Source organism: Xiphophorus hellerii, chromosome 23 (genome assembly GCF_003331165.1).
Source record: "Xiphophorus hellerii strain 12219 chromosome 23, Xiphophorus_hellerii-4.1, whole genome shotgun sequence".
Classification (NCBI taxonomy): domain Eukaryota; kingdom Metazoa; phylum Chordata; class Actinopteri; order Cyprinodontiformes; family Poeciliidae; genus Xiphophorus; species Xiphophorus hellerii.
The window spans coordinates 5,132,176-5,276,354 of NC_045694.1; the positions used below are offsets into that span (position 1 = coordinate 5,132,176).

The window sequence follows — 144,179 nt, forward strand, 5'->3', positions numbered from 1 at the left end:
CCAACTAAAATATAAAAATCTGAAACACATGGACAGTATAATGGGAGATTCTCTAATGGAAATTCATTGTTCAAGAAAATCTCTGGTGTTGGAGCTAAAAGGTTTGACATGGTTCTTAGTCACTTTTTAAACTCAAGACAAAAACTCTGTGACAAATGAACGAGAGAAACATTTCTCCAAATTCCAGGATTTAAATGTGCAACCTGGAAAAAGACTGGACGGACGGACTGACAGACGGACGGATGGATGGTTAATAAATCTAGAATATTTTAAAATCCCTGCAGCTCACCAATTCTGGTTTATGTATAATCTGGGCGTATTCACACCTGCCATGTTTAATTCACTTTAGTTGAACTGTAGTTCATTTGTCTATAAAGTTCGCTTGGGGAGGTGTGAATGTGCAATCAAACTCTGATAGGGACCAAAGAAGTGAAATCTGGTCCGCCTACAGACCTCGGTCTCTTGGTGCTGTTCAGACGTGAACGCCAATCAGACTGGAGACCGCTCCAAAAGCAGCAAGCGGACAACAGCGCAGGGCATTCTGGGTAAATGTAACCAATACAAATGCACAATTCTAGCACTAAAGGGAGAAATGGCTCATGGTCTTTTACCAGAGACAAAAAAGAGAAATCCTACAACCAATAAAATCTGATGCCGCTCCATTTTTGTTTATATTTTGTGAAGAAGGAAGTTGAACTCATGTCATCTTCGCAAGTGTTCATGTTGTTTCCTTCTTGACTTTCTTGGTGCAGCCAAGGTGAGGTGAGGAGGTGAACCAATTTTCCATTAGTTTGGCTTGTTTCACACAGTCCAGTATAAAAGTGAACTGCATTAGCTGAAAATGTAACAAATGTTGCAATTTTGGTTCTCAATTGACCCAAATCTACCAGGCTACCAGGTGTGAAAACTCCCTAGCACTCCAACAGGAATATGAATAAAGACAAGAAGCCTCAGTATGTTTTTGTTTGGTTCTTTCTGAAACTCATGCAAGTCTCTTTTGAGGGGTTTCTTAAGACGGTTAGGAAGGGGAAACCACAGCTTGTCCACAGGAAACTGAGTCAGTCTGGAGGTCCAACCAACCCAGAGGCTCCAGAAATCTTGCAGGAACTGTATGCCAGGTTCTCTTATGCAACGCTGTGGTTCTGCATGTTTAACTTCAAACACTGGGGCCCCTCACAAGGTAACTACTGTTGGGAAGCAGTAAAACGCCACCAATGCTGCAGGCCAAGTACAACAAACAAAAGATTTTTACTAAACAGCTTATCTGAAGGCTGATAGATGAAAAGACTCCAATCCAGTTTTCTGAACTCTGACCTGAAAAAGCAGAATGAAAATTCAATTCGTTGATACCAAAAAGCTTTACAGTGATGAAGTTTTATCCATTTGATTTCTTGTAACATTTCACAACTTTTAGATTACTCTGCACCATGATCAGCTATATATAGAGTACATTGGAAGACTGAGAAATGTTTTTAACAATAATAATGTCTCCCTTACACAAAATTATAAGCCGGAGTAACTTGTTACATTTACTCAGTTATATCTATTTGAGTAACTTATTTGAGTAACCAAAAACAAGCTTGGGGTTTCTTTTTAATAAAACAAAACAAACAAAAAAAAAACATCAAAGAAACTACATTAAAGGAATATAACAATGAAAGTGCCACAATCCAGTAAAAAGATCATTTATTGCATTACTTATGCAAAACGTTACTCCGAAATATCTAAATATATACAATAATACATTTATTTTTTAATAAATGAAAAAAAATTATAATAATTGTATTATTTACATTTTTAGTAGAAAAAATTTGTATATTAAATAATTTCATTTAGTGTAGAAAGTTACATATTTTTATGAGTTTTCATTTGATGGTTCTTGTTTTTCACCAAACTCTCATTTTGAATGAATAAATAAACCTGCATCTGATTGGTTGATCTGACAGGACGTTAACTGCAGACCAATCATCTGGACGTTAGCAGAGTTAGCCCCGCCCACCAACTTTAAAGCGCAAGACTGACAGATATGAAGAACACCATAAAATGATCAATTTGTGAAATAATTAAATGTAATTTTTGTAAATATGAATTGCAGCTAATGTAATTGTTGTATAGACAATAAATTATGGATGTTGTTTTTATTTCAATTTTGATAAATGGCACATTTAAGTACTCATAAACTGAGCCACTTTTGACCCTCCCTGTTATAAAACACAGCAGATGACGTTGAAGGAAACATTTTTAGTATTTACATCCTTTCTGCAGCAATGTGAGCATTTCTCCATGAAATAAATTGGCCGAGGCTCTGGGACGATGTGATCTTGGCTTGACTAAAAAGCAGCTTCTATGTTCGTCCAGTAAGCAAACAATGAGGTATTGTTGTACCGGATATACCTCAGATACTTGAGGCCAGAAGTCAAAATAGGGAGAAAAGTTCTTTTTGTAGTTGGGGAGGGAAACTATTTGAGTCTGTGGACAGATAAGAACCTCATGTGCCTTGTTTTTAACCCTGCACTGTTCCTACTGAGCACCAAGACTTACTGATGAGGGTCTGTGTTTTGTCTTTATTCTGAAGATTCAATTAGCAGAGTACATTTTTCGCGGCTGAACCACAAAGTTTGACATTTCCGTTAGTGCAGACAAAAGCCTGGCTTCCTGACACCTGTCTGCGAAAGCATAATGAATGTCCCCAGCTGTCAGCGTCTCTCTTTGTGACGAACAAACAGTCTCGTTTGTTCAGCTTTCCAGAGAAACACGGCGGCCTCCTCCGACCGTCAGGCTTTTCAACTTTCAGGAAAAAAGGAGTCCAGCTGAGTTTATTTTGAGAAAAATTCCTCAGCTGAAGGATCTTCAACTTGACCCGTGTGAAAAACAACTTCAGAGACTGAATTTAGTCCTTCAGTTGCTTTGATTTCCTCTTTAACTGTTTATAGTCTTAATTTTAACATAGCTATACATAAAAAAAGTAAAATAAAAAGTAAAAAATGATCTCCTCACACTCCCAAAGAGTCAAGACAGGCAAGAATGTCCTGTGCAGGATGGAAACTGTTTTGTCCACCTTTGAATTGTTGAAATGTTCATATTTTGGACCTTATATCGAGTTTATTTTTACAGCGCCAAATCAGAACTGCAATAGGAGCCTGTCATCTTCTTAAACCTTTATACAATCAAACCACATAGTATTTAAATTTCACTAGGGTCAGATTTGTGCTGTGTGTGTTTAAAAAATGAGGAAGTGGGAGACCAAAAGAAGAAGAATGGGGGCTAAAAAGTTATCTGCAGCAGATGACAAGTACATGGGAGGTATATTTTTTAAGAAACATGCCTTGGGAATCCAATCCTGTTGATGAAATATTAATGATGTCTCAGTTTCCCAGTAGGAAATCCGACTTCGGAGTACATTCCAGTTGATTTTCCACTTTATGTTACATGAAGACCTTTTCTACCAATCTTGGTTAGAATAGCTGAGTGTTGCGTTTACAAAGTTGTTTTTTGTGCTTTTTGACTTGAAACTCTTTTATATGTTTTTTTTAAATGTATTTAGTGTTCTTATTGTTTTTTTAGATAGATATTTCTTTGTTTTCCACATTAAAAATCCCCAAAACAATGGCTCCTTTTGTTGCTTGCTTGTTATACAACAAATCTCTCCTGGCCAAATATAAAGACTAGACTGAGAATAAAAAACATCAAAGGTCCAAAGAGAACATTTGAAAAGGCCTTAAGAAACCCTAAATAGTTTGTATAAAACATATACAGACAAACAATTGATTTTTTACCATTTATCCGTGGCTGAACTGCAGTTAGGAAAGTGTTTTTGCATCAAAAAATGGCACAAAGGTCCTCAAATATGATAACTTTTCTTAATACAATCATCTAAGATCAGGATTTTGGTGCTATATTTCTGTTTTATTTTAAAACAATGAGTCTCATGGCTAAACTTCAGTAAAATGAGGCAAGTTATAAAAATAAATGTGTGTTTCAATGGTAAATAAGCACATTGAAGGTAGAACTGAATGAAATGCATCCTGTTTATGTTTGTTTTTGCAGTGACTGAATGTACAGCTGTGACTTCCCAGATCAGATTAGAGGAAGGATCATTTGGGGTGAAGGGTGTGTTTACGGCTGGACCAGTAAAAACCAGTTTAAATTTAGCTGCAAGAACAGTTCTCAATTATTTGCTGTTTAAAATGAGGTTCAAACCAAGTTGTTGATGCATTTAACTCTGAGTTTGGCTTCTGGAATGTCACAACAAACATCTGGAAGAAAGTAAATTATGAGCCGACACAACTGGATCTGATCTGATTTTCCCCTTCAACATGTTTACCCATACGTTCATCTGAACTTCATTTCATAAAACACGAACACACACCCACACACAGGATTTTCTAGGCTGCTGGAAACAATCATAATCATGCCAAATGTCATATTTTTTAATAAAAAAGTAAGAAATCCAGTCAAAACATGAGAGAAGGATAAATTTCTGTTGCTACCTGATTGTTTTTGCAGAAGCCCTGTGTGAGAACCAACTCTTGTTTCTGTAACTGAGTGTGTTTGCTTCAGAAGGAGCTGCTAAGCCCTGTAAATATAAAAGTCTGCAGTAAACACACAAACAGATCTGGCTCCCATATGGTCTGTCTGCTGCTGTTCGCATGGAAAACTGCTGCCTGGGAATCTCAAATATTTCCTCCAGTCACGCTCTCGGTGCCAGCCCCTGCAGAAGTGGCAGAAGTAGACATTTTGTGAGTGTGTGTATTTTAAAAGGATTTCAGCATTTAAGCAAAAAGGTGACATCCTAAAACTCTTCATATTGTATTTGCATTTCATGCTCCGCTTCCTTCCAGAAGCAAAGGATGTCGATATAAGAGCAACATCTGAGGCACTGCGGTCCTCAAACATGAATGTTTGGAATTCATTAAACTCCTGAGTCCCGAGAGATGTTAAGGGTTTCCAACTGTTTCATATTAAACCACAAGATGGAAAATTATGAAAACGGAAGAAGAGCAACGGAAGCCCTTCCACCAGGAAGAGTTTAACCTGCTGCTGCTGGATCGTAAAATTGCTTTATTGCTACCTGGAAGCACCTTGTCATAGTTAGTTAAAAACACTTTCCTGTCGGGGCATCACTAAAACCTCAAAGAGTAAAAATAATACAACTTAAATCTGGGGAGTTCAGATGCTCCTGCAAATTAAGAAAAGTCTTAAATTTCTTTTTAAAGGAGACATGTTATGAAAAGTTCACTTTTTTGGGGGGGGAAAATTAGCCGTTTCAAAATCCAACAGGAGCTACACCGTTACCTAGCAACTACAGACGATACCTAGCAACCGAAGCGAAGCTCCGGCAGGTTTGGGCAGCTAATTTTGCCTCTGTGTGATGAGAGGTAGGCAGAGTACCCAAAACTTTGACTCAAGTAAGAGTAGCACTACTTCAACATATTGTTACTCGAGTAAAAGTAAAAAGTAGCTGTCCAAGAAATTAAGAGGAAGAAAGTATTTGGTAAAACGTCTGCTCAATTACTGAGTAACTGATCAAATTATCAATCATTTAACATTTAAAAATTTCATCATCGGACAGATCAAAATATAAAGTTAAGTGAACATTTTCGGTATTTTAAGGACAAAAATGTCAACAATTCATATAAGCAACAAAATTAACAAAATCAAGCAAAAGAACATTTAGTTCCAAATCAAATCAAATTTCTTTCAATATTTTTTTTTATAAACATATGAAACCTTAACAAAAACTGCAGGTGTGTTTCTGTGTCTGGGGAATTTTTGGTTGAAATTTGTTTGTTCTTTATTCAGTGGGTAGAGAACCCAGAAATTTTGCACAAGAGTAGCAATACTTCATAATAATATTATTCAAGTAAAATTAAAAAGTATAGCATAGTAAAAATACTCCTAAAAGTGACTCAAGTAAATGTAATTGAGTAAATGCAACTTGTTACTAACTCTATGCATGCCTGCACAATGGCTGCTGGATGAGAAATGCTTCCCATTCAGAAACCATAGTCAGCAGCAGCTTATTATTAGAGACTAAAAGTTGGAATTGTCTTTAAGCAAATTAAACTTTACTGCAACAAAGTTGATCTACAAAGCTAAATTAGAACAGAACAAATTGGCTCTAGGATGAAATATTTTGGTTTTACAGATTTTGTAAAGCAATTTTTGACTCAAAATACAAACATTGCTTAAAAATGTAGAGCTGGTTGTACACAAAAGATTAACAATATGCAAGGTGTAGCTATTAGATGCAATATTCAATGTCACAATTAACCGCTATACTTATTTAATTTCTGAACTGAATTAAGTTAAGCTAATTTCAAAAATTAGAAAAATGAGAAAAAGTAATTAAAGATCAGAAAGACTGATAAATTTAAGGAAACTCATGAGATGAGAAAGAAGAGAATGAAAAACTGTTTTCTTTAGTCTGGGATCAACTTAAGTAATTAAACCTAAATAAGTAATTTTAAAAACTACACATTAAGTCAACGTCTTTTTTTCTTTTTATTTAATAAGCTGGTTCATAAATTATCACACATAAAAGATTCTTTTCAGTAGTTACAAAGTGGATATCGATCTTAGCGCTTTCAAAAATAAAATCAATGAGAAGGAAATTGCAGACGGCTGGAAGATTATGGTGTTTGATGTATCCGACGTCCTCTCAGCGGACCAGGCAGACCAAAAGTTTAAGGAAAACTAAACATCCAACCCAGTCATGTTCCCAAGATGGCCGTCGCTTAGCAGCAGACAAAACCAAGACATGCTGTTTGCATTTCTAAGCACATGCCAGATTCTTGTTCTATGTTCTCCAGTGTGTCCAAAACAGGGGAAAGGTAGAACACAGAGGGCGAGTTTCAGGATACATTTCAACCAAAGAAAAAAACAAAAATGAAAAAATAGCACGGGCTACATGTGAGGCTCACAAAAACAAACTGAACTAAGGAAGTGGCATCTTCATGGCTCGACTTTGATTCCTCTTCTCTGGATTGAACCGGCTCAATCTTCACCCGGTTGCTCAATCAAATCCATATAACATCTTAAATCTTCTCTTTCTGACAAAACTTTTGATTCATAAACTTCCATGATGGATTTATTCACCGAGTCCGTCTGAAGAATGGAGAGGAAACTCATCTGGCTAAAACTGGCCTAGCACTAGTTCACACTCAAAGAGGCCGGAGACTCCTTTCCCATCGGCTTGCGGAACGTCTCAACGTCTTTCTGGGCAATACGGGAGCCTACTTGGACATTTGTTGCTGAATGTGCTGCAGAAACTCGTGGTAGGATGACGCCGACTCAGACCGGTCCTCCACCAGGTGCTGGAACAAGGTGGCCTTCGCTGACCCGTCGTCTCTGCGAGAAAAAAAAATTAAAGATTGATTCACGCATATTCATACATAAATACCAGAATTATTGGCATGCGTTGTTGCAATATTGTACAAAAAGGCTGAGATGAAAAATTTGCTAAATGTGGCAGTTTATCTGATTAATCATCAGAATAATTGCTAGATTATATTGATGATTAAGAATAATTATTAAATTTATTGATCATGAAAGTAATTGTTGGTTGCAGCACTACATTTTGTACAAAAAACACCCAACAAAGTAACATATACCAGAATTATTGGCATTCTGAATATTTACAATAAAATATTAATGAATGATTTATCAATTCGCCCTTTAAAGCATTGGTCAGGGTGCTTTGAAACCTTTAATAGGTAATCATGACTTCCTACTTTGCTCTAGAATAGGTATGACATGAAACAGAGGCCCAATACCCAAATAATGATACAAAACATTTAACCAAATCCACAGAGAAATGATTCCCCAGACAGAAAACCAACGTTCATCCATGTGTGTTGAAGCTAAATCCTACAGAAAACCTCAGGTTAAAACACATAGATCTATTTTGTTGTATAGTTCAACCTTTTCAAGTGTTATATGAGAGTGCAAATATTTCTGATGCACATGATTTCATGTAAATAATCCATATAATGGGACATTTTTTCTGTCTGTATGGACTGGGAAATATTTCCCCCCTAAATTTATGCTGCAGCAATAAAAATCCTTCCTGATTTGATCACACAGTTCGTTATTCTTCTCTACTTTATTTGCTGGTATCTAAAGTAAAACATACTTTTGTTTCAAAAGAAGATCTGAGGTGCTTTGAGGTGGGTTTTAATGGGCCTCCATCTGTTTTTGACATTAATTTTAGGGAAATGAATGTCAGCTCTGCTGTCATTTCACATTACCACACAAGCAGCCATTGAAATACCACTCAGCCCATTCGTCCCGACATCAGTGGCGTAAACATGTGGTTGAGTAACAATGCTGCACCACAAGCAGCTTAGGAAATTGAAACAATGCGTTCCCAGTAGATGCCATTACCACGACTCCCAACCAGTGACCTCACTGTGTTTTTACTCTGGAAATAGTCTCCAGTTGACCTCAGACCCGTCTCTTCTACAAGAAACCGTCTCCACCCGGTTTCTGTTTGTCATTCTGTTGCTTCATCATAACAATAAAATGAGGCTGAACATTTCTAATCGAATCCAATTACAACAACTTTTACAACAAAGCTTCATTATCTGTAGTTTTGGTTCATTTATTGCTCTGAATATGTTTTTTCATCAAATGACTTATGTTTTTGAGTCTGCATAGATTGATCAACCACCATATTAGTTGACGATTATTTCAATAATCGATTAATTATGATTAATCGTTTCAGTCCTACAATGGAAGGTGGTTCTATACAGTGTGGGGGTCACACTTTTTATAAACAAGATCTTTTCCTTCTATTTTCCAAACATGCATTAATTTTTGTGCATAATGGGATGAAGCTTGTGACTGTAACAAAAACTTTAAGACATTTGAGAGGTATGAATACTTTTGCACTTTGGTCAAGAGGTGATACAAAATACAGTTTGAAATAACAATTAAAAATACAGCCAAATAAAAACACATTTAATGGAAAAAAAGTTTTTAATAAACACCCTCATTTATGTGGGGCGGACTGTTCAGAAAGTAGCATCAGGTAGAGAGTGGGATGTGAGTCCGGTTCTGCTTACTTGACGATGTGGATCGGAGAGCTGAACGCTCTGTTGTCCTGCAGCCAGTCGAGAAACGCTCGGACTCTTTCCGACTGAGGAGTCTGCAGCTCTGGAATGTGACTCTGAGCGTGACAGGGACAGAAAGAGGACAACCAAAACATCAGCCAACACTGTTCTTACTATGTTTCAGACAATGTGGATTCCCTCTGTCATCCAAGTTACACAATGGAGTCAACAGACACATTCCTGTGGATGGAAGTGCGGGTGTGTAGGTAGCGCTGGGAGTAATCGCTCCATTGTTACAGAAATAAAAAACGCAGCGCAAACAAGAGACTGACATTTGTTGTTTATTCTGGGTGTTTCCATCACACCCACCATGCAGTGATGGTTGAACTTTCTAGGTAGTTTAAAACAAAATCTGAAAAGCTTCACCAGCTAATCTGTTTTGCTGTATGAGTTGTTTTATTTTACAAGGCAAACAGAAAAAAAGCAAATCAATCATTTTAGAGAAATGATGAATTGCACCAGTGAGCTGCAGAAAGAGTTCATGCGATGCTGATATTCTGCAGTTTTTGTGTGTATTTTGCTTGTCCAGCTCATACTGACCATGTTGGGGGGAATTGAAGCGTAGCTGGAGCAGCCCAGAACATCACAGATAAACGTTTCGTTGCAGCATTTGCTGATCCACAGATAAAACACCTGGAGAGACAGGAGGTCAACGACAAAAATCAGATCTAATCATAACTAATGTGGAGCTGCAATTAACAGTTATTTAAGTTATTGATTAATCGGTTACTCTGATGATTAATCTGATTAAAAAAAAAACGGCACATTCTGCAGGCTTTATAAAATATGTGCAAGCAAGAAATGAGAAAATAAGAAAAACTAGAAAAGAAAAGACAAAACTAGAGAACCTAACTAAATGTGAGGTGGTTGAAGATACAACTCAGAAGATGGATTCCCATTTGCTGTACAGAGAAACAACCTTTACTTACGTTGCCACAGTCCATGAGGAACGCTCCATCTCTGCTGAGCCTCTCAGCAGAAAGATGCAGCAGGTGAGGCTGAGGAACTACAGTATCATTCAGATGGAGCGCCCCCTGCAGGACACACAAAAAGGTTTCACTTAATGTAACAGAATACAGAGGCTACAAGTCTACAATCATAATGACAAATGTATAAGATAAAGACTGACTTCTCTGAGTGAAAACATGTATTTAACAGTTTGTCAACTTTCCACTTCTTGTGTAGCAAACAACCTGAATCACGGGAATACAAATTTTCAAACATGGCGATATGTGAATATGTTTTAGTTAGTTAAACATCCCACCTGGTCAGACATGTTGTCCACCCGGTACAGGTCAGGATGAAGCATCCGCATCAGCTGTGGCAGCGGCTGCGTCTTGAACTCACACATGGCGAAGATGCGCTCATCGAGCCGCGTGCTCGTTCCTGTCCGCAGCGCTTTCTGGAACAAACCCGAAAATATCTTCAGCAATTAATGTCTCTGATGTTGGTAATGTTTAGGATTGATGGAAGGATGATTGGAGAGAAGAGTGGAAAGTCGTCTGGATGGATGAACAGATGTGTGCATTTAACAAATGGATGGATGGAAGCACTGACTGAATGATAGACAGCTGGATCAATGGATGTATTGAAGGATATCGGATTGATAGAGGGGCGTATTGAAAGATGGAGATATTCAATGGATAAATTGAAAAATTTGATAGATTCATCAAGGACTGGACTGACTGATGAAGGGGTTTGTCTGGTTTAAATGGTGGATCCACAGATTACACATCTGTCATGATGGGTAAATTGATAGATTGATTGACAAAGGAGAAATAAAGACGTTTAATCAGCATCTTGTTGAACATTTTCATTTTACAAACATAATGTGCTACCCATAGCAAAGGGAACAGACTTTTTGATATTTTTTATGACAATGCCGTATGTTTCCAGGCTTGTGTAGGAACCAAATCTATTATTTGCAAAATTCCCCTTTTTCTGTTTTTGTTTTTCTGAATTTCACTTTTTCTATTTTAACCATATTTATTAAAGCAAAAAGCATGTAATTATCGTGTGAATCAGGAGCCAAAAAAATCCAGATTTACTGTTTAGGTTCTACAGATATAGCAGAGCTGAATGATTTTACAAAAAGTGTTTAAAAGCATTTCCCCATAATTGTTTTAAAGAACTCAAAAATTATCTGCAAAACAAGCTTTTCACGTTTTATAAAAGGAAATCTATCTTTAAATAATGCTCCAGAGTTCAACTTCTTTTAATAATCGATTAATCTATCAATTATTTTTGATGATTAATCGAATAAACATAATGGGACATTTTGCAGATTTGTCATTTAACCATTTAAATCAGTTATTTAATTTTTAAAGGTTTTGTTGGCTCTAGTGGCCTTTATTTGAAAGTAGTTTGACAGGAAACAGGGTAATCAGAGAGGGGGAAGACATGCGGCAAATATCGCCAGGCTGAGAATCGAACCTGCGACCACCGCCACGAGGACTAAGGCCGCGATACGTGGATCGTGCTTTGCCCCTGCGCCACCACAGCACCCCTAAATCAGTTTTTATAAAATATTAGAAATACATTAAAAGATGCAAATAAATAATTCAATTCATTTCTAAATAAAAACATTTTCCTTTAGTCAATTTGAACCAGTGGAAGCTAAAACTGGGCCACTTTAGGAGTTCTGGTGAAAACATATTTACAAAGGTGTTTTTCTTCAATGCAAAATGTATATATTTTTGATTAATTACTGCTCCAGTTATGTTTTTTTCAGCAAATTGCCTTTTCTGAGTCTGTATTTTCCAGTTAATAATTAATTGATTAGTAAATTTGGTGACGGTTACTTCAGTAATCGATTAATCGTATTAATCGTTTCTGCTCTAACTCCCACCTGTTTGAGAAGAGCCAGGATGTAGAGGGGGAAAAGTCGCATGGCTGCAGGGACGACGACCCCAGACTGCTGCAGGTTCGACACGCTGCTTTTGTAGGCGCTCACAAAGTCCACAACGGCGTTCACCAGAGCATCACGAGCATCTGACAGGCTGGAAGATATCGATCGATCGATGGCTGGAACACACAGCAAAGATCAATTATAAAACTGGAGGGGAACTAACACCTGCAATAATGACTGATAACAGAGTTCGTAGAAAATTGCCACTGCAAAATTCGAGCAATTTCAAGTTTTCACACTATGGAGACAAAACATGCAATACAGATCATATAATTTATTACTGTTATTAATAATGTCTTGTGATAGAATTCGAAATTCTACGAATTCGAAATTCGAAATTCTTTTTGGAAATGAGAACATTTCCAAAAAGACAATGTGAACTAAAATATAGCAAATTTTTGTGTTTCTAACAAATTTAACAAAAAATATTCCACAATTTCAATGACTTTGTTTAACTTCTAAAAAAAATAAGGCAATCTTTACTTCAGTTACACAAATGAAAAAGACACTGAGCCATTAGAAATAATAAATATTCAAAAATAAAGTCAAAAATGTTCCTGCTAAGTTTTCTGGCATTTAACAATTAGAAATAATTTTAGTAATTCTAACTGACCCAAAGCAAGAGAAGTTTAGTCTGATTTCACTTCAGGTAGTGAGAAAAAAAATTCAAGGTGTCTTTTTGTTAAGTGTATAAAATTACCTGGTTTTAACTGTAAATAACACTTTCCAAATTTAGGTTTTAATCAAGTATTAGACTGCACCTTATTATGTAAGTTTATGTAAGTTAAAGTGGTAAAAGTTGTGAACTCACCCATGTTGGCTAGCAGACATGTGATAGCCTGAACATCAGCTCCAGCGTAAACATCACTCAGCTGACTGACCACTGGCAGACACAGAGTGTGGACTCTGATCCGCCTTTTCCCTACACACCGACAAATTAGAAACATTACTTTTATTTCTATTATTTATTGTATAAGAGAATAATCAGTTTTTTTAGGTGCTGAATTTGGGTTTACCTTTACTGGATGTGTAGAGCAGAGCAGCCTGAAAACAGGCCAGAGACGAATCAGCAAGAGAGTCTTCGATGGACATCTGGACAGCGAAGGCAGAGTCTGGGTTCACATTAGCCAGGGACAGGAGGTCGGTGGAGCGCACAAAGAAGTTACCGTGGAACGTGTGGATGGATAAACCTGAAACCACATTATCCAGGTTTAAGAATGGCTTCAGATCTGTATCTGAAAATACAAAACGAGTGTCACATTTTGTTGAGGATACCTTTAGTGCATCGTATTCTCATGACGGCCTCGAAGCCGACCTTCCTGGTGAGGTAGCGATCGAGGTCCCTTTGAAACTTCTCCAGCTGCGCCGGGTTGTGGATGCAATGAAAGGAGGGGTAGTAAAAGACGCTGCCTGCCGAGTACTTGGAGACACATGCTGAAAAAAATTATATATTTTTAGGCTTCGAATGTAAAAAGGATTGATTTAAAAAAATAATAAAACTCAAAACATTGTTATAATAAGGGGACTTATTATGCAAAATTCACATTTTCTACTTTCATTTGAGTTTCCACGTCTGTAAATAAAATAAAAGAAAACACCCAGCTGCTTATTTGGCAATAAGTTAATGTTTTTTGGTGTCTGGAAGATGAGTCATTTCAAAAACCTCAGGAATGTAATGTCGCATACCAGCAGGCACAGCCTGTTACCTAGCAACCCCAACAGAACTCCACCCAAGTGGAGCTTGAGCATGTTTGGTCAGCTGTGTGCCCTGTACAAAGGCTTTGGGATCAATAAAGTATTCCTGAATTTGAATTGAGTTTGAATTTTTGAAAAAATGATCAAGAATAAAAATAAATTGGTTGCTCAGGTTGAACAGATCTGGAGGAACATTTGAATTTCTTTATAATTGGAAATCCAAAAGCTTTTATCCTATAGAAGAATGAGAACCCAGAAGTTTCAAGCCGGTTCTTACCCAGTGATGAAAGGTCGGCATACTGTGAGCTGAGCAGGAACAGATCCACTCCAATCTGCTGCCCTGAGCAGTCCAGCGCAAGCTTCTTATAGAAATCTGTGGCAGGACCCAGGTGCTGTGCTCCCTGAAGAGTTATCAGTCAAATGTAAAACAAAAGAGAGAACAATTTGAGAACATTTCCAAAAAGTAGATTATTAATAATTAATTTAGTTTTTCCATTTGAGATTTTTAGAAACCCAAATTCAGAACCTAAGACAGCAACGTGATGTCAAACGTAACTGAAAATATAAATATTACCCATACTGATAATATTATGCTACTTCGTACAATTCTGCAGGTTTCAGCAACTTAAATTTAAAATCTATATCACAACAGAAATGTACAAAATAAAATTTACCATTTTATATATCATTAGCGCCACGTTTCTTTTGCCGCAAATATTCAACTGATGATGAATTTACAGTTTCCCATGATAGACCCAAAAAAGCTAATTAGCCAGCAAGGGTATGTTAGCAGCAAGTTGGTGGTAGCCTCAACTGGCTCAAGTTACAGAACTCAACGAAGACATCTGCACGCAACTCAAATATTTGATAGAAAGTCCCACGATGAAAAATAAACAAATGAGACTAAAAAGTCCTGTCATGAGAAAATTTAAGACATACAGTGAACTTATTTTAGGCCAACTAACATTGTTTTTAATGAATTTTAAATACAGGAAATTCCTTTTAGATACAGGAATTTAAGACTGTATGTAGTTAAGGCTAGGCTAAATTAATCACAATAAATAAAAATTAGAAATAACATTTCTAATTTTGCTTAACAGAAACACGCCAATTTTGGAAAAAAAATAAGTTTTTTGATCAAAAGTTTGTCGCTAGGATGAGGTTTCACATTTTTTGCATCACAAACCGGATGTTGCCACAGCGCAAACCACAAAGAAGACAACGACAGGAAGCAGCTGTTGTATCGTGACGCATGATACAACAGCTTTTTTAGTGATTTATTCACATGCTTTTAATTGCGACTCTTATTTAATGGAAACTGCCAAATTGTTGTTTTTACATTAGCGGAATACTGACGTAGTTTTGCACACATTTGTAATGGAAGGACAAAGCCATTTTTGGACATGAAAAATGTTTTCAGCCAAAACTGACAGGATCCAAACTCTATGGTGAAGTCTCCAGCCACACTTGAAGTGCTAACTAATAAACAGCTTCATAAGTAGATTAACGCAGCCTTCATTAAGGTCATTCAGCTGTTTCTTAGCACTTCAAATCTTGTCAGTCTCTACGGCATCAGATCCTTTGGTTCCAGAAACGTTTCCAAACTCTCTCATAATCAAAATCTATGAACCTTGGTGCTGGAACGCTGGTTCGGATCCTCTCTTGACTGCAGCTTCCCTGCTCCCAGAGTCGGAAGCTGAGTCTGGAACAGCGTGACGCGACCGCCGGTGGGCGACATGAGCTTGAAGGCGGCCTGTAAGGCGGGACCGAGAGCGCTGTGTGTCTCTCTGCTCTCTCTGAACATGGCCGGCAGCGACGTCAACAGCTCCTTCACAAGCTGAGGAAGGAAAATCAATTTTAAAATCCTCACACATGGCGTGAACATTAGTCAAAATGTTCATATGTTTTATGCCACTGCTAGAAGGAAAAACGAAGACAAGTACCTCTTTACTCTCCTTTAGGTTCACCATCAGACTGTCATGTGACGGTATAAAAACATCTGCAAAAACAGTTGTAGTGACATTAAAAGCAAAGAGTTTTACTATTATTTCTCACAAAATAGCATCTGGAAATGTTAAAACTTCTCCTTAAATCAAATCTTGGATCTCACATTCCTCTTTCCAGGAGAAGTTGGCTGGTAGTAATTTAGCTTTTACCTCAAAGTGCATGATAGAATTTAAATTCCAGAAAAGGGGTTATTTTTCTTTCTGTCCGTAAAAAATGTCCAGATATCTAAAATAAATTTAAATACTTTAAACAGATGGAATGACAGAAAAACATTAAAGATTAATCATAAAAATGGATGTAAAATGGGTGAAAATGGCTTCAAAACAATAAACAAGTCAGAAAAATGCAGACCAATCACCTTGTTAGAAGCCATTAGCCCTGCCCAGGTAATTTTATAAAAGATCAAAAAAAATAATTTCTGATCTGCTGCAACATAGGATTTAAATATTCTTACATTAAAATATTTTTTAAAAATCCTGAATTATTTTTTAAAAATCTGATTATTTTAACATGTGATGAATACACTTTGATCCAATTATTTAATTCTGAATTTTATAAAAGTATTGAAAAATGTATACATTTATTTATAACATAAACTTATATATAATTAAGTAAATTATCTTAATATACATCTAAAATATTTAATCTATGTATTTACAATTTTAATTAAATTGCTACATACATAAATAAGCATATAATAACTTATTTAAGTATTAAAGTATGGAACATTTGGTCTTTATTAACTTAATTCACTAAATTCAACACACATTTTTCTCATCAAGTCAAATAAAAACATTACCAATCTTTTAGAAATAAACTATTATTTGCAGTAATTACACACAAAAAAAACACCGGTTAAAACAGAGTTTCTCCACGTTTTTTTTTTCTAATGGGAGTGAAGAGGCATACCGTCGATGTCTGACACCACCAGCATCTGTGGCTGAGACAGTCCCTCCTGGAGGTTGTAAAAATGGACAGTGTTGTCAAAGGTGAGGAAACCCACCTTGGTGCGTGCGTCTCCGGGCAACCTGAAACGCAAAACAGCATCTGTCAGTGATCGTTTAGGCGGGAAAACGTCAACAAAACAAATGTTCAGAAAAAAACCTCCAATATGAGCTTTCTATGGTAAGGGAGCATTCACACCAGCCATGTTTAATCCGCTTTAGTTGAACTCTGGTTTGTTTGGGGAGGAGTAAATACATAATTAAACTCTGATGTGGGACAAAAAATAAACTTTAGTTTGGTCTCGGTTCAGTTGAAGTGAACTTGAATGCATATGTGAACGCCTAGCAGAATGGAAACCGCTTCAAAAGCAGAAAGTAGACTAAAGGGAATTCTGGGTAAATAAAACCAAAATAAAAGTGCTAGATAGAGCTAGCTAGCTGGAGAAATGACTCGTTATCTTCAACTAAAGACAAAAGAGTACACTTTTGTGTACAAAAACATTTCTGTTTATGTTTTGTGAAAAAGGAAGTTGTCTTCTTCAGAGGTTTTTGTGTCGTTTCCTTCAGTGATTCTTGGTGCAGCGCCACCACTGGCGAGGAAGGGAACAAGTTTTGGTTCATTTGACTCAGTGCAGTGTAAAAGCAAACTGCACCAGCTGAAAATGTAACTAATGTTGCTATTTTTATCTCCAATTGAACAAGAATGTACCAGACTATGAAGTGGGAAAACACCCCAATGTAATGTTTTTTAAAAGACCACAAAAATAACCTGAGTCAAAGGAAAATGCAGTTTTCAAACTATGATTTCATTTAGTTGCCCAAACTCACTTGTCCAGGTTCTCCAGAAGTGATTCACAGAAGTACTTCAGGTATCCTGCCTCCAAGGCATTGTGAGACACGTCGAGCACAAACAGGTAGACTGCCGGCTGTGGGGGTCGCAGCTGACACCAGAGACAAAGACAGAAAGTAAGGTGTCATGTCAAATGCTTAGATCCGTCTGTGTTTTCAAAGTTATTTAAAGAAAAATACAACACCTCCCTCTAGTGGACAAGCAACCACATTGCAACAACATTAAGTTGTGGAGAATTTTACCATATAGTCTGAGGAAGCGATGAACTCCACCGTTGAGTTTTGGACCTCTGGTCTCTTGTGAGGCTCTCCATATGACCTCGTTACCGGGTTGTACATAAACTCATCTGGAACTAAACAAAACATTTAAAAAAGTCTTAGATTTTAATCAAATTATATAAAAGGATGAAGAAATCAGTACTTAAAAGTTTCCTACCATCGTTGACTCGATAACAGAGGTTACACTTCCACCTGCGCTGGTCCAGGAAGGTGACAAACGGGTTGATGTACGTCCGACACGAGCGACACCGCACTATCGTGTTGGATGTGATCACTGGTAGCTGCTGCAGAGAGGAGCAGAGAAAGAGTTAAACTCAAGTTCTGGCCTCTCAACTTGTTTTCTCCATTTTGAATCTTTTAGAAAAACAGTCCTTGATTTCTGCATGAGCAGGCGACCAAAACAGGCTTTTATTTCCACGTCCAATGGAACGTGGATGAATGCATACGGTTCTTTGACCCATTTATTTGTTTCAGGCAAAAGAAAAAATTTTCCAAATCAGTTTTTTTCACTATAAAACTTTAACAAAAACTGCAGGTGTGTGTCTGTGTCTGGTGATTTTTTGATTAAAATGTGTTTGTTTTTCATTCAGTGTGTAGAAAATCCAGTAAGAGTTGCAATACTTCATAATAAAATAAAAAGTAAAAAGTTCATTTTCTCAAAAAAATTACTCTAGTAAATGTAACTGAGTAAATGTAACTAATTACTTCCCAGCTCAGAGTAAGAGCGGCTACCTGTAAATCTCTGAAGGGGTGAAGGAGGAGGCCCAGAGGGAGGCGGGCCTTGTTGAGTAGCGCCTGGGTTTGAGGGATGCTCGTCAAGGTGCACCTGAATGTTCTGGAGAGCAGAGGACAGAAAATCAGGATCATAGGAAGAAAAAGTGTTGCACGACGAAGGCGTGTGACCAACTTACTGTGGGCTGCAGTTGACCTTCTTCAGATCGGGGCTGAGGTTCGGCTCAGGAGCCTCCAAGGGCCTGGAAGGGAGCAGGTTCCTCTCCTGCAGCAGGTTGACCGGCCTCAGGGCCTCCATCTCCAGCTCTGGGACGCCGCTCAACCCACCCAGAGCTGCAGAGAGCTGGGACAGGTTGGGGAAAGGCTGCAGAAGAAGAAATGGTTAGAAAAAAAAAAGTTTCTTTCTGCACAGCAGTTCTGTTCTGTTACCTGGGAGTACTGCTGGTAACCCGGCTGACTGTACACGCTGTGGGACGGGGAAGCATCAGGGCGGGAAGCCGGTCCGTGCTGATAGGCCGTCTGCATGCCATGGTAACCAAAGCTACCAAAGGGCGGAGCCTGATTGGTCATGTTGTTGGAGGGCGGCATGGAATCTGTGCAAAAGACATTTCAGCATCGATATCATCATTAAAACAGGAACGTTTCAGTGTTTTGGGATTTTACTTTAACTATGCCACTTTAGGAAGCTGGGATGTTTAATTTAATTTAAAAAGTGTACGGTGTAAATCATTCAATCTGCTCCTTCACAACTACTTAACATTAGGGCTGCTGTAAACAATTCTTTTATTAATCAAGTAATCTGTCAATTATTCGATAAAGTAATCGAATAAAATAAAATATTGATGACCACTGTCATAACAGCAGTATTAATTCAAGTCAAGTTCATTTTTAAAGTGTATTTCAGCAAAAAGGAAATTCAAAGTGCATCATAAAACTACACAAAGCCATCAATTATGAAACAAGCAGTAAACATTACATTTTGTCAAATGTTAAACATATTGATCAATGTTTAACTTACTATTAATCAAAGGCAGCTCTAAACAGGTGAGGAACTCAGAGTTTCAGCTGTTTTGTAGTTTTCTGTAAGTTTATTCCAATATCAGTTTGTTTAATATCATTAATAAATATTGGCCTAAATGTTCATATCTGTGCATTCCTAATAAGCTTAGAAAGTTAACCTGTAGTCAACATGGACAAAAATTATACAAAAATCTGAAATTCTATTTAATAATCATAATAAATTGTGTATTCTCCAATTTTCAGTTTACGTATTCATCTCATTCATATTTCGCTAATGTTGGGGAAAAAAACATGATCTCTTATTTGCGATGTTTCCATTAAACAAGAAATTATCTTTGTTCACAAAGTAAATCATTAAAAAACACGTTGCACCATCATTATCCTACAACTTCCTGTCATCTTCTTGCTGGTTGTTGATCCTGTGACTCGTTTGATGCAAAAAAATGTTTCCATTCCAGTTTTGTGAAATAATAAAATAATTTTAATGCAGCTGAAAAACCACTTCACTCTAGAACAAAAACATGTTTTGTTCTACATTGGTGTGTTTTGATTGAGCAAACTTATTTTCACAATTCCAAGTTGTGTAATTTTAAAGTCAACGGGAACGCAGTTTGTGGTGATGAGGTACCTGGATAGCTGCCGCCTTCGAGGGAATCATAGTTGTTGGGAACTGGAGAGGCGCTGCCGGTACTGGAGGAGGAAGTGTCGCCGCCTGTGAGAGACAAAAAAAACAGGCAGGAAGGATTTAAACATTTACATAAATATTACCCAGGAGGGACCAAGAATACTGGGGTAAAAGAGAACAAAGAAACAACAAACACGGTTAAAACAAGACATTAAATCCATGTTGAGAGAACATTAAAGAAGAGCTTCAAGTGTCAGTAGTAGGTAGAGGCATATAAAAATCAGTCAATGGGAAGCAAAAGTACAAAATCAAAGAAATCAAAGTGTGAATTTTTGTTTGGTGAATGCAATACTTTAACTCCCTCGGGCCTCTGAGAAACAGAATGAGAAGAGCCAGAGGAGCAGCTTGAAGCAAACATGAAAGCCTGTCTTTAAGTCCTGAAGGACTCGTTGTGCTGATGTTGTTTTGTGGGAAGCAGAGGCTTCAGAGGATTGGAAAAATGTAAAGCAGAGAGAGACAGAAACAGAGGTTTTTACCAGCACCAGAACCTTCTGAGCCGAACTGTACCACACTCAGAAACCCAAGTGAATCCCTTTAAGGTGCTAAAAAAGGCTAATAAATACAGAACTGAAAAACAACCTATACAACATTCAGGGTTAAACCACTTTTGATGGTTTAATCTTCTTAAAAAACAGAAAAATAATAATCCGCAGCAAGTTTGACTCATCATAGACAAACTCTGCCTAGTGAACGCAGACGAGAGTTTCTGATTGGCTTATATAAAAATCACAATTAATAGCCGATTTTTGACAGAAGAATGAAAATCAAACTCGATTTGCGTTATTTTACACAAATCGATCTTTACACAAAAATGATCTTTACACTGATCATTTAAATGTATTTAGAATAAGTGGTGTCATTTAATTTTTTCATAGTGTTATTTTTTGTGTGTTTCTGGGAAGACTTGGGAACTTTTCTGAATCCTGTTATTTGTTTCTGGATGTGAACTGAACTTGTTTCTGTGTTGTAGAATGTCTTTGGATTATGTTTTTGTGAGCTGGTACTAAATTAATTTAACTGAATTAAAGTAATTAGATGAAACATAGAAGTGGATTAGACATCCACTCCAGACATCCAGGGCTTTTTATGCAGTTTGTAGTGATGATGAAGTCATTTTTCTGGTTGAACAAACAGAAAAGTAAGACATGGACAATAAAGTTCTTAATCTGATGAAATTTTAGTTATGAGCCTTATTCTAATCTTTAATCAAGTTAATTGAAGGGTTCGTAAATAATTATTTGCATTTTAATTGAAAAGCCTAAAGTAAACATTTTTAATTAAACATTTTTGTTGAACAAAATTATTGAACAAATAAGACATATGAGCTCAACAACAAATATGTTTATTGTTTTTAATCTGTTATTCAGGCTATTCAGCCATTAGATTGGTGCAAAGTGCTGCTATGTCCATTCGGCTGTTTGCGAATGTCGCTTGTGCATCAGTCCTCTGGCTACAAATACGCAAGCTTCACATTAGGGCAAAGTGTGAAACTTTGTCTCTAAAAATAGTATGTTGCTTCAGATAAACAAAAACACAGTTTTACAGTGTGCAAAATATATTATTAAATTACAAATCTGCTCCTGATGGCACTGTTCAAACACTTATAGTAAAATGTTCATGATTTAAAGAATTCGTGATGTAGAGAAAGCAAGTGTATATGTTTTTTCATAATTTAATATTGTTCAGCATGCTAAATATGAAATATTTGAATATTTTGCCAAAAGTAAAACAAATTGAGCCTACCTTGTTTACCAGGAATTATAACTGTAAATTTCCTTTCTTTTTGTCCTCCACTTTAATATTTATAGAGGACAAACTGCTCAAATATAATTTTATTGAGTGCAAACAGAGTACACACGTTTCCCCAACGCATGTCCAACTCTGGGCAGGATTTCCATAAGGATTAGGTGGACAGAATATTTGAATGAAGCCATTAATCCATGTGGGTCAAAGGGAGAGATCAGCAGCAAACCAACACACAGCAGGCCTGATGCTGGGAGCTCATTGGACAGAACCGGATCCAATTATCTAGCAGTAAATCTGAGCAGCAGACGCCGGGATTATGAGCTCTGAGAGAGGCGGACAGCTAAGTATTCTCAGAGACACTTGTTACACTTTTTCCTACAACGCTCAGCTCAGTGGCAAATCTCTTCTCATGTAGCAAGACTTTACATCAATCTGGTTCCATCACAGATTATTCATGATAAAAACACTTTTCAAAGTGTTTGATGTGCTTCTAAAAGTCACACTAATATTATCTACAGTCAGTGCTGAGAAGAAAAGGAAGTTTCACAGAATCTGAAATGCAGGAAGCAACATGTGCTAAAGCAACAGACTAATAAAAGAAAAATGATATATATTTTTCAAAGTATACAGATTTTGCAAAGAAAGAAACACTGGATTTGGTTTTTAACATGCAAGTATGGAAAAAATTTGAAGTTAAATCAAGGAAATCCACATTAGTTTCTTTACATTGTAAACTCAATCTACAATGTATTTTGGTAGGATTTTATGATCAACAGGAAATAATGCAATATTATAAAGAGGGAGGTTAGTAATAGAGATTTTTTTCTGAAAAGTATTGTGCACATCTGGATCCAGTCCCCTGACTGACAAGTTAAGGTGTTTTAGGATGTTTCAGCAGCTTTACAAAAAAAAGCTGTTGTAGAAAAAAAATTTACTTGCGTCATTATTTTAGGAAGGCAATTATTATTATTTTTTACCTTGGCCTCTAAGAGTCAATGTTTGAACAACTTTAGAGAAGTTAATTTTCGTAGAAACATTTATGAATGGATTTTATTTTATTTTACAAACTCTAAAACTATTTTAGCAAGCAAAACAAAAAGAATATAAGATTATTTTTATATATTTCGTACCAACTTTGTACAAAACAAGTTGTCTAAACTCCCTCAAAATAAAGACAAATTATTTTCTCTATAATTTAGCACAAAACAACAATTTCAATGTTTTCTGCTGAGAGCTGTTTTAAAATAAAAAAAATATTATAATTGTGTAAACTACAGATTTATATGGCAGAATATTTTCCAATCTGTCTAGCTTAATTTAGAGAAATAAACTGATGTTTTGCACAAAGACACAAAGCGTGTTGCACCGAGAGGATCTGAGGAAATCATACGGGACAAACAGTAAGCTAAAACAAGCCAAGCTTTTTATTAAGGGACATGCTAATGCCTGCTACCCAGACTCTCCAGTGAGGAACAAGACAGTCAGTAAACAAGCTGAGAGAGAGGCTATATTTAAACACATGCTAACCTCTGGCTGATAAAGCTACAGAGGAGTTGCTACAGACAGAACACCAGGAAGACTGACTAACGGCACCATTTACATGCCTAACATGCACAAATTTGGGAATACAACATTATTTCTTAAATGTAATAGGTTGGTACTGATTTTAGGTTTTGCAATCTAGCGGATTTCAGATTAAATATTATATAAACAGGAAAATATATATATAAAAGTAAGAGATTCCCAAATCAAATATTGAGAAAATCATTAATAATCTAGATCAACTCAAGCACAAGAATAAAAATGTGACACTTTCTTATTCCTTTTAATGCAAATACAAGACATTATGGAAATTACAGAAAAACTATCGACTTACTTCTAGCATAAGTTAATTGTTCGCATTTCAAATCCAAATACATAAATGACATTTGAGCATAAATGGAAAACATTAAAATGAAGGATTGCTGTAGCACCAGCGGCATTTAAACCGCGTTTCCAGTGAACCATGAATGATGCAAAACACTGTTAGTTCAGAGGTCAACTGTTGCCTATAAGCTGTAAACATTCTGCATACATAATGCAAAATGATGAGGCTCATGCCTAAAGCTCACTGAAAACACTAATGGACTAAATAATTCGTTTTCCAGTGCGTCTTAGGGACTATCACTTCAGAAGATCTGGGCTAAACATATTTACAGAATTCTTTTCTATATCTTAAATGCAAAATGTAGATTTTTTTGTACAATTTTGGCTTAATTCCTGTTCTGAGTGTGTTGTTCTTTCAGCAAAAAACCTTTTTAAAGTCTGTACTCCACTTAATCGATTACTAAATTAGTTGACAATTATTACAATAAATGATTCATTATGATTAATTGTTTTACCCAACCTAAATCTTTACATCCCAACAGCATCAAAATGACAGATTTTAATTTTTTTGTGATCTTTCTAAAAGGAAAAACAAGACAAACAACAGAAAGGTTATATTTCAAATAATAAATCTGCGTAAAGTATGAGAACTGTTGATTTAGACGAAGAAGGAGGGATCTGATTAGGCAGTAAATTGATTAAAGAGGATTTGCTTGAATAAGATAATTTACTCAACAGGAACAGAACCGCGTACAGGACAGGACATTTCAGGGAATGGTGATGCTTAAAGGAGCTGATGGGGATGAAAAAAGCAGAAACAGGCGGGAGAGGGGTGAAGTTTGGAGGTAAAAGCTAAAGCAGACCTGCTTCCTCATCCTCATCCTCCTCCTCATCATCATCATCAGTGCTGGATGACGAGGGGGCTGCAGCTGCGCCTGAGGTGGTGGCAGAGGCTGAGCTAGCTCCACTATTAGCAACATATCCGTACCGCAGGCCTGTTGGAAGGGGGATTGGGAGAGGATCACAGAAAACTATCAGGACTGAGCGACTAACAGCACAGTGGCTCGGAGTGTGTGTGTGTGTGTGTGTAATGTTTATGAAAACAATCTGCATTTCCCCTCAGTCTGTTTTCCTTCAGTATGGAACAAAACTGCTTTTACCTTTAGAAGAACATTCATTGTTGTTTTTTTCCTAAATAATATTATCTAAGAACTTTTAAAACAAACTGTAGTCGACCTTATTTGCTTATATATCTAGGGCTGGACAATACGGCTGAAAATCTTAACAGAGTAAAAGCGTTTCACATCAGTCGATATTCATAATTATTAGTTTATTTGTTTTAAATATCTGAAATAATTTGAAACTTGTGGTGTGGGATTTTCTGCTTTATCCACAGTTTTCACTCCATAGCGTTGCTTTTTTTTTTAAAGCAGTAATAAGGGACAGTGAAACATTCAACTGCTGCTGCAGCAGTTAATCTACAGGTTGTTGCTAGGTAACCAGAGCGTGAGTTGCTAGGTAACCAAAGAATGAGCAAGTCTGTTGATTCCACATTTTTTTTTGCCCCACATCCCCCAGAATGCTGTGCTGTTAAGGATCGGAGTTCGGTGAATAGTCTATATATTGAATATTCTATCTGATATATTATCTATTGATAATGATCACATGTCTATTGGAATATACATTGCTATTGATTTATTGTCCAGCCCAACAAAACCAGAGTTAACAGAACGGCAAAATGACAATTAAAAGAATGAGGTCCTCCCCAATTATGAGGCAAAATGCAATTCAAATATCACAGATGATAAACATTTATTAATTTTCTTTATATATCACAAGCAAGAGGAAAACGTCATGAGCTCCCATGTATTCCTTATCCTTTTATCCAATTTTCTTTTCTAAGGTTGACAGTTTGAATCAGAAGAAAACAATTATCTAAAACAGACAAATACTGTGGAACCAAGCTAACATTAAGCATAAAGAACGGCCCAGACATCAGTGTTGGGGGGTGGGGGGGGGAAACCTGCCAAATTAAATGAAGAGTGGTCAAATATGCAGTCAAAAGTATATCAAATATTAAAAACCAGAACTCAATTTGATATCCAAGTACCTGATTGTACACACATTGTATTACTGAAACAAACTTAAATGTTTGTGCCAATAAACAGCCCTCTTTCTAAAGTCTGAGGCTGTGCAGGTGGGGTTTCAGAAACTAAAAAAGAAAATACAAGTGCAACTGGTGCAGGTTTTCTGCTATATTACTGATAGTATCAGCAGAGAAAATTATGGATCAGACATAAATAAACTAGCAGCACATTTCTGACCCTAAAGATTTGCATCGAGGCTCAGACACCTGCACATCTGAAAGCGTTTGGTGTGCACAGCAGATTACATGTGTGCTGAACTAAAAGTGCAGCTGTGATCATCTAAACCAGCGGTGTCAAACTCTTTTTCGTTTTGGGCCAAATCAAGATCACGAGTACTCTTAAAGAGCCGGCTGTGCCAGAATCTATTGATAAAACCTGTTCACAAACTGTTAAAATATCAATGAATTCTTAAGATTAAATAATATTATTGAACATCTTTTCAGTCCCTCCAGGATTTCGCAATATTTGTTTTTGCAATTTTTGCAATACAAAGTGTTTGTGGTACTAATTTGGAAATATTTGCACTTGTTTATGATGGTAAATTTGACTTTTTATTACTCGCTGTATAGATCATGGACTATAATCTGACATCAATTAGGGTTGAGGCAGCTGTTTAGTACAAGTACAACGTTTTTAACAATTTTTTAGAAAAATCTGCAATAAACTTCCAATAATTAGCTAAGAAAAGTGCTGGGATTTGTTGATTTTGCGTGAATTTCCACAATAATTCTCAAGAAACTGGAGGGATGATTGATATAATTTGGCAGAAAACAGATAAAAACTGCATTAATTTGGTTGATAACATAATATTTAAGCACACTTAGTGTGTAGTCTAGAATCTAGAGGGCCACACAAAAAACCTACAGCGGGCTGGATTTGGCCCACGGGCCTTGAGTTTGACACGTGATAAACCTTTCACAACCCTTCCACGTTGGCTTAACGCAGGTTTCACTGTCAGAGCTAAGCTAAAAGAAACAAAACAAAAACGCTAGTCTCTGTGACTTTAAAATAAAGTCTCAGATTTTTTTTATACCAGATCAGAAAATCTTGATTTTTAACAAATTAAATCTTCAAAACACCAAAAACCTGATTAATCGATTTATTGCTCAGGTCTGAAAGAAAATAAAGAAATGACACGATGCGTAATCCTGTCTGTGAGCAAAAGATCTTCAAACACAAACATGCATCTTGTTTGTGAAGCTCCATTTTTGCACTTTTGTAAATAAACAGGCAGACGTCTACCCTTTTTCTATATAAAACAGAAAAAGAAGCATTTATTTACCTTGGTGGCGGCTTGGGGAGGAATGGACTGAAGTGGAGGGGGTTCCTGAGGGCGGGCGGTCTCCATCCGCACCTCCGCTGCTTTGTGTCACCCCACTGTAGGAGTTGTAGTTGTGAGGGGCCTGATTGCTTTGGTCATAGTGTTGGTGGATGTTGTTTTGGACTGCAGCTTATCAAAGAAAAACAAAGAATCTGGTTATAGGATGACTAATCTAAGACAGAAGCATTAAAGTTTGGAAACTAGAATTAGATAGGAGTCAGAAATTGGCAAGACACCATCTGTCAGTTAATTGAGTGGGTTTGGCAACAACTGACCAATCAGCGGTCACAATTTGATCCAAAGTGAAACGCCCTTAACCTGGAGGAACTGAACCCGCTTTACCTGCAACAAATTTGTTGCGGTCAAATAGATTTGGTGAAAAAAATTAAATAAATCTGAAAAATCGTAAATGTTCACATGCAATTACAGATCATAAGGAAAACCAAAAGCTTTAGCATTGTGCCATGCTATTTAATAAACAAAAAATAAATATTAAAGCTCAGTATGTAACCTTTATAAAAAATTAGTTTTTTCCACATTGCCATGGCGTCATGTCAATTGGCAAAGAAAAACAACAACAACCCACATGATGAAACTTTCTCCCTACCTGTGCTTCCTTTGCCATTCACTGTCGCTGCCGTTTGATGCCCCGTGCCGTACCCCGGCTGCACAGCCGTCGAGGCTGGAGGCAGGGCGCTGAACTGATGCAAGGGCGCGCCCATCTGGGTGGACATGACTCCAGGTGTGGAGGTGTTGGAGGAAGTGTGGGGGACATAGTGGCTGCTCGCTGGGCCAGATGGGTATGAAACATTTGGGTAGACAGGAATGCCAGCTGGCGATGAAACCAAACTAGGATGATGCTGCTGCTGCTGATGGTGATGATGATGATGGCGGGGCTGTGCTGGAGACGCTCTGTATGATTGTTGACCATAGTAGGGCCCTGAAGTGGTGTAGAGTGCTTGCTGCTGCTGGAAAGCCTGTTGGTTGAACTGGGCATTTGAAGGTGGAGGTGCTAAAGATGGGAGGGTAGCGTATGGCTGAGAGGGAGGCGGAGCAGAGTATGGAGACAGTGCTACTTGATGCTGAGGGAGTTGTGTTTGCTGCTGCTGCTGCTGTTGGTGGTTGTTTTGGTAGTAGTTCTGACTGTGGGCACTGCTTGTGATTGATGCTTTGCTGGGAGCGGAAGTGGCATGGCTGGGGATGGAGAGGTAGCTCTGCTGTGGAGGCGGGACGCCATAGTAACCTGCAGGAGGGTACATGGATGGGTGGGTTGGTAGTGGACCTGTAGAGAAAAAGAACAGATGTCAAAACAAGGCTGTCTACCTTTCAGGCCTGAAATCTGAATGAGCCTTCAGAGTCACATAAAGACAGTTACAAAGTCAGCCTTTTATCGCCTGAAGAACATTTCAAGGATTAAATGACTAATGACTCATTAAAACCGGGAGGATATATCAGTTCTAAAGTCCTTACACTGGCTCCTTGTAACTCAAAGAACAGACTTTAAAATACTGTACTTAGTTTATAAATCACTCAACGGTTTAGCACCATAGTACATAAAAAACTATTGTATCAACCTTTCAGACCACTGAGGTCTACTTTGCATCCCCAGAACCAGAACTAAACAAGAAAAAGCAGCATTCAGCTTCCATGCACTTCTCAACTTCCATAAAACTGCAAAACTGCTGAAACACTGAGTGTCTTTAAATAAATATTAAAAATCCACTTGTTTGGAGTCACTTTTAATTTATAGTACATTTATACTACATATACTACATTTAGTAGCATATTTTATGTGTATTTTGATTATGGCGTTTGGCAAAATGTAATGTTTAGTGCTTGTTTTATAATTGATGACTGTATGATGTCTTTATGATGTAAAGCAGTGGTCCCCAACCACCGGGCCGCGGACCGGTACCGGGCCGCGCAAGAAATAATGAACTACTTCCGTCTTGCGCGTCAAAATTGAGCCAACTTGCAGCAGAATGAGTAACAAAACAACATCGGAGTACTCTCCCCCCCGGTCCGCAGCAAAATAGCGAAGGGCTGACCGGTCCGCGCGACTAAAAAGGTTGGGGACCGCTGATGTAAAGCACCTTGTTACTGAAATGTGCTATACAACTAACTTCAGATGTCGTTGTGTATATAAACAGATTAAAAACTCCCATAATTACATAGAATACGCTTCAAGTAAACATTTAAATTGTCAATGGAATTGAGGTTTCAAGTGCAGCACTAGCCATGTTCAGCTTCTTCCTGTTGCCATAAGTTTCCAAATTTTATTTCATTTTCATATTATTTTTTAATATTGTCCTAATGAGAACATACTGTATTGGAGCATATATTATAAGTTTATTCTTTCTGTTCCTTTTCATTCATGATTTATTTAGTTGTTACATGAACTTTTCATATTTATTATTGAATGAATGGAATACAAAAATAAAATGAAGACAAATGAGAAAATCTGTGTTTTTATTTTATCATTTTTAGGGGTTTTAATATTTTAAAGCATTGAGCATCAAGCCACTTTTAATCATGTTATGTTTATGTTTTTGTGTTATGGCAAGTTTTGAGTTTGGCAGGAAAACTGATTCATCTCACTGTAACTAAGCTACCTAATGGCATCAATAAATTTGATTGATTAATTTGAAACAACGCTATTTAAAAATCAACTTCTGCGATAAGACCTACTTTTATAAAACTACACTATTTTTAGTCTCTAAACAGGAATAATGTGTTTTCACAACTGTTACAGCAGAATAAAGACTGGACAGATTATACAGCATCAGGTTACCAGCAGTGCAACTACCACAGAGAGGAAGAAAGCTCAAATTGATGATTTATTTCTGAATAACCCTGAGGAAAGCCCCGAATCCCACAAGAGATGTTGGTAGCCTTTCGCAGGTTCTCGAGTGAGAGTACGCTCACATCCCTCTGCGTCTAATCATCATGGTACCTCAGCTAGACTACAGCAGACATATTTTTGAACAGTATCGCTGTTTCTCTTGCACAGATCTTTCACCATCTGTCACGGTTTTATCTTACATAAGGCCCTCTAAGATTTAATACTTTACCTATTTTTTGGTCCTTAATACTTTATCTTTGTTATTTGTAGAACTTCAAACCTAATGACACTGTATAGTCTTGTGGGTAGCAGAGTTTATTCTTTTATCAGAAAAAGGAATACAAAAATCAATTGGACTCAAAAGTATCAAACTTTCTTTATCTTTCATATTTGCAATAAAAGATGAAACCATAAAGTTAAAGTACATACAATCCTAGGGATTAGGTAGGAAAACTTTAAATGACAATAATCTGTAAACACTGAACAGCAACTGATCTGCAAAATTAGTTAAAGTTTTACCTCATTTTCTTATATCTGCTAAACATTTATACATATTCAACACTCAGGGCTTGTCGCATTTTAAATAGGCGCTCATCAGACAACATAAAAATACATGTAAAAGCTAGTCGTACCTGCAATTTGATATTAATAGTTGTTTTCGGGACTTTTGCTATTAAGAGTGAAATGATTGCGCACAATCTGTCTCACTTGCTAACACTTGGCTAACTTCAACCCCGTTATCTCCATTGGACTGCATTAGCTTCGAGTTAGCAGGTCTTAGCATTTAGCTTTACCGCGAGATTGAATCATCACTTCTCACAAATAAAAAAAAGGGCTTCCTCTTTTAAATCAAATTAAATCCCTTCAAAGTAACAGTGGCGAAATAAAAGGCATAACGAATAAACAGAAGGCAGAGTACAAACAACAAGCCTCCACGGCGTTAACATGCTAACACCAGCAGGCTGGCTAATCGCATCCTCCCGGCCTGTTACCGTTCTGACAGGGGGGCGCAGCTCCACCGTTCGGCGTTGGGTTCTGGTTGAATCCCGCAGAACTGTCGAGGTTTGTGAACCCCGACGCAGACATCGCGCGGTCCTCCCGTTCTCACGTCCGGAAACACAAGAGTGAGTAAACACACATGAGCGTCTGTGTCCCGAAGCCTGGGTACCCCCCACCCGCGACAGAAGCGGCAGCCGCTGATGGTCGATGAAGACCCGGGCAGCAAAGCCAGGGAGGTACGCTCAACTAGTGAGGATGCTTAGGGGCTTAGATGACACCTGCTAGCGTTCATGTCACTCCCTCTGCTGGATTTTCTATGCAAGTGTTTATTTTTTCACATAACAGGTTGGGGATTCATTCACTGATCATGTTTAATAAAATATTTAAACATAATAGCGTTAAAATATCCACGAAATTAGACCATGTTAGCAACTTTTTTTCATGTACACTGTCCCATGAATTTTTAATTTCCATTTGCTTAACAAATACTTTCATAAGTCTTGATATGCAAATGAATTTCCAGGAAAAAAGGAGTTTCAAATAACCAGCTGGTGCGCCTCTCAACATAAGAGGTGCACCAGCTGGTGCCCAGCAGTCCAGATTTTTTTTTTGTCTAAATCTGGACCAAAAAAAGGAAGCACATGTCGGATGTCACTGAAATGCTTTTGAATTATTTTGGGGGTTTTGCATTATTACTGGGCCACAGTTCTTCTGCGTTATTATAATTTTTGGTAAACAGTTGCAACATTTAAAAATATTAAACAAAATACATTTTCATCTCAAAGGTTGTAGATTTAATGGATGTAATTCTTGTGGCTGCTGAAGCTGTTCTGATAGTTACAGAAATTGTAAGTCTGAGAACATAATTAAAATGAAAGGTTTAAAACAAATCTGTTTTGTAAATAATGGACCTTTCCTCTGATTTTGAGTTCTCGTTAAATACTGAAACAGAAATATTTGTAGCTTTTGCATTTTATATGAATAAAGTCATAACTTTCCTTTCATTCACTTTTTCTATTTCAACAATGTCTCTTTTCTCCTAAAAGAAAAATATAAACAGTAACCAACTGTTATTGTTTTGCATTTTAAAAAGTTCAACCACCTTTAGTTTATTCAAATCAACACAAGTCAGTTTATTTTAGCACTAGTTGCTCAGAAAGGTCATCTCATTCCTCCACATTAAGTTGACAATACACAATATGCAAAATTAAGTTCAACACTTCGATAAAAATGTTGTCCCTTACTTGATTTGGCTTTTTAAAAAGTGCATTTCCAAGCTGTATGTCACAATCATGCATTACTGGTTGTGGTTTGTTTATGAAACACCTGCAGCTTTCCTAACTGACACAATAAGCGACTGCAAGGCTTGCATTGCACACAGTGCATGTGAAATATTCTGCATATTTTTTTGTTAAAGAGCCTTATCAATTACTGGTTTGTACTTAAATATTGTTAATCCAGAGTTTGGAGCTGCAATATGAAAACAAAATGGGGAAAACAAAACATATCTGAAAATTTTTAATTACTGACTGTACATTCTGAATATTTACATCATAAAATAAGGATACAATTCATAGATCTAGGAGAGACTTTTATGATTTCCCATTAGATTTTGATTAAAAGGTATCAAGAAAGGTATCAGTAATTGATATATTTAGTTGTTTCTTATTTAATTTTCAACATTCTTATAACTTTTTGTATAAGTTTGCTCAGAATTTTCCATAGTTTTCATTCCATTAATTAATTAAGACACTTTAAATCCAGATCTTATGTTGTTAAACATCCTGAGGGATTCTGGCCCGTGTGTCGGTGCACTCGCACTCTTCTTTGGGGTGCTGAACATCAGAGGCCTCCTTGTCTTGAGTCTCTCCTTTCCTTTGGCAGGATGGGCAGCAGGCGGTGCATCCTTTCTTTCTGCAGCTGGGACAGGACAACACCAACTGGCAGCAGAACTGGGTGCTGCAAAGCTCATACTGGTCCCATGGAAGGAAGCAATACCTGCAATCTAATCACAGACACCAAGGCTTAAAAAACTCCAATGGAAAATTACTAACTTCCTGACAGTACAAGCTTTTCTTTAAGTTTGCGCTTAAGGTACAGGTAATGTAGTTTAATTAACACTGCAACCTGCGATGACATCATTGTTGGAGGAGATGGTGTAGCGTTCATCGAACACGAAAAGTTTCCCTCGATAGAAACCTTCAGGGAAACGCTCCAAGTACTTATGGATTCCCCCTTTCAGCTGGTAAACCTCTTTACACACATCCTGCAACACGGTAGATTTACAGGTTAGATAAGAACAAAAATGTATTATAAAACACAGAAAATGTTTAAAACATGAATTTCTACTAAACAGATTATGACTAAACACCTTCTGTAAAGGAGAATAATGAGCTTCATGGGAGTATTATTATCCACCAAGTCTGCATGATAACATATTGCTGGACAATAAATTGTCCCAGTAATTATTGCAATAAATGATAATATTATTTTGAGATTATTTTAAAGTAATACATTGATAATTGCATACTAATGAAAGTTAATCCTCTCAAACAAATGCTTAACACTGGGAGACATATCCAATATCCAAAATTAAACACAACAACCAAAAGCAATAAATAAAACTCCTAAGGGAAACTTTAAATAAAACTAAGATTTTGCTTACTTTAGAGCAAAGGTAGGCAGATCCACGTTCACAACGGATCCCTCCTGTGCAGTACATCAGAACCTTTTTGTTCCGGAACAGCTCCAGGTTCTGGTCTATGTAGTCTGGGAAATAACTGAACTTACGGATGTTTGGGGCCAGACACCGAGTGAACTGGCCCTGAGGGAAATAAAAATTCAAATCATTCGCTAGACTTACTTCTACATCTTGCAGATTTAACAACCAGAACAACCGCACATACTTTATTGTTTTCAACTAATTTTCTGCTCAGTATGCCTGGCAATTATAACTATCAATACTTACAATTTTGCTCTCGTAAAAGTTGCGGCAGTCGAGGAGGATGGTGTCGTCGCTAGAATCTCCGTTAGCCAAAAGAGCTTCCACTTCCTTATGAAACTCTTCAGGGTCCAGATGAGTTCCTGGGAGGCCAAACAGACATTTAGCAGTTTTCACTCATCTTCCATCCAGTAACCAACTATTTTCAGAATTTGTTTTGTTTGATATTGCAATTAACCTTCAAGTTCGAATTATTCGGGCATAAAAATAGACATAAATTCCAGGGATGAACCAGTGTTCTTTCCACACTAAAGAGAAAACGTAGCAAAGAACCAATTATTATGTTCCAACTGATATGGATGCATATAACTAAAACTGGCAAAGAAAAGACAATTAAAGAACATTATGTTGATGAGAATTTAAAAGAATTTTACATGCTTGAATAACAAAGCAGGTCGGTTCTGTTTTTACTCTTTTTCATCCTCTCTTTCCTACAATAAAGGTTTTTTCCAACTGAAAAAAAATGTAAAGATTCGTCAGCCTTTCAAAATTTTTTATGACCCTGAGGTTGTAACTCACTCACTCACTGCAAAGTGTTACCATATTTGTCAGCATTTGAGCTTACTTGCCATTCTCTTTGTTGGCATGAAAAACACAATTTAATGCCCTGCCGCTGTGTTATTGCACTGGTAAAGAGTTTTATGATGCAATATAAACAGGTATTTGCAAGATTGTTATGATCAGAAATAAATGGTTAGACCCTCGAGTTCGTCACTTTTTCAGATTTGAATAATTTATAATTTAATAACATTTATAGAAAACTTGTCAGAAAACAATTATGTCACCATCATCAGCTTTATTAAAGACATCAATAGGTCCACATGAGAAAAAAAGAAAATAATAATAATAACTAAAAAATAATAATACACTTTTTGAATCTATAAATTATTAAAAAACAAGCAAACAAAACATGCACCTAATGTCCAAAGATAAACTTTGGACATATTCAGAAACCTGGGAGAAATATTGATTAAATCACATAAATGATTAAAAAAAGTCTGGCTACTTTCGTTAAGAAATAATGCATGTGTTATTTATCATACCAGCTCTATTTATAAAGTATTTGAAAGTAATTACTGGAAATAATTGCATAATAAAAATGTGTATCAACAGTAAAACTAACTATTGGTAATGGTTTAAAGATGAGTTGTAAAAGCTGACAATGAAAAAGCCTCTCTAATGAACAGTAGAGTTTCCTATGATAATTATAGTTTCTATATAGCAGCAGCAGAATTCTAGAAGTAAAATTAGTAGAACGTATCAGTACCTGCCAGCTTATAGGATACAGCATCAGGATCCATTCCCATTGGGACAATCTCCTTAAAGACTCCAACCTTCAAGTCTGTAAAACACTCAGCACCTCCATCGCTGGTCTAGACAAACGCCAAGGAGAGAAATATTACAAATATTTCTACTAATCTGCAAGGCTAGAGGTTTAATTAGTAAAACAAAGTCCTAAAATACAACTGTTTTTCCATCTGCTTCTGACCTTAAAATCTTCTTTTTCCATCTTGAAGACAGGATGTGAGAGCATTGCACTGATATAAATATCAGTGGCCACATTGGTACCTCCAACTGTCCCATTGATGCCTTCTGCTGCCACCCTAATCTGAAGAAAATGACCAATACATTTGAAAAAAAGTTTAATTTCATTAAGTATTTATCTTTTTTCAGTATTTTAACATTCAGCAGTACAGTGATATTGTTCATTCACCTTGCCTGTTAAGTGAAGCTTTTCACATAAAGCTTTCTGCCAAGCATAGATAACATGGGGATCATCCAGTTGACAGTAATGATAATAAAGGAGAACTTTTCCAGGGCCGCTATATGTAAACAAGAGATAAACATGGATATAATCTAAAATGACAGATAGCATAAAAACTGCAGCAAACAGGAGAATATCTAATATCTGTTTACTTTCTCAGGTTCTCCTCAGAGACTTGGCTGATATCTGGTATCCATACAGAAATGTCTGCTACTTCAGCTTTGCATTCCTTTGGTGGCTCAGCCTCTTGCTCCAGCTGTTTTAGTAGATGCTCATACGCAGCCTCAGTGAGCTGCTGTACTTCAGAATTATGACTTTTAGCCACGTGTTTGTGGATGGCAGAGTGTTCGCTGAAGGTCTGGCCACAGCAGCACCAGGACACTCTTCCTTTAACTTGACAACCATTCTGCACAGATGCTACAAAGGCGGCAAATGACTGCGAAGAAGAGAAAAATGTGACATGGGAAATGTTTTTAAAAATGTAAACCTTGAAGATCAGTGTGGTTAAGCAGCTGGTAAATGGATCTAGACTCAGGGGTAAAAGTTTTATAGTGATCCAAATGTGTTTTTTGCCTTTTTCTTTAAAAAGTTAATCATAATAATAACAAACAAAACCATTTTATACATTTTAAAAGATCTGAATAAGTACATCAATTAAATGCATGAGGATAAGCCTTCATAATGTCGATAATTTTCCAACATTTGGAACAAATGTTGAAAGACTGTATAAGATATATTAAGATCCATACATATTTCAGATTATTAACGTTATTGACTTTAACATTTTTTATTTGATACAATTCATACATGACTTCCAATACAATTTTCTGTCTATAATTTTAGATAATTATACATTTAATTCCTCAATACAATACAATCCATTTCTGTTCCCAAAGGGTAAAACGTATTTTTTCAATAGCAAATTATTTTTAGTATTAGTATTACTAAAAAGTATTTAGTATAATATTTACATTTATATACTAGAGAATCCACTAATTTACTTGACAAAATTTGGGATAAATGCGTCTAAAATTGGGTACACAATGATGTATTGTGTATAAGGTTATTTGTAGATTTAGCACAACTTTGCGAGATCTTTCAACGTAAACGCTGTATTTTTTTACAGCTATATTTTAATGTCCGCCCGCTAATATGTAGATACAACATTCTAGTATTTGTCACTGTTTTATGTCTAAAACTCATCGAGATCTGATGCGGAATTTCAAAATTAAAGCTCCTCAAAATCAAACATTTTAATGTGTTGACAAATTTCACTTCAGATCTTAAAGAAATTTGCCAAGTGTTAGAGGTATTCCTTTATCATTCTTAAATGGGAGGAATAACTAGAAACAGAGTTTTGTAGCAATAAGCACAACAAATAACACCAAGAAGCCGCAGACAGTATATTCTCACCTTCCTCCTACAGAAGCTGTAGCATCTTCTTTGCGAGGCAGACAGCTGTTTCTCTTGTTTTAATTCGTTACAAACTGAACTTTCAACCTCCCAGTTCAGGAACTCCGAGCAAGATGTTTCCACTGCCGCCGCCATTGTTGTTTCTTGGCCCTTAAAAACAGCTTCGAGACAAGACTATATAGCATCTAGCGTCTTCTTAATTCAGCATTTTTAAATCATCGTGGTTTAAATATGTTGTATTATTATTATGGCATCAAAAAAGATGACAGAGGACACATTTATTACAAACGTGCCGCTTTGTAGGTCGGACGAGAAAAGACGGTGGACGTTCCGTTTGAACCCAGAAAATCCCGGATGTGCTTCACTCGAATCAGACTGCTATTTCCCTGCTGCGTTAGCATCGGTGCTCAGAGCTGAACGAACAGAAAAGCAGCTTGTTTAATCGACTTTTTGCTTGTTTATCATCGCCGTTTTCCGTCGAGTATTTTTGCCTTTATAATAGGTATTACAAATAATGTCCAGGAGGCGACATAGCGATGAGAACGACGGTAAGTCTGGACGTTCAATGCAGCCGTTAGGCTAATAACGACAGCGCGTTTTCGCTTCATTCACGCATGCTGGAGGGTTACATGTTATGTGATTCTATCTGTGGGTTTTCATTGATATGTCGAGCGATTAAAACGCATTTAAACAAATATCAGTTTGTCTACTCAGTGGTATTGAATTATGAGTTGCTAGCTCATACTAAGAGCCGCGGCGGTATTAACTGGTTTTCTGACCGTTAGCTAGCTAACTGCTGAAATAGCTGTATTTAATATGGGGGCGGTAACTCTAATCAGTTTTATAGTAATCTGTGTTTTTGTGTGATTTAATGTGTAGTCACAAATTCAAATGGTTCAAAAACAAAAGATTTCTCAGTACAAAATTATAAACATTAATGTTAGCTAAATTGTTAATATGAAATGAAATACTTGTTTGTGTTAAATGTATCCTTTCCTCGTAGTTTTAGTGAATGAAACAATATTCGGAAGCTGCTCAAATAACTTATTGTCTCCTGTTCTGACACATAACAATATAAATACATAAAAATACTCCGTTAAAACCCTAGGCATCGTTTGTGAAGTTATTCGCAAAAGTTGTAAATTATTTTTAGAAATTGCGTTTAAATTGTATTTATTTACGTACATCTCCACAAATTTGATTTAGGTTCAAGACTTAAATAAATCAGTAAGTTTTTAACCGCTTACATGCACAAGTTGAACACAAAGTGTTTTAAATAAGATAAAATCTAGAAAACAAATAGGCAAAGCATTGAAACATAGACACTATTAAGAGTCTCAACTAAAATACTATTTCTAACATTTATTATTAAAACAATCATTACAGCAAAATAAGATAGTTTACAAATTAATTTTTTTTTTATCTCTATCTAATAGGTAAAAATCTGAATTTTTTTGAAATATCTAATGTTTTTTTACATTGATTTATATTTAGATGTGTGGCAGTGCAGAGTCATTGACAGTCTGCTACACTATTCCAGGAATTTAAGACTCAAGAGTTTTCCAGAGATATTATTAGTTTGTAAGATTCTTCAGGAATGCTTAAGGTTATGCCCTGAATCAGCCAATGTAGCCACATGGCAGTAAAGGAAATAGGCGCAGTATAATCATACAAAGACCCAGAAAATATTTAAATTTACATATGAACAATACAGTATATGTTCCCCACATAAAGATGTGGGGTTTGAATATAGTAATAATTCAATTAGTGATGTTTATCCAGTTTAACTAAACATGATCTTTTTGATTATTATTTGATTTGTGAAGAAAATTGAGAGATGTGAACACATCTCTCCTGCTTGTCAAATTAGTGAATAATAGTTTTTCCTTTGTGTTCCTTTGACTTACCAGGAGGTCAAGCTCATAAGAGGAGAAGAACATCTGAGCCCATTGAAATTGAAGATCGCCTGGAGTCTTTGATATGTCGCGTAGGAGAAAAAGTAAGAGGGCTGCTCAAAGTATTTTTAACCTTTATCACATGAACATATAAAAATATGATTCAGAGTTCTGTGTCATTGTTCTGCTATGTTATTAAATATGAAAACATTTAGTTTTTTTATATTTTTAGAGCACTTCTTCCCTCGAGAGCAACCTTGAGGGCCTCGCAGGCGTCCTGGAGGCTGACCTTCCCAACTACAAAAACAAAATCCTGCGTATTTTATGTGCTGTGTAAGTTTGTGAGCGTTATTTGTCTTTGTTGAATATAGTTAGTTTTAGACGGTTGTTTCACTGATGTGCCATTTGTCAACAGCGCTCGCCTGCTGCCAGAGAAGCTCACTGTCTACACGACTTTAGTCGGTCTCCTCAATGCCAGAAACTACAACTTTGGTGGCGAGTTTGTGGAGGCGATGATCAGGCAGCTGAAGGAGACTTTAAAAAACAACCTGTATAATGAAGCAGTTTACCTGGTACTGTGACTTTTATCATTAAAATGAAAATCGAAAAACACATCAGTGTTTTTTAAGATAATTTATTTACTTCCCTTTTTCAGGTACGCTTTCTGTCAGATTTGGTTAACTGCCATGTCATCGCCGCTCCATCTATGGTGGTAATGTTTGAAAATTTTGTCAGTGTTACTCAAGAGGAAGATGTGCCACAGGTAAAGTGTAAATATGTGGATAACTTTGCATTTCATATTAATGCATTTTAAAAATTTGTCATGGAAAATGATACATTTTCATGACAAATGTGAATAAATTTTATTTTGTTTTTGTTTAATAAACAAATATAAAAGTGTTCAAATAAGATTTTTGTATAAATGTTTTGAGGTTCTGATTGTGGAACAGTTGCTGCTGCTGTGTTGTGCTCCTTTTTCCTTCCCAGGATTTGTAAACTGGTCTCATTTCCTTCCACAGGTTCGATCGGACTGGTTTGTGTATGTCGTTCTGTCCTGTCTTCCCTGGGTTGGGAAGGAACTTTATGAGAAGAAGGATGTTGAAATGGACCGACTCCTCAGTCAGATTGAAGGCTACCTCAAGTGTGTTTTCCATCTTTAGATTTTTTTCATGCTGTTCCTGATGTGGTTTTCTAGTTTTTTTGTAGTCTGAAGCTGCTTCACACTGTGCCCTCCATATCTTTAGGAGGAGAGTGAAGACTCATGTTCCCATGCTGCAGGTGTGGACAGCAGAGAAACCCCATCCACAAGAAGAGGTGAGAGTCCTGCAATCCGGAGTGATGGGCGCTCGTGTCTGATCAGCTGTGATGGCAAACATGCTAGAGATTAAACAGTCTCCATTTATAATGATTACTGATTAAAATTTTGAACAACACAAAAGAACAACTTTAAAACTATTTGCTTCAACATCCTGCAAACCTTCACAATAAGAGCCTGAAGCATACGAGGCACATATAATATCATATTTTGCATATATTGTCCTCCTGACTAAGACAGTCTGAATGCTGTATTCCCTCAATGAATACATTGAGGGAATGTATTCATTCCCTCAGCCAGACTGTAGGACAAGTAAAGTCCTACAGTCTGGCAGATGTCAGGTTAGTTTTTTTTAATGATTGCTTGTAAAATCTCTTAATGCTGAGTACAGCAAGTGATGATCTGGAGAGAGAAATTGAAATCTACCACTGGAAAAAAAAATCTGAAAATGAAACTAAATGGAACTTTATGTAAATCGATTAATTTCATACAGAGATACTCTAAAGAATTTATTTTTGTTTACGTTTGTGACAACTAATGAGAATCCAACATTCAGTTACTCAGAAAATTCAGTATTATGTATTTAAACATACATGAGAATCTGATGGCTACATTGTGGGCTACATGATAATGTGGAAAACTGCTGACTTGACCATTTTTTGTATTGATTCTGTTAGAATAATTATGTTTTGTTATCATTCTTACATAAGTAGTTACCAGTTTGTTTTTCATTTAAAGGTTTAGTATTCACACCCCAGAGAGGAGGAATTTGTTAAACCGTGTGAAAGACAAAACTTTGCTTTTTCCCTAAACCTTGAAGCTGCAGCTTCTTCTTATCTTGGGATACTCCTTAAACTGCTTGTGTGTAGAATGCAGTTCTTCCTTGTTTCAGAATAGCCACCCCTTTATTTATAACTCTCCCACATTCCAATCTGACTCCCTTTCTTTCTCCTGCTTAATAAAAAGACAGGCTCTGCTACAGGAAATCAGAACGCATGGTAAACACCTTGGAGAAGTGGTTTGCTATGCTTTCTCCTTCTGCAGAAGTTGAAAACTCATAAACGTTGTCTGCGGTTCCTTCTTGATATTTAGGTAAACAAAATACCTATCAGATTCCATATTAATGTTTAAAGATATTACCTTACAGTGAATGTTGTTAAATAGTAATTAGGCTGTTTCTCGTCCCCGTTCCTGTTCTCTGGAGCCTTGCATGCTGTTAGAATAACCTCTCCTCCTGTTCTTGTCAGTATCTGGACTGTCTGTGGGCCCAGATCCAGAAGCTGAAGAAAGACCGCTGGCAGGAGCGCCACATCCTTCGTCCATACATCGCTTTCGACAGCGTTCTCTGTGAGGCGCTGCAGCACAACCTGCCCCCGTTCACCCCACCGGGACACATGCCTGATGCCCTGTACCCCATCCCCCGGGTCATTTTCCGCGTTTTCGACTACACCGACGCCCCAGAGGTTCGTCCATCTCTTCTGAAGGACGGATAAGTTTAGCTTCAGAGGCTTTAATTAAATTTTTTCTCTTTAGGGTCCCGTTATGCCGGGCAGCCATTCTGTGGAGCGGTTTGTGATTGAAGAAAACCTGCACTATATCATCAAAACCCACTGGAAAGAGAGGAAAACATGGTGGGTGGAGTGCATGAGGAAATAGTTACATAGCAGCCATCCTGTCACAATAAGTAATAAATTAACCCCATGATAAATTAAAATGAGCGCGATAATTTCCATTTGAACAACAATCATCAAAAGAGATTCTCCCCTTTAATATCGTTGAAAAGCTGCAAATATTTGAACCCTGTAGAAAGTAGTCAGTCTGCACTACCTGCCCCTTTTGCCTGTTTTCCCAGTCAAAGCTGAGTGACTATTATTTTGTGGAAAAAAATTTGGATACGGAGACTTCATAAGCCGTTTTAATTATGGTTTGATTTGTTTTTTATTTAAAATGTTTTCCAGTGTTAAATACTCTTTAGAAATATATTTTTTTTTATCTTTGAGTGGTTGTTCACACGTTATTGTGCCATTATTATTATATTAGTTGAAAACTGTCTGAAAATGACAATATTAGTGTTTGTTGCAAAATTTCTGGGACAATTTATCGTCTAGCAAAATTTATTGTGACCTGCCTACATAGCATCGCTCTGAACATCACTAAAGTTGTGCTGCTGTTTTCTCCTTCCAGTGCTGCCCAGTTGCTCAGTTACCCTGGAAAAAACAAGATCCCACTGAACTACCACATCGTGGAGGTATTTCTCTCTTTCAGGGTTCTTCCACACAAACTGGTACAATCAAATCCTTGTGATTTACCAGTTGAGTTTTCTTTGTTTCAGGTGATCTTTGGAGAACTTTTCCAGCTGCCGTTACCGCCCCACATCGACGTCATGTACACTACGCTCCTCATCGAGCTCTGCAAGCTGCAGCCAGGGTCACTCCCTCAAGTTGTATCCTTTACTGTTTCCATGGCAAGAAAAAATGGAGAGACATTAACAATAATTGAGAATCATGGTCATCCAGCATGAGTCTCAAGTCTAACAGCACAGTTGTTTTTTTTTCTCCTTTTTTAGAGGAATAATTAATGGTTTGATTGGCATTCTGAGTTCATTCTGTTGCATTTAGTGGATAGAAACTTGTAGAATTAGTCATTTTGTTTCAGGAGTTGCATAATGAGAACTTTTTTTAAGAGAATTTTTTGTACATTCATTGAGTAACCAGGCTGCTGCTGTTGAGTTGTTTACCTTAATATCTGCCTGACAGCTGGCCCAGGCCACAGAGATGCTTTACATGAGGCTGGACACAATGAACACCACCTGCATAGACAGGTAATAATACTTCATGCTAGTGGTGGTACTTGATTAAACATTTTAATTGAGTTAATTATGGGGTCTGTAATTTAATTAATTGCAGTTAATCAAACTATGGGAGCCGAAAAAGCAACATTTTCATTTCAAAACCCATTTTTGCTGTTAAATTATTGAATAAATAGATGTGAGCTCAACAACAAAGATATTTATTGTTTTTAATCTGTTCTTTAGGTTATTCAGCCATCAGATCAGTGCAAAATGTTATTAAACCCCGTTAACTTTTAAATGTTTCAGGAACCCCTGATCATTCATGGAATGTCTTTGGACCACTAGAGCTGTAAATGTCTGTGCTGCTGTTTAGCATAGGGATGCTATTTAGGCTTCTGTGATTGGCCAACTCCTCTGGTAGTCCCATCAGATCATTGTAAAGCAAATATGATCCTCCTAAGATCTCATTTATAAAAGAGATCTGTTTTGATAAATCAAACAAACTAACAAAATAACCTAATTTCTCAATTTCCTCTTGTAGATTCATCAACTGGTTTTCCCATCATTTGAGCAACTTCCAGTTTCGATGGAGTTGGGATGACTGGTGAGCAATATGTGGTAGAGTCATGTAATCTTTTTTTAAAAACAAAGTAACTCAGAGTTTAGTTTACTCTTGTCCATATTTCATCTGTAAAGGGCGGACTGTTTGACAATGGATTTAGAGAAACCAAAGCCCAAGTTTGTCAAAGAGGTTCTGGAGAAATCGATGAGGTATAAAACATTTCCACATATCAGTTAGAGATAATTAATATGAATTAACACAAAACTAAAGGAAAACATTAATTCTAATGTACAACTTGTTGTGTAAATCTGTTGTTTGCAGTGTAATATCCAGTTTTTGCTGCTTTAATTACAGACTTTCATACCATCAGAGGATTGTGGACATCGTCCCTCCAACTTTCTCCGCCCTCATCCCTGCTGAGCCCATCTTTTCTTTCAAATACGGAGACGAGAGTGGCAGTAAGACTCCCCTCCACTGTTTTTTTGTCCTTACCTGCATCAGAATAATACAAACTGCACTGAAAGAGCAAAATATAATATTTACTTCTCTGTTCTCTCACAGCCTCGTTGCCAGGTTACCCAGTTTCCATTACAGTTTCCAACGCCATAAAGAACCGAGCGTCCAACGAGGAAATCCTCGCCATCCTGAAAGAAGTCCCCAACCCAAACCAGGAGGATGATGATGGTTTGTTTGAGGTTTTATTCGTCGTTTGAGACCAGATTTTTTTTTCTGTAACAGTTTGGTAGTAAAGCTTTTCTCTTCTCTGTTACTAACTCCCAGAGGTGGGGACTCGAGTCACATGACTTGGACTCGAGTCGGACTTGAGTCGTTAAAATCACGACTTGAGACTTGACTTGAAAAAATGCTCAAAGACTCGGACTTGACTTTGACTTTCATGCCATTGACTTGGGACTTGACTCGACTTGAAGCTGTTTACTTGAAAAGACTTGATATTTTTTACTCAAAGTCTTAAAATTTAAAACACATTATTTATAAAGTGGCGTCATTAATTAATTTCACTCACTCCGTATCAATATGCGCAGACCGTCACTATGTTTTTCCTCTCTCCTTATGTATGTATGTGTACGTAGCTGCAGCACAACCAATCAAATTAACAGGATTTGGACGTTTAAAAAAACGCGGCAAAGCTACAGAGCTCAGGGAACGAAATACGAAATAACCGCTCGAATATGCTTCCGCCAGTAATTTCTTTTGGCTACGTAGGTTATGAACTTTCGACTAAAAAACGAACTGCAACTTGTAAAACATGCAAGAAGAGAATATCGGATGGAGATGCCACGACGTCCAACTTTGTCCGGCATTTGAAGCTTCACAGAGATCGGTAGGTGGCACTTTTCTTTTGCTGTAAGATAGTTGACTTTAGCTAACTTCGTGTTAGCATGTGCACTCCGGGTTAAATTGGTGATGATTTACCATAAATCTGGTCCTTCAAATGCCTCCACAAATAATGTGCACCGTGTTAGCTCAGGAAGCCGGTGGATAGTGAGCGGGGCTCCGGAACAGAAAGCAGATTCTGGACCTGAACACAGGGAACAGAGTCTCTCTGTCCCATCATGATGATGAGCCGGGTCTAGTATCATCTAAGGATGGTTGGTGTATTTGAAGACATCTACGTTGGGAAATTATATTGACAATATATTGTTTACTGCGTGACTGTCACATGTCGCACAGAACCCATTTCCAAGTAGTATAGCTTTGCTGGGAAAAAAAAAAAAAAGACCAAATACAGTGACTGTCTCAAATAAATTTTGTGTTTAGAATATCTGTCCCATATTTACGGAGGACTGAAACTAACACACTTAGAAATAAAAGCAGAAAAATAAATGCACCAGACCTTCCTGAGTTTACTTGTGATAACTTCATTTATACTTATTTCATTTTTTGAAAACTATGATTGTTGTAGTGTTGATGTTTATTTATGAATAGAAGGAGTAAACTGAAGTCAAATGTAATTCATGAAAGGCTGTAATTTATTTTGACATCTGTTTACTTCTGACAGATTTGAAGAATACCAGATGAATAAGAGGATCACAAATGAACCTCAAATACATATTTTAAAAAGAACAAATGGTCTATTATTTGAACTTTATATATAATTGCAAATTATTAAAAAAAATAAAATAAAAACGACTCGAAATGACTTGAAATTAAAGGTTCCTGACTTGAGACTTGACTCGACTTTTGCCTGTCTTTACTTGAGACTTGACTCGGACTTGAGGACAGAGACTTGAGACTTACTTGAGACTTGCAACACAGTGACTTGGTCACACCTCTGCTAACTCCACCTTCTCTCAGTTTATACGGTCATCTCTTTAATGTTGTATCTGCACAGCATGTTTCATTACTTTCATTAAACTTTAGTTTGCTTGCTTTCCATCATGGTTTCTAATTATTTCTCTGTATTTTCGGTCGCATATCTTCCTTTTCCTGTTGTGCTGATGCAGATGAGGGTGAAAGCTTCAACCCACTGAAGATTGATGTGTTTCTTCAGACTCTTCTCCATCTGGCAGCAAAGTCCTTCAGCCATTCCTTCAGCGCGCTCGGCAAGTAGGTTTCCAACGTTGATACGCCACTTTTTACAAACATGAAAATGACGTGATTCAAGTTGAGTTGGGAATGTCACGTTGTCTGGAGTGAAGTCAAACGGTTTTTGTTTTGGGGACTTCTGAAACCAGATTTCAGTTTTACATTGTACTAAAATTGGGCAATAAATAGATTTTTATAAAAAAAAAAAAATAATCAAATTTTTGGTTTTTGAAGGTTTAGCAGATGGAAAATCAAATTTATTTATTTTTTCTCTATCATTGCTCTCTTTGGGTTTCCATAGTTCAGGGTCGGCATGTTTTACAACTCTTATTTATTGGTGCTAAAATAAATATGACTAACAGGCTAAGATTTTTTTATTTATTTTTAAGTTTTTATGAATAAAGTCATAATAATAGACGAATAAAGTGGCAATATTGTTGGAATAATAGGACTAAATAATAGTCACAAAAAATAACCAAAACTTAAAATGAGGAATGTTGAGGATCATGTGAAGTTGAACTTCACATGATGCTCATACTTTGGTATAATTTCTACACATAATAGAAATAGAAATAGAAGAACTACATGAACTGAGCGGTTCATGTTGTGATGCATGACAACTTTATCGAAGATGAATGGAATAAAAGCCGCTTTTTCAAAATGTCTGTCATTTGCAGTTCCTTTTTTAAAAAAGAGAGAAAAAAATCTATTTAAAATCAGAAGCGATATGAAGAAATCTAACTTTATTTTTAAACTATAATGCTCAGCTCTAGGTTATGCAATATAAGGAGTATTAAGAAGTCCTGATGATTGTTTTAGATATCTAGTAATGACCAGTCAATTTAAATTCTTGTTTGACTCAATGAATCCTACGGATCTTGCTGTGTTGAATCCTTCCAGATTCCATGAGATCCTTAAAAACCTGACGGAAAGCGACGATGGGAAACTGCACATCCTGAAAGTGATTTATGAGGTGTGGAGGAACCACCCTCAGGTAAAAACTGCTCAAATGGAGATGAGGGATGTATGTGCTGGAACCAGAACAGGAACAGACATTTGTGTTTCAGATGATCGCCGTGTTGGTGGATAAAATGATTCGGACGCAGATCGTGGATTGTGCCGCTGTCGCTAACTGGCTCTTCTCTCAGGACATGGCTCACGAGTTCACAAGGTGACACGCACAGCATTGTTTTTAATAAAGATATTTTCTCCTTTCATCTATAATATAAAATACTTTAACTCATTTAGACTTTTCACCTGGGAGATTCTGCACTCAACCATCCGAAAGATGAATAAACATGTGCAGAAGATCCAGAAGGAGCTGGAGGAAGCTAAAGATAAGCTGGAGAAACAGCAGCACAAGAGGGTAGCCCCACTTTTTATTTATTTATTTTAATTTTTTATTAAACTTTGTTGCTGTGGACTATTTTAACACCCAACAAATGTGACTACAATTAGGCAGATTTATTAGGGCCTTAAAGATAAAAAAGTAAAAATGCACAACCGCTGTTCAGACATGACAGGGTGGACCTGACCTTAAACTTCGTCTGTCTGTGTCCTGACAGAGGGACAGCGGGGACGACGAGGACATGGAGAAGAACAGTGAGGAGGACGAGGAGGGTCAGCTGGAGGAGCAGATTGAGAGGTTGCAGGAAAAGGTGGAGTCGGCTCAGAGCGAGCAGAAAAACCTCTTCCTCGTCATCTTCCAGGTACGGCTGCTCAAAAACATTTCCAAAGCCCGGTCCACAGGTAAATATCTGGAAAAACAAACAAGTTCTTATGTGTTTTGCCCTTTCATCCACACCAAAACTGTTTTATACCACTAAAAATGATTATTTATGAAAACTCCAACCAAAGTGGAGATTTGAGAAAGATCTCTAATTATGTTTGTGTGTGAACATGGAAAAACGGAGATTTAGCGTTTCGCACATTCCTGTCTGTGACAAATAACGGTTCTTTGATTCAAAGTTTACTTTAATCTTGTCTTGTTAACAAAACAAAACATCATTATCGTCTAAATAGCATCGAACATCGAATATGTTCGATGCTATTTAAAAACACTTCAACCTCTCCACACAAATAAACGGCCTCGCACCATGTTTACTTCCTAACAGGAAGTCGTGCTTGTTTTGAAGCAACCCATAGGGGCTACACTGGCCCCTATGGGTTTGGCATGATTAAAACAATTCTCAGTGGTGTATTTGTGTCGGTTCATGTGGATGAAAACTTTTCTGAAATCAATCTCCTGTACAATATATATTTTTAAAAATGTACCTGAGATATTTGTAGTTGTAAAGACTTAGTTTTGTATGTTCAAACCCTAAGTTTAACAATTTATGCCATAAAATTGTAGAACTTACTAATATTAGGTAGTTAATTATCAGATCAACCACCTGCAAATTTAAAACAGTGTAAATGTAACTTTTTTAGTTTCCACGTCACAATTTGAAAAGGGGTAAATGTATTATTTATATTAATAGACTGACACTGCCTTCTAGTTTAGTTGGAATTAGTGGAACTTTCCATAGGAGTAGTGACTACATGTCACATCAAGATGTTTTTATGACTTCAAATTCAATTTCAATTTCATGACTTCGACAAATGTAATTTGTTTTTTTAATGGTAAAGCTGATATGAAAATAGTTCAGAATAGGTTAAGGATTGTCTGTCTCTTCCTTAGCGCTTCATCATGCTGCTGACAGAGCATCTGGTTCGCTGCGAGACGGGCAGCGTTGACATCAGCACACCCTGGTATAAAAACTGCATCGAGCGGCTGCAGCAGGTCTTCCTCATGGTAAACATCACTCGCCAGTCTGGCAACTTGTTAGATAGTTAGAAGAATAAATCTTCCAGATGTTTGGTATCATTTTAACTTTGAGTTTTTCTGATCCAGTAGTTCTAGGCCTGTCACAATAACAAATTTTGCTGAACGATTAATTGTCTCAAAAGATTATTGCGGTAAACGATAATATTGTTTGAAGACCTTTTAACACTGATATAATGGAAATTACGTAATAATCCATGCGATTTCCTGTCAAAGATAGATACACTTTATTTTCAAAAGAACACTTAACACTGGAACTGATAAACAAAATAAACAAAACAACCAAAAACAAAAATAAAATGGATTCTCAGTCTCCATTAACAAAAAACGCACTTGGAAAAAAACTAAACAACATAAAGCCAAAGTGGAAATAAATACTGCATTCAACCAAAAGAGTAAAAATTATGAAGTCTGTATATCATGTTGCCCTTCAGTAATAATTAGATTTAAATAGAGAAGACGGGCACATCGACTACCTGATGCAATAGTTCACACTACACGATTTTTTGCTGCTATTTTTCCCCTTACAATAATCTTAGAACGTTGATCTTTCTAAGATTGTGTGGTGTGTTATGGTAGATCGTTGTTGCCGCTCCGATCCAAGTCAGGGGTTTTCCCCGACTGGGAGCTTTAACGCAGCCTGTTAAATGTGACAGGTAGCCAATCAGAAAGCGCAGATTCTCCTCAGTGCTTTCTGAGGGGAAATTACATTGGGGAATCCCAAACAGCTGACGCAGCAACCCGAAGTCCAGCAGACATTGGAGATGATATGTGGAAACAACATTAATGTTTATTCAACATGCAAAGAATATAGAAATGACAAGAGGAGGAGTTGGAGCGAAATTGCTACCGCAGTTGGTAAACCCGGTAACTTTTCAGCTGTTCTTCGTTAATGTTACATAAATAGGTTCTAATGATTTTCATTCGGTCAGGACTTTACGCTGACACTAGCCACATGCATTGCAGGTAGATTGTAGTAAAGCATTGATTAATGCCTGGTTTTAAAATTAGTTCACTGGACTTGTAGCCATTATTTTGTGCCCATTGTTGGACACCACACGGCAGGAACGAACCCGATCGAACCGTTATATCTAGGATTTCTGTCGGCTAATGTGTGGTCTGTCAGGTTTTGAAAATGGACCGACAATTGGCCGACAGCTCTAAGATCCTGTCGTGTTCGCTGGGCTTTACACTAAGGAAATGAGGAAGGGAGGGTCAGTGGAGAGCACCGGAGTTTAGCCTTTTTTCATTCAGTGTCATCAACAGAAAGAGAAAAAGGTCAGAAGAGACGATAATGCCATGACGTCGGTAGTTTTAATTTATCGTACGATTAATTGATTTATCGTTTATCGCGACAGGCCTAAGTAGTTCCATCCTTTATTATAAAACTAACATTTAAAATACCTTACTGGGTTTTGGATCTGACTGTATGTTTTGTCCCGCAGCACCATGGAACCATCCAGCAGTATATGGGAACTCTGGAGAACCTGCTTTTCACCGCTGAGCTGGACCATCACATCCTGGCCGTCTACCAGCAGTTCTGCGCGCTGCAGCTCTGAGAGAAAACAACTATCTGAGGAAATTCTTTGTTCACGCTTAATGTGACACAGTGAGGCATTAGGAATTACCAGCTCTTGCATCAAGAATCTCTTCAGATGTTTTATTTGTTTTTTATTTTTATTTATCCGTTTTGTGTTCTGTGCCAATGTGGTCAGTCACATGCAGCCATAGCTGAATACATTTTTCAGAATATGAATCCAGCTGAACTCATTCATTAGTTTACAGTAACGGTCCTTTTATTTTGTTTTTCATGCTCTTTGAGTTTAGTTGACTTTTATCTCCTGCTTGTATTCTTATTGAATGGATATTTTTTAAAACTACATGAACTGTCTGGGTCCAGACAGAGTGGGAGAAACGTATGCAGGAGAGACGACCGAATCCAGAGAATGCTCTACTTTTTTATATTTGTCTTATGTGGAATTAGGAAGTAAATAAAATTCTCCAAAGTCTTTATCCACCTGCTGCTTTGTGTGTTTATTTTTAAATAGAAACTAGGTGCTGCAAGGCCTGTAATTTCAAAAACAAATTGATTCTACAAACGACATCTGAAATAAAGGTGGGAAAATAAAACTCCATCACTTGTGCTTGACCTTAACGCAAAATGTCCAGGGAAGTTAAGAAGTCTAGCACAGACTAGAAAGAACCCAACTACAGTCCGCAGTTGTAGACAAATATCCGAGTGGTGGTTTTGAATATATTTAACGTAAAATATGTTAAATATTCCAGAAAAACCTTTTTAATGTTTCCATTGTTAAAATCTTGAGCGGTTGATGCGTTTCTGTTGATTGCAAAAAGTCACAAAGAGACAAACGGTGTAAAAGGCCAAAAATGTTCTTATTTCTTCAGTAGAAAGCAAAATTAACCTTATATGTGTTTATTAGACGGACGGCGTAGGACGCCCATTTTGGAGATAAAATTGTATATTTTTACTATTTATGATTAATCTTGTTAAATGTAACAGTTCAGATGTTTTAAAAAAAGCTCTGAATATAGCTTTAGGCTCCATCTCTAGAACCAATTTGATGTCTTGTACAAACGGCTCTGGTCCGGGGTTCTATGCTTCTTATCCCCGCTGTTGCTAGGAAACGGGTGATGCATGCTGGGATAGCTCAGGCCAGAAGCTAGGGGAGGGTAATAATCACATCTAATGTGATAAATGGGCTAAAACGTTTTTAATCAAAGTCAATTCATCATCATTTGTAAGTAAGATTATCAAAGTTCAGCTCTGATTTCTAATAACATGAGAAAGAAAGTTGATAATTCCTCAAATGTTATGAACAAAAACGAATATTAGGCTGAAATAATTGATTCGCTGTTTTGATTACAAAGGTCGGGATTTACGCCGTTGTGGAAGAAATCATGCTGGCGAGGACACGGAGAGGCTTTATTTAAGTTTCAGTAAGTAAACCTCAAAAACTTAAATCAAACTGTCGCTGTACCGTACAAAGATCTTCTATAAAAACGATGAGCCACTCTACAGTTTTCAGGTACTGTGGAGACATTGAAAATACCTGATTCAAATGTCCTAAAACATACAATAAAAATGACATTCACGTGAAAGAAATATTTATCTACAGTTGTCAGATTTAAAATTATAATATAACTCAGAAAAAAATTACTAAATTGCATAAAAATTCCCCTTGTTTTATCTAATAAAAAATGTTTCAAGCTGAGAAAAAAGTTCAAAAAAACTCCCCACAAACAAGTAAGCATTTAAATTACATTTTTAAATCATGACAGCAATCCAAAAGAAACATTTTTATTAATTGGTTACAAGTTGTACAATTATAAAACAGTTTAATTTTACATTTTAATTTGTACATTAATGCTTAGTTGGATTTTAACATCAAATATTGGCAAACAGGATACAAGTATCATTTGTTTACCATGATGCTAAGTTAACCAAAGCTAGTTAAATGTATTTTTTAAGCTCTGAGATGGAAACACATTTTTTTACATGTTTAAATTGTATGACTAACAGTTGAGGTTAAGAAAGTTGTTAAGGACTGTTTTCCTGGGCAGGTTTAGTTTAGTTCAACAACCCTGCAAATGTTTCTAATACTTTTTTGTTTTTCTACTTCAGCACATAATCAATGAGGTATTTTATCTATGTTAAAAAGTACCCTGATTTCTTCTGTCAGTAAATCTGGTGAGAGTTTTCTCTCCGTAATAAGTTAAAAATATGAAACATGTTGTACATACGTACCTGGAAGATTTATTACCAAAGGCTTCCTTCACACCAGACCCTGGATGGTCTTAGTTCAGTGTGAGGGAAGCCAAAATAAACACAGGATGAAAACAGAGACAGTAGTGATTAAATTATTGTACAAAATTAGCAGTTTATGTATTTAAATTATGTACATTAATTATAAAATGAGTAAAAGACAACTAAAATGCCCCAGTGGTGCAAAAACACAAAATATTACCAAGTATTTTTGAACTAGTTTCTAGTGCAAATATCATAGATAAGCAAAACTTTTCATGAAGATATAGGAGCTTGTTTTAAGCAAATAAATCCTTAATATTGATGAAAAATGAATTTGCAGATTAATTCATTTGTAACTTATGAAAATTGTCTTGCTATAAGTGACATAATCTGCCAGTACTTTTTCATCCATGTTAAGAAATTATTTACTTAAAAGTTACTTGTAAGTTAAGTTTTATCTTATTTCAAGTGGTAAGATATTTTGCGTTACAGTGCAGAAAATTCTAAATTACTTCATTTCTCTTTTGAAGCAACAGAATGCATGAATAAATTGTTCCTGGTTCTGTTTAAAGAATCGTTAATCATTATCAGAGAATCTTATTGCACAGGAATGTCTGGATTCGACAAGCATAACATTTCATAGAGGCTGGATCCAACCCGTAACTGTCTTTTGTTTCCATTTCCTTCAGTTCTCGACTATTTGGTAGGAAGTGGTCGTGTCGTTATTCTCTCTGGTCCCGTAAGCAGCTTGTTCTTCCGCCTCCAGCCGTCTGTAGCGGGTTTGGAAGAAGACAAGGAAGCAGCAGGTGAAAACACTGGACAGTCCTGCCATCACCATCATGGGCACTGAAGAGAGGAGAAGCAAACATCTCATGAAAAAATAAAACTAAAAAAGGATTAGATAATTAAATTATATTAAACACTTTCCTACTGTTATTTTTTATTCTTTAGATTGTTTGTTATTCTTATTTAAACACTTTATTCCTGAAAAACGTTGTTCCCCATTCATCTCCATTACAGAAAAGGTTATTTGTATTGCAAATTTTAGCAACAATGCAGCTCAAAGTGCTTTACATCACAAAAACATCATACAGTCACCAATTGTGAAACAAGCAATAAACATTGCAATTTGTCAAAATGCATAATTAAAATTATCGATTTCAATTTGCCTTTTTTTGAGAAGAAAAGATTCACTTAATTCAACCAGAGGTTCATCATTATTATGAAAAACGTCTTATCATGATAAAAATTTTGATTTATTGTTGTCGATAAATTTCAATTAATGATGTCAAATAAAAAGCAAAATTGATAGTATTATCAAGTCTAAAAGTAATTTTTAATATTTTCTTCACGTTTTGTTGCATGAGAGCATCAATAAATATCAGTAAATTTAAAAATATGATTAAATTATATAAATCGCTATTCTTTTAAATAAGTAGTGTTGTGAATAAACCTCTTTCAACTGAGAATATTTGTCAATTGCAATTGCATTTGTGGTGCTATGAAAGCTCTGCCATACAGCTACATAAAAAAGAAATACTACATTGTTTTTTAATCATTATCTTTATCGTTATCACAATAGCAACCCAAACACCTTGGTAAAATTCTAACTCCATATTGAGTTAGAATATGGATTAGATTAGACTTTATTTTGTAATTTTTAGTGCAACATTATGTTGCTGCTACAAGAAAGATTGATATATTTTAAGGATTTTTACACATTTTTGCCAGAGTTTCCAATAAATCTGTACTTTCTGGTAACCTCATATGAATATTTAATAATTTTATATTGAATAACTATTGTTTATATGTTTGTTTTACTATATTTTTTGGGAAGTTTTATGCATTTATATGTATTTTCCAGCAGAATGTACCATTTAAATACATTTAAATTTCAGAATGTAGTTGTAAACATCCCTGCGTTTGAATCCTACTTTGTGTGAAGCTTTACTCTGAACAAAGTGAAACAGGTGTGGCATCATATGACCGACCTTTCCAGCTCAGCACTGCGTCTCCACAGGTGGAGAGCAGAGATTCGGTGATCGGTTTGGTCAAAGCCTGCAGCAGGACGATGTAAACAACCGACTGCACTTGCCTGCAAGAAGGAAACAGGAATCACTTTCACCTCAATACGAAACTCACAGACGCTAATCAGGGCTCATTTCAATAAAACAAAATAAAGTTGTATAATTTATCATTTTGTATTTAGTTAAACCAGCTGTAAAACATCTGATGCTGTATAATTTCAACCAACTGGATAAGAAGCGAAAGTAAATTCAGGTTTATGCAGGATGACAGCTTTTCTAGAAAGAAAGTTTTGATCTGAATATAAATAATTGAATAAGTAAAGAAATCTATGTTTTCTGGTTAATATGGTATAAATCCGATTATAACTACATAATGTCTAAGTTGGTATAAGTTACATTAGTGGTTCAGGACATTAAAGGTGGCAGGAGCACAAAATGTGATCCATGTGCCGCATTTTAACTACAATTAAATAATTTTAGTGTGCAATATCAGTGACTATTTGTTTATTTATACATGGAAGCCTAATGTATTTTTTAAATGAATGTTGTTTGTTTTCTGTGTGTCCATTTTATTTTACTTGTTATTTTTATCCTTTCATAAACATTGATTATCCTGGAGAAAATCCAATATAATGTTTATGTACAAATGGCAATAAACAATATTACTATTCTATTCTATTCTATTGTCTGTACAGAACTTTTTGTTCACTCCAAAAACAACAAATCAAAGTATTTTTGTTCTAGTTTCTAGAGCAAATATCTCTGCACACTTGAAATAAGATAAAATAAACTTACAACTAATCTTTTGACAAGATATAGGAGCTTGTTGTAAGTTAATAATTACTTAATATTGATGAAAAAGAAGCAGGTTATTGGGAACGTGGGAAAAATGTAATGCTTTAAGAAATAATCTGCCAATGGAACCAGCACTTTTCATCAATACTTAGGAATTACTGACTTAAAACAAGGTCTTACATCTTGCTAAAAAGTTACTTGTAAGTTACTTTTATCTTAAAAATAAAACTAAAACCAAAAATACTTGGTAAGATTTGGTGTTTGTAAAAAATTTTCTTTCTTTTTTTCAATCAGAAACAACCTTCAATGTTTAAAGGCTTCAGCCATGTCATATCATGCAAAGCATTTTATACCCTGAAACAAAGATGAGTCCAGCCGAGGTGGCCTCTCCGACCGGGTACGAACTCTCCACAGACAGCTCCATGGCAACAGGGTAGATGGAGAAACCGAAGAAGCCAAAGAGAGAGCAGACGGCTGCGACAGCGACCTTCTGATGAGGCATCAGACTCACCTGAGACGCAGACAAATATCATCTCAGCTGAATTCACTCTAACAGATGTTTTCTTCTTTCAGTTTCTCACCACTGAGAAGGCGATGCACGATAGAGTGGAGAGGCTCAGGCCGATCTTTGTGACCTCTGTGAACTTCTTCGTCTTGTCAACGTAGACGCCGACGGCACCGGCGCCAACGATGCCGAAGACGATGAAGAGAGCCCCGCAAAGGCCAGCGAAGTCCTGCAGAGGTCAGATTTCACAACCTGAATATTAATGCTCATTGCACTTTGATGCAGAGGCTGGGAAGCTGTTTAACCTTTTGACATTTTTTTGTCTGATTTATGCACAAAGTAATGTGTAACTGTGAAAGGAAGGAAAGTGTGAAACGCTTTGGGAAAATCTGGCCTTAATGGAAGAAGAAAGTCACTGCTGGAAGAAAGTCGCTCTTCTAAGGTTTGCTACAATTCATACAGTGGATGCAAAAAACTAGGGCTGAAATGATTAATTAAATTAATTAAAATAATCATCAAGTAATTTAGTAATTGATTAACTGTTAACTGGAGTATATAGACACAAAATAAGGTGAATTGCTTAAGGAACATCAAACTCAGAGCAGTAATTAACTCAAAACTCCCAAATAAATATGAATATAAGATGAAAACAAAATCTGTAAAAAGTGGTTAGAGTATAAAGTTCACTCAGTTAAAATTCTGGGGAAAAAAAATGTCAACAGATCACCTTGATCTGTTCTGTTCTTGATCTGAGCCAATAAGCGGCATGCTTAATGGCCTTGCATGCCGCACTTTTCAGATTTTTTGTTTTAAAATAAAGCAAAAAATATTAATTCTTTTTTTCCCGCTGCACAATAATTCACTGCTTGGTATCACGGGTGGGCAGTCATTATATAGTTTATCACTTATTGTAATAAATTTCTAATCCAGATAAGAATTTTAGATTTAAAGTTTCACGATAAATTCCAATTAATGATGCTTAAACCCCCCAAAAACTGTCCGTATTGCTATTTTTTTACTTTTCCACTGCTTGTTTAGTGAAATCAATAAATTAAATTTAGTTCCTGTGTGCAGCTTAATCACACTTCTTTCACTGGTTTCCTGAAGAAGAATATTAGAAATAAATATGCTTTTCAAGAGCAGTATTTGTGTTTTTGTCGCTACGACTCCTGAAACCCTAAAAAAGAAGTAATAAATTGTTCTTTTCATCACTTTTATCATCATCAAAATAGTACCAAGACATGATAAAACTTTAAGTCCATATCACCCACCCCTGCTTTGTAACACATATAAATGCCCAAAAAGACAAAGTTTTATGCAGTTTTCCCCAAACAGATCTTCATATAACAACTACTATGCATAGAATGTTAAAACACAAGCACTGATCTGCAGCTTGAATCTGTTCTTACGTTGCTGTATCCCTTCAAACACAGGATCTGGTCCAGCAGCGTGGAGAAGCAGGTGAAGACAGCGATGCCGGAGCCGAAGCACAGCAGCAGGATGAGGTACGGTTTGTTCTTCAGTAACTGCAGAAGAAGAACGGCGAAGGACTTTAGCAGAAACTAATCATTTTTATTAATTAACATTTTTTAGAAAATATAATTTGTACCTCTTTAAAACAACAACAATAACAACCTTTAAGTATGTATTAAACACACTTTCCATTAACTCCACATTTCTGTGTTTTTTTTATTTATTTTAATGTTAAATGTCGTGTGTTAATTTGTTGGAAGTGAAAAATAATAATTAACAGAAATAAATACTTGAAAACATCTGTCTTGATTAATCTATATAATCTGTTTCACTCAGTGAGTTACTGAAATAAAAGAACATTTAAATATTAACCTAATTTATTCCGATTTACTTGCATTATGATCTACAAAGATAAAATGTTTTAGTCCAGCAAGGAGCAATATGATAATTTTATACCATTAAATTACATTAAAACATGTAACAGTGAGGCTGGGACTTTTAAACAACTTTTAAAAGTTTTAAATGTTCAGAACCTACACAGTTTATGGACTCAGTGTTAAAATTAAATTTCAATCAGGCAGCTCACTGAACGCCTTAGTTCTCTGCAGCTTACTGTGTTTTATTTATTGATTTTCTCTGGTTTGTTCTGATGTCAATTTTTTGTTGAACTTTAAATTCAGTTTATTTATGCCTGTATGTATTGATGAATAAAAAACTGTTCATTTATAAATCTTTTTCTATTATACTAGTGCAGTCATAACACTTTAATCTCAAATCAAAGCGGATTAGGGTCAAAATTAAACATTTGCAGGCATAAAATGCCTTTTTTTGTTTAAGACGACCAAAGTGGTAAAAGAGGTTATTAGAGAGGTCTTTGACTTCTTCAGTAATCATATTGATATCTATAAATCTGCAGCTTGAAAACCCTGGTTTTAGTGAAATTAATTAAATTAGAGGTTTGATTCTGCTGAGAAATCTCTTATCAAATTTCTGCTGAAGGAACGATTTAACAGCTTAATTTGCTGACAAGCAGAAAAAAAGAGAGACGTATTTATGTTCAGCCGTTCTCTTCCAGTTTTTAATTTTTCCAGGAAGCTGGTAGGTCGGAGAGGCAGAGCTTTCAAGGTCTTGATCTCCAGCTGCTCAATATCTTGAGTCACAACCATCGTTGCAATATTACAGCCTCAAACGATTGCATGGATACAATATTTTACAATATTTGGTGAGACATATTTCAGGTGCCATGCATTCATGTTCGCCATGCCAACATTATGTTGGACTGACTCTTAATGAAAGAAAAGAGCAGGTTGAGCACATTTCTAGCATTGGTTTCCATGGAAATGAACCCAGATAAGAAGTGACCCAGCTTTGTGATACAGTAGAAACTGCATATGTTTTCTTTTTGTTCGACTTTCTAACATTTGTAACACATCTGTTTATTGAAACATCTACTTTTAAACTTCAAAGTGAATTAAGATGCTATTTTTTTCCAATAATAAACTTAAGGAGCATAGTTTAAAGGGAAATTTGGACAATTATTTTGTTGTTTTTTCTAAGTTTAATCTAAAAATCAGCCTGATGCTGCTTTACATTCCTGCCTTTTTTCTCTGTGGTTAATTTTTCTGCATTTTTACCAGTTTCAGGCCCTGAATGAACGGCTCTGATCCGGAGGTCTCGGCGCCGGCTGACGGTGGCGTTGGGGGTTTTCCGCTCCGTATCCCCAGTGTTGCTAGGAGACAGGTGATGCATGCTGGGACAGCATAGGCCAGCAGCTAGAGGAGGGCAATAATCACACATAATGTGGTGATGAATGGGCCAAAATACGGCAAATAAAAAACAATTCATCATCATTAGCAGATGGGACGATCATATTTCTAGTAACGTGAGAAGAATATTGTTAAACATGATTCCCAGAATAAAACTGATTGTCTGAACGGATTGAGGAATTCGGTTATTTGATAACTTAAACTCACCAGTTTTGGGATTTGAGCCGATGTTTCGGCGATCACAGGAGAAACAATGTTGGCGAGCAGAATGCCCAGGGGATTCGCTGAGGAGTGAGAGCAGAATGAGCAGCCAATTTACCAGCTTCTGTTCCCAGTTTCAAAGTTTGAGTGACTGAATCAAAACATTCGCATGTCAGAGAAATAAATCTTTCCCTAAACAATTATCCTCTTAATATCTGCTTATTTTACCAAACAGGTTTTAGCTTATTTTTTTAAGACTTTGAAGGATCTTTCTTTGTGTTTGCATTTCTGTGAGAAATGAAGGACAAGGGTGACTTCCTTTAAGTTTTGATCACATGTTGAAACTGACCCAGTTCCCCTTTTCACCCAGGAGAAATGAGACACATGGTTTTAGACTAGTTTCTTATTTTCCAAACATAAACTCCTCTGATGGTTATTAAAATACCTTTAAGATGATTGTAACAAATGCAGGTTTGAGCATTTTTTAGGTTTCTGATGTAATAACTGTAGTAAATTTACACAAATAATGACTCTGAAAGAGCCAGGAATTTAGTTTTATTTATTTTTTTTATTTTAAGTTGGAAACGGGATGTTTTCAGAATGAGTAATCAGCTTTATAGGACAAAATTGTGCATGCAAACAAAAAATGTTACTCCAATTTCAAGAGCTCACAGTGTACAGACATTATTTCCTTTAAACAAACTTTAGAGAAAATAAAATCTTTCATAGATTTTTCACAGGAGCCAAAGAAAATATATCTGTCCATTTTATTGAAAATTTTTTGTCTTTCTTTATTTAAAAATAAATAAAGAAAGACAAGAGCTTATTTCTGTTTTTATAAAAACAGAAATAAAATGATGGTTCTTTAAACAGAATTAAAATGATCTTTTCAAGATATTTATCAAAAATTATAAGCACCTTTGTTTCAAAAGATTATGTAACATTTTCAAATCTAAACAAGATTTATTTAGCTGGAATGGACTGAGGGCAAAATGGCTTTTTCGATTATAAAGATTGCCAACCCTTGAACTAATACTTTCATTTTAGTCCTTCAGAGAAAATTAAACCCCAGTGAAAGCTGATACAGTTTGGTATAACCTGTATTTTGTTGTAATTGGTTTTTATAGATTTCTCATTATGTTGTAGTTTTAACATTGTTGCTCCAGATCAAGTATTGTTATAATCCTGTTGTGTCTTTAACCCTCAATTTGGGCTGGTTTTTATTACTGGTTCCAGTATTTTAAAATGGTAATCCTCTCATTTCCGGGCTAATTGGACAGACTGATAGATGCATAAATGGACCCAAATCTAATAAAAGCATCAACATTTACATAATTTACCTAATGTCCAGTTTCCAGTACCGACAGATTGCTGCTCTTTAACTTTTAGTGAGTCATATCTACAGCTGAAGACAACAGTTGCTCAAATAAGCAAGCTTTGTCGGTCAATTATTCTGAAATATTTTACAGCTAGAGAAAACAACAAGCTCAATATTTATTTTTAAATTTTTACAATGGCTTGAAAAATTATTCAAGTATTAAACAGAGATGTTCAAAACCCAATCCTGCTTTAAAATTCTCCATAACTTTATCCTGAGCTGTCTGGTGTGTTCCTTGGACTTTATGATGCTGCCTCAGGCACCGTCTACCCATGTCTTATGTTGTTTGTTTTGCTCTCTTGGAGCCGTACACAGTAAATTCCAACGTAAATGATAAACTGCAGAAGCTTTACGTATAGGAGTCCCTTACACATGGAGGCGATCATGTTGGCTGTAGCTCGCTGGCTGTCAGGGAACCAGAGGGCGGCCAGTTTGGTGGGGGTGAAGATGATGAGGGGCTGGGCGAGGGCGCCGAGCGTCTGACCCAGCATCACTGCTGGAAACTGGAGCTTAAATCGAGCCGGCGGCAGCGTGCCAAGGAAACGCAACAGAGCTCCAAGCATGTTCAGCCAGGATCCCAGGATGAGCTGTAGAGATGTCAAAGGTCAAAGGGCCACAGCAGATTAAAAAGCTCATCTTAGCTTCTTCTTAATTTTTCAGAAATGTTATCTGCTCTCATACCGTGATCCGTAAACCGAGGGTGTCCAACATCCAGGTAGTCCCGAAGCTGAGCGGTATGGCAACCACCATGAAAACCAGTGACAACCAGTTGATGTCCTCCAGACTGACCTTTAGGTACTGGCCTGACTGGTTTGCAACTGGTGCAAAGGTAAGCCATATCTAAGAGGAAATAAAGCATTTTATTTAGATATTTTGATGAGAATACTTGACTGATAAAATACATGTGACAGAATTATTTGGAGTATTTTAAATACATTTAGGAGTGCAACTTAATTATTATTTTAGTAATAACTCATACTATCAATACTTATGATTAAGCGGATACTTTAACACTTAGGGTTATTTTATGAAATATTAAAAATATATAGAAGTGAAAATAAACAAATAATTCATTTAAAAAATATATATATATATTTTGTTGCCTAACTAGTAATAACACAGGATTTCTTTAGTGAACACTTGATCATTTGTAGCAAAGAAAAAAAAAATACATCAACATGTGAAAAGGTCAGTCCTTTCTGCTTTAATTGACATCAGTACAGAGTGGGGCTGATCTGAGTTGGTCTTAGAACTTTTGTTTTTTACATAAGAAATCAGGTAAAACTAAAACTATGTCATTTGAGGATTTCTGATTTAAACCTTTTTACAAAAAAATTGGGATTTTTTCCATCTTAAAAGCAAAATGTAGATATTTTTTGTACAATTTCAGCTAAACTCCTTTGTTTACGTTGTTTCAGAAAATGCCGTTTTATGGGTCTATATAATCTTAATGGCTAATTGATTACTAAATTAGTTGATTGTTTCAGCCCCAAATGCATTTTATCAGGGCTATATTTGAAAGCATTTCCATTGTTTTTCTTCCACTGGTGTTGGTCTGTTGCATAAAATCTCAATAAAATACATAAAACTTTATAATTATGTGAAAACGTTTGCAAGGTACTGTGGGGTTCACCTGTTTAACATTGAGGCAACAAAAGAAGAACCTGCACTTGTCTATTCTGGGTACAACGAACTAGTTTGTAAGCAGATTTGGACGAACAATGTCACCATTGTTCACTGCAGGGTGAAAGGTTTCTGAGGTGTTTTTACTTTTTGACACTTTGCTTTGTTTCCTCAGTGTTTTAGGAATCATCTTTCAGCTCATTTTATATGTTTTGTTACAATCCTATTGAAATCTTACAAATACAACCCTAAAACACAGTAATATTCAGATTGATCCTTAATCAAGCTAATTCTTTTTGATGGCGTTCATCTTGAGCAATAATACACTTCCTATGAATGACCCTACCTGTGGGCCTGCAGGTTTTTATAAATCCTGACCCCTATGGGACTCTTAATGTCACACTGATTAATGTCTAACTGGCTCTTCAGCTGTTATTTGCCACATCATGAATGCCTCTCCTCCAGCTGGGCTTCTTTTGTGAGCGAAAACACCAGCTCCCTGGAAACAATAACTCCCAACGCGAGCACGAATCCCGTGGGGGCTGCAGATATGTGAGGGAGGGGCTCAGATTGTGTGACTGAGGGCGGCACACTTGCCTCCAGGCACACTCAGCTGCACAAAGACAACGTCCCCTGGGAGTGATATCAAGTTATGCAAACACTAGAAGGAACCACATGTCACAGTAAGTCAATGAATTTGCCTCTACAATGTCTGTATGGGTAGAAAATAATGGCAAAGTTTAAAGATTAAAAAAAATCTTAGATATTTATTCCAGCCCTGAAACTACAAATTAAAACTAGCAAGAAAGCAGTAGTTTACGAGAGATGGACCAATCAGTTGGCCAGATTTAAAAAATTGGCATCAAACCAACAATTCTCACCATTTTTGATCTAGAAATGAACCACCAACATGATGTCTTTCAAATCCAAAAATGCTTTACTGATCCCAAAGGGTTCAGTTGTAACTCATATTAATTCAGATTTTCCAGAGTTATTTTAGATGGAGACGGCTGTGGGCAAGAAGGGTCTCCTGTAGCTGTCTGTATTACAGCGAATTTGAAGAAGCCTCTGATTGAAGACACTGTTTCAATGCACACTGTAGCACTAGGCTACCTTTTGCACCTGTTGGGATCTGGGGAGGGCTGGCTGGGGTTCTTTCCCACTTTTTCCACCAGGGGGCTTCCTGGAGGTTCCTGGAGGGGCGTGGTTTCGCGGCTGCACACCTGACTCATATCTGACTCATTTGGAGGAGTATATCTGGATGGAGCTGCCGACACTCCAGTGCCAGAGTGTTAGCCAGTTATGGTATCTGTTGTTACTAGCCATCCTCTGACCAACCTGTTTCTTGAAGTAACTAATTTCGTGTAACCTCTTCCCAGGTTGCCCCTCCGTGACGCCTTGGCCGCCTGACCCGAGTTACTGGCTGGAGGGTTCTTCCACCCTGGATTCCTGTTCTTCCGCTACCAGCCCACCTCCCTTCCCTGAGCCCCGGCCTCGCGGACCCACTAGTCCCAGAGCTCCAGCCGAGCTTTCCCCTGTAAATCCTCAAATCCCAGAGATCCAGCCCTTGCCAGAGAGAATAAGAGAGAGACACCTCACCTTCACCTGTACATATCTGCACGTTGTTTTTCTAATAAATTTCCCTACCTGATCTGCCTCCGGAGTGTGTTCTGCACATGTGGGTTCAGAGAATTGATCGCACCATGACAGCACCCAAGTTTTCGACCGTATGGTATTTAACATCACAGCTTTACAGGTCCACTTTGGTTTTTAAATCACTGTCCATAGAGGCAGTACTGAATTGTAAATGATAGATTGTAGTGAAAAAGTGTTTAAAGAACTTTGACAAGCTGAAATGTTGTGTTTTCCATTTGTAATCAGAACTGAAAAATTCCCACTTCCCAGTCAGAAAAATCAACAGGAACGCCCCCAGAAGTCAGATTTTCCACTGAGAAAGTGGGAGAAACAACTAGCCCCAGTTACGACTTATAAGACCGACTTCACCTGTCAAAATGGCTGCCCCTCAACAATAGTACGCTGTGTTGGAAACATGTATTTTACAAAATGGGTTTTACAAGGCAAATGTATTGTTAATGGATTGTTGTATTGTTATAAACACAACAATACAAATGTATTGTTGTAAACAATACAAATGTATTGTTGTAAACAATGCATTAACATTGTTACAAACGCAACGTTTATGTTACATGTAGCTCTAAACTAAACAGATTAAAAGTAGTGTATTATTTTAAAAAGTAAAGCTTAAAACGATGTTAAGAAGAACGTTCCATTTCATTTTCATGACTGGAACTTGTAATTTCCAAGTATGACTACAAATGGACTGCACTATTGAATCTCTTACACTCTTTGATGGATAACTGTAGAGTTCAATGACAAAGAACATTTTATAATTTTAATGTATGTCTGTAAAACTTGATCAAAGTCTTAATCAATTAAGCAGCATTGTGATGAGGTCTGGATTTAAAATGTGCTATAAAAATATTATTACACAATAACTTTTTTTTGTTCAAGATATAAAACCCTCAACCTTAAGTAATTCTCAGTAATATTCAGCATTATCACAGCTACTACAATAAGTATTATTGACACTACTATGCTGCCATACAAACCCTGAATTTGGCAAAGTTGTCCTCCATAGACACAGAAAGTCATAAAGACAATGGATAAAATGACTCACCGTGGCGTTGGAGCAGTTCAATAGACACAGCACTAGCAGCACAAACCACCTCCTCTTGTAAACTTTAAAACACAGCAGCCTCGTCGGCTCTGGGTTCGGATTCCCAGAAACAGCCGCGTAAACGGTCCGAATGTCGCTGGTCGTCTCTCCTCCGGCGTCCATGACAACTTCCACAATTATTAACTTATCATTGATAAGTTATTTATGCTAGCTAGCTACGAGCTCGTATGTTTGGGACATATCCCGAAGTTTAACCTGTTGATGTTTGTCAACATGTCCGTAAATGTCCGAAGAACAAAAAAATAAAGACGGCAAATCAGTTCTGTGGTCTTCTGATAGACTTTAAAGTCATTTTAACTCACAACGAGGACGCCGGTTTGACAGTTGGAAAAGACGGAAAAATCATAGCTTCAACAGTCAGAGAATGTCATTGTACTGTACAAAGATCGTCTAAAAGAACGAAGAGTCACTCTGTAGTTTAACGACAATCTGAAATTTCCCACAATTTAATTAATTTCAGGATTGAGACATGCAATTGAAGTAACAGAAAAATCACGCGACACATTTTTATAAATGTTTTTTTTTCTTTTTATTAAATATACTCTTTAATAAAATAGTTTGAACTTTGATAGTCAAAATCAATTTACAGTTTTACATATTCTATATAGAATGTGGTTTCCATTTGTCATAACAAAGGTGAAGAAGATGTGTTCTTTTTGGGTTGAGGTTTACGTCTAGGGCTAAAGTGTGAATTGAGTTTAGATTAGGTTTGGGGTTAAGTACGAAGTGGTAATGGTTGCTTTAAATTAATGAAAAATGGATGGAAGTCAATGAAAAGTCCTTGTGAAGATATAAGGACATACTGTGAGTGAGTGTTTAACAATAATCTTTTTTTAAAGCATAACTTGTTTATAAAATATGTTAGGATGTTCTCATGTTTAGTCTGTTACTACGTGTTACCTAATATATTCCTGGTAAGAAGTTGATCGAGAGACACATACAATTTTGATTAAATCTGTACAGCAATGCATTTGTGTAAATGGAAAAAACCCAAAATAAAATTTAACAAAACTGAAAATGTATTAAATAAATAATAAAGATGTCAACTGGTCAAATGAAGATAATCAAATAAGGATAAGCAGTATATATTTCCCCATCAGCCCACAATTTAATTTCTAGTTAGTAAGGTGACTGCATTCAATTATGCAAAACAAATGTTATGTTCGAAACAAATAAATAAATAAATAAATAAAATAAAATAAAATAAAAACAAACAAACAAACAAAAATGTATACTGCTTTTTGTATGAGGGTCAAAAACAAAATTTAAATCCACAGAAATAATTTTATCAAAAAATTCAAAATTGACTAACCAGAAAATATAAAGTCTGGTTAAGTTGTTTATATCGGAAAAATATGCTAATTTAATAATTAATTGTTCATTTAGCCGATCAATTAAAAAAAATTCCAAAACACTTGAACCCACTCACCCTGCCGTCGCACAGTCTGCGCATGCTCAACTTTTCTCCCCAGAGTTTCGGCCTGTTCCGCCACCACTCGGTGATTTTCGTCTCTTTGTTACACTGATAGTGGATTTAACTCGGATTCAACCCAAACATCCAGCGGACTGTGCGGCTCTCAAACAGGTTAGTTCGCCCACTTCTCCCCCTCCCCCTGGTCTACGTGTCCCCGTCCTCTGTGACTCGCTCTTCGGTTTCACGGTACCGGTTCGCTCCCCGTCTCCGTCCGCTCCGGAGCATGCTGTACGTGTTGTTTTATGCGCCTGTGTGGTAGTGTATGGCGGCGCCGGGCCCTGCAGTTGCACACCGGGGATGAGGTGGTAGTGGGGGGGTTGATAAGAGGAAAAGTGTGCCGTTCAGACGGCTGTAAAGCTAGCCGGGCTGGCCACCGTTAGCCCGGTCTGAGTGGAGCCTCTTGTGTGTCTGGTTGTGTTTAAATGCCGATGTTCCTCCTAACCAAGCACCAGTTCTTGGTTCCTATTAAGATGGAATGTTCTTGAAAGCTCATGCTCCTCCATTAAGCTAACCTCTTTCTCCCCCCCCATGTCCAAAGTTCAGGCTAACATGTGGAGGAAGAGCTGCTTTGGGGTTTGGATCAAATCAAAAGTTGGTGCATATTTTTGTACCTTGTCTTGTGGGTGGTTGTCGTCCCTCTCCAGGCTGCAGCAGCAGCGAGAGCAGCCTGACATTGTGGCGAGGAAGGCGTGCAGAGAGCAACCAACAAGTCTGTGCAGTTTTCTGAGAAGAGATGTAGATAAATTGTCACCTTCATGCAAACACAGCTTTCTCTGTGTGCGATGGAGTCATTTGGACTTAATGAGGAATTAGATTGAAGGATAAACTTTTCCATTTCTTGGAGTTTTGCAACCAGTGCCTCAAGCTTCAAATCATTCACATGTCCATAGATGTCTAGAAGAATCTCAAAGCTGTGTTGCATGTTGCACTTGAATATGAAGGTGCAGATCTGAGAAGTGTGTGGTACTTACTGGTCCCCTATGACATCAAAGTATTTTATATTATTTGAACTTGAATTTCCAGATTCTATTCCTTTTTCTTAACCTCTAAATGATGTTTCCATCCATTTTCTCACAAACTTGTTTTTTTGCATTTTGCATATTTTCTATAATCTGCAATAAATTCATAAGACCCAATGTTTGAATCTTGAAAAGCATACAAGTTTTTGACATGAACATTTACATTTTCTCCTCACTTTGAGGGGAAAAAACAGCGTTCGATTAGATCAGTCTTTCCTCCATGTATGCCATGTTTCAGTTCTTTCTGTGTTTCAACACATCTGGATCAAATAATAGTTTGTCTTTAGTGGGTTTCTGCAGAACTTTATGACAATCTGAGGATGTTGTTGGACTATTTAAATCAGCTGTTCTGGAGCAGAGACACATCAAAAACTAGGAGATCCAGACCCTTGAGGATTGGTGCTGGACTCCTATGGGTATTTCTCCAGGACATAAACCCGTTGAGATTATTAATCTCTTTAACAAGGACATCCTGGCTAAGATAAAAGGAGTACAAGATCCAAGAAAAGTAATACTAACACAACAAAATTGATAAATTACGTTTGTTACAGTCACAACAAGGTGACTCTGTGCGCACCAATGTTACCTTAAAGTGTAGCCAGATGTTAGCTCTGAGGTTCACTGTAGTTAACTTGAAGAACGTATATGATGGCAGTTTTCCTAAAATCATTTTGTGTATGAAAATATACCAATACTTCACCCTGTGAGTAGAGTTTGAGGTACTTCCAACTAAGGATCGAACCTTGAAGTGAAAGAGTGACTCCAAATAAATTCTGGTCAGTTTGAGTCTTAAGGCTTGTGTTTTTTATTTTTGTCAATCATAAGTGAATGGTAAATTGGACCTTCAATTTATATTCAATTTATGTCAATCTGAAAGTCGAACTTTGCCAAAAGACTTTTTTTAGGGTGCCTTCACACCAGCCCTGTTTAGTCTGCTTTAATCGAACTCTACTTCGTTTGTCTAGAATGTCCAGTTCATTTATCGAGGTGTGAATGAATCGAACTCTGAAAAGGGAACTCTGGACCGCATAAAAACATTGGTCTCAGTTAAAGACAGGACCGTACTATAACGGAGGGCATTCTGGGTAAAACCACCAAAACAAACACGCTAACTTAGCACTAGCAGGAGAAATGGTTGCTGCTAAAGTCTGAGCTATTCCATTTGTGTTTTGCAAAGAAGGAAGTTGCGCTAATGTCTTCTTCAGAGGTTTTTGTGTCGTTTCCTTCAGTGGTTCTTTGTGCAGCGCCACCACAGGCGATTTGGGTAACAGGTTTATCAAAGAGTTTGGTTCATTTGACAGTGCTGTGTGAAAGCAAACCGCACCAACTGAAAATGTAGCAAATGTTACAACTTTGGTTCCCTACTAAATGAGTTTACTGGACTATCAGGTGTAAAACATCAAACAATTAGGTCTTCAAAAGCTTTGATTGATTGATCAATTTAAGGCGCAATGTTACAGCCAATCAGTCTGTAACAAAACCTGGACAATAGCTTAACCATAGGCTCAAAACTAAAATGATCATTTATTATGAGTTAAATAAGGCATCACCTCCTATTTAAGAATCAGCATTAGTCAGATTTGATGCCTACTTTGTGTTAAAACATCCACATTATCTGCCGCTGTTTTTAGCGCCCACTTTGCCCTGAGATATCATGTCCCAATCATCATTTTTTGATGTTCTAGCATTATGTCTGCATGTTAATCAGTGTGTAATGATTACAAATGACCTAAGAATCATCTATTCTACCAGAAAACATGCCTCTCTGTCTGGTAAAACAATGTTAATGGTCCCTCTGGGCAGCCTGATAAAACTGCATGACAGGCGAGCAGGATATGGCCTCTTAAGACTCAGCACTGCTTGATAATGAGAAAACTCAATAGAAACTGAAGCGCCGGAAGATGGATTTGTCTTTTTCTTGGACAGGAAATGAGATCAGACAGCTCCCTAAATGAGCACTGAGCAACTGTAGAGGACCCCCCATTTACAAGTAAAGCTACAGTTGGAGGAGGCGTTCACATAATCCGTCCCTTTTTTTTTGTTTCTCAACTAAGTTTTTCTGAGAATGAAGGAATAAATCACATCTTGACTTTTATATAGAAGTGCTAATTCTATACTGCACTAATGTGGGTGGAAGATGAAAGCAGAAATTGTTAAATATAAAATACAATTTTCCTTATGTTGCAGAGGAACTTAGCAGGAATGTACTCTTGCATAAAACTGATTAATGCATCAGTCTCACACACTAGTTTTTGTTACAGAGAAAAGCCTTGCAGCCTTCTGTTACATCACTACAACAAACATGGATGCATTTAGGGCTGCTTTGTCTAGAAATGACCTGCAGGTCTGGTCACACCACCAGCCACACCAACAAAGTTCTTTCTTTACTAATTGAGGGAAACATTAGGAAACCTGCTTGCACGTCCATGTGACTTTTGGACTCACGCGTCTTGATTCTGCTGACTTACAAGGGAACTGAGTCTTTTTATGTTGTGAAATATCATAAAACGCTGAAAAGAGAAATGCTAAACAGGGTAATAGATGACAGAAAGGACAGTAAATTATATCTGACAGTTTTTTTTTACATGTCTATTTTTGTTAGCTTTGAGACTACATGAAACATTTTTTATTCTTGATCACTGAAGTATATGTTTCACACAGCTATTTCCCTCTACTTCACAAATATGTGCTACTTCTTATTCATCTGTCACATAAAATTACAGCAATATAGATTGAAGTTTTTGCTTACGTGACAAAATGGGAGAGGCTTGACAGGATGGAAATATTTTCACATATCAAAAGTTTAATTGGTGAACCTTTATATTATGTTGTGTTGTATGTAATTTATGTTTTTTGGACAAATTATGTTGACAGTTGCTTACAAAAATGTAGCTAAATTAAGCCTGGTTTACGAAGAATATTTTGACCCAATCTTCCCCTTCCAGCAATATTAAGGACGGTCTGATTATCATGATGGCTGTAAAGATAATCTTAGGAGGTATTCCTACCATGTGTGGTGTGTCCAAGTGATCTACTGTGCTTGGAAGGACGTCGGGAACACTCCGACCTCAACTGGGGATATTCAACATGTTGGAATGTCTTGGCCTGATATCCCACTGTGTGGGGTTTTCCAGAAACAGACAGAAACATGGAGGGGAATCCAAAATACAGAAAACACAACAACCACTGTGGTGCACCAGAAAGTCTGGTGCATTGTTTTTTTACCTGTTCAAAAATAGTCCACAAACTATTGTTATTGCTTCTTCTTTGTCAGCCATGTTTTATAGCAGGGGGTCCCATTTGAGCGCCAGAGGTTTTACCAGATTTCCCATCTGACATCTGAATGTTCATGAGTGAAATCTGTTTGTGTGTAGAACCAAACTTGATATACCTGCACAGGGTTTCCCCCAGAAAACCTTCTAAGTCTGTAGATATGGGCGCTAGGGCAGTCAACCAGCGGCCTATTGTGTTTTTGAGTAAATTTTTTTTTTAATTGACAGGAAATTGTTAAATATAACTAGGTAATTAAAATAAATATATGTATATTTTGTGTTTCAGGTGTTCATCCTGATTAAAGTGATTTTTTTTCTTTTATCAGTGACTTGTCACTTTACTTGCTGAAGTTGTTAGCATGTTGACCACTAAAGACAGGCAGTGGGTACCTATGGAGGTCTAGACAAAATTTTAGATATCCAAAAGAAACAAAACAACAAATAAAGTGAATTATGGAGTCGCTGTAAACAAAATTGTCCTTTTTTAAAAAAATTTTTTAAAGGGTTATTTGAGGCCAAAGCAGCAGACTGGAGACTTTTATCATCTAATTTTTGGTAGAAAGAGAGAGAGAAAAGACAAAAAAACCCCTAATAAATTATGCATATAAAAATGATTGAACTCCTTTTAATTTACTGATTTATTGCTTATTGCGACAAGCCCAGTTGTTGGTGTATAAAAAACCCATACAATAAATAAACAAAGCTTAGACTGGTGGGAGTGCAAGTAAAGCCTGGTGGTCTGCCAGGCTTATAATACACTGGGGGAAACCTTTCTATGATTTTTTAAAATTGTGTGAGGTCTCTTATGTTTTGAAAATCTACAGATAATTGCCATGTGAACTAGACATTATCAGTCATTGGATCTGTACCATTATGAAACTGGTAAAGAGAGCTGTCAAAGCTCTTAGTTTAGGTAAATGAATCTACTTGCAGGTGCTTAGAGGTAACTAAACATGACCATCCTTGTCCTGGTTGCATGAATGTTATTATCTTACGAAACTCAAGTCCCTGCTTGTGCTCCATCTGATTCCATCTGTTGGTGTGTCAACATCTGAAATAGCTGCTTGCCAACAGGTTGGGTGAATTCCAATACTTTCTTTATTTGTGTTGACATTATAAACTCTGACAGAAACCATAGACGGTCGATCTCTTTCACATCCAACCGCTTACTTTGTCTGTTGTTGGAAATTATTTGCATTGCTCACCTGGTACAGTTCTCTGTAAAGCAGCAACAGAAAACAAGATTTTCTCTCCCTTTTCTCTCAGCTGTTGGAGATAAAACAGTGGAGGGTCAGCGATGGTCTGTATCGCATCAAGAACAAGAAACTCCACAGATTTTAGCCTCTTTGTCAGCTTATTAAAAGCTTTGGGAAATGAATGTCACCGTGCCAAATGAGGAATTAATCGCTTACCCGCCTTATACTGCAGACCATCTGTACGGTAAATGGCTAATAACTGTCATCTCAGACCTTGCGGGTTACTCTAGCAGACGCTTGTGGTTAAAACTGAGAAAATGAGAACAATAGAAATCCATGTGACGTTTCACTGAACCCTCCTTACCTCAATATTTTACTTTCAATTTAATCTGCGTAATGGAAACAGGAACTTTACTGGTTGTTTGGTCTGAAATTAAGTTTGTTTGATGCACTGATTTTCAGTTTCTTCCATGAGAACTGCAGTAATCCTGCAAAACAGATATCATTTCTAATGCACAGGACTAATAAGTGTATTACTCCTCAGTGATGCTTCAGAATGACTTGTACTCGTGTCCAAGTAGAGTTTAGCTGGATTAAACTCATCTGGTTGTCTGATATTTGTTTGATATTTGATGTGAACCTTTTATTGAAGAATGTGTTTGGTTTTCTGAACAGAGTCAGTTCTGTCAGTTCTCTTCAGTCAACACTTATTTATTTAAAAAAGACAAATGTAAAAATCTGTGTGTTAAAAAACAAATAAGAAAACACCCCATGAAAGGTTACACCATTTTTTTTTTACCCAAGAAGAACTGATGTCTTCAAAGTTAACTCCAGAATAGTGTTGCGTTAATGATGGGTAACATACCCAGGTTCCAAATCATCACATCTCCACCACCGTGTTTTACAACTGGCTGCAATGCTTTAAAGTTTTCTCCAAAAATGTTTATCACTAATCACCAAACCTCTAGACTGACTGATCTGACCAAAGGACATTGTTCTTAGAGTCTTGATCATTCAGACTTAACTTAAAATGCTTTTGTTTCTGGCACCTTTTGACAAAAATGAGCCCTTCTTGTTTAGTCTTTATATCTTGTGTCAGTTTATTATAGTCAGTTCAGACTTTGACTCTTGCTGGTTATAATATTCTGCACTACACAACATGTAACAGTACGTAAATCTTACAAGACAAGTTGCAATTGTTAGTTCATGAGAACTAAATACTTTCAAGATAATTTATGTTGCAAAAATAACTTTATTCTGCATTTTAATAGAATTTTTTTCTCATAAACTCAACCTTTTTGTTCACTTGAGACCAACTATTAATGGTCTTCAGTACATTTCCCATTTCCAGTTACTAAAGCTAGGATTATGATAGCTCAACGTAACCCTTGACAACCACTAATCGGTTGCTATAGCGATGCTTTCTGACTGCTTCAGGATTGGAACAACTTGCAGTATTTACATATTGTTTGTGCCTCGTCTGTCACTGTTGCCATTTTTCATTCCTTCTGGAAACCCAAGCTGCAACTAAGTAGCACTCGCCAGACAGCAGTCGAATCCACAAGATTTATTGTGATGCTTTAATGTCTTGAAGATCTTGTGCGATGATCTCTTGGTACATCCCTAACAAAATGTGAAAATATATTAATCTGGTTGAAGATGGGCTGTAAGCCCTATCCTGGATAATTGGATGGCTAATTTGCTACTTATTGGTGATATTTGTATTAGAGCTGTCTCTAATGACTGTGAATCAATTGACTAATGTTTTGATCAACAGATTTTTGTAATAGTGAATATTGTACCGCCAGCTAAGCTACTTCGTTGTTATATCTACATACTTTTCAGACAAAACTAAATCAGAACAGACTGAAATCTGAATCGGCAGGTGAGACTTTTTAAAGATTGGTAATCGGACAGAAAACTGTCCGTTCGGTGCGCCTCTGCTTTTAACATTTAAAACCACTAATTCAGGCCTGTAAAGCCTGACATGGAGCTTTTTCAATTTTGCAGCAATGCATGTTCTGGACCTGGAGTGAATTTGCTGGGTCATCCACTCCTGGGGTGCTTAGCACCTGCCTTAAATGGTTTCCATGTGTGAATAATCTATTATCGCTGCAGAATTATGGATTTTAAAAACTTTACCCGCCCCATAACCTCTCTCAGGTTGATGGGCAGAAACGGTTGCTTTTCTCAAATCTTTAATGATGTCTCTCTGCTTTGACATCATGTTAAGAAACACCTTTATGCTTTAGAGTAACAAATAGTCAAAGCTTTAGTTTTTATGGAGTGAGAATAATTGTATAATCAATTAAATTTGGCATCTGCTGTTTGTGTTTAAGATTAAAAATAAATAATTTTAGGATCTCATAAGGATCAGGGCATTTTTATTATGTCACAACATATAAAACTCGTGAGCGTGAAGGGTACTGAGATTTATTTTTCACCTGTGATTGCAAAATGTAGCTGATCATCAGTCGCCTAATTTAATTTTGTTTTCATTACTTTCAATAAGTCTCTGGTAGTCCTTCAGTGGCCTTTATATTCAATTCTTACTACTGTCAAGCTTTCTTTTCACCTCTGGAAGTAAATATCTTTATGAAAGTTGTAATTTAATGTAGAGGACTGCTGCTCAGAGGATAAAACTTTCCAGTTTATCAATCGAAACATTCAGTATAAGATTTATTAACTCATGTTTGGCAGTCGGTTGACCTGTTTGTGTATACTGTACAACAGCGGGTGATGATTTCAGCGGAAACAGGGAATATGTGAAAATGACAGAAAAGTAGAAGCTCCTTTTAGTGAAAAACTGTTTGAAAAATATAAAAGTGAGGCTGCGGGAGAATAAGTGGGAGGCAGAGGACTCCTGGAGCCTGTCAGCTCTGAGGTTGGCTAAGTGCTGACATTTCTCGCTGTGACCTGCCGACAGACGCGTTAAGTGAAGTTTGACATTTGAGTCCTGACAGATGTGAAATGTAATTCTGCTGTTAAAGCCTGCAAAACTAAAGACAGATTCATACCTCTGCTGATAACTGATAGTCATAGCCTAAACTCTTTATACTTTATTATGGCTGTCTGTTTAAACTGGTTATTGCTTCTCTTGTTTGTAGCAGCAATAATTGAACTCCTATGTGATGATACACAATTCTTCCATTTGTAGATGATGGTACGTCATCTACCATCCAGAGACGTACCATCATATCAGACCTAATCTTAGTTTAGGAGCCAAGTCAAACTAAGAGTCTGTCACTGAAGTGTGTGTTTGTGATAGGGGTCAGAGTTGGAGATTCTGACCTTTGAACCACAGGTATTTCATTCGTGTGGCAACTACTGTAAATACTGTTGTTTTAACTCCCCACATCTGCCTTTCTGGGGTAAATAACACTTCTGTGTTTTGGTGTAGCAGCCAACTGGGGATTAATTTAGATTTTTACTGTGGTTGGTGCATGTTTTTCTTATATGCCGTATTAAATCTGCCATAGGTTCTTGATAGAAATATTTGGTCCTCTGTTTAAAAACGAGTGAAACATGTTTGGTTGTTTTTACACCTGATAGTCAGGTAGACTCAGTTTGATTTGGGCACGAACGTCAAACTGAATCTGAACATGCAGTGAGACTGATTTGAGCGCATATGTCTATGTAAACAAACAATAATCTGGGATGTGTATGTTTAAATCTCACAAACATTCACTAAATACGTACTCTGGCACGCACTCAGTTCTGATGAACTCTTGCTCTGTTCGTTGCTCGACTCTGTCTTTCATGCTCCTCATGTATGGAAAGCCATCAATGCCAGAAAACTGACAACATTTTATCTGTCCTTCACATGCAAAGTATGTTTTTCACTGAAGAAAATCACACAAAGACCTCAAGAAGACACTGAGCACAACTTCCTTTGTCACAAAATGTAAACAAAACTTAGTAAAACCAAGAAGATGCTATTTGTTGAACTGCTTGCAGGATGTAGATCTCAGTTTTTGGTGCATTTAATTTATAGAATTGTATTTGAAGTAAAAGTTGTGGAAAGAATGGCCGTATTGTTTTAATCACTGGCTTAATAATTATTTTATCACTAGTCATAACATCCGTGCGGGTGACTGGTGTGTTGCTGCTTTCCTTAAAAACCTTTAATATCCTGCGTCAAGCTTGTCTCTAAATTGTCCCAGATACAGATGCTTCCTGTTTATGTCTGCTTTGTTCTTCAGTTTGACAGATTTAGTATCCATTACAGCGCCAAAGCAATAGAAGGGGTATCTATTGGCTCCCTGATGTGATTTGCAGTTGTGAATTAATAATCACTAATCAGAAAAGGGTGGAGGATGTTTCTGGCTTCCTTCTTTGAAAAGTTGTTTTGGAGTTGTCACAATGGACAGACCCAAGACTTGAGTTATGAAAGATCAAAACATTTTCTGATGGGTGTATTGAATTTTCTAATAATCTTCCATTTGACCCACTCAACATAAATTGCTGTGTGCAGTTCAGTAATGTAGCTGACCTCCTTTCATTTATCCTTTCAAGCTGCTCTTTAGTTAATTCTATCATACATGTGCTAGAACAGATTTTCTAATAAATGAACTGCTGTAAATCAGTTTGTGTCCCTTGAAATATGACTCTTTATTATGATTAATTTGATCAATTATTGAAATAATTGTCAACTAATTTACTAATTGAGTAATCTCCAACTGGACTATACAGATTTAAAGAAGGCTGTTTACTGAAAAAAAAAACAATACATTTAGAACTGCAATTAAACTGAAGGTGATTTAATTGCGGCAAAATGTATAAATATACATACATTTTGCATTTAAGATAAATATCTGTAAATATGTTTTAGCTAAAACACCTCAAGCGGCACAGTTTTTTCTTCAGATTCACGATATTTATGCCTTTTAAATAAGAAAATAAGTCTTATTTAAAATAATATTTCAATTATTTGTTTCTATTCATCTTTTAATGCATTTCTTTTATTGTAGTTTAATTTTTGAAAAATCTGTAAAATGTGTCAATTTTTTAGCATTTAATTGACAGAATAAATCAATAGATAATTGTAAGTTGCAGTCCTGAAACAGTCGATAAGAAATCTTGATTTATTAGTTGCTGTTTCTTTTAATCTTTTGTAATTATTGGATCATTTTATACATTGTTCTCTTTGGTTACAGCAAGGTGGTTCAGCAGGAGAAATCAGTTAGAAAACTGCTGCTGTCAGTGGGTGTGGTTGACCCAGAAAACTGCTGTTATCATCAAACCAACATAGCGGTGAAGTCGAATCTCCAACAGTTTGGCACAATGTGAAAAATTAGGACACCCTACAGCCAACTTGTGTGATTTTTAAAAAGAATATTTTTGAAATGGTTGAAAGTTCCAGTAAACAAATGTAAAATGAGGACATACACGTAGTAAAATGTGCTTTAAAAATGCAATTTATGATGAGGAATGAATTTGGACACACCTGCATTTATTCCCACTCAACTTGCCTAAAATTACAGTGAATGCCCAGTTAGGGATTGCAAACGCCCACAGATAGTTGAAATCCACGACTACTTTGGAAACCCTCTAAAAAAGCTTGTAACTGTCTATTTTAAAAGTTCAAACACCAAGTATATCTTATTATGCATTAATATACAGAGTAAAATAGTCTTAGCTCTACTAGCTGACGTCATCTCGGCTCTCTGGAGTTACAGCCAATCAGAGCCAAGGAAAATGAATGCCACTCCGGGATTGGTTGGTCTGTAAATGCCAGCCAAAACTGTCAAATAGCTTTGCATCAAGCTTCACCTTTCCAAGCTGCATTTTCTTTGGGATATTATAGATATGCTTTACGAAAAAAATCTGAATAAATTGGAATTTTGTTCCACAGAAAAATTTTGGGAACAACTAATTTCGCAAATACTGAACCGTGAAATGCGACATGATAATTCTTTGAAAATAATCGGATATGTATCTGATTTAGTATCACAAATCATGTTTTTTTGTTTTGGCAAAAAAATTGGAATTTGAGAAAAATGATGAATCACACAACTGTAAATTATTGAGTTTGTTTTAATTTAGCATGTGTTTAATTGATTTATTGCTTAACATCCCAACATTCAGCCCAGAATAAAGATAATGTCTTGTTGCTGAAGAGTCATCTCCTCTTTCTAATATTTAGGTTCTAGGAAGAGGATAAATCCCATGTTAACTAATGTATTTGTTACTGGGAACTCCCTGGTTGTTGGTTTATTGTGTGATGTTTCTCCTCGTTTGCCTCGCCGTGTGTCTGCACAGCAGGAACATTGCTTCTGTGTTTGATTTCTCCAAGAGTCCGCATAACAAGCTCATTTGCTGCCTCTAATGACACATGCCACTTAGGAGAAAATATTTGTGCAAAGCCTCTTAGAGTATTGGAACTCTTTCATTTTTGTGTAAGCTGTTTTTAAAGGGAATCATTTACCCCTTTTCACATGAAGGCAGAGATGGTCTTACTGCAGTAATCTACCCAATTCCCCCTCAGGGACCAATTTAACTGCAGGCACACATGACTGTAGCAGATATATTTAGTCAGGCCGCACAAGTTAGTTGTGCTGTTGTAACTCCACAGTAGGACATGTTACAGAAAGATGTTTTATAATGGTTTTTGTCTCAAATAAGTTCACAAATGTATGTTTTTTGTGTTTTTATTTTTGGACTGTAATGGGTTATGCGCATATATGCTTGCCTGTGGGCCTGTTGCAATAAGCAATAAATCAATTAATAGCATGATAAATTAAAAATACTGCAATAATTTGATTTAATAATGATTTATTGTTTTTCTCTTTTCTCTTTCTATCAAAACTGGATGATAAAACTCTTAAGTCTGGTGCTCTGTAAACAAAATGGTCCTTCAAAAAAGGTAAGTTGAGACCAAAACACCAGACTAAAGATCTTAATCATTCAGTTTTTGGTAGAAAGGGAGAAAAAAAAGAGGAAAATGATCAATTGTACAAATGTAAATTATTGAGTTTGTTTTAATTTATCATGCAGTTAATTGATTTATTGTGTCTTATTGTGTTTCCATTAAGAGAATTTATTTTCAAAATGTCAAATTGTGCATTTATACCGTCAGTGGAAACACATCTGACCTATTTGTTTGTCTGCTTAATTTTAAACATCTGTGCCCTAGATTACACTTAAATTCAATGATTTTCTGTGTGACCCAACACTGTTGGCAATATAACCTCTGATATTGTAGCAATTCTGCATTGTTTTACCAGTGGACTTAAATATTTAGACTGGAGTCTTTCAGAAGCTGTTTCTGTTTTAAGTTATCTTCCTTTTCTCTTCGGGATAAGTGACACTTTAGCTTGGAAAAACTGCTCCGCCTCAACTCAAAGCTCGATTATTCCAGCGCCGCTGCCTCTTGGCAGCTCGTCCAGCCTCCTGGCTGGCTGCAGTCTGGTTCTGTTTGGATCGCCTCTATTGTCTGAATGATTTCCCCAGGCACAGAGTCGTGCTGGGGGGATTGAGGGCCATCAGAAAGAATTAAGCAGGAACAATAACTGTGTGTGTGACGGGGAAAGTGTGAGGGAATCTGTGGGCTTTTCTCGTGTTTTTCTGTGGACTCTAAGTTTTGGTTTGAGTGTTTGTGTGTGTGGTCCTGGGCTGTGTGTTTTGAATTGAAGCCAAAGTTTCCACAACAAGCAGAGGCCTCTCCTCCTGGCTCCGGGCGCTGATGCAGGCCTTCGCTGTCCGTCGCTCCAGCTGGCGGCCAATTTATGCTGGATCCAAACACTCCAGCGGCCCAACAGGGGCTCTTTGTGGAGCCGGAGTGTTTGTCTGTCTATTCTGTGTGTGCTTAACACCTTTTGGGACTTGTAGTCCAGTAAATGATTGACTGCAGATGTTGTTAGTTTTAAAGAGGTTTCTGTACCATTTTAGACATAAATCATTCAAATGACAAACTAGTTTTTCTGAGGCGTTCGGGGTAGCAACTGTTTCAGTCTTTGTTGTTGCAAAACTTTCTGCTGAATGTTTAAAGAAACACTTGGAGGACGCTCACTGACGGGAAGAAATTACAAAACTTTTGCTTGAGCATAATTCATCTTTTTTCATAAAACGCTGCATGACATAACATAAACCACGGCAGACTTTTAAACTGCAGCGTTTTTATTGTTTCGATACATTTAGGTTTGTTTTTGGGAAGATTTAGAAGAATCCATTTCTTCTGTTTAAAATCAAAAATCAAATCAAATTTTATTTGTATAGCACATTTCAGCAGCAAGGCATTTCAAAGTGCTTTACATCATTACAAACACAGAAACACAATGCAAGATAGAATCAACAATCAAAACACAGCATTAAGTCAAGTTCCATCAATAAATTTGTAATTGATTACGTTTCAAATACAATTCTAAACAGGTGGGTTTTTAGTCGAGATTTAAAAGAAGTCAGTGTTTCAGCTGTTTTACAGTTTTCTGGAAGTTTGTTCCAAATTTGTGGTGCATAGATGCTGAAAGCTGCTTCTCCTCGTTTGGTTCTGGTTCTGGGGATGCAGAGCAGACCAGAACCAGAAGACCTGAGAGGTCTGGAAGGTTGATACAACAACAGCAGATCTTTAATGTATTGTGGTGCTAAGCCGTTCAGTGATTTGTAAACTAACAGCAGTATTTTAAAGTCTATTCTTTGAGCTACAGGAAGCCAGTGGAGGAACTTTAAAACTGGGGTTATGTGCTCTATCTTCCTGGTTTTAGTGAGAACGCGAGCAGCAGCATTCTGGATCAGCTGCAGCTGTTTGATTGATTTGCTGGACAGACCTGTGAAGACGCTGTTGCAATAATCAATACGACTGAAGATGAACGCATGGATGAGTTTCTCTAGATCTTGCTGAGACATTAGTCCTTTAATCCTGGAAATGTTCTTCAGGTGATAGAAGGCCGACTTTGTAACTGTCTTTATGTGGCTCTGGAGGTTCAGGTCAGAGTCCATCACTACTCCCAGGTTTTGGCCTGATCGCTGGTTTTCAGTTGTAATAACTGAATCTGTGCATTGACTCTAGATTGTTCCTCTTTAGGTCCAAAAATAATAACTTCAGTTTTGTTTAACTGTAAAGTATCTTAATTATTAGACAATGAAGTAACATTGCCTATTCAAATATGGTTGAAATATTATAAAAAATATGTTAACAGACAAGGTCTCTCTAAGACATTTGGTCACCTTATAAATATTTTAATAATTTTAAATTTTATAATCTAATTTGTGATTATTTTTTATTTGATTCAAGACTTTTTAATTTAATTAATTAAAAAAAAGTAATAATTTAGATTGATAATTTAATAAAACAATTTTACTGGAATTTTGCATTTTATAAATGTTAAAGTAATTTTTTAACAATTATTGAATAATATTTTCTATAAGTATCTGTTTTTTTTGAGGAGCTGGAAAAATTCTTTGTGGAACGTAAAGCTGTGAAAAATAATTTGACAAGTTTAATTTTCCCCTGTCAGTCAGTAAAACATCTTATTTTAGGAAACTTTTACTTAAATTGCTTCCTGTGCTGCTCTTCTCCTCTAACAGGCCACTTGGCTCCACTTTGAAACCGCTTAACAAGAGCACCGACAATTAAATCAGCCGAAAATTAAATCAAGACTTTTAACTTCTCCTCTTAATCTAATTGTTTTCATTTAACACAAGTGATTCAAATTGTTTTGATGCAAATCCTAAACATCATAACCTGATGTTTTCATAAATCTTTGGCAATAATTTAATGTTTGTTGGCCTAATTTTGCAGTATGTTTGTATTTTCACCAGTCTATTGTAATGTGAAAATCAGATTGATATGGTGATTGATTTAAAAGATAATATTGCACTGTAAAGGATCAGATTTATCACAAATAAACCTGCAGTTTTAAGTGCTTTGGCAGCAGCATGCAGTGCAATATACTGATTGAGTTTTGTCGTTTATAAAAGCAACTTCATATTTTGGATTTAACAGAAGCTAAAGTTGGGAAAATATGATGGAGATGGAAAATTTTGGATCAGCTGATTTTATTTCACACTATTTTGCATCGGACTTTTTAATGCATAAAGTAAATTTTCTTCACCATTTTTTGGAAAACATGTAAAATAAAGCTCTCTGATATGGGATTAAAGGTATATTTTTTAGTCAAATAATACACCACGGGTGTTTCACATTAGTACTAGTGGAGTATTATCAACATAACAAAGGAAATGTATTTCATGCTATTTAATATTTCTATATTTTATCATAATGAAATTAGACTTTACTTAGCACATGAGAGTATCATCATCCATTTAAACAAACTGGAGTCCATCAAAAAACAGTCTAAACCAATAAAAGATTGTTCCTGGGATCCATACAACATGTTCTGGATTCAGTAATATAATCTTATGATTAAGACAATGCACCACTGAGCTCCAACAGCACCAGTATAGACTCCAGTCCACCATCTGAAGCCATCTTTAGATTATTCACATTTCTACAATCTCTACTGTAAGATTTCATTTTTAATGACCTGAACTGTAAATGTTTGGGTGGAATCTGACTAACGAAGAAATGCAGCAGCTATGACGAGGCTCTGTGGCTTCTGAAACCAGAGGGACTGGTTTCAGGGATGTAAATTAGTTTCTTCTTTTTTTTTTTTGAGGCAAACAGTTGGACAGGTTTCAGTGGGAGGATGAAGGATGGTGATTAACTCCATTATGAATCACTACAGCATGTCAAGAGCAGTTTATTTAAATCTTTTACTCATTTTCACCTTTTCTATAACCAGATTCATGTCTAAGGTTTTACACCAACCCCACATCTCAAGAATTTATGAGAGTTTCTTTAAAATTTATATTTATTGCTGTCAGATCCTTTTCCATTTGATACTAAACTGTTTTATAGAAGCTCCAGCATATTCAGAGCAATAATTGAACCACAACTGCACAAAAATATATACATTTTTCATTTAAGTAAAAAAAAAAGAATCTCTGTCTGTAAATATGTTACATTGAATTCCTCAAGTTGTATTGTTTTAGCCTCATCTGGTTCAAATTCTGTAAAAAAATAAATATATTAAGCATATTTTGCAATCCAATTCTTAATCCAAAAATAAACAACAGATTAACTCTAGTATTTTAGCTGCAGATTCATTCTTTGCTACAAATCGTCAAGCGTACACAAAAGGGATAAAATGTTTAAATTATTTTAATTGTTTATGCATATTTTAATGTATTTCTAACATGGTATAAAATAAGCTTAAATGGTTGAAGGAAAAATCTGGCGAATTTGATCAAATAATCGATTTATAGTCTGAATAACCAATAGAAACATTTATATGTAAAATAATTATTGCGTGTACATTCAGTATGTATGGTAGAAGGTCTCTGAAGTTATAAGAGAGAAAAAACCTGGTAGAGAAGCTACCAATATCTGTATTGGTCCTGATATTGAAAAAAATTCTAGATAGTTTATCAGTGATGATGTCTCTTCAGTCTGAACCTTTTGAAAGGTTTGTTGCAGTTTATCTTCACGTTTGACCAAGACAGTCACCCTGTTGTTTCTTTATTTATTTTACATTGACTGTTATTCTTCTAATTGCAATGATTGAACAAATTAAAGTTGTGTTGTTTTTACATCTTGCTATCTTGTGAAGCTGTTGGTGTATTTTAAGTGTGCTGTAGTGGTGCAGAGTTATCAAATAAATTTATAATTCAAATACATTTATGTCAGTGTTTGAAAAAAGAAACATTTTGAGTCAATTCACCACGGTTTCTCTGTACTGGATTGACTGCTACTAAAGCTTAAATATTGGTATTAGAAGTGAAAAAAGTGGATTCTATTCATGTGTTGTTATAAACCTCTATTTGTTAGATTTAGATTAATTTAAATTCAGCAGGGTTGATGTTGTATTTTCTGTTTGTCTCCTGAGTCATGCTGATATTTTTCATCTGATTTGACTTTTTAATGAGCTGAATAACAAAAGGAGTCAGAGGTGCTCTGTTTGACCGCAGCTTGACCGCATTACATCACGGAGACACTGCAGGTGTAAAGTTACAGTAACATCCACGTTAAGGCGCTGTGACCGGCAGCAGTACAGTGTGTGTGTGTCCTCAGCAGCCCTCTCCATGTTTCATCTCGGCCGACTAACCGGGATAATTTCACGGTCTGATGAGCTGGCAGAGACCGGCCGGCGCGCCGGACACTTTAAAGACTTTCTTTTTCTAATGCGTGTGGCGGAGGATGAAGGATCGGTGGGTGTTCTTCGCCTCAGATTTCCCCTCTCATCGTGACTAGAGAGGTCGACTCCTACGATTAAGCGATGAATCACGCCTTATGATGGCATAACTAGTCACTGCTGTGCTGGACATCTTCTTCCCTTCAGCAGAGGGCGGATTCAGCAGGACAGAGGGTGGTTGGACTTGGTTCAAAGTCATTGTCTTTCTCTGCTGAACTCACAAACTTTAGTGAATTTGACAGTTTATTTGTTTCTTTAAGGATCCCCATTAGTATCTACCGTAATGTTCACACCAAACATTACAATAAAAATCCTTTACAAACATTATAAAAATATGAAAACAAAATTAAACATAAAATTCAAAATCAACCGCTTCAACGACTTACAGATATTACAAAAAGACAACAAAAACTATTTAGATCAAAACAGAACTGAATTAAAAACAAAGATAAATAAAACAAACAATAAGAAACTATAAATATAAATTTAAACTTTCCATCAAGTCAATGTTAAATCACTCTTAATTTTATTTTAAATTTACATGATTAGCCATCAGTGTAATTTCAGAAGGCAACATATTCCAAAAGGAAATTACTGCGTACATATCTGTTTTACTTTTCAGTGCGTTGGTTTGAGGCAGACGTAATGTTAAAGTGATAATAAAGGTTTGTCAGGTATTAAATACATGTTTATTACAGGTGGGTAACAACTGTGAGAAAAGGCTAAACGGTTTACATGAAGTTCAGATTTTATGGAAAGAGAAATGAAGACCACAACCCTGTTAAAGAAGTATAAAAAAATCCTTAAAGTGATTGTTTATTGCTTTGTTTTTTTTATATATGTTTTGGATAGAGGTGCACCAATTGCAGTTTTCTTGGTGATCACGATTACCGATCTTTAAAAAGTCTGACTTGCAAATTCCGATTTTGACCGACACCAATTTTTTTGTCTGAAATGTTGCTAAATATTGCAAGAAAGTCTCTGAGTTGGTAACAGTGGGGTAACGTCAAACCTTTCCCACAGGAGAGCAGGAGAGGACAGTGGTCGACCTTTAGACCTTTGTTCAGGTAGATAATGTTGGTGGATAAGACTGGCTTCACATGGAAGTAACGGCCGATCACCTTTTCAAAACATTAAGGAAATTGGCGCCAATAAATCAACTGGCAGATAAATAGGTTCACCCCTAATTTTGGTTCATTATTGTGCTGAAAAACCCAGTAATTAGTGCCCTATAAAGTTTTTCCATATTCCTTTTTTCCATATTCTGCTTTTTTCGTCTTAATTTTTCTAAATTACTTTTTAAACATATTCATTAACCCAGAAAGTCTGAAATTATGGTGTGAATGAAAAAAAATTTACAAATCAATAGCTAGCGGTCAACCTAGCTGTGGTTTAACAAAACATCAGCTTTATAAAGTGCTAAAGTGTTTCCACCTCTTCGTTGAAAAACTCAACCATTATGTGCAAAAGGCATAATCATGAGTTTATGTGTCACACCTGCGCAGTTTGAAATTACAACTTTTAAAACTTTTACAAGTTTTATTCTTGTAGTTTTGACTTTAAACCTTGTAATTATGACTTATTCTCATGATCATGATTTTATAACTCATAATTACAACTTCCTCTTGAGCTTTTCTCCTTCCTTTCATGGCAGTAATGGGCTTCCAAATGTAATAAAGGTTGGATGTTTAAAAATTTGTAAGCTTGAGGTAAATTTGCTGCAACAAAAGATTACCGTAGTTTACTTTTAGGCTTCTTATTCGTTCTTAATTCCTGAGGGGACTAAGAATGCTAGATGCTAACGTGTTTAAAAATGTTTTTTATTTGACATTTTTCCTGATAGTTTTTTTCCTGGTGTGTACAAACTTAATAAAAACTTGTTCCATCACTTTTCAGGTGTGAATCTGTAAATATAAAAGCAGAAAACCACCAAACTTCCTTGTTGTCCTCCTCATTTATCCCTCTACCATCACCTCCTTATTATTTAACAACTCCTCAGCAAATTCTTGGTAAAGCTTATTTTCTTTTGCCTGTTTCCAGGCTTTGATGAGAGGCACTCCATGATGAGCAGCTAACGCCGTCGGCCGCACAACCGCAGGAAGAGACGTGGCTGCTGCTCCACCCACAGTCGACGCATGGCGGTATTAGGGGTAAGATGTGCTCTCCTTTTCAATGTTTTTACCTCCTGCTTTGGGAAAAATCTCCTAAATGGACTTGAAACATTGTCTAACTCAAAAGCAAAGGGCTTCTCTGTTGCATTTTTCCTTGTCTTGCCTTCTGGACGTCTGCACAGTTCTTGTAGTTGAGGAGGATTCCTGGAGATGTTTCAGCCTCTAAATAATGGATGCTGGGTGTCTCAGAGTCTGATTCACTGAGCATAACCCGCCATTAGCTGAGCGATCCACGCTGCTCAGCTCACACCAGGTCGCCTGGTTGCATCTGTGGTCAGCTGGATGCAGAATTAGATTAAAAAAAAATCACAGAAACAAGATCCAGAAACATTTTCTACACAACTAGAAGTGCTGGAGTTAGTCCACTGTGACATATACCTATTCAGTCTAGAGATAGTCCAACTGGCCTGAAGGATTTTATCTAGCAGGTGCTTTTGTTCAGTAAATAGGGCCATTACCTTATCAGTACCCTGGTAATGGCCTCAACGCATCTCACAGTTGCACAATTGTTCCTTAGACTTCGACTTCGACTTAGACTGACTTTGTTGTCATTTTCAATGCACAGGGTGTATACAGAACGAAATTTTGTTGCATACGGCTCAGGATAATGTTTGAGGTTCCAATGTTGTGAGTAAAATAAAATACAGTATAAAATATGAATATAAATCTAAATATAAAATATAAAGTGCAGGACTGACAGTAAAATAGAAGTTATTTAGCTCTGTACATGTGCAAGGTATAAAGTGGAGACCAGTTTTTGAGTGCAGTCCAGTTAAGAGTTCACCAGTCTGATGGCAAGTGGGAAAAAGCTGTTTCGGAACCAGGTGGACCTGCACCGGATGCTGTGGAACCTCTTTCCAGAGGGCAGCAGGGAGAACAGTCCATGGTGGGGGTGTGAGGGGTCACTGATGATGTTTCGGCCTCAGGACACGCATCCTGCATCGATGGTTGACCTGACATTTCGCCCTTTTGCCTGAGCTGGGTGTGGAAGGTTGTTGCCGAAGCAGTTTCTCCTTGTGTGCCTTCTTCTCACTCACATGAGAGTTACCGAACTCTTTTGCAAGCTCAACCAGGAAGTCCACCCGTCTCTCCTGCACCCCAATGCATGCCTGATAAAGCACATGTGCATTCAGTGCTGCCATGTCAATCATGTTTGCCAGGTTTGCTGACCAGCTGTCACATAGTGATGGAACCTTGGTCACCCCCCGCAAGATTATGACTGAAATAAATGCCATTAGTTCTTGTGAACTAAATAGGTGAAGCAGTCACCTATTTATCCTCCACAGCACAAAAGGCTGCATGCAAATTTGCATGTGCAAAGTCTCCCAGATTTCTTTTGCTTACACTTTTTGCATGATTTTTTTGAGGTGGATCAACACAATTAATTTGGTTAGTTTATTTCTAAACTGTCATTTTATACCCTCTTAGCTTTATTTCAAAGAGAAACATTACTAATTTCTTTTAGAAAAACCTTTGCATATTTTTTGAAACAGATTGTATGTTTTGCAAACTCTATGTACATTTGGCAAAATGACCTGGATAATGCAGCACAACATCATGGATCAGCTGCAAAAGGTCACATCTCTCCAAAAACACTTCATGTATGCTTCAAAACTAAACTGACTAGTTGTAGGTATCATAGATACCCACCCCCAACATGGACTATTCACATTCCTACCTTCTGGCCTGACGGTCAACGGCCACATTTACAATTGAAGAAGGGATGCTAATTTGAGCCATCAGAGTCGTCAGTTTGGACTCAGGGTCTTTTGGCCCTGTATCAGTAAGTCTGGGGAGAAATCAAAAACCTAGTACTCCTAGTTTAAAGATTAACTCAGTAGGAGCGAGACCAGCTATGACTGCTCCAACATGCCTGAATCAAACATGAACATTTAATTCATTTATAATGGTACAGGGATGCATCCAGTTCATGCAAAGCCAACAGATACCTGCATTTTTTTTACAATGAACAATTGAAATGTTTGGGGTTTTTTTTGCTAATTTTTCATAAAAATGGTAAAAAACTTTGGGTTAACTCCCACCTGCATGTGTCAGTATTTCTTACTTCAACTAATCAGCCTTCCTTTATGTCAAGTTTTTTAATAAGAACAGGATTTGGGTCTCTTTGTTTCAAAAATTTAGCTAAGTTTAAAAGAAAATAAAAGCTGACTTGGATGCAGCAAATTTGGCTTTTCAGGAAAGTTTCACCTATTCCTAACTGTTGATTATAAAAAGAGGAAAAAAGATGAATGTTTTGTGTTGTAGTTTCTTGTATAAGGAAATTATACAGGTAATAATTTTTACCCTGATTGCAAAATAAACGTCTCCATCTGTATCTTCGGGCCAAATTTGTATCATTTTTGAATTGCAGTTGGAGGCCGCACAAGATAAATCCAGGGGCCACAAATGGCCCCCGAGCCACACTTTGGACACCTCTGACCTAATAAATGCTGTGAGCATTCACACGTGCACCAAGTTTCTACAAGTAAACTCCCAGGGATTTGTTAACAATGAAACCACAGTGTGTCACGCTGTTGCTCAACTCGACTGGAGCTTCCTCTCTATCGGAGCGATTCGCCCTCGGAGCGGCGAGTCGCGGCGCGTTCGTCTGCGTTGCTGCACAGCAGCTGTGCTCACTTGTGGATAAAAATCGGTAATGAGTTGTTTCCGCCGGCGATAAATGACTCTCCTGGCTCCTTGCTGATGTTGTCAGGTTGGAGGTGGATTGAAGGGAGCAGCAGGTTATTAGCAGGGAATAAACGAAGAGGCAAGTTGGCGTAGAAAACAATGATGCTCTGTGATCTAATATAAAAAGCTGCAGTAATATCCAACTCATGTGAGAGTTTAGTCACCGAGGCTTACAAAGTATTAACCAATTACCCTCAGAGCAGATCCAGCAGCAGCACTTCACTTCTAGGAAGCTGTCGGGTCATTTTTCTTTATAAAAAGTTGATGAAACAAACTTGGTTTGAGGAAAAAGAAAAACTAAAGTGATTATTTCAAATTATGTTGCAGATTCAGTTTATTTTCCCTTTTCAGAGACAGTTCTTACTGTTTTCTAACTGGATTCTTAATGGGCGAAAAGAGAAGCTTAAAGGTTAATGACATATAGTGTTGTGAAAAAGTATTTGCCCCTTTAAATCATCACTTGGTGAATTTAAAATGCAATTTTTAAGTTATGATTTAACTTCTTATTAGAACAAATTATCTCAACCAATTTCACCCTATGTGAAAAAAGTATCACGTATTTCTGAATCCTGGCAACGACTGTTTTGCTTAATTTCAAGCAAAACTTACTACCTAAATTCTATTTAACGACAGACTTTGACTAGGCCCCACTGAAACCTTAATTTTTGTGTTTTTATGAGTAATTCAGCAGTAAACCTCCTGGTGTACTTTGGCTAAATGTAAACTTAAGTGCACTGAAACCATTCCTTCAAACAAAAACAACAGATTTAAGGTCATGCCACAGCATCTCAATTGGATGTAGGGCCAGACTTTGACTAGGCCACGCTGGAAATAGTTGGACATTGTAGTTCAGGATTTGCTCATTTTAGTTTTCCTAACGCAGTCTGAAACCATCACTTTGCCTCCACCATGTTTTTCTGAAATGCTGAGTTAGTTTTACACCAGATGTAATGAGACAAACACCTTCAAATAAGTGCAGTTTTTGTCTCGCGTTTCTGGGACCATCAAGATGTGTTTTGATAAATATATATAGCGATTATTTTAGTAATCAATTATTTTGGCGATTAATCAGTTAATTGAATGATATAACTTGGCACATTCTGGGGATTTTTCATTAAATGCTTTTTTATACCATATTGAAAATGCATTAAAATATGCAAATTGATCATTCAATTTATTTTGTAAATAAGAAAATACACATTTTGTTGCCTAAAATGCAACAAAATAGTGAATTTGAACATAGTGAAATTCTGTCATATTTACTTGTGACATATTTACAGATACATTTTTTTCTACTTAATTGTCAAATGTATACATTTTATGAACAGGTTGCTGCTTTGGATATGTTGTTCTTTTAGCAAATGGGCTTTTTGAGTCTGTATGCTCCAGTTAATGATAAATTGATTACTTAATTAGTTGACGATTATTTTAATAATCGATCAATACGGTTAATCGTTTCAAAGAATTCATGGTTCCGTGCGCTCTAACAGGATTTTCATGTCTCTTTCAAGAGAAACAGACCCAAAGCACCACAGATTCTCCTCTATATCCAGTAATAAACATGATTATTATAATCTAATCTAATCTTCTTCATTGCCATCAGTGTGGGCGGTGTTGTTTTGTGTCATTGTGGTACAGCTAACCGAGGTCATGTGATGCTTGTTTTGATCTTCAGCCCGTTTCTTTGTGTCCCTGTTCCTCCCCAGAACCCCGACATGCTGACGAGGAAGATAAAGCTGTGTCACATCAACGCCCACATCACATGTCGCCTGTGTGAGGGCTACCTGATCGACGCCACCACCGTCACCGAGTGCTTACACACCTGTAGGTCCTTCCTCCCACGCTTTCCTCATCCGCTCAGTCTTCATCCGTCTCGACCCGTTTCCTGTTTTCTACCTTCTTCTTTTTGTTCTCTTTTATTCTAAAAAGCAGAATCAGAGAAATAAACATCTTGTTTTTTTAGCAGAAAACTGAAGCAGTTTATAGATATTTCCCTGTTAAACGCTGATCTAAGTCAACATCTTGAGGTAATTTTGTGCACACACGATCACAGAGCGTGTAATCTGTACATTATATCTCACAAGAAGGGGGGAAATAACGTCGCATCTCGTTCACACTGAGGTGCTTCATTAGCTGGGTTCAGCAAAGTCGAATTACACCATCTGCTGCTTTCTGCAGTTTGTTACTATTTTGTTGGATCAGAGTTTGACACAAAATTACCCTCCTTGAGTCAGAAGAGATCTTCATTAGTCGAGATTAATGTTTAGGCTGCATCATTAAAACACAATAGAAAATGTTGAATTAAAGTCTAAGCGGTATAAAGATAAAGGGAACACATGACGTTATATGCAAGATGAAAATATTTAAGCTAAAGTAGAAAATTGTTCTTGATTTCTGATTTTAAATAATTTTTTTTCATCTCACTGAAAATTACAAATGACAGAAAATATATTAAAATATCTTAAAACTGTGTTTTATTGTTTTACTTTTATTGATTTTACAAAAACATAGTCACTATCATAATGCACAATGCAAAAAAGATAAGTAGGTTTGTGCATCATGATAAGTAAAACAATCATTTCAACTCTTATTTCCCAGGGAAAGATTACAATGTTTCAAATACAGAATGGAGAAATGCAAAAGAAAATTAAAATTAAAGAGTAAGAAATACAAATAAATAGAAGAACACGATCTAAAAACATTAAATAATGATAGTGTATTTATAAGTTTATAAGTAATTTATAAGATAAGTGTAGTTTTATCAAAATATTAACAGAATGAAGTAGAGATTTTATGACAACTAAATGAGGAAAGTTAAACATCTTGTGAAGTTATAATTTGGTATCAGTTTTACAGATAAGGAAATATTTAATCTTTTGACAAATCAGCATCAAATTATTATCAGTAGCAGGAATTTGAAACAATTATACAAACTACTTGCGATAGTTCCTGACAACTCTATCAAAGCTTTTTTCCCATTAAAACAATTTTTTCCTGTAATATTGTATCTCTATTTTGCTAATATTATGATTTTATTCTTGTAATTCCAAAAAACAATCCTAATTCTCCATCATCGATGCTTAATCCTTTTTTCCTGTTTTCGGGTTCTGTGTGGGTTTTTAAAAATGTTTTGAAATCTTTTTCATGTCTTTTATTAGTTCATGTGCATGTTTTTATAGTTTGTAGTTCTTTTGTGAATCATTTTTAAAGCCCAGCTTCCTCTTCGTTTCTTCACCTCAACACTTCCTGTATAACCAGTGAGGCCTCTGCTGGCCTGCAGACTCTTTAAATGAAATCATCCAGTTTCTGGTTGAACTCTTTTTCTAGTTCCTGCTCAGATGAAGCCTTCTGCAATTCACTCTGTGTTTTTCTGAAAAGAAACCAGCTTGTTTGTGAATTCAGGGATCCCTGTGGGGTCACAGAGTTTACAAGTCTGCGTCCTGTTTACTTCATCTGCCATCTGAAGCTCACATGAGAGCTGAGCCAGTGTAGAAAGCTTAGCAAGCAGCGCGCTGACACAAAGCTGATACTTATCCTGCAGGAATTCTGGATTGTTTTTAGCTACAGGCTGCTGATAGCACTTGAAGGGAAACATTTATGATATTTGCAACATGAAAGAACAACGAAAAGGTCAGAGAAACCTGGATTAAATTCATAAAACAAACCCAGATGCTTCAGTACAGTTAGTCTCCACTAGAGGGAGTCCGATCACCACAGATGGGAGCCTTCTTGGCCACTTCAAACATGAAGCGTCCAGACGTGAGGCTTTGATTTTTGCCTCTCAGTGTGGAAAAAAGGGGGCTTCACCATCGGAGAGCCGAGACAACAAAGACATTCGCATCACGTCATCGGCGCAGCTGCTCTGCTGCAATAAAAATGTCAAGAAGAGATGGATTTTACGGCACAACGGGTTCCGCAAATTACACCACAGGATTCCACAATACGTTTATTGTATCCAACAAAAGGTGGCTGTAGTTGAAAGTAAAATTCCCTGAAGTCTGAATGTATATTGAGGAGATTTATACCTTGATCCAAAGTCGCTTTATGATTTTGAATGAATCATAAAACAAGGCACATTTGGTTCTTTTTAATTGAGACTTTGTTTTTTCTTTCACACTGATGTGTTTAATACTGAAGAGACTCTTTGCATGTTCCTGAGCAACACAAAATGCAGCATTCAGTAAAGAAACACTGGGGTGTTAGCTTGTTGTTTGGAGCTGCTGGTCATGCAGAGGTTTGCATTTATCTTGAAGAGTTTCTTAACATAATAAGAATTTTGATTAATCATTTTCATGATAATAAATTTCACACAAAACTAACAGTATTATTGGAAATTTTATGTTTGCACAAGAGTGTCAATAAACATCAGTAAATTCCGCAATATGATCAAATGCAGTTACATGTGTTGCAGTAAGCAACAAATTAATTGATAAGTTAAATTAAAACAAGCTCAATAATTTGTCTTTTCTCCCTCTTTTTGCCAAAAACTAGATGAAAGAAGTCTTCAGTCTGGTTCTTTGGTCTCAACTATCCCTTTTTTGGAAGGATAATTTAGTTTACAGAGACTTTATAGTTCATTTTATTTGTTTTTCCTGTTCTAGTGTTAAGGGTTTGTTAGAATTTAAAGTTTATTTATCTCTGAGAATGTTTTATTATATTATTATGGCCAGAACATACCATTATATTACTTGAAAATGTTCTCAAAGCATCAATGACAGCCCTAACTGTGTGCAGCTTAGTGACATAAATCACATTTTTGTATTTATTTTTTTCCCTGAAGAAGTCTGTTTCAAGTTGGAATGAACAATATTTGTGCTTGTGGAACTATGAATGAAGTCACAACTCTTCAGTTACCTAAAAAAGAGCAATATGTGTTTTTTTTCTTATCATATTCACGCTAGTTGTTTAATTTCAGGACCATGGACGAGTTTGAGGTTTGCCACTTTTAAAAGCAAAGGAAAGGCATCATTGTAGTGAAGCTGGGAGGGTAATGGAGGATGTACACTGCGTTGTAACGCTTCATCTGCTGTGTGTGTCTGCAGTCTGCAGAAGCTGCCTTGTAAAGTATCTGGAGGAGAACAACACGTGCCCCACGTGTAGGATTGTTATTCATCAGAGCCATCCACTGCAGTATATCGGGTGAGTGGGGGACCGCCGCAGAGCAGCACGCACGCAAACACACACACACACACACAGACAGACAGTCTGCAATCAGCAGCACGCCGCCACTAACACGATAAACTGCCGAGGACTGAGGAGCCGATGGATCCATTTTATTCCAGCTCTGCTGCAGGGAGCAGCGGCACGGCCTCGAGCTGCTGAGGCGCTCTGTGTGTTTTTCTAATAGATGATGCATCTAACCCCAACTCATTCACAACCTGGCTCTACATAAACACTTCAGTGCTCTGCAGTTAATATTACACCGTGTGTGTAAAACACCAGAGTCAGAATGCTGGTGATTCGGTTATGTTTTATTTAAAAGCAGCCAGCGTTTCACTGTAATCTTTTATAAAAGGGATTCCTGTAGTATTCAGTCTTCCTTCCTTCCTTACTAACTAACAAACTCAGTGACTATTAAGTAACTAATGTAACTAAGAGGTGCACCGATTTCTTTGATCTTGCGATATTGGTGATCCGCCGATACTTCCATGTGAAGCTGACCTTATCCACTGATCTTATTTACCTGAGCAAAGGTCTAAAAATCAACCACTATCCTCTCCTCTAAGACAGGTTTGACTGTAGACCGTCCCACCAGGTCATTCTGCACATTTGCATTAAGAATAGTCAACCCTGGGGCGTGCCGTGGTGGCGTAGGGCGTAGCGCGACCCACATTTGGAGGCCTCAAGTCCTCGACGCGGCTGTCGTGGGTTCGACTCCCGGACCCGACGACATTTACCGCATGTCTTCCCCCCTCTCCTTCCCCCTTTCCTGTCAGCCTACTTTGTAAAAAGGGACTCTAGAGTCCACAAAAGAGCCCCTGGAGGGGTAAAAAAAAAAAAAAAAAAAAAAAAAAAAAAGAATAGTCAACCCACTGTTGCCAACTCAGAGACTTTCAAACAAACAAAAAAAAACTGGTATTGGCCAAAATCGGAATCAGCATGTCAGACTTTTAGAGATCGGTAACCTAGGATTTTTAGAAATCGGTAATCTAGGATCGGCCAAAAAACTGCAATCGGTGCATCCCTATTGTCCACATGCAGCCAGGTATTTGATAAACAATATATTTTCATGCGATTGGCCTTTCATTCACAAGTAACCTCCATTTAATATTAGGGATGTACAATATATCAGCAGGTATTGGCCGATATTTGTCATTTTCATAACATATTGATTTTGGTCTGATAAATAAACCTGAGTCGATATGAGCAACTCATATTTATTTTTCTCTTGTCAGGTTTTTGCTCTACACTGCCCCCTATTGGTCTAGCATCTTTAAAACAACGCTCAGTGGATGAACACTTTTCTTAAACTAATCAGATGTTAGTATCCTGTTTGTCATCGTTTTAAAAAGGAATTAATGCTCAATTCAGATTTTTAAATTCGATTTTTTTTCTTTTTTTTGCGACTTGTATTTCACCTTCTGTCTGACCTGCAAATTCTGTATTGGGTATCGTGATAATGTGCCTAATCAATAAGAGTAGATCTATTCAGTCTAATTCTATGCTTCTTGCTCTGACTTATTTATTCTAATTTATATTTAGAATTACTAATTGCACTTTCTGAACCATTTGAAAGAAGATTCGCTGAAATTTAGGAAGTCAACCTTTTGTTTTTATCAATTTCTGTTTCTTTAATTCTTTAAATCAAGATTACATTTATTTAGAGCTGCCTTTGATTATAATCAACTGGAACATTGATTATTATATTTGATGATTTTGATGATAGCAGTTGACAAAATGTAATGTTTATGGCTTATTTTATAATTGGTAATTGTGTTGTTTTTACCATTTAAAGCACTTTGAACTCCCTTGTTGTACAAATAAAACTGACTTTTTACCAGCAGCATCTTAAAAACAAAATTAGTTCCTGTTTATTTAGGTGTAAAATACCAAAAAAAAAACACAACAGTTTAGCAGACAGAAAATAGTGTTTGAACTCCAATAAAGTCATGTATAATTCATGTTATAATTAATCTTGAATTTTATAATTCAGGATGAATTGTGCAGAATTTTATTGATTATTTAAGTGGAAGAACTGAAAGTGGGTGGGAGAAAAGGTGCGTAGGAACCTTGGAGGGCTATTGATCAAGAGCGCTTTAAAGGATTGATTGAGTGTCTCGCTTGAAAGGGAAGTGAAAAGAAAAGAGGGAGTGGGAGAAGACTTCAGCACAATGCCCAACTTTTAAAGCTTTATTACTTTTTCACAGAGAGCCGGGGGAGTGCAGATTTGCATTCTAATGAAACACTAATGTAATTTCCTTGATTAGTCTGATCTGTAATCTGTGGCTGCAGCGACGCGCAGTTCAGTGTCGGCTCTGCATGCGTTCAGCAGGAGCAGCAGAAATAACCTCTGGCCTTCTGAGATTCAGCTTATTGTTTGTAAATTTTTCACCTGCTCGACATTTTTTACTTTTTAATTTAGACATACTTATTTCTATTGACCTTTGTCATTTTTTATGACATTTCAGCAACAAAGTTTAAGGTATTTTCTTAGATTTTCCTGAGTTAAAATTCACAAAACTGGCAATGTGCGTCTTATATTTGATTTATCTCAGGGGTGTCCAAAGCGTGGCGCAGGGGCCTTTTATGGCCCTTGGACTGATTTTGTGTGGCCCTCAACTGCAATTCAAAAATTATACAGTGAAGGTTGAGAGTTTGAATTTGAAAGTCATGTTTCAAATTCAACAACAAATTATAACATTAAAACTACAGTGCTGTTTTCAGAAATAGAAAAAACGTATGATATATAACTGAGTATGATTTTATTTTTTACTTATTTTACCAGCTTATATTTTATTAGTAATTTAAAAACTAATTTAATTTTATGATACTAATAATTAAAAATGTATCATTTAAACACATTTGATTAATTTTTTTTAAATTTTTGCTTTTTGTTGTGGTTTTCCCTAACCCTATCCCTCCCTTTAAATCTGGGACTAATAGAAGACATTATTAGATGGTCGGATGGTCTCAATTTTGCTCTAATAAAACATGTTTGATCAGACGGGGTGTTAACGTCACCTCCTTTTTTAAATCACTTTCAACACAAACAGTTTCATCTGTTTCTGTTTGGATGCGTGGCTGAGTTTTAGTGTATTTAGTGGTGAAACCTTTGCTACTCAGCGATGCACATTTTAAGAAACTAATCCTTCATGACTTTAGAGATGTAGTTTCCGATGAAAGCCGCACAGCTGGTGCAGAAAGACAGGCGTTGCAGCGCTGCTGTTGAATATAAGTTTAATTTCTTTATGTCTTGTTGAGAGGTTTTATGTTTTTTAATCAGAATGTTTTAGGAAATGAACCAACACAGATGCTTCAGAAACTTTAGGAAAACTAATCCACATCCAGGCTTCATGTTTGGTTCTTAAATGGAAACTCTTGAAAAACACATTTCTGACCTTTTTTATTTTGAACAGATTTCTCAAAAAATATAAAAAATGTGTTTTAATAGAATTTAACATAATTATATTTACTTTTAGTCCATGCTTTGTTTCTCTCTCTTTTTTTATAGAGATTGTGTTTCTATGTTTTGGACCTCAGGTTATTATGATTACTAGCTCTTTTGAAGTCACTTTTATTCTTGTTAATGATTTCTGCTACAACTGATTTACATTTATATTAAAAAAAAATACTATTAATGTGAATTTGTGACAACAGTATTTGACAGAATTAAGGTTTAATAAGCCCTTGAATTGATTTGCCAGTATTACTTTTGTGATTAGTGCAGAATCAAAATGTTGCAGTTTTAGTTATCATCAAATAAACGGAGCTGGCTGCAGGTTCATTATTTCACAGGAAATTTTACATAGCTGGAAATTACACTTGACAACAAACATCACAAGTGATTTAGAGCTAAAATGTCAAACAGATGGTAAACAAAACTCTTCGGCTTATTTATATTGATCAAACTTGACACAGATATGGGATATCTGAATCTCTCTTTAAGAAAATAATCTGTTTACACACTTTTCTGAATTTCCAAGTGAATTAGGAAATTATCGTTTTCATATCTGCTGTTTTTCAAACATAGAACATCAATTTTACCCCCAAAAAGTCCAATACAACCAGAAGTGGGTAGATTATCCAAAAATTGTACTCAAGAGAAACACTACTTCAAAATATTTTTACTCAAGTAAAAGTAAAAAGTAGCCATCCAAGAAATTACTCAAGTAAGAGTAAAAAAGTATTTGGTAAAAAGTCTACTCAAGTATTGAGTAACTAATCAGATTATCGCTCCTTTAATACTTAAAAATTACACAATCAGACGGACAAAAATTAAAGTTAAGTTCAATTTTAGTATTTCAAGGACAGAAATTACAATAATTCTCAAGAGTAACAAAAAATAGCAAAATCAGGCAAAAGAAAATTTATCCAAATAATCTTTTTTAAAAATGAATCTTAATGTTTTATTTTAAAATTTATTATTATAATAAAATTATTAAATTATTGATGTTTCAGTTAACAAAAACTGCAGGTTTGTGTCTGGTGAATTTTTTGGTTTAAACATGTTTGTTTTTCATTCAGTAGGCAGAGAATCCAGACATTTTACTCAAATAAGAGTAGAAATACTTAATACTCAATAAAATTGCTCAAGTAAAAGTAAAAAGTACAGCTTCGTAAAATACTTCTAAATAATTGTAATTGAGTAAATGTATCTAGTTACTACCAAACTCTGAATGTAACCAAGAAAAACAAATAGCAAATTCTTCAGGTACCAGAAAAAAATTGGAAGTACTACCATCTTTTGTCCAGCAGGGGTCACTGTTTTGCTGCTCCCAGCTCGTTTTCTTTTGACCCTCAATGTGCCGCAGCGTTGACAAACATGCCACGCTTTCTGGATCTTTCCTCCATAACTCTGCTGCAAACCCGACACGCCGTGTCCGTTATCCGGCTGTCAGAACCAGGTGTCAAAAAGCACCGTCAGACCCAATCCGCCCCCACCGTGCCGCCGTGTCACAAGCACAGGAAAAAAACAACAAAAAAAAGAGGCTACTTCACAGCCAGACTGGGAAGAGCATATGCTCCACACCAAATTCAAAGTGTCAATGTTACAACACATTTGACATTTTTCCATAAATGTCATCTTGAGGTTTGGAGTTTTTTTATGAACCAGAGTTTACAGAGATGCAAGAGGGCAAAGAGGTGAGCATTTTTGGTTTGACATGCTGCATAAATCAACTGGTGGGTTGAAGAGTGACGCCTGTAGCTGCAGTCATTTCACATGGTTTCAAAAAATAAAAGCCTGCTCTCTACATGAGAAGAGCTTTTACTCTCATTTCTCCTCTTAGGAATCTCAGAAGAGTTGATGGAGTTCCAGTTAAGGTGACAAGTTCAGAGCAAAAACAGAAAATCCAATAGATTTATTTTCTAGATGTGGAATAATGTCTACAGTATATGCCCACACGTTATTCCCTATCCAACTGTCTTAAAATTGTGCACTATAAAAATACAAAATCAAAGTATTTTCAGTTTAGTTTCTAGTTTTTTAAAAGTCAATAATCAATGATTTTGATGAAAACTGACTAGTTACGCTGGCAGATTGTCTCACTTATAACATGGGGAAAATGTCCTGCAAGTGATTTTTTTTTATCAATAGAAAGGAACAATTTATTTAAAACAAGCTCCTATATCTTTCTAAAAAGTTTCATCTAAGTTAGTTTTGTCATTTCAAGTGTACTAAGGTAACTAGACCAAAATACTTCATATGATTTTGTGTTTTTGCAGTACATTCTCATGTGTTAGAATGGCCCAGTCAAAGTTCAGACCTAAATCCATTCTCAGTTCCTCTCCATGTAATCAGACTGAGCTACAGCTGCTATAAAGAGAGGGAAGTTTAATGGCAAAAAAGTCAATTTTTTACGGACTGATTCTCATTTGTAAATATTTAAAATATTTTTCTTCCATTTCACAATTATCTACTAATTTCTGTTGGTTCATAAATCTAAATACCAAGGAAATGTCTGGGAATTAATCATCTTGCAATGCAGGGTACTTTAAATTTTAACTAGAGACTGAATAATTTTGGTTCTGAAATGTAGAAATGAACATGTTGGATTAATATTTTGTGTACAACTCTTTGGGTTAGGTTTGCTAACCATCTCCTTCATCTGTTTTAGCCATGACCGAACAATGCAAGACATCGTCTACAAGCTGGTACCGGGACTTCAAGAGGGTAAGAGTCACCCTCTTTTATCAGAAACGGTTTTTAGCTTCATCCATGTTGTTTATCTCTATCTGGCTGGTTTTACATCGTTAAAATATGCACGCACTTTGACAGCTCATCCTTCATTTATGGATTGTTTTCTAGACCCGAGCAGCTTTTAGCACAGATGTAATCAGACACTTGAGAAATCCCCTTTTATTTGTCGTGTTTGCCTCTTGTGCAGCGGAGATAAAGAAGCAGAGGGATTTCTATCAGAAGTTGGGCATGGAGGTGCCTGGGGACATTAAAGGAGAGCTGTGCAACATGAAGACTCATCTAGATCAGCGAAACGGTACAAACACACCCTTAATGCACAGGCTTCAGAAATACAGCTACCATTTTGCATACACTATTTCATGCAGTTGCTGGCTGTTAAACTTTTTCCCCACTGGGACTGAAAGCAGCAACAGCATTGAGTCGGTTGTTTCCAGTTTTGAAGGTTTTGTTTGTTTATTCAGGAGATGCTTTTTTTCAATTTAGTCTGATAAACACTCAAACATTTTGGATTTTTTTTATTGCAAAGGTAGGGTTGCAAGAAAAATTCATCAATTTCAATGTGTCTCCATACAAAAGCAGCAACAAATGGTAATAATAAGCTGCACCATTCAGGCAGCCAGTGATTGAAATAGGCCATTTTCCCCTGAATGGCTCTGACAGCTGGTTTTCCAGTTCAGATACTTCCTTTTCTGTTTACTTAATGCACCAAAACCAAAAATGATAACTTGTTTACTTTGGAGATGCATCATAAAAACATCATCTGTCTATACTTAGAAATGGAGGACAGAAACTCACAAACTGTCCCAACAGACCTGCAACAATAACTCAATAAACCAATTGATTGCATGATTTTTTTTTCTCTTGTCTCTCTCTTTTTACCAAAGACTGGATGACAGAAGTCTCATCTAAAGGACAATTTTTAAAGGACAATTTTGTTTGTTGTTTTGTTTATTTATTTTGGATATTTAAAATGTCTTTTCAGTGTTAAACCTTTGTAAGAAATTAAAGTTTATGGAACTTTGAGAAAGTGTTCTCAGATTACTAGTATATCCTTTTAAATGGTCTCAAAACAACATTATAATTTATTGCAATAACTTCTGGGATAATTTATCGTTCAGCAAAATTTATTATTGTGACAGACCTAATCCCATCTCCAGCAGGCGAATTCGACCCAAATCGGATGTTTTTGGCCCGTATGCGACCCGCTGCAGTCTAAACTGAGCAATTCTGATCTTTTCACCCAAATAAATATCCAATTTGAGCCACATCCAGATGTGGTACTAAATTGGATATGTATCTTGTTTTTCCCACATTCATCATGCCACATTTAATTCAGTTTTTACATCACTGACTTGGCACATATGTCATAATTCTGCACCAGAAAAAGCCAAATGCGGAAATCCAGACATAAATAACAGCTGAAAAAATCATAATTACGAAGAAAGTCTGTTCCATTGAAGAACATCAAATTGCAATCCCTTGTTAAAGCATATATGACATTTATTTTTATTAATTGTACTGAAGTTAAATGACAGAGACTCAGTCAGTATGTGACACAATCTGAATTAAAAAGCTAATTGTGTTTTCAAGGTCGGAAAAAACAGAAAAATTTATATTATTCATCAGCTGCCTGAGTTGTGCATCTTGAGGTAGCGGTCCCTTTGTTAAAAGTTAAAACACAACATTGTCAATAATGCAATTTGTCCATGTTTTTAAGCCTGAAAGTGAACAGATTTATGCTGTAAATTAGAGAACTGAGCAGTGTGAAACGTGGAAATAACTTTCTGTTTAGTTAGCAGCCACTGATCAGATCTTCTGATTTATTTTAAAGGGGGAGTATTATGTAAAATCAACATGTTTCATTGCATCAAAAGCACACCTGAAGTGTTATCTTCTTTCATGCATGTTTGAAAACCCCTTTATTCTCCCAGGGCAATAAAATAAAAACACAGTTTTTAAATGTTTTAATGTTTAAAGGTTTTAAATGCCCTTCATCTCAGCAGTGTGTCACTGCTCTTATTAGCCTATGTAAAGAATGAACCCCTCTCAACCAGCAATGACTAACATTAGCAGCACAACCACGAGGAACAGCAGAAGCCATTAAACAGTACAGATGAAGGCAATTTAGCCAACCAGAGTGAGTTGATGGTTTGGTTTTTGTGCACAGTCGTTTTTCTAAACCGGCTCTCTGCTGCGTGTTGGTGTGAATGTGTGTCCAGAGGGCTGTCATGCTGGCAGACCTAATCGTTCGCTTAATCCCCCTCTCTGATTTTGGTAATTAAGGCTCAAATGGGAGAGGAACTGCTCTGGTTCTATTCCTCGAAGTCACTTTTGGCTGAATCGAGAATGGAGAGAAACCCATTCAGAAAGGAAATTAAAACAAAGGAAGTTCTGAACTTTAATCCAGCATCATCTGCATGCAGGAGATTAAAACTTAAATATTATTCCTCTGCCTCAGGCGGTGATAATATCTGTAGATTTATGCAAATATGGCCGATATCTGATTTAGCAGCACTGGGTTAATTTTAGGTTGATTTTTCAGATCTTGCAGGATATTTTTCTAACTACGCAGTCGTGCAAAGTTCAGTGTTTGGGAGGAACTTGAAGTCGTAGCAGGTTTAAATAAATTGCTCTGATTGCTGATATTTGAGTTAGCTAATGGGTGTTTAGAACATGTTTTCTTTTAAAATCAATATATATTTGCTGCATCATCCTGATTTGATCTGCTGTAAGTTCAGAAAATTTTAATTTTTTTTATTCATCAGTGTATTTACATTCACTTTGCAGGGCCTTCACATTTATTGTTGCCACTAAAAAGGTTTTTTAAAGTTAAAAGAGCACAGCTTTAAACCACAACTGTTCACATCTGGTTTAATACTTTTTTTTACACTCACACATGAAAATTACTGCAAATAGATGCACAAATATACAACCATACATCTTTGAAAAAAGCAAAAGTGGAACCTCCTGCACAACCAGCAACAATTCAGCCACTGGTTTCCTGGACAGGAAGTCGACAACAAAACACTTGTCCTTTCCAGCAGCCATTGTTCAGCAGTAAAACCAAATGTGCTGGAGCTCTGCTTCTGTCGCTAGGTAACGGCTCAGTCCCTGTTGATTGTGACTTAACAATAAAGAGGTTTTTGAAGTGACTAATTTTTCAGACACCAAAGACATGGGTGGGTTTTTTAAGCACTTCAGCTAATTTTAGAAGCCATTGAGACCCAACTGGAAGCATAAAAATGTGCCAAACATGACTTTCGCATAATAGATCCGCTTTAACGCGTTAAATCTGTTTGCTTTTAAATGGAAACACTAAGTTCTGGAGGACTGCTTGACACCAGCCAAAACAAAAGCTGCTTCCACCGGCACATAGACTCATTTTTCTAAATTACCAGCTTTTCTGAGCACTTAACCCAAGAAGACTGGGTCACATGGGGACGCATTGAGTCTGCAGAGTACACTTTTGCTTTCACGACAATCTAAACTCCTACGCCAACACACACAGATGGCTCTCTCCGTCTCTCACACACTAGCCTGAAAACGTCATTGTGCACACCTGTGGGACTTTAGCGTTGGGAAGTTGTCCCATAAATCATAAAAAAGACAGAAGATCATTTACTGACGGTAACAGGGGAGATGAAAAGACACGGCGTACGACACAGGAAGCGGTGCGATATGAGACTTAACTAAAGCAAGGCCCTCCTGATGAGCAATAAGTGAGGCTAACGCTGGAGACAAACACTGGGACAAGCTTAATATTCTACAGAGGGATGGCGACAGTTGGCCCAGACGGAAAATACTCACAGAGGACTGAGCGCATCTACAGTCTGAGACATAGACTCACATAAACACAGTTATTACCTCCACTGAATCCTGGAACAGACTGAATTTCTTTGTTTCTAAAGGTTACCGGAAAGCAAAACCCATCTGCGCTGCTGTTCTGTCACTGCAACGCAATTTAGACTTCGATAACCAAGTTTTACAGCTAAAAATTCAATACTGCAACAATATCACAGGCAACAGGAAAATTCATAAAAGATGTGTACTCTAACTTGATCAGCTGGTGCTGCTTGTTCGTAGAGCTTTTATCAGATGGATGAGGAGTCTTTCCTGGGGTGAGGCAGCGCACTTGGACTGAACTTTCTCTGGTCGGCTTTCTCCTCAGCTCAGATGAATTATACACTGCTCAAAAAAATAAAGGGAACACTCAAATAACACATCCTAGATCTGAATGAAAGAAATATTCTCATTGAATACTTTGTTCTGTACAAAGTTGAATGTGCTGACAACAAAATCACACAAAAATCATCAATGGAAATCAAATTTATTAACCAATGGAGGCCTGGATTTGGAGCCACACACAAAATTAAAGTGAAATAACACTACACGCTGATCCAACTCTAATGTAATGTCCTTAAAACAAATCAAAATGAGGCTCAGTATTGTGTGTGGCCTCCACGTGCTTGTATGACCTCCCTACAACGCCTGGGCATGCTCCTGATGAGGTGGCGGATGGTCTCCTGAGGGATCTCCTCCCATACCTGGACTAAAGCATCCGCCAACTCCTGGACAGTCTGTGGTGCAACGTGACGTTGGTGGATGGAGCGAGACATGATGTCCCAGATGTGCTCAATCGGATTCAGGTCTGGGGAACGGGCTGGCCAGTCCATAGCTTCAATGCCTTCATCTTGCAGGAACTGCTGACACACTCCAGCCACATGAGGTCTAGCATTGTCCTGCATTAGGAGGAACCCAGGGCCAACCGCACCAGCATATGGTCTCACAAGGGGTCTGAGGATCTCATCTCGGTACCTAATGGCAGTCAGGCTACCTCTGGTGAGCACATGGAGGGCTGTGCGGCCCTCCAAAGAAATGCCACCCCACACCATTACTGACCCACTGCCAAACCGGTCATGCTGAAGGATGTTGCAGGCAGCAGACCGCTCTCCACGGCGTCTCCAGACTCTGTCATGTCTGTCACATGTGCTCAGTGTGAACCTGCTTTCATCTGTGAAGAGCACAAGGCGCCAGTGGCGAATTTGCCAATCCTGGTGTTCTCTGGCAAATGCCAAGCGTCCTGCACGGTGTTGGGCTGTGAGCACAACCCCCATCTGTGGACGTCGGGCCCTCATACCATCCTCATGGAGTTGGTTTCTAACCGTTTGTGCAGACACATGCACATTTGTGGCCTGCTGGAGGTCATTTTGCAGGGCTCTGGCAGTGCTCCTCCTGTTCCTTCTTGCACAAAGGCGGAGGTAGCGGTCCTGCTGCTGGGTTGTTGCCCTCCTACGGCCTCCTCCACGTCTCCTGGTGTACTGGCCTGTCTCCTGGTAGCGCCTCCAGCCTCTGGACACTACATTGACAGACACAGCAAACCTTCTTGCCACAGCTCGCATTGATGTGCCATCCTGGATGAAGCTGCACTACCTGAGCCACTTGTGTGGGTTGTGGAGTCCGTCTCATGCTACCACGAGTGTGAAAGCACCACCAACATTCAAAACTGACCAAAACATCAGCCAGACAGCATAGATACTGAGAAGTGGTCTGTGGTCCCAACTGCAGAACCACTCCTTTATTGAGTGTGTCTTGCTAATTGCCAATAATTTCCACCTATTGTCTATTCCATTTGCACAACAGCAGGTGAAATTGATTGTCAATCAGTGTTGCTTCCTAAGTGGACAGTTTGATTTCACAGAAGTTTGATTTACTTGGAGTTATATTGTGTTGTTTAAGTGTTCCCTTTATTTTTTTGAGCAGTGTATATAAAAAGCTGGAGACGGATGGTTTGTTTGCCATCTGTCTTGTCAGGTTGTGAGGAGGCAACATTTACATCACCAGATAAAGTAACTACATCATTCAGACTCAAAAACATCAGATCCTGTGTATTCTAGCAACTTAAAACTGATCCAACTCACATTTTTCCATCTCAATAATATTTATATATTTATTTAAATATATGATGCAGAAAATGAAATCTTTTAGCTACACTAAAACTTAAAGTACATTTCAGCATATTATATTCAAAAATCCGCCTTATAACTTATAATATATTATTGCAACATTGGAGCGGTGCCTCGTGCACTGCAAAAACACAAAAACTTACCAAATATTTTTGTTCTAGTTACTAGAACCTCTTATTTATCTATCCGTTCATCCATCTTTCCCTCCTTCGTTCCTTCCTGTTGACTCCTGTCAATCTGTCCATTTTTCATCCATTGTTCATCCATCTCCAATCAACCTCATATATTTAAAGACAGACCTCAAAATTATCTTCTAATGTCTTGTACTAAATACAAAAAGGAAAAATCTATTAATTTAACTCTGGATAATTATGAAATGTGTTGAAAAACCCTGTGGCTCATACACTTTGCACTTATTTGTAGTTTTTGTACTTTTTATATCTGCATTTATGTAGTGATGTAATGTATTATTTTTTTAGATTATCATAGTTTTTTCTTCTTCTCAAACAGGCGACACAAAATCAGAAGACACGGCGAATAAGGAGGCCGGAGAGGAGAAGCCAGAGGAGGACAACGACTATCACCGTAGTGACGAGCAGGTTATTATTCTACTTTTTAATTCTGAACAAATGGACATAATATTGATATTTGTTTTTTTGTAACTTTTAAGGAGAAATTGGTTCTGTTTCCTGTCAAAACTTCAATTTCTGGTAACAGTCATAAAGGCATGAACAACACAACCAGTCAGGCTAAATAACGCTGTGGAGAGTTGAGTTGTTGTTGTTGCAAGACAGACTCTCTCTGCAGCATGAAGCATCTCTCCTGCATACTGATGCACAGGCGGAAAAATCTTTTGTCATAACAGAAAAAAAGCGAAAATCAAGTTCTTCATCTCCAAAGAAGCTCTCCCTCCCCTGGATGTGGGAGGGGTAGCTTGCCCCGACGTGGGTGAAGGTCTTGCCCTTTTGTAAATTCAGCAGCGATGCAGAAATGCCCACAGAATAGCTAATACTGCAGTCTGAACGCAGTGATGTGAAATGTCACCGAGAGGTGGAGAGGGAGAGAGCCGGGAAATACAAGATGACATATAAAAGAGGGAGAAATTGCAGGAAATTGCGGGATTGAGAGGCCAAAATGGCTGCTGACAGTAACAAGGGTGATGAGGTGATCATGAAATTGCAGAATTTCATTCGCAGGATTTTTGTGTTTGAGGGTAGCTTCAGTCACCTAGCCCGATGCTAGGTGACTGAAAAGGTAAAGCTCGTCGGAGGAGAAGAGAAGAGAGGAGGAGCAGTGGGGGTTAGGAAGAAAACGATGATGTTGGAGGAAGGGGAAGAGAGTGATGGGAGAAGATGAGGAAGGTGTTTTAGAGCTTTCAGGAGAAAACAGAAATAAAAGCTGCCATTAAATGACGTTTCTTCCAGACTGTCGAAATATTTTGTTTACTACATACACCTTTAGAGACTGAAGGGTGTTAAATGCTTCTTTATTTTAGACTTTTTCCACAAACCGTTGCTGTTTATTTTTCAGTAAATTTTAACCATTTTATATACAAATCAAAATAAAAAAAGAAACACACTGGCCCTCAATTACTTTCAACTTGACAGTCTTTTTGGGGACAAAAAAGTTCAAGCTAATTATAACTTCACTTTGTTATACATAAAACATCATCAAAATCAAATCAGCTCAACCTTTCCTGTATATTTTTATAAATTATATGTCCAAGAAATTACATTTAAGTCTGTAGACACACTCATAAATGAAAACATAATCAAATATTATTGTATTTATTTAGCAAATTATTTCACATTTATTTATTTTTTTTTATTTTTTTTGTAATTTAAGGCGTTTTAGCTCATCACAATAATTTCCACTCTTGAATCTCTCTAACTGAAGTACAGTTGTTTTTATTATTCTTCCTGACCTTTAGTTTTAATTCACAGTGTTTCTTTAATTTCAAATCACTTTTATATACACCTTATAAAGAGTTTATTATATATTGTGTACATAGAGCTGTTCTGAGCTCTACTAAATCATAAAATCTTAACGTATTCAATGCAAGAAATAATTGATTAGTTGAATGAAAATAGTCAGACGCAGTTACAGTTTGGATAATGTTCTGTTTCAGGTTTTGTGTTGATTTTATACAAGTTTCCTCAAATCTCTACACAGTAATTTATGTATGGATTGGTTTTAAAATGTGAATGTTTCAAAACCTCCAAAAGCAGCTCACCAAATGTGCTGGGTTGCTAGGCGACGGGCAGGGTTTGGCTGTGTTGCTAGGTAACCAAAGAAGATCAACTTAATGCCAAAAGGTTTCTTTAAGAAGCAACTGAGACTCAAATGGAAGGACAAAAATGTCCAAAATGTGAATTTTTCCCTTTATAACACCAGCAGTATATGTATTTTTTCATTTAATAAATTAAATTGTAATTTTGTTTCTGTTTACTCAGATTTTTGCGAGTTTAAAAAACAGAAAGAGTTTAGAAAAAGTTACAGAGCAGAACTTCAGAAGATTCACGGCAGCATTTCTAGGCAGGTAGGATGAGGAAGACGAACCCCTCTTCCTCTCCTGGTTCAGTCAGGTGTAAGAATCGACAGGCGAGCCGCCACGCATGGCCGACCTGCAGAACACTTCGCAGCTGCCTCCTGGACGACCTTTCAGAGCGTAACCTTGTGGCGCGGGGCACTGCCGGAGAAAACTAATAAAACTTCTGACCAGAGTTGGGTAGTAACCAGTTACATTTACTCAATTACATTTACAGGAGTAATTTTTAGGAGTATTTTTACTTTACTGTTCTTTGAGTAATTTTATTGCTACTCTTAGTTGAGTAAAATTTCTGGATTCTCTATTCACTGAATGAAAAACAAAATGTTTTAACCAAAAATTCACCATAAAAAGACACGCACATGCAGGTTGTTAAAGTTTTATATTGAAAGAAACTGATTTGGAAATGTTTTCTTTTGCCTGATTTTGTTATTTTTTGTTACTTACATGAATTACTGTGAGTTTGGTCCTTAAAATACCAAAATTTTCATTTAATTTAATATTTTGGGCCTTCTGATGATGTAACTTTTTAATATTGAATGATTGATAATTTAATCAGTTGCTCAGTACTTGAGTAGACTCTTTACCAAATACTTCTTACTCTTGCTTGAGTACAATTACCTCTGCTACCGATGCACACAAACAAAACTCAAGAAATCAAGATTTCTCAAGATATTGCTTAGATTTGAGGTCAAGAACTTTTATCGGTTTATGCAGAAAGAATTGCATTTGTGTGTTTAAAAAAATAGCTGTGAATTTTCTCATCGATGCCACTTGAGGCCTCAGATGTCCAGAGTCGAAGCTCGAGCAAATATTCAAAATGAAAAAGTTGCGTCAGAGCTCTGCAACAGCTCTGTAATGAGCCTGAAGCTTTTTATGCGCGCCTCACAAAGCACACATAGTGTTTTCTTTGCTCTCCTCTCTCTTGCATCAGTGCATTTGTGTGTTTAGCTGCAGGAGCCCTCCTTGGCTCCGCGGACCCGTCGGTAATGTACTATAATGTTATAAAAGTGCCTCGCAGGCCGCCATCGAGCCGCCGCAGAGTCCAGATCACCAGCAAGGCTTTTATTTTACATTACGAGCTTCCCCTCACTGCCAGCGCCACTGGAAACCAGACACACTGAGATGTTGGTCTTTGCTTATTGAAGGGCAGGCTGTTCGGCAAAGCACTGCCACTGTTTATTTGAGGATGTTTAAACAGGGGTCGTCGTCGTCGCCTCCTGTCTCCAAAAAGAGGAATAAAAAAAGACAGAAGGACAGTCGCACATGAAGAGCTTCGTTTCTCTTCTGTTTCGTCTCTTGATGTGTGAGGCCCAGTCATGATAATGGTTTCTGACCACGCTCCGTTTCACCTGAGGGGGCAAAACAAATTCACAGGCCAGTGGCAGGGAAAACCGGTGACATTCAGGAAACCAATAGCAGATTAACATCACTGATTTAGCCAGCTTTGCTTATGAAAGCAGAATAGAGCATCTGTCTCATGTAGGGCTGCAACTAACAGTTATTTTATTAATCGATTAATCAATGTTCTGATGATTAATCAATTAATCAGATAAAAAAATGTCACTATGAGGATTTTTCACTTTACTACTTAAGCCTTTTTTGTACACAATATTAGAAATACCTTAAGATGTGCAAATAAAAAAATAATTTTTTTAAACATAGAAAATACACTTCTTTGCCTAAAATGCAATAAAATGTATATATTTATATATAGTTTTGACTTAATTACTGCTTTGACTGCATTCTCTTGCATACTCCAGTTAATGATTATCAAATTATGTTGGCAATTATTTGACAATTATTTTAATTACTCTGATTAATCACGATTAATCGTTTCATCCCTATATGCAACTTCTGCCTAGAGTAGATCTACACCGTTGTGCAGTACTGATGGTACTGGAACGATAGCGTTTGTTCTTTTAGCAGATGGTCTTTTTTAGAGATTTTAGAGTTAATCGTGTACTCTAGGTAATGATTAATCGATAACTAAGTTAGTTGATTAACAATCGATTAGTCATAATTTATCAGATTATTTCAGTCTTACTTCCACGGATACTAAAAGCTATCTCTCCCAGCAATGATCACAACGCTGCAACGCTTTCAGTACTTCTGTAAATTGATTGATTGAACATTTATGTCCGTGGAGTTGGCGCAGGTCCTATAATCATCATTTTTTTTTGTGCAACAGGTCAGCATCTGCCTGGAGTGCAACAGCAGCAAACTTCGAGGTCTGAAACGTAAATGGATCCGCTGCTCAGCACAAGCCACCGTCCTCCACCTCAAAAAGTTCATCGCCAAAAAGCTCAACCTGACATCGTTTAACGAGGTACAGAAAACAACACACTCCAGGCTGCATGGCTAATTCTCACCGAGTCACAAAATCACCGAAAAGTCTATTTATTTCTGCACTTCTCCCATAGTAACTAAATTATATATCTTTGTCATACACACAGCGGTATATTTCTAGAAAATAATATATTTTTACAGGCTGCTGGATCTAAGCATATTAGTGGAAAGTTGAATAGAAGGAAAGCATGAGACTGCCTTGTTTTAACTTATTTGGATTGTTTTATGTCCAAAGTTTGATGCTGGAAAGGTTTGGAAACTTACCTTGAAAATGCTTGAAAAGGGCTTGAATTTTTCTGTAGGACAGATTTGGGTAATTTGGGTAATTCTTTTAATTTATCAATTTAAGGATATGCATTGTCATTATGTATAGTTTTACATGTATTTGTATTGTTATTAAACAATTATTAAAATAATCATCAACTAAGTTAGTAATCGATTAATTATTAAGTGGAGTACACAGACTCTTTAAAGGGCAAATTGCTGAAAAATTAACATATTCAGATCAGTAAACCATACAAAAAATATAAATATATATTTGTCTGCAAATATTTTCTACCCAAAACTCCTCAAGCGACATCATTACCTTCACCTGGTTCAAATTGTGTAAAATAAATTCCTATTAATTCATATATTCCTCCAAAAAATAATCAACAACTTAGTAGATAGTTTGTGGTTTTTTAGCTGCAGATGCATTCTTTGCTACAAATAATCGAGCGTTCATTAAAGGAATGCTATGTTGTAGCATTTTAGGCAATGAAACTGTTGTTTTCTGATTAAAAAAGTATTTGAATTATTTGCTCATTGCATAGTTAAAAAAAACTGTGTAAAAAATGCTTAAGGGGTTAAATGAAAAATATGGTAATTCTCTTAAACAATTAGTCGATTAATCGTGAAGTTTAGAGGAAATTTCTTGAATCTCCATGCTTATTTTACATGATTAAAATAAAGTTTTTCCTTTTTATGCTGTGACTCATTCGTGCCCTTTGTGTTTGGTATAATTTGCATGAAAACAAGCCCTCATGATATCTAATTTTTCTATTTATTGTCTTTGCCGCCCCGTTCAGAGCAGCAGGGGGGAGGCGAGAGTGGGCGATAATCTGACAGTTGGATTTTTAGATGGCTGTGAGAAATCGCCACAATCGCCTTCTTGTTGCCTATTTTTCCCGTTTTTCCTTCGTGTCTTTTAATATTTTGGCTGTCACACAGATGAGTGGGTCGGCTCCATTAGATCGTCGACTTGCGTCGCGCGGCTCTGAAGCGTCGGCCGCGCTTTGCCCCTCCGGCTATTGTTGTGGCGTTCACTGACTGTGAAAAGATGCTTGAAACGACTCTGGGTTTTAAAACCGGGAGCATAAACACACCCGTTTAAATTTATCTGCAGGAAGTCTGATGCTTAATAATTCAAGAAGAATAGGAACGTTAAAGGTTAGATAGAAAGCAAGAAGGGAGATGCTCAAAAATAATCCTACCAGATGATTCAATTTAAATTAAAACTACAAATGTATCGTATAGATCAGTGCTGAAAGTCAATAAGAAACAACCTGACAACCTGTCACATTTATCCTTGTAATGACATGAAATTTTGTGTAGGGAGCAACTCTCCAGAACTTCTTCATTTTCCTCAATCAGAACTGTTAATAACTCTGAAGTTTATGTGTAATATGTCAACAATATTTCAATATTTATTCTGTTTTTAAGTGTAAGAAGAAATGCATCCATGCAATATTTTATGTGAAATTTTGTCCCAATTTTCAGTAACTGTATTGCTTATAATCAGTCAACTTTAATTTTGTAATGAACTCTTAACACTGGAACTGAAAAACATTTTAAATATCCAAAATAAATTACAACAGCCAAAAACTTAAATAAAATGAATGATGATGAACCTGTAAAGGAAATTGCCCTTCAAACATTTTTAGCATTTTAATTTATCATGTGTTTAATTTATTGATTCATTGCTTACCTTGTCAGGCTTTGTTATTCTTGCTATTCTCTCCCATTTGTCCCCTAAGAGAATCAATAATAAACTATTAAAACTCAAAAATATGATTAAATTAAGACTTTGGGTAGTTTAATTAAATAAGTCACAATTTTTTAAATAAGCTTAATTTAAATATTAATGTTTATCAAGAGCAGCTTTTGCCGTACTATGATTGCTGTTAGCTTAAAAAGAAATAATAAATCATTTTTTATCATAATTTTTATCGTTATCACAAGATATTGCGATACAATTTGAAGTCCATATCGCCTACAAAAATGACCAGTTGTTGAAATTTACTGTTGATAATTTGTGTAATGTCTTGGTAGTTTATAGCTTAAACTCTCTACATTGTTGCTAAAACAATTTTTAAAAGCAGATTTTAATATTTTCAAGTCAACATAAAGAAATGCAGACATTTAAAATATGCAATTCTGAATAATTGTGACAGTGATTTATGTCTTATATTTTAGTTTTGTTTTGACCTGATCAGTGTGCAGCAGTGAACCAGCAGGTGGCGCTGTGACGCACGGCCTCCCTCTCTGTCTCAGTATTGACCTGCAGACGGCGCTCTGTAGAATATCAATGCTGCTTCACGGTGGGAATAGATTCATCGAGCCAGCCGCGTGTTCGCTATCGAACCTCGGCCGTCCGTTCCTTCTGTCGTTCACTGAGAGTTCACCATAAACTTCATCATCATCATCATTCTGCACAGATAAAACCAGCAGCAGAAATCCTCACACTTCACTCACTGAGCTCATCCAGTCTGCTTTCTGTGGGGAAAAACATTTTATTTCTATTTTTCTCCTTCGACCTCTATGGTCTGATGTTTTTCAATAAATTTGCTTTTTTATTTTTGCTTCTTTTCACAGCTGGACATTTTATGCAACGAGGAAATCCTGGGAAAGGACCACACTTTGAAATTTGTTGTTGTGACAAGATGGAGATTTAAGGTAACAAATTCTGGCAGTTTTGTGGAATTAAATAGGAATTCCAGCTGAGCTATCATAAAGACAAGAACACGATTAATTTCAATTTTATCACCTGCAGGTTATGAAATCTTTTTATAGACTTAATCCTGTTGCATGTTGTTAAACTAAACCCTATTCTAATCAATAATTGTTTTTTGTCTCCTCTCATTAGTCGTGTTTCCATTGTCCAAATAACTGCACAGATTGAAATTACGAAAATAAATTTTCTTAATTGAAACGCAACAGTTGTAAAGAGAAAAAAAATTAAGTTTTTCCACTAGGATGAGGTGTTTTTTTGGCCATATCAGAATTTGTGTATTTGGCAAAACTGCAATGGAAACACTTTTTATGCGTCACACGAGTCACATGATCAACAACGTAAGAGAGTCCAGCACTTCAAAAACACAAAATCTTACTAAGTTTTTTAGCCTGGTTTCTAGAGCAAATATCTTTTTACTGCTTAAATTAGACAAAACTAACTAAGCAAAATATGAGAGCTTGTTTTAAGTAAATAATAATAATTTTGCTGAAAAAATATAAGTTCAGCTGGTAGATTATCTTCTTTGCACAAAGATATTTGCACAAGAGACTAGAAAAAAAATACTTGGTAAAACTTTCAAAATGTTGTTGTCCATTCCAGAAATCTCCACTCCTGCTCCATTACAGACCGAAGATGGACCTGCTGTAGCTACAACGGACACAATGGTTGTTTTATTTGGATCCTTTTGGTCGGCTCCTTTGCCGCAGTGAAACTTTCTTCTTCTTTTTTTTAATTTTTTATTATTATTTATGCAAAGACGATCAATCAACACCAAGCAAACACCTGACGTCAACAAAAGCCAGCAATTCGACATCTAATGAGACAAAAACTGGCACAGGACCTGCAACACCGGCGCGGTTTTACAAACTAAAACAACCTTTTTCTTCGTCTGCTACATCCTACATATGTGAACAAAAAGAGAAAAATGGAAAAAAAGGAGAGAAAAGCATATATTTATACTTTTGTACAGAAAAGACATGAACCAAGACACTACTGGTGCTCTGTTTACACACAAACAAGATGTCGGGAGTCATCTGAACATGTTTTTGAGCTTCATCCTCCTCAGACGATGACTGACGGGAGAGGAAGGTCTTTTTTATATATAAATAAGAATATACATAAAAAGGCGTCTTTTCACAACACAACATGTTCTGGGAGCACAGAAAGTTTATGGAAAAGTTATATAACATCCATCAATTTTAGGCTGATAAATCAATTTCCTCTGAATTGTTTTTTATTATTTTATTTCCATTATGTCTGATTTGGATTCCTGATGATTGTCAATTGTGAATAGACTTTTTTTTTGTGTGTAGTAATTTATGTTCGATATGCTGATATTGTACATAAAATGTCATTACAGAGAGATTGAAGAGAGACTTTAGACTGTTAAATAGAAAAGAGAGAGTGGATCCCTGAAGTGCTATCTATATGGTGATAAAGACAGACTTGCTATCAGTATCAGATTATATGAAAGCATCTTTATGTTGTCTGACAAGGACACAAAACAGCTTATATCAAATCTGCAACCATTTATGTGTTTGTGGGGTCTGAATATGTGAATTGACTTTGAGGAGGAAAACTGTCCCCAGCTACAAACTCATGTAGAGAATAAGACTTTTAAGATGTCGTGGTTTAGGCAGATTAAAGCCATTTAAATTTAGTTTTCCTCACACTAAGCAGTCCTTAACATCCGTCCTCGTGCTCCTGCACTTTTTTTAGCAGCAGAAACTTACGGAGGAGGACTAGGGCCACTGAATAAAAAAATTTATAATTCTGATTTATGATCTTAGAAGATTGAAGTCATAAATCCAAAGGAAAAAAAAAATCAGAAATCTGACGAAAAAGTCAGAGAAAGAAGCCAGGATTATGAGATTAAAGTCCAAAACATGCTACAAGAAAAGTAAAAAATCTGAGAGGAAAAATAAAAAACATCTAAAATCTAAGAAGAAAGTCAAAGATCCCAGATGTTTGACTTTTTACATAGATAGATAAAATAACAATATAGATATTTGATTCTATGTAACTTTAGATTAAAGTCAGAAATGTGGTAAGAAAAGTCTCATGTTAAAATCAAAATTATGAGATTAAAGTCAGAATTCTAAGTAAAAAATCTCAATTCTCAGATTAAAGTTGAAATTCTGATATTAAAGTTGGGATTTTGAAGAAAAGAAAGACCAGATTTTGAGGAAAGAAATTCACAAATTTGAACTTAAATTCAGAATTCTGAGGAAAAAAGTCAGAATTATTTTTTGTTCCTTCAGTTTCCCTAACCCTCTTCTGTAGAAACTTCATTTTTAAGGGTTTTTATAATCTGGACTCATCAGCTCCACTTGCAGCTTTTGGTGTTTAAATGTGGACAAATTTGGAGAAAAGGCATTTAAAATAAGAAACACGTCAGAATGGTCGTCTCGCTGTCGCATCTTTTATTCTCACTCCCAGCTGGAGAAGCTGCACAGTCTTCAAGTTCATTCCGGAAACATTTATTTGACATTTCAGTTTTTGTTTCTGCCACAAGTATTTGGATTTTGTTTTGTTTTGCAGGACAGCCAGCGTTCAAGAACGCAAATTCAGGTTTTAACAGGGGCTGAGGCGTCACTTAGAGCATTTTAATATTGAAATTGCGAATAAAATGACCACAGCTGGGTCGTTTGGTGCTTTTTAAATGTGCGTTTGTGATATTAAGGAGGTTTATTCTGTAACCACATGCTGTTCTTAACTGTGTGATGCAGCAAATTTGCTAAAGCTCTTCTCTTACATCCCCAGATCTTAGAAAAGTTTCTTACTTTTCTGTTTTTCCCAAGCAAATGCAGAACTGTCACCTTTTCACATGTGAAATGTTCTATTTAGATGCTTCTTCATGATGTGGAATAACTGAAACGTTATTTAAAATCATTCAAGAAGTGAAACTGATATTTGTTTTTAAAGATTACAACTTACACAATATTTTCACTTTCTGAAAGTGGAAATATATTCATTCATACATGAATGAATGTATTTTTACATTCATTCATGTAAAAATATATGAATGAATGTATTTTTATCATTTCAATAATAATCCCACTGACTGACATTCACTGTGTCTCCATGGCAACAAATCCAGACAAACGCAGCTGAAACACTCACAGCATGGCTGCTCATTGTTTTTGGTTTCTGTGAAGCCATTTTATTAGAAATGCATCAATTTACTTTTATTATTATAGTTATTAAAATATGTTGTAAAACAATATTTAGGAGCGTTGACTGTGAAAAAATAAGGAACTACAGCCCTTTTGTGCATCTTCTTCTGCCACACTTTTTCCTTCCACTTCACTTTCCATTAACGTCCGTCCAGGTGCATCTCAATAAATAAGTCTATCTATGTAACTTTAGATTAATTACATCTGTACTGATGTTTTCAAGCCTTTATTTCTGTTAATTATGATCTTTTTTAATTTACAACTCATGAAACTCATTTAATTTCTTAAGCTTTTCTAGCAATAATTTTCTGTGGCATTTCTTCTTAAACCTGTTCTGATTTTTTACTAAACACAGAATATGACATCAGAGAACAATCTATCATTTTATTTGCCATAAAAAAGTTAATTTTGATACATTTTTATGAACATATTTCTTTTTTAAATTGCACAATTTTTTTCGGCTTTACTAACTACAAAACATAATCAAGAAAAACTAGGACCTAAGCATCAAATAATTACCATAAATAAACAAAAATGTAAAAAAATTTACAGTAAAAATTCAGTATTTAAAGGTTCTTTATTTGCCGTTTTTCACGTTTTTGGCAAATTTGATTAAATTTAAGAACAGCGACAAACTTTATATTTTATGGGGTTCTTTATGCGAAACTCAGTTATGAAATTAGGTTTCAAATATTTTTAATAGACTTGGAAGAATATTTTTAACCAGAAAAAGTTATTCTTAAAATGGCTTAAAAACCAAAAGCAATGAGCTAACAGGACTATTTTTCTTTTTCTTGATAAAACACTTAAATTGACATTTTCTGTACTGTAAATCTCTTTTTAAAGGGTTTTTTCTTTTCCCCAACTTTAATAGAAACTCGATCACAGCTGCTTGATTTACATTCAGTTTGTTAAACAGTAAAACTCTTCAGTTCGTCGACTCTGGGCTTTTAAATATTTGTTTTGTTTATTCCAGCTTCTCCTCATCTTTGTTGGTTTCTGCTGAACGTTTTCTGTTTTCTTTAAGGTACATCAGCTCTAAGACACTCAACATGGTGCTGCTGTGACTAGAAAACAAGAAAAATCTCACAAACACTGCAAAAACACAAAATAATAATAACTGTTTCTTTCTAGTTTCTAGTGCAAATATCTTGACTCACTTGAAATAAGACAAAATTAGCTTACAGTTAATTATACCAAGATATAAGAGCTTGTTTCAGGTCAATAATGACTAAATATTGATGAAAAAGTTATATTTCCTCTGACAAATTATTTCACTTGTAACAAGACATTTTCCCACGTTTCAAGTGAAATAATCTTCCAGTGCGACTATTTTTTTTTAATTTTATTTGCTTAAATCAAGCTCATAGTTTTAGTTTTCTTATTTCAAGTGTACTAAGATATTTGTATGACAGCGTTTTAAAGCTGTAAAAGATAGAAAAATAGAGGAATACATTTCCACCCAGAATTTCAGAAATTTGTAGCTTAATTTCAGACGTTTTCTAGAAAAAACCTGGAAATATCTGAGCTCTGAAAGACACAAATTTGCAGCAGAAAAAAAAACATATAGATATATATATAAATCGAGTTTATAGAATTGAACATTTTTGACTTTTGGAAATTTTATGAGTTTCAAAACTTGAAAGTGCTTGACTTTTGAAGCTCAGAAATTTCCAAATTGTTTCTAGAAAACTTCTGATATTAATCTTAAAATTTTAGTTTTTTGGCTGAAAGTTTCTCTCTCTCTCTCTTTTATCTACAGTTGCCCTTGGACACCATCATATATTTGCACTAGAAACTAGACCAAAACTACTTGGGTCAATTTTGTGTGTATGCAGTGGTAATGAACCACAAATGCCTCACTTGCCCGTTTATTCCTGCTGTTTCTGCTGTAGTTGAGGGAACTCGGTTTGAGAAGTTGATTGTCAGGTATAATTTTTCAATGTGGTGCATCTGAAATATTTAAGATTAAACAGCTTTAGGTTATGCAGTAGATTGAAAAATTGTGGACAAATACCAACACTGTTTTTTTGTTCAATGCTAATGGAAAAGGTGGAGTTTTCCCTAACAGTGACGGTCAGACTTCATCTCTGGTGCTTTCTATGGTGCTAACATTCCCTCATCTCCAGGTTTTCCTGCACAAATCCAGTCCGCGACGAAAAGGCGCTGTGCGAAACGTCGCCTATTGGTTTTTGTTTCTGGTGTCGTTTCTCGTCGGTTCTGCCTCTCTGTGCAGATTAAGGTGCTGTTCCCCTCCCTCGTTCCTCCTTATTGATTTGTCTGCTTTACCCAGCTGCTGCGACTGAAAACCAAGGGAATTTTAAACAAGTTGAGGCCCGATGAGGCGGATTCTGTGAGAACTAAAAGTAAAGTGGTGAGAAATTGGATGTGCTGGCACCAATTTCATGGCTCAAATAGAAATCACACTTATTATGGGATTCTTTGGTGAGATATTTGCGCCTCTCAGTCAGATTGAGACTGGCTTGGTTTAAAATCAGCTGGTTCGGTTTTAATATCCCAGACTTTCTGCGGCGCTCTGGGGGAGATCTGAATTATCATTTTTTTATGGATTCTGCTGCATAAGGTTTTCACTCCCAGCTCACTGGAACAGATCGATGTTTAGCTCTTTATTGGGACCAACATTAAGACATGCTGCTTGTCAGAGGTTCATGGTAGACCTAGCTCAGCTGCAGATAAAGGTTTTAATAAAAGGTCTTCTATAAGGTTATTCTGCTGTCGCGCTTGCATTAAACAACATTTCCTCAATGATTCTGGCTGCAGACTGAACTCTTAAACAGACTCTGCTGTGAAATACTGTAAGTGTCCACTTTGAAAGTGTGGAAGGTTTTGTTTAGCTGATGCTGAGAAAATGCAAAAATCAGTTTTCAAACTATGATTTATTATTTTAAAAATCCTATCTAAAGCTGACTGACTCACCATAAACCTTTAGTTTCCTCATTACCAGAAAGCATTGCAGTAACTAGCTTACATTTCATAAATCATTTCATTTAGCCACGTTGCCATATTTCAGTTGCTTTGAAGTCCACACTTTGACTAGGACACTCCAACCCCCCCTGTTTTTTTAATAATTACTATTTTTTTATTTTATTTTTTTGTTACTGTTGTTTCATCAGTCACTCTGATCTGGACTTTCTGGTGTGTCACAGACTGATTGCCAGAAAATTTTCTCTACTATACTGCAAAAAGCAAACAAAAAATGGTTTTACATCTTAATACGCTTAAAATTATACACAATTAAATTACAAATAACTTTTCAGCAAGATAAATGAACTTGTTTTAGGTCACTAATTCATTAATATTTATTAAAAAAGACAGAATATTAGGACCATAACAAGAATAAATAAAAAAATACAATGACGAGAGTGAAGTTGAAATAATGAGAATAAAGTCGTAATATTTTAAGAGTAGTTTAATATTTCAAGGATAAATTCATGAAAATAAACTTGTAATACTATGACTTTATTCTTGCATTATTTTGAATTCTTGTAGTTTTAGTACCTTTTTTTTTTTTTTTTTACATTACTTCGACTTTATTGTTGTAATATTAAAACTTTATTATTGAAATATTACAATTTAATTCTCGTTATGTTTTTTCTTTGTGTGGTCCTAATACTTTATGATAGCTTGGTTTTTCTACTCAATAAAGGAGATCATAATTTGAAAACTGCATTTTGTATTAACTTTTTTGTCAGATATTTAAACTGGTTTGATTTTCTGAAACATTTAAGTCAAAAACAAAATAAATCTTTGAGATTTGTCATTTTCACATCACTACAAGTTATTGCTATAAATTCTTGGTCAAAGGTGAACTATGCAGCAGTTTTGTTGTTTTTAAATTAAACAAAAATCCTTCCAGATCTGTGGAGGTTTTCTCTAAATTTGATCAGTTTTAAAATGTTTCTATCTCTGCTGAAGGAGAAATTTCTAACATGTTTTGTTTGTTTCTTTGCGACTGAATTTTCCTGTAGTGTTTTGTGTTTTAATATGAACTAAATTTTCCCTTTGTGAGCGCAGAAAAAGAACATGTGGTTTATTCTATTTGCAAACAAAGTGTGCAATATACCTTTTCCAGACTGTTTCAGCCCCACTTTTCTGTTTTTTGTTTCGTTTTTCTGCAGCCAGCTCCTCAGGTCTCTAAATGCCTTCTGGTTCCTCACGTTGATCAGGAAATCTCACACTAATCCACCCAATACACAAACATGGATTTGGACTGGATTTTATTTCACTCTCGTTTCTTTTTCCTCCTGCAGGTTAACTCAGGCACTTATTTTGTGTCCTTGTCCTTGTATTATTTATTGCACATTTTATGATCTGGTTTACACTTAAACACAAGATGTATCGCAGTTTAGGATTGGGCTGGAATTTCTTACATACAAATCTACAGAAGCTTTTGTCAAACCATAAATGTGTATTTCATCAATAAATGCCTTTTAAAAGTATATCTGCTGATTTATTTTCTTATTTAACTGGTTGTAGGAAATGTCTGCTGCAGATTGTATGATCATTTTTGGGGGTATTGGACTTTTTTTTTTACTTGTAATAGTGAAAAAAATGATTTGCAAGTCAACAATAGTAGACATGTCTCTTCATTGTACAGTGCATGCAGCAGTAAAACCAGCTGACCAAACATGCTGAAGCTCAGCTGGGGTTGCTAGGTAACGGTGCAGTGTGACTTAACAATCTGAAGGTCTTTGAAACAACTCATTTCCTAAACATTAACTTATTGCCAAAAAAAACAGCTTGGTGTTTTTCTAAGCTCTTGGGATGGTTTTAGAAGCAATAGCAACCAAAATGGAAGAAAAAACATTTTAAAAATGTGAATTTTGCATATTAGGTCTGCTTTAAGATGCCCAATGTCTCCAGAAAAGCCAATCTTTTGTCCGCTAAAAGTCTTGCTCTCTCTCGCTCCCTCCCAGCCTACATAAAGTTTCGACATATCAGAAATACAGTTTCTTTTTACATACCCTCTTAAACCTCTGACTTAAATTTTTAAACACTTTTAAACACACTTAAACACTGATACTTGAAGCGAAAACTTAAATCTTAGAACATATTTTATTGACAGTGTGACCCGGATAAAATTTACTGTATTTAATAAATTAGATAATTATCACAATATGGCTTCAAATTAAAATAGTGTTGATATAAGTTTGCTTTAATGAGCCAAATTTGAGTCTGGATCTGACTCAAAAAGTTTTTGTGCTTCCAACCTGTCGTCCTATTTATATCAAATTGTATGGAAGGAATAATCCCAGAATAAAATGATGGTGAACATACTCCCACTAGGCAGCTGTTGTGTGGCAGTAAGTTTTTATTTTACCAAAAAAAAAAGAAACAGACCTGTATCAGCCTAAAGGAGCATTTGTCACCAGCAGATGCCTTTCAGCACAGCGACAGATGTTAAATGTCAGGCGTTTGGTGGCAAAGCCTCCAGTTTCCCAGTTTCCATCTGCTCACACTGCAGCTGCAGATGCATCATATGCTGGACTTCATCCTGCCTCATATGAGCTAAAATAACAAAAGACAAACAATGGTGAAGTTTTTTATTAGAAACATGATGCCAACTCAGTCAATGTAGGGGAAGCACTTTAAAAACAGCAGAGAAGTGTTTAAATTCGGCAAAACTTTAGATATAAACAATTCATTACTTATGGAAGTAAAAGAAAAAGATTTAAAATAGCAGATTTAATCCAAATGTCTTAAATCAGTAAGCACATTTTGCAAATTTTTTAAAATTCCACTTGGGTCTCAACTGCTTCTATAAGCAGCCCAAGTGCTTTAAAAAAAACACCCAGCTGTCATTTTGGCAATATGTTGATGTTTTTTGAGGTCATGAAAATTAACCGTTTCAAAAGCCTAAAGGGGCATTGCGCATTACCTAGCAACCCCAGAGGAGCTCAGCCCGTCACCTAGCAACCCAAACTGAGTTCCACCGTCTATGATCAGTTGGGAGAAAACTGGTTTTACTGTTTTATTGACTTACCATCTAGAAACCGCTTGTAAGATTCTTGTTGGTTGTGCAGGACGCTCCACTTCTGCTTTTCAAAGATGTACGGTTGTATAATTATCTGCAGTTATTTTTATGTGCGAGTGCAAATGTTGAGCATGGCAACAAGAGGCCCTAAAACAGCTTGAAATGTGCAGAACTGAGCAGAAAAGTCTCAAAAGTCTCATTGTCTAAGAATAATTTTGTGCAAAAAAATTTAATGAACATGTTTTGTATAGGCCATATACCTATCCTAACATACCTAACATAACACATTGTGGAAGGTCTTAGTCTTTGGAACTGGTTTGCTACACTTTGCAGAATATCAAGCTTTTTGTCTTCTTTAAAAGTGTTATTAAGGTTTTAAATATTTCACTTTTTATTCTTACAAATGTCCCAGTGATCCTTCTCATGAAAAGATAGATATTATTTAAAATCAGAGGCTGCTCCTTTGCAGTTTTTTTTAACCAATTTTCGCTTGTAGAGGAATTATTGTCAGGAAACGACGGGAAGCTGCGAGATGTTTGTTTTCTCAGGACCATTAGATTGCAGCTATTTCAGTCGTCGTCTGTGGGCGGCGCGTTCAGATGTGTAAAATGAGAAGAGGGAAAATCACATTGTCGGCTCATTAACCGAGTCGGCCGTGCAGACAGAGGGGCTAGTGTTTTTGGTGCTTGTTGCTGGTGTTTTGCCACATGGTGTAGTTATTACACAGCAGGGGCAACAGGAATCAGATTCACTGCTGTTCATCAACATGTGATGCTGAAATAATGGTGCTTGGATGATGTAATGGTGTGATTTCAAACCAGTTCAGGGTATTGCTGAATAAAAATCCGTCTTTGTGGCACTGGCAGTAATAACATGTTGCACACATATGAACCTTTAATAAATAACAATTGACATGTAATGTGAGCTGATTCACATCAGTGTGGAAGAATGATTTATTAATGATTTATTAATAATTATTAATTTAATACTTAATAAGTATTAATAATTGTTTGTAAATTTATTTTACAAAATTATTATTTTTTGTAAAAGAGAGCCCTGTCTTTTTCTCAGTTACGCTTAAATTTTGAATTTATGCCATGAACGTAAATCATTTCTTTTTTTTTTCATTGTTTCATATTGTATTTATTTATATATAGATGCATTTTTTATTATTTCTATATGATTCTGTTTCACAAGTTTATGACCAGCCGATGAAGGATTGTACTCTGGATTATATTTATTATATCTGCTGTTGTCAGTAAGTTGCTATGACAACACCAGTGAGCGACGGATGGGGGCGGGGAAAACGAAAAATAGGAGTGGTTTTAAGTTGTTCTTATTGGTTTTTCTGTGGCTAAATTAGCTAAACTAATAATGCCTTCATAGTTTATTTTTTGCTAACCGTTGTTGTTCTATCGCGGCAGCGCGGCTGTGGATGGGAAGAAAATCGTCTTTTTGCCCTCCAGCGTTGTACGCATGCGAGAAATTTCCGGACGTAAACAATAACATTTGGTGAATTCTTGCCTCTTCCTGCACTGCTATTATTATTTTTCTTAATATCTTTGATCTGTATTTTTTTTTAAACTAAGCTAAGTCTGTTAGAACAATAGACACTAAACTGGGAAGTTAAACTTGAGGTATAAATTTTTATATATATATAAGACATTTATGTGTATGAGTCTAAGCCTTTGAAAATATATTCTACCTCCAAATGGGGCCTTTGAATTATAGAAAGAGCTGAAAAGCATTGCAGAGCTGCAGAGGTGTAATCCTCCTGACTTTTATTGATGCATTTCTTCTTATTTATTTCTTTTCTTTTACTTCCAATCCGCACCCTTCCTGGGTTTGCTGATACTGTTGCTTCAGGTTATTACTCCTCTGTAATGCAGGTCAGAGAAAGCAGCGGGGAAATAAAGGTCAATAACTCATCAGCTGTGACACAAATGTGGCAATAAAAATAGTTTTTTTTCTTATAGAGAGAAAGCTCTTCTGGAGCCTAGAAAAACAAATATGACATGAAGAAGGAAGTTTTTTCTTTTAGCCATTAAAAAAATATATGGTTTGAATTTTATATGCGATTGAAACTATAGCTACACCGGGTGACTTTCCATTGTTATTTCAAACATTAAGCCATACAGAAAAACAAATGTTGGAGTTTATAACATGTGCAAGTAAATTTTTCAGTAATTTTGACATTTTGCATTTAATTTTGATTCATAAAATCTAGTTTAAATGTTTCCCCTGTTGAGTCTCAGCTCTGGGTTTGTCGTCTACTTCCCTTTCATTAATCTGCTACTTATAGTAGACTTTGACGGGTCGAGTGGAGATAATTAAACTTAAATCTAAATTCTACTACATGTGTATTTATCACATAGTTTGGTTGCATTGCATGTTTTTATATTATATTATATTAATTTTATATTGTGTAGGTTTAAAGTAAGATTTTTATTTCACCATCAGTCAGAAATTGAATGTCTCAAACAAACAAAAAAAAAATGTAAATCTGATGCGGGGAGTTAAAGATTAGGGTGATGGCGTGTCTACCTCAATCACTTGGAGCTCATAATCAAAGATAATTGATCAAATTGTTAGTAGAAACTTGCAAAAAGTATTAGGGATACACTAAGAAAATCAAAATAATGAATAAAATTGTGAGAATAAAGTCATAAAATTACAACTTTGGAAATAACTATAAGTCTCAATCTGTTACGAATGTGACATTTTTTTAGCTTAACTAGATCATGTCCTAACTGCATTGGTTTTCAAAAAACTGTGGGCAGTACAGACATGGCTTCATTTGTTAAATGTGTCATATTGAAGACTAGATCATCGTAGTTATTAGGCTGTCTGCTAAAATAAAACCTAAGAGGGCTATGATAGTGAAGGTGTGTGGGAGAGGTTTGTTATTGAGCTTTATGGAGGGTTTTTTTATTCATGCTTTTCTGTTTTATTACCATTTTTCTTTTATTTGCAGTTTAGTTCATGAAGCTTGAGCTTGACGTTATGCAGCTGCATACTCTGCTTCATGCGGTTTTCAAAGAAAAAACATACAGACTCCCACATAATGCTGTGACTCATCAGATTAGTTGAACTTAAGAAATAAGACTTTTCCTCTCAAACTTTGAGAATCTTGTTATGAAAAAGCAAACGGAAGAACCAGCTGTGTGCAGCAGGGTTATAATAGGTTTGAGTTTTTCATTACAGTTAGTTTTAGTTATTTTTGAGAGTGTGTTGGCTAGATTTTATTAGTTAAATATTGCTTAATTCTAGTTTGTAGTAGTTTTATTTTTTATGCTATGGTTAATTTGTAGGTGCAGAATTAAAAAGGAAGTATTGGTCAAAGTATTGTAATGAATAGTAAACAGAAGATCCCATTTTCAAAAAATGAATTTGATTATTGATAAGACAACCAACTGATTATGGTGTTTTCTCCTATTTTTTGCAGTCGCCATTTTGTGGACTAACATAAATCAGGGGGATTATGTCGTAATTTGCTGACGTAAACTGATTGTGTGGGGAAAAGAAAAGAAATCTCACATCAGTTTGAAAGGCTAACAAACAGATTAATAAACACAAAAAGGGAGGATATTACATGTATTATGTCAGTATACATTTTAAATATATTTTATTTATTTCAGCTAATGAAACTGTTTTGTTATTTTGTTTGTTTTTGTTAACTATAATAACCTTGTCGTGCAGACATCCAAAATCGACTGGCTTTGATCCATGAGAGACTGCAGATGGTGAAAAACATTGACCTGGAAGTAATAAGAGTCAGAGGGGCAGGCCACATCCTGTTGACCTCAATCCCAATGAAAAACATGTATTTACACACATATTATGAAGGAAAGGATAGCTTTGTTTGCCTTTGAACCAATTATCAGCAGCACTGAGTTGTTCATAGGAGCAAAGCTGTGTGAATCTGTGTAAACATTAGTATTTCCCCTGAGGCTGATGTCGACAGAACATGAGCAAACCAACCTCTAACGGCTCCGACCGCAGGAGCCATCGACCAACACAGCAGGATCAAAGTCTCTGCTGCTCATGCGTCATCCCAGGAGTCCAGGAGATTTCACCCTTTGACCTCTGCTACTGCTCAAACTCTCCTTTATAAATTCTGTTAGCGTCCATTCTAAAATACTCAAAGCGTTGTTGTGGATCGTAATGCTGCAGGAAGGATCTCCAGTAGCAGTCAGTCTTTCAACAAATCTAATGAAGCCTCTGAGGCTTTGTTGCTATATCACAATTGTTACATGCTACTATTGGCTCAATATCCGGACTACTATTGGCGAGCACTTCGTTTGATGCTACTTTTTAAATCTCAGTCTGGCCGTGTGGGGAGAAACTGGGGAGAAAGATGTTGGATTAGGGGATTCTTGCCTGTCATGATAGACAGAAGAGACTATCTGAACTTCCTCCTTTTCTGTTATTCAAAACATGAATGACTAACCCTGGAAACTTTATAAAAATAAAAATTAGTCTGTTTTTGCACAACACCTTTTGAGGAATTGGTACCTTAGGTTCCCACTAAAGTACCATTAAAGGACGTATTAAATAAAATCACATTTTGCACATTTTTCTTTTTCTTCCGGTTTTCTCCCAACTGTTTCTAAAAACAGCCCAAGCACTTAAGAAAACATCCAGCTGTTTTTTGGGAGTAAGTTAATGATTTTTAACTTATTCTAGAAAATGAGCCGATTTGCTAGATTCAAAAATCTCCTGATTGACACAATTGATGGGCACTGCTTGGTAACCTAGCAACCCAAGCGACACGCCAGGTTGTTTGGTCAGCTGATTTTACCGCTATATGCGCTGTACCATGGCTGGCATACCATCCAGAAACCGTTCTTGTTGGTTGTTCAGGAGGCTCCACTTCTGCTTTTCAAAGTTGTACAGTTGTATAAATGCACAGGTTTGCAGCCATTTTCATGTGTGAGTGCCAGCATAGAGTTGTGGTTGACTGTTTGACCTCACCTGACCCACTTCACCTCAGCTTTAGTCCAATTAGATTTGCACCCTGGACCAACAAATGTTCAGCTTAGCTGCCATTTTGATGAGCAGTTTTTAGTTGTACCACATAACAGACATAAGCTGGGAGATTGAGCTGGATTCTCCAGAAGACAGAAGCAGCAGTGACTCAGAGCATAAATTACAGTCTCAAAATGGCAGAAAATGACAGCATTTATCACTTGATTCGCCTTAACAGCTTCCAGTCAACATCTTTTTTTTCTCAAATTGAGAAGGGAATTACATATTTCAGTGAATAAACACCAGTCTACACATGTTAGAATCAAACAAACAACTCCAGTTATTTTAATATCCCTAATATACGGATGTAAATATCCAGTTTTTAAGAAATTACTGAAATAAGTTTACAGCGCATGAAAAATGTGTTTATCTGTGTTTGTATAATTCAGCAAACACAAAAGAAAATGATCAATCATGCTAAATGTTGATGTTTCATTTAAACCTTCAGTTTTTATGCCACTGGTTGTGACAGCTGCTTTTTCCAAAGAAAAGCAAATCTAATATTTACAATTCTCAGAAGAAAATTGTCTGCAATTTGAAGAAGAAAAACTATAATTACAGTAGTTTCTGAAGCTACTATAACTAAAAATGTTCCTAATCTTTAAACTGCTAGAAACATACTTTCTGGTGTTATGAAAATGTTATTTACTAGAAAAAAAATCTCCCACTTGCTCTGCATTTGTTTAAATGTTGTTTACTATAATACATTCAGAAACGTTTTGATAGTAAACCAGTTTAAATGCATTGATGAATTCCTGACATCATGCACAAGCTTTTCAAACATTTCTAATAAAAAATTATTAGACAATAAATTTGGAATTACGATAATAAATTTGTTTAATGAAAACACAACAATTAAAAAGAAAACATATTTTTCATTTAAATGTTTTCAGCTGCAATGGAAGCCCTTTTTTGCATCATAAAAGTCACATGACCAACAACCAGATGTTACTACTGGCAGAAACGACAAAGAAGGCAACAGGAAGTGGTTGGAGTGTGAGGTTCAGCATGATTTTTAATGACTGATTGCATGAAGAAACTTATTCACGAGTGATTTTAATTGCATTTTGCTATGTTACAGACATAAACATAAATATGTTTTAAAATGCATGTAAAAAAATAAAAAAATTAAAGCACTCTATAAAAATGCAAGTCCATAAAATTTACTTGATTGAAAAGGATTTTCAAAAAGGCAAAATGAAGTAAATGTTTTCTCACAACTCTTCCAGATATTGTAAAACCACATTTAATCTTTTTTTGTGGCAGAATAGTAATATACACATATAACTAATAAAATCTGTGCATTTGGCATAAATAGCTGCACATTGCTGGCTGGATAAAAAGAAATATTGCTGTTTCTGCAGGATGTCAAAATGTCAGATTAAAACCTCTCAGGAGCAAAACGGCTGCAGCCATGACAACAGAGGAGCAGACGAAGCTTTCCATCAGCTGGATTTCTTCTCTCTGATTGGCTGACTGGACAAACATGGGATCCTGGTAAAATTTCTAAATGCTAACCTTAACATTTGAGCATTTCCCACAAAAGAAGCCTGCACTTTGAAGCAAGATTATTGATTATTCCTGAAAAAAAGAACGTGTCTATACTGACTTGACAAAATCACACACCTGTAATCCAGCTATCAGCTGGGTTAGCTGTCTTCGTAATGAGACAGACACAATCAGCATCAAACCTCAGGGAGGCTGTGACGATTAGAGAATGCTTCATCAAACATGGCAACATTTTTCCCATTTGTTGCTGTTCAGTTTTGGTGTGCCTGTCCAAATTGTAGCCTCAGTTTTCTCTGCTAGTTAACACGACAAGTTATGTGGATTTCTTGACATAACAAGCTCATTTCATGATGGTTTCTAAAGAAAATGTCTGTTTTCTAGAGACACAGACTTAAATACAAGATTTTTTTTTTAAAATAGCGTCTTAATTTCCTGTTTTCTCAATATAACGAGTTAATTTCCCGATGGATTTCTCAAGATAATGAGCTCATTTCCCACTTTTTGCATATTCTTTTCCCGGTGGTTTTCTCATAATAAGTTTATCATGACCAAACAAAGTTTGTCCACACTCAGCTTCTGTACTAAAGGTGTAAAATTACAGACATGTCATTGTCTGATTTGCTTTTTTTTATATCCACATGCAGTTGGTGCATCTAATAAATAGATTATCACACCAAATAGGTTATTTCTTCCTGGTAGCATTTGTTATGCAGTCTTTAAAATAGAAACAGAAAAAGCTATCAGAAGGTGATACACCATAGAAAGAAACTATTTCTTGGTTATTAGCCAGCAGCAGTTCAATTAAATTACTTCATGGGTCTTTCCCATGAGCAGTGAACCAACAAAACTAATTTACAGCGCAGTCTAAAAAACAAACGCCAGGGAGGTAATTACTCCGCATTTCATTTTTTAAATGTTATTTTTTATAGCTCTGCTCTGCTGTGCTTTCACCTCATCATGTTCCTCGCTGCTGTGTCATCTTTTGAATTATCAAAAAGCTGGATTTAAGTATTTTTGAATCTCTGACTTATGGAAGACTACCCAGGAAAGAAATGTTATAAAAGAAACAAACAAAACTTTTATTCCTCTTGTAGGCTGTCTAAATAAGCTGCCAGAAAATCCCAAATATCAGAATCAGTTTTGTTTCATGCAGCAGAAAGTGGAAATGTTCTTCATGGTGAGCAAAGAACAAAAAGCCGTGCACAGCGCCGATTTCACGGTCGTTTCTTCAGAAGTTGACAGCATCCACAGTCAACTCAGTAAGTCCTTATGGTTGCATCACCTCCCTGAAGTACCAAGCGCGGCCTGGAAACACAGACTTTGACTGTCAATCTTTGATCAAAGCTGCTACCTAGACTTTAAATAAACTAGGTCACTCCTCACTTCATCTGCATTGTTTATCTGTAGATTTATTTTTACGTTTTTGCTCCACATCTTCTGGATTCAGATCACAAAAACACAGCAGTTTACTTGAAACAAAATCAGTGATTCCACTCGCATCCGTCCACTCCTCGGGATTCTTTGATTTTTGCTGCATGTGTCTTGAAAATGTAAAACCCCTGCCTGGTGATTTGCATAAGATGGAGCAGCTCTGCATGCATGCATACAAAGCCTTTGAAGTCACGGCCATCCCCACCCGTGGTAAACTCTGCTTCCATGATAATTATGTGTGCTATAGACTCACACATTGAGGTGAAGCATTGCCTCATAAAATACATCAGTCAGCACAGATATTGTTGCAGCATTAACATACACATTTACCAAGAATTGATGGGAGTTTTATTCTGGTTTAGATAAATCAGAATAAAAAGCTATTTGCACACAGAAGATTTTAAATATTTCACCATCCTAGTTATTGTTTAGATACAAATAAGTCTGCATTCTTCTATATCAGGGGTGTCAAAACCTTTTTGTAATTTGGACCAAAATCATCAAACCAAATAAAGTATTCCAATTCATTTAATTTATCTTTAAAAGGATTTTGAATGTTTTCATCTAGTTTCAAATTCTTTTTTATTCAATTTAAAAAAATTTTGTTGTAAGAACAGGATTTCTGTCAACATGTTCGCTATATTTAACCAAGTTTAGCCACATTATCAACAACTGGATGTTACTACTGGTGGAAATGACAAAGAAGACTTAGGGTTAGGCTTAGGATGTGATTTTTAATGATTATTGTGTGAACAAACTTATTCACATCTGAATTTAATTGTGTTTCTTATTTAAAGGAAACACTGTGATTGCGAGATTGTTTTCTTTTACTTAGTCAAATTTTGCGCTCATTTGCGATGGAAACGCAGCTACCGACTAGAGTTTGTTTCTCTTGTGATCAGAGATGGTTGTCTATATCACCTGATGTGGTTTTCACAATAATTTTTTACCCAAATGGCTTTTTTAAAATGTACATTACATGTCGCATGTCAAGGCTCAATCATAGGATCCCTATTATTTAATATCTAAATGCACCCACTGTCTCAGACTATAAAACGTAATAATATCTTTTACCATAACTATGCAGATGATACACAGCTCTACATTATGATGTCATCAGGTGACTCTGAATAAAATGTAATGTTTATTATTTTATTGTTTCATAATTAATGACGTTATGATGTTTTTCTGATGTTAAAAGCATTTTGAACTTGCTTAAATTTGTTATACAAAATTGGCTTGGCTTACCTAATTTCTTATTAAAACAATTCCTATAAAATAAAACACATTTTTTTTAACACTATTATTCAACTCTTTGAAATTATTTACATGTTAACAACTGTAAAGGTTTATCTTTGAGGTGTAATGACAAGATAAATAAAAGTGTCACTTTGCAGCAGGTATTTTTAATGGCAAACCAAACCAAACAAGAAAATGAGTAAATTAGTGACCAGACTGAGATAATAATAATTTAAAAAATATATCTTAATTTAAATCAACTATATAAGTACAAACCTGCTTTTACAGCAATAAGTGAGGAACTACATTAAAATTACAAATAAAATTATGTATAAAAATTAACTTTCTGACCAGAACGTGGAAGTTTGAGGTTCAAATTCAGCTGCAGAGATAATTTTCAGCAGCAGCATCTATGTATTTTAGTTCACAGCTGAAAGAGGGGTGCACATCAAGTGGAGCTCACCTATTGTGTGAAATAAAAGGATGCTCTCTCAGTGGGATTCTCGTTGACGGAGTGGCACAGAAAACGCCTCCATCACCTGTCACAGGAGTAATTCAGGCCAGAGATTTGCTCTATGTTTAGCTAAAAGGTGGCAGCCCAGAATGAATGAGCTGTCACTGCAGAATCAGCCTGATAACATTTTAAATTTAAAATGGTAATTTTATACTCAGCGATATGACAAAACGTGACCATAAAGGTGAGAGGAGGGATTAATTTCAGAAATATACAGTCTCGTCTGGGACAGATATATGGACTTGATCCATTAATGCCTGAAGGCTCCTCTTATCTAAACTAGTTCCTTTTTTAAAACACCCTGTGTATTTTTATAAATACACATTTTTATCATTTCTGAATAATCTAACCAAGACATTGTGATTATTTAACACAATTGATGAATTGACTGTTCAAGGATGTCTTTTTGGGGGTTAAACTTTTGTTTGTGATCCAAACCAAGCAGTTTCAGAACCAGTTTTACTAAGTAACTTTATCTTCTTGGTCAAGCTGGACAAAATATACAAATTTAATTCTTTATTTAGGAAATTGGTATTGTTCTTAACCCTCTGGAGTCCAGGTACATATTGTCGTTTTTGACCAATTTTCATGTTACCTTTGTTCTTCTCATCATAAACTATTAATATTGCTTTTGTGGTTAACTTTGTGATTTTACTCTTATATTTTGGATTTACTGTTACTGCATATTAGACCTTTAGTCACATAAAAACATAAAATCAAAGTTGGAAAAATGTTAATTATTTTTCACAGTGAAAACCACAAATATTTACAACAAACAACTTTTATAATTTAAAACACCAATGTGTACAGTATATTTCTAAAACTGACGTGAAATATCTTGCAAGTAACAGTTTTATAAAACTATTAGCATAAAAATGAAGGCAATTCCTCCTTTGTTTGTTTACAACTATTCACAAAACATCGTAGGTCAAAACAAGATGCCAAAAAATGTGTAACTGTGCCAAATAAATCATGATGCTGGTATTTCCTTATCAATATTTGGACAAGTTTTGCATTGTAGTCTCTCAAATAGTCCTTAAAAATGAAATTTTAAAGGCAGACTTGTTCTTAAATTATGATTTTTTTGCAAGTTGTTTATTTAGTAAAATCACTTTAATATTATTTAAGTGTTTTGTCAACACCTAGAAACTTTGTCCAAATTCCGTCCTACTTTTGAACAAAAATAATTCAAAATAAAAACCACAAAAACACCTTCAGTCAGAAGTTTGATGATATATCAAGCTCAAATGAAAAGTATTGTTATCAGTATTGTATTTACTTGGTATCAGATTGATACAGTGAGATAGATTATCCATTATATGATTTAAAATCTTTAAGTGTGGATTTCCCAGCAAATTCACCTCCATGCAAAAAGCCATTCGCAACTGAAGTTGTAAAAATATAAAATAAGCTAAAATGATAAACCTGGCTGGGAAATTGTTTTCATTCTGATGTAATTATAAGTTTTACTTTAAAAACTGGAATCAGGATGAAACTGAATATCAAAAATAACCAAACAGATTATTTAAGAGCTTTGTGCACAAATTTATAAACTCACAGAGCAACAGACGCATATTTGTGTTTTGGTTTTTGAGTCACGTTTTATCTCAGTGTGTGTCAAAGCGTTATCTGTGTGTCCCTGGCAGGTCCAGCACATGTAGCATCCGTCCAACCAGCCGCCGCCATGCAGGGCCGTAATGAAGCAACACACTGACTCAGACACGCTGCACTCAGTCTGTCAGTAAGACATATCAACAGTTTTTTTGATTATTTTTGCTACTTTCCAGTTTCTTAGAAACAAAGAAGACGTCTGTGTTTCCTGAGTCAGAATTTCAACATTTATTGATGGTGGCGTCCAATTGATCAGGAATAAGGCTGCGTAATTGAGCTTTCCTTTCATGTCGGGTCTGTTTGGATTCTGAAACCAGGGAGGATTACTCCGCCTCCAGCTAACGCCCACGCTTGGAAGGTTCACTTGATGCATAAAAAAACAAAAACCTCCACTACTTCAAACACTGTACTCGGCTGTGAAAAGGAGAAACAATGCCAAGGAAGGCTGGGGGATTTAGGGTTATTAAAAATAAGTAATTCCATCTTCACGCTTCAACAACAACTTACAAGATGTCTGCTGCACTGACCACGCCAACAAGTGTTGTTAGGGATGTTTGGCTCTAATTGGAGAGTGTTTCTTTAAAGAAAATGTATGTATAAATCATTAAAGGGAAAACCAAGGGACTTAAGATTTATCTCAATATCCGACGAATAAATCCAGAACAAACAACTAAAGACAATTATTTCAGTTTTATTTTATGAAAAATAAAAAGCAAAACTTCTTGTATTTAAATTTTTTAAAATGAATTGAGATCGGCTGGGAGGGGCTGAATGAGATTCATATGATTCAAGATTTTTCTGAATACTTTAAGCATCTTTTTGTGATCATATCAGATCTATTATATATTTCCCTACATGTTAAACCAAAACAGATTCTTCCCTCCCATTTTGAGCTCATTTCAGGAATTTGAGAATTGTCCAAACTAATCTGTTATTTTTTACTTTACAGTTCAAAGTGTCACAATCTGTAGATGTTTGGACTTTTAATTTTATCTGTATTTGGTTATTTTCTTATCTTGTTAGTTCTTTTCTACTTTCTCATGTGTACATCTTGTTCACAGCAGAATAATCCGACCCAAACACGTTGGTTTTCTTGCCTATATCTGACTTTGTCACTGAAGTCTGAATGGTCCAATTCAATCTTTTAACCCCCAAAAAATCCATGTCAAATTACTCAATTATATGGTCAATGGAAACTTAGCTTTTCCCTGCTGTTCTTTTCCTCTTCCCAGCTGTTTTCCATGTCCTAATTTCCTCTGCCTGCCTTACCCAACCCTACTCACCTCTGGTTAGCTCTTTAGGTTTCTTTGTCACTTCTTTCCATCTCTCCCTCAGTATTTAAGATCCTCTTTCTTTTTCACTCATCCATTGCTTCCTGTCACTCTGCTTTGGATTTTTGTACGTTTCATATTTTGTTTAAATTTCTTAAATTTACCTTTAGCTCCATCTGCATCTTGGGTCCCAATTGAAAACTTAGATTATGATTTATCAGATATTTGTCTGGTGTTTGTCTTTAGGATATTTACATTAAATTAAAAAAAGAGTAACCAGGAGTAATGTCTTGTACTCATACCTCAAGTATTCTACTGGGATCTTAAGGCAAAAACAAAGCAGTCGATAATTGTAAAGTGGAAATATTTTAATACAATGTTGTCAAGATTCTTCACAAATAATCTGAAAAGTGTGGCATGCATTTGTATATCAGCCCTCTTTACTCTGATAACTATAATTACAATCCAGTGCAATCATTTGCTTTCAGAAGTCACCAATTCAGACTGCAATTTAATCTGAATAAAGCGCTGATATGAAGGCCTGAGAGGAACATTAGAGAACAAACAGCATCCAGAAGAACAAAAAATCTGGAACTATATTATTATTAAAATAGCTGCTATAGCTACATATTTATGTCAACAGATTTGCTCACCTGTAATATTTAAAGTAAAGCTCAAATCAAAACATTTTTATTTGGTTTGACCAAACCAGGTCACTATTAATACAAGAACTATTTTTCACCAAACAATATGTTTTAGATATTTATATTTAAAATGTCTTTATTGAGAAGAAAGTGGACCTGAAGTCAAATTTCTTATTTGTGTGAAAGCCTCCACACAAATAAGAATTTGTGTGGACACACAAATTGGTGAATAAAGCTTTTTTTTTTTTTGTTATTGCAGCCCATCGAGGCCATTGTAGACAAAAGTAAAAAAGTAAATTTTCTCCAAAAAACTCATACATTTTTAGATTAATCTTAACATAACAGAAATTTCTAGATAGATTGAAAATGTTTGAGTTTGAGAAATTTGTTAGAAAAATCATTTTGAGGCTAATGTCAGAAGTTTTGTAGTAAGAAGTTGGAACATTTGCAACCTTTGAGACCCAGAAATTTTCAAGATAAAAACAACTTGGAAATTTCTGAGGTTTTTACAGCAAATTTTTGAACTTCCCAAACTCAGACATTTCCATGTTCTTTTTTTTTCTAGAACATTTCTGACCTTATTCTTCAGATGTGTGCGTTTTTTTGATGTGAATTTACTACTCCTTCCCTTTTTCTATGTACAGTGGCCTTAATTCGCCACTGGTTTAATTCTGTCTTTTACTCTTGAGAAATTAGATTACCACAATGTATAAAAACACAAGTGCTCTGTCGCAGCTTGAATTCAACCTTGAATCATTCTCTGCACCATGTATTTACATCCGAGCAGCAGCTGACGCCATGCGGCAAAGTCTCTCTCTTGCAGATCAGTCGAGTGTCTTTTCAAGGAGCACACGCCTGTTGAGGAAGGCCAGATGGTGCGATCAGCTGGCCTCCTCTCAGCGCAGCGTGCATGTGGCGTGTCCTCACTCAGATCCCTTTGTCGTCTAATGCTTGCTTGGATCTCCGTCAACCTGCGCCAGGCTGGCTGGATCAAAGAGAATATTTACAAGCCTCTCCCATGTTTTCTTCAGCTTTAAAAAGAATCGGGCAGGTTTCTGCTTCTTCTGCTCTATTTTTTCCTTTTTCAAAAGAGATGAGAGCTGCAGGCTAACCTTGCACTGCTAAGAGAGAGGAGGATGATTCTGAGCCTTCATGTTGGCATGGTTTCTATCTCTACTTTGGCTTGATTTAGTAAGAGCCTGCAGTGTTGGGTAGTAACTAATTACACGGCAAAAATACAATCTTACTTTCTAGTGCAAATATCTTAGTACACTTGAAATAAGACAAAACTAACTTACAAGTGACTTTTCGGCAAATATGAGCTTGTTTTAAGTCAATAATTTTGTAATATTGATGAAAAAAAATACTTGTTCTATTGGGATATTATTTAACTTATAACAAGACATTTTTCCATGTTGTAAGTGAAATAATCTGCCAATAGAACAAGTGCTTTTTCATCAGTTTTAATGACTTGTTGACTTAACACAAGCTCCTGTATCTTGCTGAAAAGTTTATTGAAAGTTAATTTTGTCTTATTTCAAGTGTTCCAAGATATTTGCACTTCAAACAAGATTAAAAAAAAATACTTGGTAAGTATCTGTCTAGGTTTGTCAGACTGAATTAAATTTGTGTTTGGTGTATACCAATGCAATGGCAGCAAAAGGTTTCTGCATATTAGATATTTTTCTAATGCTTTACACATAAAGTTGATCATGTGTAGTATTTATTCACCAAAGATATTAGTTTGTTTTGATTTAAACTGAATGTGTGTCACACTAACAAAAGTGAAAATAAAATCTGAAGTTATTAAATGAATTATTATGACCTTAATTACATAATATTACATAAACATTTTTCCAGGGGTTTGTGCACTTTAAGATGAACTATTTACCTCACGTCATTGTCTAATCAAAATATACATGCTTCACTTTTGTCCTGTCAATTCTAACAAATTTGATGGAAAACATCCCTGTAAAGAAAGTAAAAGTCTCTTATTCACCAGTGATGCATGCAAGTGATGATTTAAAGAGCTAGAAGCATATTGGCAACTGTTTTTAGGGTTACAGCTTTAATTGAACAACATTGTATCTGATGCAGCGTGCTTATGAACGTACACGTTAAGCCTCTTGATGTTTTCCCTGAACGCCCTTTTTACAGGTCACTTCCTCAAAGCAGGCGGCATCAGCAACATTATGATTCAGCATCAAGGACATAAATACTCACAGATTAGAATGTTCTACATTTAAATATTCAAGCTTAAATATGCAAAGATATGCACAGGCTTATTTCTCACCTGCAAGCTGTGGCTCAGGAATCTGAGTAATCAACGCAGCACCGTTTAATCTTATAACAAAAAGAAGATATTCCCATCTGACTGTGGGATACGTAACAGAAAAACATCCGTTCTGACACCTTTATTCTCTGTCTGGTGATCACAAAGTCAATAAAAACATCTCACACCTGCTTAACTTTCAGAGGACCTAATTAAATGCACTACCAAGAGGCATTAATCAAAGGCTCCTCTAGAAGGATGAATTTGCTAGAATTTTCTGTTTGCGGAATACATATCCAATAGATGTTATTGATCCTGGAAGCAGAAGTAAACAAAGTTGTGCATGATTTAAGATTACTGGAATATGCTGTGGAAGTTCTCTGGAAAGCAAAGCTGGAGGCCTGATGAGGTTACAGTTAAAAATACATTTCACCATCCAAATTTTAGAGTTTAATCATTTATGAACAAGTGATCTGTATGTATTACCCTGAAATTAATAAAGCATTCTGTAAAAAACTAAACTATGATTGTGTTTTTTTTTTATTTTATTTTTATTCACACTTTATTAAATCTTTATGGAATCAGGGCGACTCTTCTGAATAGCATTATAAGACCAATTGGTAAGCTTGGTAAGAGTTTGTGTTTTTACAATTTACTTTGATAAGCTCAAAGTCTCTCATGTTGAAACGCCTCTTTACCATCACCCTAATCTTTAGCTCCCTCCACAGACTCTCAAACATAGTCAAGTTGGGACTTTTACTGGGCCTCTATAAAAAGTTAATGTCACATCGACGTAGGAAACAAATGTTGACAAAAACTAAATACACCAAGAAATCTGCTGAAATGAGTGACCAATGATTTCTCCAAACCAACATGATTTAGGTGTATTTCTTAACTATATCTTATTAATGTCATTTCATGAACTGTGTACCCTAACATTTAATAAATCCTGACATTTATTTCTTTGCTGCTGTCAGAGAATCTATTCAAAGCTGCCACCTGTTAAGAAAAATAATTTTAATGCCATATTGTAGTGAAAAAATAAAACAAGAGGACCTTGATGACAGCTGCACACCTCTTCCACGCTTTGCACTGGAAGATTAAACAAAGTCATGTCAGTTTTGGATGAGTTTGTGGATGTTTTATGGATTTATGGATGTTTTATGGTTTGTGGATCTCAGCCTGCTAATCTCTAAAGGTCAACCACTTACAACTGTTAAGCACAAGTCCTCTGATACCTCTCTGTCTTCAGACAGAATAATGACTTTGTGACATGAATAAATGACAGACTGGTCTTTGTAGCGCATCGTTGGGTATAATAAGCACTGACCATGATGATGTTATCTCACTGTGTAGAAGCTGCTTGGGAGTTAAAACATCCTGGTCTGGGCACCTTCTGCCCTTTTTTATCCTGACTGATGACTAATTAAGTCCCACAGGTCCAGGAATTACCGGCGATATGTGAGGAAATCAAACCTTGGTGTAAAACAATCAGTGTTGCTATGGACACTTTCCTGACCGTTATCAGTTGTTATTTAGAGTTTTGCACACCTTTCTATGCATCTAATTTCTTTATGAAGGAAATAGATGTGCAATTTTCCTCCTCACACACATACAAACACACACACACAAATGTTCTCCCTCATTATCTCTATTTCTGCAAACCCTAATTAGCTTGCAGAAGGTCAGCTCACCTTTGTGGTATGAAACAAAGCAGGGACACACTTCATCGGCACAGTTTTAACACACTCAACACACAGGGAGCCTTAAATGGAAAAAGAAACTAAGCAAACAGTTCTGCTGGTCCAATAAATATCTCACACCAGACGTTGCTCATGTTGCTTTTTCAACAGAATTTTGCCTTAAAAGTTATTACTAACTGTTCGTGGAATTTAATTTATTATAATAAAGCATTATATTCAGTCAAATAGCGTAGATTAGCTTATAGTCAAAATGAGATACATCAATAAGCTGGCAGTGGAGTTCATAACTGGCAAATTGTATTAGCAAACCGTTGTGCTACCTAGCCTAGCACCATGGTGAGTGCTAAGCTAGGTCAATAGCATAGCTCACGATGTTGCTAACTCCGAGTTGGTGTGTTAGCAGAACTAGTGTTTATGATTAGTGCCTTCAAGTCAAATTAAGTTTTTCAACATTTTTGAGTGTAATGCAGTAATATGCTAATGCAATTAATATTTTTTGACGTTTTGTACTAGTAGTTACACAGGGTGCTAATAAGGGAGAAGGGTGTTGTACTTCTGTGAATTTTTATTTAAACAATCCATCAGAGAAAAATAGATATATTTGTTAAAAAAAAAATAGAGCAGAAAGTTGTCTGGATGGTAAGCAACAACCTCCTAAGGAGAAATCATTAATGCCAAACCGGCACAACATCTCCACTGCTGTTTGGATGTCTGAACCTCTGGTGTTTTCCTGTCAAAAACCAAAAGAAATGCTTCATTGGAGGGAATCAGACATGTTTTTTGTCCCACAGGGATGCCTTTACGGTTGAGAACTTCTTAATTGGATCAGAATTTCTGCATTGAGGTGAGACATTTTGAATAGAAACATAGAAAAGCCTGGGGCCGCTAAGTGACTCAGCTGCTTCCATGCTAATGACATTTTAATGAAGTGATGGGATGATGGGACACATGGGAAGGTTGACGCAAATTTTAAATACCTGGGAGTTTTTAATGAAAGAGTGTAGTTTTATTGTGGGTTTCATTTATTCTTGCTGGAATCTGAAAAACTAATTGAATACAGTCCTACAATTGCTATTCTGTATGTCCTTGCCTCACAGGACAGCTGTATTTATGGAAGTAGTAGTATGATAAAAAGTGGGACCACACTAAGACAAATTGAATTAAAAAGCCTTTTTCTGTTTTAAAGTAAGCTTGTTAAGATTGTTGAGATACACATAGTTTTGCTTCAATGATTAATACTTGGCCAGAGCAAAGTGAGCAGGATGATAAATGGTTCTACATATCAGAATCACAACCTCATCATGGGTCTGTGTTAGCAAAGATAATATAAGTACTTCATGACTTATGGCTGTGAAGATAGCATACCATGGTAGGAAAAAGGAGTGGAAAAATGATGAACTTCCTAAAGGAAAAGCTGATTTTAAATATCAGCCTCAATTAGTGTTTTCTTTCCAGAGAAAAGGTGCTTTAATCTTAACTGGTAGCAATTCCCTTTAGTTTTTCTGTCAATATCTGCTTTCAGCAAACTGAATTAATGACGAATTAATTATATTTCTGCTTACTGTTGGATTTAGTCTTTGGTTTGAAACCTAAAACAACACTATCAGGGTTTCAAAGACCTTTTGTGTGTTTAGTGCCAGAAAAAAAAAACAATAAATCTTGGTAGTACTACAATTAGTTACCTCAAGCAGAACCAACTAAAATGTATTTATTATTGTTAAATAATATTATACTTTATGTGTTAAATGGGATACATTGACATAAAAGTATTAAATAAGCAGCTGTGAGTTTTAGTGGTAACTTTTAAACATTCATCCTGCAGAATATACCTCTGCCACTATACCCTTAAAGATTAACACAAATATAAAAATCTGGTATTACCTGGTTAGTTAGTCAGGCTATCTGCTCCAGTAGCCAGCTGTCTAACAAAGATGCTGTTTGTAGCTTGCCAATTTGTTTTCAAACTGTTTCACAATAATAAGAAATTCATGTGCAACATATTTACAATTTAAAAATAAATCCAAACAACCATACTTAACTTTTTGTAATGAAGGAAAAGTGTAGCTGTCTTATTTCAGCCAGCTGAGTGGCAGGATGAAGCAATATCTGGAGAAGAAGCAAAATGTTACTCCATCCAGTAATTTAAAATACCTTAATCCATTAACATTTTATATTCTCATAGATTGTTTTTTTGCAAAGAAAATAATCTATTGTGTGATTACTCTTCCTGTTTCCTTCCTGTCTCAGTAGCCATGGTCTATAGAGCCATGGCTACTGAGCCATGTGCTGTCTATAGTCTATGTACTGTACTATAGACAGCACATAGACTGTCTATAGCACATAGACTGTCTATGTACAGTCTACGTGCTATAGACTGCCGAAGCTATATCCACAAGTTACATGTGTGCTTCCATAATAATGAAAAGGTCAAGTGGGATTTATTTGTGTTTCATACTAAAAGACCTGTGAAATACTGTGATAATTGCTCTTTCACATTTTAACACTTTCTCTGTTATTCTAAAGTTAAACCCAACAACAAGAATATGATTCAGCGTTTGATCGAGGCATTCAGGAATGTTTGGGAAATTGGAACAGACATCAGACTTTGTGTGATTGAAGATCAGAATCAAGACCAGGGTGTATTTTGAGGAAGGAGCAGAGAAAAAGGGTTTGAACAATACCTAACACTGAGCCGTCCATCCGTTGTCATTACCCACTTATCCATGCGGGGACTGGTGGTCATCTCCAGCAGGTTAATGGGCAAGACGACAGTTTGTCATTCTAGCTCAGGCAAACTGAGCTAGAATGAGCTTCAACCAAATTGAGATCTAGGTTTTTAGGCAGACCAAAGTTTGCCTCTTTGGTCCTTATCAGAGTTTGATAACATTCACACCTCCCCTAACGAACCGGACTTTCTAGGCAAACAAATTAGAGTTCAAATAAGGCAGACCAAACCGGTCTGTGAATGCACCTTAAGTTTAGTATCTGAACTGCGATCCAGTTACT

The 144,179-nt window shown here is 36.2% G+C and overlaps 5 protein-coding genes and 2 long non-coding RNA genes across 10 annotated transcripts; 3 read left to right on the top strand and 4 right to left on the bottom strand.

The window, feature by feature from the left end:
* Nucleotides 1-6,485: 6,485 nt before the first annotated feature.
* On the bottom strand, nucleotides 6,486-31,434 carry sec24b (SEC24 homolog B, COPII coat complex component). Of its 3 annotated transcripts, none has more exons than XM_032555187.1 (24): nucleotides 31,147-31,434; nucleotides 27,920-28,594; nucleotides 27,274-27,435; nucleotides 24,708-24,839; nucleotides 20,176-20,259; nucleotides 18,957-19,120; nucleotides 18,707-18,891; nucleotides 18,528-18,630; nucleotides 17,953-18,079; nucleotides 17,760-17,869; nucleotides 17,496-17,608; nucleotides 16,633-16,751; nucleotides 15,660-15,715; nucleotides 15,347-15,553; nucleotides 13,994-14,117; nucleotides 13,297-13,455; nucleotides 13,038-13,211; nucleotides 12,833-12,943; nucleotides 11,962-12,137; nucleotides 10,378-10,515; nucleotides 10,043-10,147; nucleotides 9,654-9,746; nucleotides 9,066-9,169; nucleotides 6,486-7,350 (listed from the first exon to the last, which is right to left on the bottom strand). In XM_032555187.1, the coding sequence occupies exons 1-24, from the start codon at nucleotides 31,238-31,240 to the stop codon at nucleotides 7,236-7,238; spliced, it is 3,630 nt and encodes a 1,209-aa protein (XP_032411078.1). In that variant the 5' UTR covers nucleotides 31,241-31,434; the 3' UTR covers nucleotides 6,486-7,235. The 3 variants fall into 3 exon arrangements, with proteins under 3 accessions (XP_032411078.1, XP_032411077.1, XP_032411079.1); XM_032555186.1 differs by having other exon boundaries at nucleotides 27,274-27,441; XM_032555188.1 differs by lacking the exon at nucleotides 24,708-24,839 and having other exon boundaries at nucleotides 27,274-27,441.
* An 831-nt stretch (nucleotides 31,435-32,265) lies between these two features.
* tstd2 (thiosulfate sulfurtransferase like domain containing 2) lies at nucleotides 32,266-37,640 on the bottom strand. Its single transcript, XM_032555306.1, has 9 exons — nucleotides 37,333-37,640; nucleotides 36,072-36,355; nucleotides 35,869-35,977; nucleotides 35,644-35,763; nucleotides 35,422-35,527; nucleotides 34,122-34,237; nucleotides 33,819-33,977; nucleotides 33,281-33,419; nucleotides 32,266-33,158 (listed from the first exon to the last, which is right to left on the bottom strand). The coding sequence occupies exons 1-9, from the start codon at nucleotides 37,465-37,467 to the stop codon at nucleotides 32,929-32,931; spliced, it is 1,398 nt and encodes a 465-aa protein (XP_032411197.1). The 5' UTR covers nucleotides 37,468-37,640; the 3' UTR covers nucleotides 32,266-32,928.
* Nucleotides 37,641-37,669: 29 nt separating this feature from the next.
* ncbp1 (nuclear cap binding protein subunit 1) lies at nucleotides 37,670-51,283 on the top strand. The gene is made up of 23 exons (XM_032555305.1): nucleotides 37,670-37,880; nucleotides 39,243-39,331; nucleotides 39,460-39,560; nucleotides 39,643-39,799; nucleotides 39,883-39,990; nucleotides 40,247-40,368; nucleotides 40,472-40,541; nucleotides 41,790-42,005; nucleotides 42,076-42,173; nucleotides 42,727-42,790; nucleotides 42,875-42,985; nucleotides 43,299-43,363; nucleotides 43,875-43,937; nucleotides 44,030-44,104; nucleotides 44,250-44,353; nucleotides 44,457-44,579; nucleotides 46,361-46,463; nucleotides 47,343-47,436; nucleotides 47,510-47,613; nucleotides 47,691-47,808; nucleotides 48,008-48,151; nucleotides 49,123-49,236; nucleotides 50,712-51,283. The coding sequence occupies exons 1-23, from the start codon at nucleotides 37,847-37,849 to the stop codon at nucleotides 50,823-50,825; spliced, it is 2,391 nt and encodes a 796-aa protein (XP_032411196.1). The 5' UTR covers nucleotides 37,670-37,846; the 3' UTR covers nucleotides 50,826-51,283.
* Nucleotides 51,284-51,908: 625 nt separating this feature from the next.
* LOC116714491 (uncharacterized) lies at nucleotides 51,909-54,196 on the top strand. Its single transcript, XR_004338064.1, has 3 exons — nucleotides 51,909-52,025; nucleotides 52,156-52,224; nucleotides 53,722-54,196. It is a non-coding gene; the product is annotated as an uncharacterized LOC116714491 (long non-coding RNA).
* Nucleotides 52,572-65,990, bottom strand: slc49a3 (solute carrier family 49 member 3). The gene is made up of 10 exons (XM_032555103.1): nucleotides 65,499-65,990; nucleotides 61,859-62,017; nucleotides 61,548-61,764; nucleotides 59,806-59,882; nucleotides 59,467-59,604; nucleotides 57,769-57,885; nucleotides 56,436-56,588; nucleotides 56,208-56,365; nucleotides 55,024-55,127; nucleotides 52,572-53,878 (listed from the first exon to the last, which is right to left on the bottom strand). Exons 1-10 carry the CDS (start codon nucleotides 65,658-65,660, stop codon nucleotides 53,718-53,720), a joined length of 1,446 nt encoding a protein of 481 aa, XP_032410994.1. The 5' UTR covers nucleotides 65,661-65,990; the 3' UTR covers nucleotides 52,572-53,717.
* LOC116714490 (uncharacterized) lies at nucleotides 62,610-65,492 on the bottom strand. Its single transcript, XR_004338063.1, has 2 exons — nucleotides 64,514-65,492; nucleotides 62,610-63,922 (listed from the first exon to the last, which is right to left on the bottom strand). It is a non-coding gene; the product is annotated as an uncharacterized LOC116714490 (long non-coding RNA).
* Nucleotides 65,991-66,837: 847 nt separating the features above from the next.
* Nucleotides 66,838-118,718, top strand: pcgf3 (polycomb group ring finger 3). 2 transcript variants are annotated; one of them, XM_032555104.1, is made up of 10 exons: nucleotides 66,838-67,143; nucleotides 86,751-86,860; nucleotides 91,276-91,393; nucleotides 94,612-94,708; nucleotides 100,846-100,901; nucleotides 101,116-101,223; nucleotides 107,402-107,490; nucleotides 111,631-111,768; nucleotides 114,642-114,722; nucleotides 115,381-118,718. In XM_032555104.1, the coding sequence occupies exons 2-10, from the start codon at nucleotides 86,846-86,848 to the stop codon at nucleotides 115,426-115,428; spliced, it is 750 nt and encodes a 249-aa protein (XP_032410995.1). In that variant the 5' UTR covers nucleotides 66,838-67,143; nucleotides 86,751-86,845; the 3' UTR covers nucleotides 115,429-118,718. The 2 variants fall into 2 exon arrangements, with proteins under 2 accessions (XP_032410995.1, XP_032410996.1); XM_032555105.1 differs by lacking the exon at nucleotides 66,838-67,143 and adding an exon at nucleotides 77,695-77,837.
* The last annotated feature ends 25,461 nt before the right edge of the window (nucleotides 118,719-144,179 follow it).

Excerpts from the sequence above, each read along its gene's own strand:
- pcgf3 (XM_032555104.1), top strand. Across the intron at positions 94,709-100,845 it reads CATCCACTGCAGTATATCGG|CCATGACCGAACAATGCAAG; the intron begins GTGAGTGGGGGA and ends CATCTGTTTTAG. Across the intron at positions 101,224-107,401 it reads TCATCTAGATCAGCGAAACG|GCGACACAAAATCAGAAGAC; the intron begins GTACAAACACAC and ends CTTCTCAAACAG.
- sec24b (XM_032555186.1), bottom strand. The coding sequence starts at position 31,240 with ATGTCTGCGTCGGGGTTCACAAACCTCGACAGTTCTGCGGGATTCAAC. Across the intron at positions 18,631-18,706 it reads AAGGTCAACTGCAGCCCACA|AACATTCAGGTGCACCTTGA; the intron begins GTAAGTTGGTCA and ends TCTGCTCTCCAG. Across the intron at positions 17,609-17,759 it reads TCGCTTCCTCAGACTATATG|CTGCGACCCCCACAGCCGGC; the intron begins GTAAAATTCTCC and ends CTCTGGTGTCAG.
- ncbp1 (XM_032555305.1), top strand. The coding sequence starts at position 37,847 with ATGTCCAGGAGGCGACATAGCGATGAGAACGACG. Across the intron at positions 39,561-39,642 it reads CTGCGTATTTTATGTGCTGT|CGCTCGCCTGCTGCCAGAGA; the intron begins GTAAGTTTGTGA and ends ATTTGTCAACAG. Across the intron at positions 47,809-48,007 it reads AGAAACAGCAGCACAAGAGG|AGGGACAGCGGGGACGACGA; the intron begins GTAGCCCCACTT and ends GTGTCCTGACAG.
- slc49a3 (XM_032555103.1), bottom strand. The coding sequence starts at position 65,660 with ATGGACGCCGGAGGAGAGACGACCAGCGACATTCGGACCGTTTACGCG. Across the intron at positions 62,018-65,498 it reads TGAACTGCTCCAACGCCACG|ATATGGCTTACCTTTGCACC; the intron begins GTGAGTCATTTT and ends ATTTCCTCTTAG. Across the intron at positions 53,879-55,023 it reads CGCAGTGCTGAGCTGGAAAG|TGCCCATGATGGTGATGGCA; the intron begins GTCGGTCATATG and ends TCCTCTCTTCAG.
- tstd2 (XM_032555306.1), bottom strand. The coding sequence starts at position 37,467 with ATGGCGGCGGCAGTGGAAACATCTTGCTCGGAGTTCCTGAACTGGGAG. Across the intron at positions 34,238-35,421 it reads TGTATCCTATAAGCTGGCAG|GAACTCATCTGGACCCTGAA; the intron begins GTACTGATACGT and ends TTGGCCTCCCAG. Across the intron at positions 33,978-34,121 it reads ACTTTTACGAGAGCAAAATT|GGCCAGTTCACTCGGTGTCT; the intron begins GTAAGTATTGAT and ends TATTTCCCTCAG.